Raw genomic sequence first — 144,179 nt, 5'->3', positions numbered from 1 at the left:
AAAAATAAAAACACCCAAGCCATTATCTGGCTTGAATTAATTGTCATGAACTTATATATAGGCCTATGCCTATATGTCCGGACGAGTGGTACGAGAGTGAGGACAAATGAGGCAATTTTGAAACCTCACTGCACGGGCCTCAAATACTCAAATAGCGTCTACAGTCGGAAATAAACAAACTAAAACTAGCGCTGGCTTAAGTATGAAGAAGAACCTAGCTGTATTGTGTCAAATGTTCAGGTAGGCCCTATCTAGAGCTTTAAAAATTGTGAAATGTGCATGTAAAAATGTCCAAAAAGTGTCAGTGTAGTCCTTGACCAGTATAATACTTTAAATATTCTTTTCATAGCATCACCGACAAAGATCTAAGTACTGTATTTAATAGTACCGTGTTTTGGTAACATTCCAAAGTACATGTTTGCATTACAGGTATTTATTACGTCATTAGTATGACGTCATTACTTTTTTAAGAACGTGTCATTTTTAAATATGGCTGACAAAGAACAATCTGCGCACCTAAAAGGTATTCAAGGTGTTTAAATTCATTTTGTAAATAACTGTTATATATCCGATTTGATGGTAAAATAACTTAATGTATATGTTCAAAACATGTGCTAGATATCAGTTTTATAATAAAAACCGAGAAATACTTTTCAAACGTAAAATGGATTTATTTTTAAACATCATGAGATTGGTAGCATGACGAAACTGATATTTTAGTGATGATAGGTGATGACATTATAAGCAGACCATGTGCACAGGTTGCTGCTAGTACTACACCTTGTCACGGAACTGTCGCCTGCTTCACATGTAATCTTTGGCATATGCATAGTCTGTTAGAGCAGGCCTACCTAAACAATGAACTGAACATTGTCTAAGACTTACTGTTGTCTGTTTCCCAATGTATTTTGGATGTGCATGCCTAAATAATGCCATTCTGTCAACCGCCTAACCTGTAGATCTACAGTAGGCCTACTCTGCAAAGCCTTGAAATGAAACCTGCTAAATTTAGGTGTAATCTGACTTCTATCGGGATGGGGGCAGGCAATCTCAAGGATTTTTTATGTTCTTGATTGTTAGCGTTGCGTTTCGGCGTATATTTTATTTGGGGGAATGAATATGTTCAGGGAATAAATTGACATTGCAGGTAGATCTACTGTAGACATTTTTTCACTTTCACGGCCTAAGGGAACTACAATAATGGATCTTAAAGAAATTAAACAGGACAACTCAGGCCAAAAGTTCTTGGCTCTGGCATCGTTCTTTCATACCACAACCACTGACAAAATACGCTTCTAAAGGGGGGTCTACTGGCCTGCGAAAAAATTTACGAGATCGGCGCGTGAATAGGACCTATCTGATGTAGTGATCATAGTGGAACAATAGTAAAAACAAAAACTCAAAACTCAAGCAATTTTGCATTAACTGTGTATTATCATCAGCATCCTTCAACTGTTCAAGGCCCGCCTTGAGGGCTTTTCCAGCTAGGTTTAAATACATAATTATGATGCTTAAAACGAATGTTTTGATGTCCAATAAGTAATTCATCCAAAACGTTTTTAAGTTAGTTATTAAATTAATCAATATATAACATCTCCGTAGAAACATGATCCGCAATCAGGATGCGAACCCAAGACCTGCAGGCAGTTAATACATGCATATTCCATGGCATTGTAAAGTAAGGACATACATGATGTAGCTTACCTGTATAGCTTACCAGTAATCAACTTCTCCGCAAGTGACGTCATGAATTTTGTGACAAAGAACCGTAAGACATTTATATCAACTTCCATTAAGAAATTTCGCCTCGCCCGAAGATCCAACCAGCGTCCCAAGGATTACAAATAATTAGGCGAAGCGGTTTGTTATCAGTTTGCACGTGTCTAAAGTATAACCTAAAATATATTACAAAATTCACTACTAAACTGAAACCTTGTCTTCTTATTCAACGATATAGAGAAATGCCTTTTCAATTCGGTTTTCAATGGTGACAATGTCAATACAATCTTGGTTGTGGTAGCTAAGAAAATGGTCGAAAACTATTAAAAATCGTAAATCCCAGAAAGCAAATGAATTGGGTAGGCCCTGTTTCAAGTGATGGAATGTATACATTTTTAGAAGAAAAGTAAACAAACTTACACTTATAGAAGAAGAGCGATGGCCGAAGTGTGTCAACCTATAGCTAGTGTGGAATAGAGTCCTTCATGGTTCACAACAATGTTTCCTTATGATTGTGGCACTATAATTTTAATAAAGATAAGATAAACTTAAAAGTGTTCATCACAATCAGCTTGAAATAAACAATGTTTTAATCACTGAGGCAAAGGTTTACAGTAAAACTAGGGTATCCTGACCGTTAATATACTATTATTTTGATTATTAAAAGTTTAATTGTATATAGTATTAAATTTATTTATTAAAATCGAGACGATGCCGTAAATGTCACATGAAATTTAAGTACTTCCAACAACAGGTCCCATTGTTCACAAAATGAGAAAAAAAATCAGGGACCCTGGCATAGTTTTCATTCCAGTAGGAAACTTACATACAATATACCTGGCTAGTCACGTTATGCGTAATTAAGGTATAGTATGTGCAGAGGTGGGGGGGGGGGGCGGCACACTCAACTTTCTGTTATTTCTAAAGTCATAAAGTCACTTTGGAGGAAGAATACTGTAATAAAGAATAATACTAGAATGCATAATCTTGTACAAAATGTAATTCAAAGTTCACATTTGACCTAGACAGTCAAGATCATTTATAATGAAAGTCATACTGAAATTATTGAACAAGTAAGTGTTGTTTTGTCCCAGGATAAATCATTTATGATAATTAAATGCAAAACATATGACAATTTACGCAGTTTTCGATAATTTCATCTTGATGGTCAAGTTGAATTTAAGGTCAAGGTCATTTTAGAATAACTCAATACGTCGGTTTTGTTGTACATGCTCTTTTGTCTAAGCATGAATAAACTCTGTAAATAAATGTTACGACAAAATCATGACAATATAAGCAAATAAAAATAATTTGACATCAACAGTCAGTCATTTAAAGGTCATACCAGAATTAACAGAATAAATGTAATTATTTTGTTTGTCTGGTCTTAAGGCGCACCAAAGTTATATGGCGCCGAAAGAGGAAAAAAGATCCTGGCTAAACTCGCGTGTTACAAACTTAAAGCAACACCCAGGGTCAAAACCTGCTGGAGCTTAGAGATGCATATACTCCAGTTTTTCGAACCCATTTAGTCGCCTCTTGTCTGACGATCACGCAGGGATAAACGGTGGCTGCAATATTTATGCCTCAATCATTAAAGGCAAACTCTCAGCCACAAGGGCACAGAATAATTTAACATGGCCGCCCAAGTGTTTCAAATTCGTAAATAAATAACAAAGTTATGAATAATTTAAATTATTTTCAACTATTTGACCTTGACGGTCAAGGTCAAATAAAGGTCAATGTCAAATTTGAATAATCTAACATTTTTTTTCTCTCCAAAAATGAAATAAATCCGTAAGTAAATAACAAGGTTATGACAAATCAAGCAAATTTAATAATTTGACCTTGAAATTCATGGTCATTGATGTGTGAAGGTCAAAATCAATTGAGTCTACTTAAAGGCCGTGTTCATAGGATTGTTGTGTCCAGGTATGAAGACAATCTATTCCAAAATAACAAAAAGCCAATTATAGAAAAAACAACAACAAACAAAAAAAAAACATCACAATTCAAACATTTGACCCTGAAGGTCAATGCCATTTATGAGTCAATTTCAATGTGTTCCATATGAAGGTATTGTCCAATGGGTTGTTCTGCCCAGGTAGGAAGATAGTCCATTAAGAAATAAAAACAAACAGTGGTCAATGTTAAAATTTCTTGACGCCAACGACAACCTGACCATAGCAATAACTCGAAATCTTTCTAGCTAAAAAAAAATGCTTATTAACCAGGGAACGTTTTTATTAGAGTTAGAACTAAGGATATAAATTATAGTGATAACTGAATCAAAATAAGGATCAATTTTATTATCATGACCAGTGTTAGGATCAACTTGTAAAAGCACATATCCTTAAAAGTAAAGAAGAAACTCAATGTTGTTTCAAGTATAGTTTTTAATTAAACATTAATCATGACATGTAACTTAATGAATACACTGTGATATGATTCGATTCTTTCGTAAACATTGGATACTTTACCATTCCGTACGTAATGAGTCCACCCCCCCCCCCCGCCGCTCTACCACGCCCCAACCCCCAAGTGACGCATTTTGATAATACTGTTGATATTTCGTTATCTGCGGCTTCCTCGGACACGAAACTACAGCAGTGCATTCGGCCATGGATGTTCCTTTAGTGTCATGGAATCAATTCTTAAACTCGTATTCAAAACTATTGGGCGTAACCCCCTCCACGATTTTACCTCAATGTTTATTTGAACATCAATTTTTTAAGTTTAATATTTATGTGTTTAGCTATACAAACAATATAGATTCAAACAGTTATTCTACAAAGACGAATGACATGTATGTATTTTGTTGCACAAGCCTCTCCTCCACCAATAGTCAGTTTGATGTTGTGGAGAAAATCACAAGACGGCAATATCTTCCTCATAGTTATTATGATTTAAGCCACCGAAAAGGTGACTGCACTGCGGTTTAGAATTAAACAACAACAACAACAAAATGCTTCGGCGATTTTGAATTGGTGCCAGTTTTTCCAGTGTTTCAGTAACATACTGCTGGGCAATTTACCATTCTTTTTATTCATGAATTTTGTTTTGTGCCAATAGTTACCTGTACCTGTTTATTTTTTTATTTCATTTTAATTTTTTATCAAGTTACTGTGAATTTCTCTACATGAGGAAAGATGGGAGCAGAGTTTAAGTTTCTGCAGTCGACCCAGGGATAGTAGGCTCGAGCCTTACTCTGGCCACGGCTGACCCCCGTACTGAGCGGACTCGAGAGTTTCAAGGACTTGTTTCATGAAATTGAACTGAAATAGATATGTTTAAACTACATGTACACGTAACTTTTCCACACACAAAAAATCAACTAAAACATTATGCAGTCATTTTACGAACATTCGGCTTCGGAGCAAAACCGGACCGAGGTAGACAAATTAATAATGACCCAAAGATCGGTCGATATCTTCCAACAAACACTTTTTGCAGCAAAAACAAAACAAGAAAAACTGCTATCAATTATGAATTTCTTTTATTATTATGTATTTTTATTACTTAATTATTTTACATTTTTTAATTTAAATTGCAGGTATCACGAGATTTAATTAATGGATTACCTGTAATGTTGTGACAGGTAAATGTTCTAAGATTCTGGCAAAACTCCGGACACACACCGCGTGCATAAAAATTCATTTGCGTGACGGTATGAAATCTACCTGTCACCATACCTTGCAATAACAGGCCGATAAGAATCCATTATTTGCCAATCTAACTCCATTAAAATGATCAGTCTTTCTATTCAATTGCATTAATGGTAATTGGCTCGTGTGAGCGTAGAAAATTAGCCTTTAAGGATAACCAGATCAAGTTAATTAAAAAGCTGCACACCTTTTTCACCTACGATGGGACAAGCCCGATAAGTAAGATAAATCAATTGTCTTACGGGAATTTGTTATCAAATTGATATTGATTAGGAGACTGCCAAAATATTCTAGCCGTCTGAGGTGACCCTGTAACACGAATAAAATAAATACACCATCTCTCTAATAGGCACCTGGCGGGCGGAATAACTACACCATACATGACTGTCATTTTAACAATACCAGCTTAACTGTTGTTACACACTCATGTTAAATACGGAATGTTATTGGGACGGTTTAATTTGTTTCTAGTTACTTATAACCTTTTCGAGTTCTATGAATACACGTATATATTGTTAAGGTAAAATTTTGTTATGATTAAAAAGTGACATTTAAAAAAGTTTAGCGGAAGCTGTCGCAAAGTACCGTAGTGTCATGCGCAATGATACAAGCTCAGGTCGGAATATTTCTCAATTCAATTGAAATGATGGAGGGAGGCAGGTGCGGACGGAGAAAACAGAGGAATCCGAGAAGGAAAAATGGTCAGTAAACATTCTTTCACTTTCTTTTTATTCCATATATGTCGTTTTATATGTCTGCCATTTAAATTTTCCTTTTATGGGCATTTTATGGCCGTGACGGTAATTTTACGTGAAGTTTACCTACGACTACCTGATCGGTACGTCACAAGTAATATTTGCTGATGATGCTGAATAAACGGGATTTATGGCGGGAAATCTTGTCTCTAATATCATTGCACGTGATTTTTGCTATTTTACGCTAATTTTTTGCTTAAAAATGCGTTAAACACGTGAAAGGTAAGCTGGGATTAAAGCAAAAATAAATGTAGCCTCATTTGGACGATAACCAAGTTTAGCATAAATGTTAAGATTCTTAATGGCGGACGGATGCTGGTCGTTGAGTGGTTTCGCTTAATTCGAGATATTCAGGTTACTTATCCTAAATATTACTTTATAAACGAATGTAAATAAAGTGTCAACACTTAATATTAGTAAGAGTTATAGAACAAAGAAAATAATTAGATTTTTTTAAAGGTTGAGGAAAAAATCGTAGTGGTGAGTTGTAGAGAAAATTGTCCTAACACACTTGCCACCGATTTATGAAAATAATTAACATATAGGAATGTAGGGGATATGGTAAATCAGACATATAATTCAGGTTTTATCATACATTCATGTAAAATAAGTGGTTAACATTTTATACCTAAGCCTAACCACTAGGTATACATGATTTGACAATTTGGAATATTTCTTAAAAAATTACAGCATTAATTCAGATTGGTACCATATGTTTCGCTAGTTTATATCAAATTTCACATAGGCTAGGTTGCAGAAACATGGGGTCCATTGTGGGAACTTAAAAGGTGTTTTCTATTCACCTTGATTCTATATAAAACAACTTTGATATATTCCCATAGTTTATGAAAATTAGCCTTTCTATAGGACAATTGGAGGGGTACCAGGCCTTCATTAAATAACTACACCATTTTTTTTATCAAAACCTCTACATATAATAAATCTTTTTGTAATATACCTTAAAAAATTTATCTTCAAAGATTTTTTGGCTTCTTTTTTTTTACTCCTTAAATGAATGGTCTTTAAAGAAATATGCAAATGAGGGGAAAGTATTGATTCTGTGAATGTTTCTGCTGAGGAATTGGTGAAATTATGATAATGGCATTCTAGCCTGCCAGTGTTCTGTAGCCAATAACACTGATGATAGTGAGTGCCTGAGATATCTAAAATAGTGCACAGTGTTCATGGTAGCTTTTCATGATTTTATACTTGTATTTATTGTATGAGTGATGTAAAAAATATATTGATTGATATTGAAAAGGGGCAAAATGTACATGTTGTATTAACAGATGGAATGATTTTACTGATGATTTAACTGAATAGAACTGTTCTCTTCTGTTCTGTTCTGTATACCCACACTTGAATTTTATTTATAATATTTTGCATTATTCTCCACTATTTTAAGAAAAGTATTTTGTCAGAAATTGAAACTGTATTGATTGACAATTAATATTAATTGGCCATGTAATTGATTAATTGTAATTATGAATTTGATCCTTAAATTATAAAAAAAAAGTGATGAAATGCTTTTTTTAATAGAATTAATCAGAGATTTATTAATAATGCAAAAACAGGTCATCATTCTGGAAATTTTATATATATACATGTACATGTATATGGTTTAATCATTGGTTTTATTGAATTAAAGCCTTTTTAGTTTAATTGATACAATGTTGAAATTAACTCTCTAATTATATACTTTTTTATAAATGATGTAATACTATATTAAAAATAACATTAAAAATATAAATTAAGTCAATTTCTATCGTCACTTGACAATTCAACAGTTTATATGTAAATACCAGTTAAAATGTATATAAATTACGCAGTATATCGATAAAAATATTTTTCCTAAAATCTTCCTGGTGTATTGGTACATGAGAAAGCGTTATTTCCCATCTAACTCACAGTATTAAATAAAGTACATATAAGGTAGATATATCAACCTTTGTTTGATTGTTCACAATCACGTGCGGCATGCCTTAAGTGGAGCCATTTCCTGAGTGTAAAGGCCCTGTTTTCTGCATCATGTAATAACGGGCGAAAAATGACAAAGTACCTTTTTAAGTATTTCCTATCATTTGATCATTATAAATCTGATATATAAGAGTAAATAGCATGTGTAAATTTATAATGATCACATTGTTTATATATATGTATATGAATATTCTGTCAGGAAACCAGTTTTAATTATTATTTAATAATTATTATAATTAATCATTATAAGTCTTCATGAATTGGTGTCATTTAAAAAAAATGGTGATGAAATTTTTAAGTTGCATCAGAATAAAATCTGAGTGAGAGACAACACTACATTTTTAGATAAAAATATATTGGAAAAAAACCCCTGAAAAATGGCATTATATTCCTCCCCACCGCCACCCTCACCCCCACCCTCCCCCACACACATACCTCATTTTTGAACACAATTAATAATTAGATAAAAATAAATTACAAAATAAAGTGAATATAATATTTTTTTATCTAATTAATAAAGAAAGCTGGTTCCTTTTTTGTGAAAATTAGCAAAAACCAGCGGAAATCAGCAAAATTGTGACAAATGATGTACAATGTATACCCTTCTGTGAAACTAAATAAAATATCAACACCCCTCTTGAATATGTCTATAAGTTACTCTAAGTTGTACAAATTTCAATGCCTTCTTGCAAAAAGCCCTTGATCTGCCCTGGAATTAGTACATAATGTATATTTTAATCTTGTTTATGAAATAACAACATTATCAGTTATATTTATTATTATGTTGTTGTTGTTTAATTATCATTGTCATTGTTGATTTTATAAGTGATACAAGGTTTTTCCCATGTATTCTTGTCAATATGAATTTAAGAAAACATTTAAAGCAGCACGCCTCCAGATTCATGCTTATTTTCATGAAAACTATAGAAATGTATTTAAAAGTTAAATATTGTGAAGTATAATGAACCAAAAGGAAACAATTTACACAATTAACAAACAGCACTGACAGCCCATGTAAATTACCAAATATAAGGTCAAAATATTCAAAAATAGCCTTTAATGCTAACACAGTAGAAATATGGTTATAAATACTGAAAAATCATTAATCACACATAACATTTAAATTATTACTTTAATATTTCATCTTTTTTCCTTTTCCTTAAATCTTAGTACATTTTTCTCATTTTCTCTATTGAAATATTTGGCCATTTGGAGTGATGCAGCTTTAAGCTATATAATAAGACAATATTTCAACATATTTCATTCCCTTTAAAATTTCTCTGAAATAAATCTTGCATTCACATTCTTTTCACAGACATTTTAAGTATAAAATGTACATTTATTTTTCTTTGATATTTACTATAAATAACTTTCAAACCCAAATATATAAAGAAATTGAATTCATCTCATTTAAATGTTTTCTGGATATAATCCATTATTTATTAATGCTGTCATGTCCTGGTGAAACTAAATCTGGTTTAGCCTTTGCCACAAGCCACTGATAAGGCTGCACCTCCATGCAGTCTGACCCACCAGGCACTACACTGTTAGCTGCCAAAGTTTAAATTTTTATCCTGAAACCCCCAAAGTTGATAATTTACAGTTCCAAAAACAGAAGTCAGTGGAACTTAGTCCATTTAAAGAAGGATGATGTTCATATAAATTATTATTTGATGAAAATATTAGGAATAATAAACCCATTATTTCAATCAAGTTATCTTATGCAAGATATATAATTATACATAATATTACAGTAAACTTCACTTATAGCGAACACGGTTAAAGCGAACTTCCGGTTATAGGGAACAATTTATTTTGGCCCGAATTTTGGCCTTCTTTATTTAATATAAAAATATATGGTTATAGCGAACACGGTTATAAGGAATTATCGCTTATAAGGAACTCATTTCTTTGTCCCAATTTAGTTAATAGTACTGAAAATTACACTTTTATAACAAACTCCAAAATATTGTACTTCCAATACATCTATTTCAAATGAATTTGTATAGTTTTCTATTTTGGATATTTTTAGCATGAGCTCTTTTCACCAGATAAAACGGTTATTTATTTATTTTCTTCAATAGTTTTGCTCGAGTAAAATAATTATAATAATTTATAAATCAGTTTTCAACAAAATCATGCATGCTTGCAAGCATGATCCATTGCAAACTGCAAAGAACGCTTGATTTTAAATGAAAAGAAATCTATATCTTACATTAGTAAAGTCACCCTTAAATCCAAAAATTTTTTCCAAAATAAGAAAGATTATTCAATATAAAAGGAGGGCAGTTAAAAAATAAGAAAATCTTGGTTTTATTCTCAATCATTGGGAAAGAAAAACGAAAATTGTTTAGAAACAAAAATTTAATATTTTATGTGAAATTGAGACTAAGGAGTAAAAACTTAAAACTGAAAATAGCAGAATCAAAATTCCAAAAGAGTACGCTCTCGGGTAGTGTGTCTAAAATATTAAATAAATGACTAAATATTTTCTGATTTCTTAAAATCAAATTCTCTTCAAAATGGCAGGACAATGGTAAAAACAATCAGTTTCGTTATATGTAAACTGTTCGCCATAAAAACAACTCCTGGATACAACGATACTAATGCGCTATATGCTTACAAGCGAACTCTGGGATATAAGGAAAACAGGTTTTGCATGTCCCAGTGAGTTCGTTATAAGCGGAGTTTACTGTATATCATATTAAAATATAGGCCATATCTGAGTAATAACTTCCTTTATAATTCTTCCCTTATGTAGAAAAACATGCAAAATAGACACTTTATTGTCAGTCTGTAGGCAGGTTATTGTCAGTGTGCTGTTAGTGCTGTCAGTTAAATTGTCAGTGTGCTGTTAATTAAATTGTCAGTGTGCTGTTAGATTAATTGTCAGTGTACAGTTTGTTTTGCCAGTGTGCTGTCAGTTAAATTGTCAGTGTGCAGTTAGATTAATTGTCAGTGTACAGTTTGTTTTGCCAGTGTAGATTGTCAGTGTGCTGTCAAAATTGTAAGTGTGCTGTCAGTTAAATTGTAAGTGTGCTGTCAGTTTAATTGTAAGTGTGCTGTCAAAATTGTAAGTGTGCTGTCAGTTAAATTGTTAGATTGCTGATGAAAATTGCTGTTCCAGTTACTTTCCAGCATGTTTCCAGATCTGACATGACATAAAAGTTATGATTGATACTCCATTTTCAAATTGTTGTCAGATGATTAAAATTAGATATCAGTTTGCAACAAAAGAAATAACTTTTTTAAATATATTTTCAAATAAATGTAATAATATTTTTTTTACAAAAAATGGAACAGAAAGGATAGTACTATGCAGATATCTACTTTATTTAAAGCTTTGTTTTATTATTTACAGTTACATGGTTTCTATTTTTCTCTTCCCTTTTTTTATCAAAGGACAAATTAACAGTAAAGTGATCTCGTGCATTAGGCATTTTTCTTGTTCCAATGTAATTAAAAGAGGGGACTGACTGACTCATATGGAAATATTTTGATGGCTTGTTTTAATGATTTCCATTTCTGAAGAGTATTTGATAGCATGATGGGATAATGTGATGAGATATCTTTAAATTCTTATTTCATCAATACATTGGACAGATGTTTAAGTTTTCACCATCAAAACATTTCTGGGACTGCGGCTGATATCGTCTTCAAATAAAGGGACGATATTGTATTTTTTTAGGGACAAGAGAGTCATGAAAAAGCGTGTGATAGACCGAGAGATAGAAAAAATGTACATTGTCTTTTGATATTGGGAAATTATGATAGCTGGGCTTATGCCAATCACTTCAATCACTTTTGATTGGCTGAAAAAAAAAATTAGTATTTTATTAATATTTTCTTTTTATGTTTGCAATTTCAGTAATTGAAGTGCATGTTCCATTCCGAAGATGTGAAACAATCAGATTGCCAAAAAAAATTTTTTGCAAAAAGTTATTATTTTACATTACGCCCTTCTAATTAATTAAAGCTCTTTAAAGATTTATAATACAATAATTTGAAGTGATAGAAGATTGTTGAATATCAATGTATCAATAGAAAGTGACACAACAAATTACATGTTAACAATGCTAAAAAGATCTGTTTGTGGTTAAAACTAGTAATTAAGCACCTTTAATAGAACATGACGGTATTTTGATAATATATTATTTTTTCATATTTATCTATTAGTATTTTTAATTTATAAATTTATCTGAATCAAAAATATTATTTAGTGTGATCATATTAACTTGTATCATTCATATTTGATATTTAAATTTTAACTTGTATTTTAGATTTTAAAATCCCTTAAAGGGACTCCACTGAGGTTTTTTAACATAACTGGACTGGAAATTAATGTAATGTTCCATTTGATAAAGTTCTATACCAACAACTTATGTGCAGAATTTCAGATCATCGAAGCTCCCTCCGTTTTTCCAGAATAATTATTCTAATTGTGAAAAATGCTGCACAATTGAAAAGCATTGCAACACTTTTCACATAAATGGGACCGAGAATAGCACAAACATGTGATATTTCTGAGTATATTTCTTAATTATCTTTAGTATATATTTCTGTTTTATAAGTGTCCCAGTTGATCTATGTAAGAAATTAAAATTTTATGATTTTTGATTTTTTGTACCTCGGGGAAGTTCCTTTAAACTTTGAATAGACTGTTCTAACAAGAACATTTTTAAAAAATCCATAATGCATTAATCCAGTAGATTTAATAAGGGTTAATTTTTAATATTTGTTGAGAACCATCAGAAAAAAAACAGAGACAAAAACTTTGTTGTAATGATGATTTATTGACATTAACAACTGTTTAAACAGTCCACTCAGCTGTTACGGCAATGGGGGTATAAGGAACGTCATGCTGGGCCTTTAATGTTTTGTGTCAACCAAATAATTACCTGTTAATTATAGTAACTGATGAGTGAGGGAACTGTCAGGTAGAATCCTGCTCCAGAGCATTCACACATTCACACATTATTTATTCTCAAAATAATTCCATGTTGAGGGTCAGGCATTTTTCTTGAAGTGATAGATGATGTTTAAATTTGTTTGGCAATTAATTTAATGTATGAAGTGTTTCTTCAATTTACTCCAGGTATAAACTGATTTATGCTGGGAAAGATTGGGTAAATGTTAAGTTTTTTTAAATTTGCAAAGTTGCAGTTACAGTCAAACTAAAGTGTGAACAAAGTTTAACAATAGTCGACCGAGCATGGCCTTTATAGACAAGTGGGCTTTATTTAGAGGTTATCTTGTTCTTTTTAATCCTTAAAGGATTGCAGATAGTGGCATTTATTTACAAGGTGATGTTTATTTGAAGGTGGTCTTTATAACATGTTTGACTGTATGTTGCAAGCTTTATACATCATGTATATTATTACAATCCAGTTGCGCAAAATGAGAAGAAAAATGGCAAGACAGTCCAATATATATATATTATATATTTACATTGTTTCTTAATTTATTTACTGCAAAAGAATTATATAACTCATCACTTTAAATTGAATGTTCCTCTTTGTTTAACCTTTAAACTTCACCAGAGATATTTAGTTATGAAATAAGTATGTTTTAATTTAATGATACATCAAGGGATTTTGTGGTCTCTCCCAAAGTAAAAGCACACCTTAGCAGAATAATTGAAAAATTATGTTTAATTTAGTCTGTTATCAGGAGGTTACCAATTATAAAAGGCTGTCTCAAATTTCCTAGATGGGAGCACCAACAGGTTGCTGAAATTAATTGTTTCATTTAGAAATGTTCATAACATAAATTACTCTTTAATTTATCCCTTCAGTGGGCCTCCTTAGTCACCTGTTTTGTACCTGAGTAAACATGGGATGGCAGACAGATCTGGACAGGATTAGGATGTGTTAGAGAGCTGATAAGCCTATCTGGCTTTCACATTTGACCCATTGCACAATAGCACATTGAGTTGTAACAGGTAGTCCCAAGTAGTCATACACCTGGAAAATAACTTAAGTTGAAATTTATGTGCCTTTTATCTTTAACTAGTTTTTAACAGAAAAAAAAGATTAGAGGATTAAGAAATATATAAATTGCAACCATTTTGATGCAGGTTAATTTTCGGATTATCCTATCTGAAGCTTTAAGATATGATGTCAAAATTCTCAAAGAATTCACTTAATCTTTATAATAAAAGTAAGTACATGTAATAAGATAGATCAGCAATAATTCTCTTTTAAGGTCAGGAAGTTATAATTGCTCACTTGTCCTGGTGCCCTGCAACTTTATCCCTTATTCTGCTGATCCAGGCAACAGATTATACCCATGTCACCAGTGCAGACCAAGATCAGCTGACATATCTATGCCCTCTGATCATGGTCTGCACTAGCTCTTTGCCATTCAGTCAGCACAAATTTTGAAATTTTCATTGAAATTGATGATGAGTGGGTTAATCTATATTCAAAAATGAAGATTGTAAGTCCAGTTAAGCTACAAGTATATATTATATCAGGATAAAGTTAATACATAGATGCCAACAGTATATGTGCAGTCAGGTTAGAATTGGCACTGGATGGAGGGTTATATTCATTACCAGTGACATAGAGATAATTCAATCATCACAGCCTGTACCAGCACTTAAAAAGATAAACTGAATGCAGTTACCACTAAGCTGGCTGCCACCGTGCTACCAATGTGACCAGTGCAGACCAGCATCATGGTCTGTACTGTTCATTTTTCAGTCAGTATGTTAATTATGTTCGGGAATTTTCCCTCTAAATGATGAATGCTTTTGTCAAGATTGAAATATTTATAATATGTAGCATAGTTTAAGAGTAAAAATTGCACTAATGAGACCATTTTTCTACTAGTTTCCTATATTTTCTTAAAAGTTATTATAATAATTACATTTTGTGTATCAAATTTTGTTTCATGTTTTGAAGACGTAATTGAAGTTAGAAATAAGAAAGTTAAAGTCATAAATGGCTGCCAATAAGTGCTGTATGCAAAGATCCAAAGTCCAAGTTTTCTTAACAACAATTAAATATTATTTTTTCCGGACCTAGATTCAGCATGATCAGATTCAAGATTAGGTGACTGCTTTATGTTCTACACCCCTGTTGTCACACAATAACCATCCCTTAAATTCATTAAAATTCAAATTATATCTTGTCTTTTATACAAATTTAGGGTTTTTTAGGTAAATATATCAACTGTCTTCCTTCACAAAATGAAATTGATGATTACTCCCCCTTATTTATTAATGAGATTCTGCCATGCTTTTAATTTGGAACAGTTCATTATTAATTGAACGGATGCAATGTTCCAGTGTTCGGAAATGTTGAAAATTGTAAAACCATCTGGTCAGTTAATGAATGTACATGCTGACAGTGCAGTTGCATTAATGATAAAACTTGAGTAGAACAGGTGAAACATTTTTATTACCTCCCTTTTCTAAGAGAAATTGTACTAGTGGTATCAAATATGAAAATTGTAACATACCTGATAGACCATTTTATAAATGTGTTTGAATTAAAGTGTAACAAATGAAATTTACTGTTTATACCAGTAGTTTACATGCACTTTCATTTCAACAATTTAAAAGTTGTTCTGTTCTGATTTGATTTTTTTTAATGATAATCTTTCAATGCCTGTGGTGATATTATCATATACTTATTACATAAGTACATGACGATATAAGAGATTATAATTCTGCACGTAGGTAATGTTGTTTTTTCATCAGATAATCATAACGTTTATATAATTTATATACATGGCTGCTGTTGATTTATGAAGTAATTTCTTTTCTTTTTTTCTCCGAAAATGGAAGTTTGCAGTATTGTAAATAATTTTTTTGTTCAGGGTATATGGCTGTATATCTATATGAATGATTTTTTGCAATAAAAGGATACAAAAAAATGTTTATATAGGGCCATATAACCTATCAAAAATCTTTTATTAATCAGTTTAATAAAAACAAACACTTTTGTTTTGTCTTCTTTAGAAAAAAATTGATGTTTATAAAATTACAAATGATGCAATGTCCATTTAACGTTCAGGTTTGTCTGAAACCAAAAGTGATATACATGTACACAATCATGTAGTTTAAATAGAGTCAGACTCTTAAATGTTCTTGTGAGCTCAATTTTAGTACTGATGTATTTTAATTTTGACATCCCTTAAAATTTAAATGGACTGTTCCAAAGTCAAAGCAGGGCTTTATACAAAATCAGCAGGTAGAGGGTTAAAATTCCTGAAACTAACTATTGACAATTCCAAACAGATCATAGTTTAAACAATTTCAATGCTTTTAGGAGGAAAAATCATCCAGGTGAAGGTTATAGGTTAAAAAAGTAAACTTTTCATATATATGTAATATTTACCAAAGGTTACAATATTTATAGGTCAAATGAATTGATATGCATGATGTTTATTGTGTATTTTTTTTTTCAACAACTCTAAATGAAATAGGTGATATGTGTTTATGTTTTCTTGTGGCCTAGAAAATTATGACTAACACTGCTTAGATCAGATGTCCAGAATAGATTATCAACCAATCAGAGGCATGTTTGTAGAAGTTATACCTGTAGAACATTTGAGAGGCTCCTGTGTGTAAAGTACGAAAAGGTAGCATTCAGAATAAGCTCATAAATATTATTTAAAGACAGGAAAATGATTCAGTTTTCATAAATCAGCTCATTATATCATTTTTCTACATCATCCTTTTGTTCAAAAGAGTTGACACCAGTTTTTTGCACAAGAACAAAATTTTGCTTTCAGCTGCGAGCCTCTTATTAAGATTGTCTGCTGCTACTGCTACTGAAAAGCACCTGGGTGATAAGGTGTACTTTGTTTTCTAGGTAAATCATTCTTTACAGGATATATTACCTGTGTACTGATTTTTCATCAGAATTTATAGATTTGTATAAAAAACAAAACAAATTGTCAGAAAGAAATATTTTTGTTGATAACAAGATGTACAATCTTAGAAATAGGAAGACCAGAAGGCTGACAAAACGCTGTGGATATGGATGTAATTGTGGGGAGCTTGGCAAACGAAAACATTCAGGTAAAAATATGCATGCTGCCATGTTGCCATATCTTTTGTTTGAGTAAACATATGAGCACATCAAAATGGCTACCTGAAGTAAACATAACATTGTTTCTCAGATTCTGGTGTGTTTGCTTACTGCTGAGTTACAGAATTCTCATGCACATGAAAGATTGTAAAAGCTAAGGTACAATTTTAAGTATGTTTGGTTTTAATCAAATCATAATGAGCTTACAGCTAGGTACATGGAATCATGGGAATCTTTCTTCAAGCTCCAGGGTATGGTGAACAGTGAGGGTCATATTTCTTTGTTTAAATCCAAAAGGAACTCTTTTTCTTTTAAATGACTCATATATTAGACAAAGCTACCTTGGTTAATGTAATTTTGAATTTCTATTATAAAGATTAATTTATTTCAGTTTACTAGTATTCTGAAGTGACATTGACCAATTTCTTCAGTATAATATTATTAGACAATTTAAACACTAAAAAAGTACTGTACCCTTTTTTATCAAGTTTTAAAGGAAATATGATTTGCAAGGAAAATTGATAGTAACATATATTAATCTAGATTTATATAGGTAAGTACAGCAATTTATACACCTGCGTAATATGCAGTGAAATTAATGCTTCCACATTTTAGTACAGGTAAAGTACCAGGTAGGTAGCATACCTTTAATACTATACTAACTGTTGGAATTCTTCCATTTGGTGTGAATAGTCTGTTATGATATAAATGCTAACACCTTTTATTATGCCATTGTTTCTTGTATCACTCTGAGCTTTCAGGGGCAATAATTAGTGTTATACCACTTTGGCCAGGCGAGGATCCAAGATTTTTTACTAGAAGGGTTCGCAAAATTTCAAAAAGGGGTAATGCATATTAGTATTATTACAAAGGGAGATTGACAATTTTTAACAATGTAATGTTTTAATGTAGATGTATATACCAACTGTATAACTAAACAAAACTGAATGACAAAATGTTTGATACAGTAAATTTAACCTCCTAACAGTTTTTTGTGAAGAACCTAATGAAGTCCAAAAGAACCCAATGAAGAGTTCTGGACACAAAGGAGTTGAATGAACTTTTGTAAATCATGATTCTATCTTGATGCTCCATATGACTTAATGTCCCAATCCAGATAGCTTTGACATTTTTGTCAGTCTCACAAAAGAATTCTTAATTCTCAAAGTCATTGGATTGAAAACAGTAGAATGAAGCCAACCCTGATTTATAATTTTAAAGACACGCTCCAAGATTGCATTGAACCATATGCTAAATGACCAAATGTTGCACCAAATCAGGTCCCTCGGTCTGTTCCTTAGTCGCAGCACTAATACCATTACATTGCATCATTTGAATGCATTTAATGCAATAAAGAAAGCAATAAAATCAATTAACATTTGAAAAATGCAACATGGGATTCTTATCAAAGTATAACATCTATAAAACATTTTGTTATCAAGATAGAGCTGTAGCTCCGAAAGCAGTTACAATAATTTTAAAATATTAACATTATGGATGATCACTCAATTAACAATTCTAATTTTTGCAGTATTCCTTTAAAAGTCGTTTCTCCGAAAGAGCAAAGGTTGCAAATCGTCCCCGGAAAATTACCTCGTTTACATTCATTTAGAACCTATGAAAAATTACTGATGTAATTTGTAACATTTGTGTAATGCTATCAACCGAAAATCTTAAATGTCGGCTGTTCGAGCCACCTGTCATGATATTTCCGCTATTGTCCTGGAGGTATTATAACACCTTAATTGGATAACCTTTAAAGGGAATCGTGTGGCCTTTAATTGAGAACTGTGGGTGTACTCCAGGGATCTGTTCTTGCTCAGCTTGTATTGAGATTGTAATCTTGTCCAGGAACAGTTAGAAATGTCAACATTTTATGTCTCATTAGCTATCGTATCTGTAATTGGGCAGAAAAATGGTAATTCATTCTCAAAATAAGTACCAAATAAGGTTAATACGGGACTTTTTTTTAAAGGCATAAAGACTTTGTTTTGTCTATTATAATACCAATGTTTTTTACTCCATGATTAAATATGTAAGTAACTTCTGGTTGTTTTTAAAATCGGTTTAAATTGTTTTGATGAAATAAGTTATTAAACTCACTTTTGTCTAGTTATTATCTCCCTTTTGTTTAATAATTATTTCTCTTTTGTGTAGATTTGAAGGAATTTATTCAATTTATGCATTTCATTTATAATTTAAAGATTTAATGATTATTATTTTTTTATTATTTACTGATTATCATCAAAACTTTTTGTGAAATTATGTTGTCATTTTAGAATAAAAAGGGAGATAATAATATACTCCTGACCTCTAAACCCCACCTCATCCAAAAATTTTCGGGATGAAAAGGTCTCATACGGGTTGAAGGAATAATTTTTGGGACGAAAAGGTGTCATATGGGTTGAAGGGATAATTTTTGGGATGAAAAGGTCTCATATGAGTTGAAGGGATCATTTTTTTGGATGAAAAGATCTCATATGGGTTAAAATTCTTTGAAGGACACCTACATCAAGGTTTCAAACAAATGGTTATTTAAAATTGTGCAATTGCAAGAACAAAAGGTATATATGACTGATAGTTTAAAAAATCATTTCGAGAAGGTCATGAAAGTTCAAGTTTAAAGTTTGAAAATCAAATACATAAAAAGAAAATGAGGCTGAGGAGACAAAATAATTGTCTTTGTTTTTTTTGGGAAAAATAATGATGACCTTAATCTAAAATGTAATTTTTGTGGTGCGCCTAAAATTGCATATATTTCTTCACATTTCAAACACAGTAAAAAGGCACTTGAGATTTACCCCACCTGGATTCCCGTTTTACATGCCTTTATATTTTCTCTTTCAGGGTTTTGGCCTAATTGATTTTGTAGACAATGTTCTAAAGGTTAAAGCAGATTTTCTTTCTTTCTGGCGCAAATCAAGCAGATTGGCCATTCAAAATTGTTTTCAATAAAACGTTTATTTGCATAATTCGGACACAAATTTAAGATGCTACGGTAATTGTTGTTTTAGCATAACAAAAGATTTTTCTGATTTTATTATTGTACCGTTTATTTGAGGTGCGCTACACTCAAGTGGCGTGTGCACAAATTCTGCGCGCCTGAACTGCATCAGGCTGTCCTTCCCTGATTTATAGAATATTTATTGAGAGGCTGAATTTCTAAAGATGTACAGGGTATAATTACTACGTTTTAAGGCTTTTGTTAGTAAATGACCCTTAAGCACTTTTGTGTCAATAGAAATTATTACAGTAACACTTTAACACCGTCCTTACACTGTTAAGACTCGTCTATCTAAGATGAAAGAATATAGCGACTTGAACATACTCCTATTTTTGGACAGAAATTTGCAAATCCTTAAAAAGCTTTTGAAGTGGTGAATGCTAAATTATTTTTTATAAAAAGGGCCTGCGTTGTGCTGGCGTGCGACAGCTATTAGCGCCAGGTACTAATTTGTTACATTGATCTGAAGTTGCTGGTTTTACTCCAGAAAGCATGATAATATGGCATTGGCTGAATTTTAAATCATTATCACACTTTTTCATACTAAAGATGATAATTACAAAAATTATATAGAAATTTATTTTTGGATCCTTTCATTTTTGTTTTGCCCAAGTAACTACATAGTCATCCACCATTTATTCAGGTAGGACATTTGCTTAAAAAAAGATTTCATTTTGAGTGTAAGGGGGAGGGGGAAAAGATAGAAATCATGGAGATAGTTGATATGTGAGTCCCCTAAAGAGCACTGTTAGGCATTAGAAAGTTAGATAAAGAAAGAAGACATTATGGTCATTTAATTTTGCAAGGGTAACATAACAAAATGTTATGAGCAATGGCATAAATGTTAACAAGAATGTAATAGCTATCAATATAAAATAATGTATACAGTGGTAACAAGTAGTCATATAATGGTTAGGATGGGGAGCATCACTATAAAGTAAAGTTGTTGTTTTTCCTTTTGCAAAATGCAATATAGATATATTTATTTTAACTAATCATTTGTTATGATGATTTGTTGAAAACAAATTTTCAAATTTGTTTAATGAAGGCCATCTCCAGTTGTACTGTTTCAGATTCTTATTTCTCCATTCTGCATTTGTGGTCAAATCAAAATCAAAATGATATTCATCTCCAACAACTTGCCTATTACACTTTGTACAAATTCTGTCTTGTATATTTATGATTCTATTAGTAACTTATTTTCTTCTATCATAGTAATCACAGTGTCAGAATTGAATCATATTTATGTCCAATCAATACACAACTGAGGGATAAATTATTACAAAGATATAAGAGAATCACAAGTTATGTAATATCTTCTAATACACAGTTTTCTGTGTTAGAGTTTTCACCTGGAAGTGACAGGTAATTACACTGTCACACCTTAACTTGATTTTGTGACACTGTATCACTTGTCCCCCAGTTAAAACCATACCTGCTAGAATGCTATCACCTTCTTCCCCACCTCTTCCACACCCCACCTAACTGTCAATAATAGCATTTCAAATACCAAATACATAACTTGTCATATTTAGAAATGGTTTTGGCAGAAGTAGAGTGATGGGGATAAAAAGTTCAGTGATAAAAAACTAAAACTAATTGCAATGGTAGATAGATTAATAATGTATTGATAAAAAATGAAATATGTTAGTATACAATGGTATGAAACCTGAAATGTGTCTTTTATAATGCCTCCCTTATTCAACTGTTCTGTTAGTCTTCAGATGGACAGCATGACAAAGCGCAAGATGGAGAAAGGAACAATACATGTATAAATTCCCCAAGCAACCAGATCCAATCTAAGTAAGGGCAAATTTTTTAAAATATTGAATGTACAGCAAGGGCCATGGCCCCTTCTGAGGTCAGAAACATTGCAATGGAAGCATAGTGTGGCTTTATAATTATGTTATAGACTTTTCAATTTTCTCCATAAGGTCTTTAAACAAAAACACAATACATGTACTCTTATTCTTTTCAATTAATTTTATTAATTAAAAGTTACTTAAGAATGTGACGTGACATATAAGGCATCCATACTGGATGCTGTTTTCATGTCTTGAAATTTGTGGATATGGACTCATTATTAAACTTTTTTTATGACATGCAATTAAAATTATAAATCTGTCTATTATAATATTTTCATCAGTGAATAATATTGATTATTTATAATGCTGGTAATTTGACATCACAAGTTCTTGATATTTTTTTTAATTGTTTGGGGGAAAAAATCTTTGAAAGTTTAAACTTTGAAATCATCAGAGACATAGATAACATGTTATTATCATACAGAACATATATTATGTGGAATTAAACTTTTTGTAAAAAGTCAAATTTCAATTATAGCACATGTTGTTAAAATTCTTCTAAGTCTTTGATCTAGCTTAATCATATGCGCAAAAAGGTGACCCCCAAATACCTGATGGCAGGGTCCAGGTGTGTGCTCCAGGAAGTGACCAATACGCAGGCCCCCTGTAGTGACCCTTGGTGTGACACTAATCTGTTAATTGGACACTGTTACCTACTTTATGCAAATAAGCTTATCTTTAATGACCAATCAAATAAAAAGTCTTCTTTAAAACTCTTCTTTAAAAGAAGGTGTAAAAGGGCAATTGTCATTAATTAACTTTAGATAGAAAAGGTGAAGTGTCTTTAATTTTGAAGTTAGAATTGGTGTTGTTGTTTTATTTTAAATTGAGACAATAATAAGTGTGAAGAAGTGTTGAAATTCAGGAGCAGTGCAAATATGGATTACAAATGGATAATTCCACATTGTACTGAGAGCAAGTTTAGTTTAGAAGACAATTTACATGTTGTCAGAAGAGACTGCAAAACTCCTAGTTTCTTTATAGAAAATCTATGTGAGTACCTGTTGTGTTACATCATAGTTTAATATATATTTATATACATAATTTGGATGATCTAACAATTCAGCATCCCACTCTGTATGAGAGAGAGGATTTTTCTTAATTTTCATTTAAAAAATAGGTGCCACCTCTTCAAACAATTAAGAAATATATACAATAATTATATAATTACCTGAGAAGTTAAATTAGCTTTCACATCAAAATTCAAAATAAATAAGGTCATTAAACATGTTTGATGGAATTTATTTAAATGTGGGAGTAATTAACAAATATGTTGAGGGAATAATCCTCACTCTTGTAAAGAACTGGCTATATTATTTTGAGTCAGGTGAATTCATATATAAGTTATGCAATATGTCTCTTAATAAATTATAAATAATATTTTTTTAGAGGTTTGGAGTTTGCCACATTGAAATTGAATAATTTTATATTAACACCTGGGTCATGTTTTTTTTCAATATTTGAAAGTCCCTGACCTGAGACATAAAACATTATACTTGTCCCAGGTGAAATTCAAGTCACTTGTCTCAGAAACTGACTGAAACGGACAGCTAAAAATATGTCATTGAATGTTATTATAATTAGTAACATTCATATAAAAAATAATCTAAAGAATACAGTCATGTGATAATAATTTCAGGAATTATAATTGCAAAATCTATTTTCACCAATATTCATGAATGGAATTTTATCAGGTTTGTTCAGAACAGCACAGGTAGCATTTCAGGGTGGTTTTTTCATGAAGATCTGTATCTTTTCTGAATATAAAAAAATAATTAGGTTATGATGAAAGTGACATGAAGTAAAAAAAAAATGAGAGCATTTTTAGAGTCTGAAGATTTATTAAAATTGAATATTTTTTTTTGTTTGGCAAAAAAAAGAGTATAGAATTGAGTCTCTTGATGTGACCATCCAGCTCAAAGCTACAATACTTAATTCTAAGTTTTTTTTCCTTTATTATATTTAGTCCATGTCCGTTGAAGTAATGATACAATAATATTTCCTTGTAGTAAGCAAATGGGAAGGATTTTCAAGGATATTTCAGAAAAAACAAGATTGTTTACTGGGAAAAAGTAATGAAAATTACATCATTCATTAATATGACTCAGTTAAGTTTTACCTCAGATTTTTTGTGATGTATTCAAAATGCTGGGACACATTTCATAAATAAATGTTTTAAAAGTAATTTAAACAGCACATGTGTGCATGTCATGTTAACAGTTTCTCAGGAATTCCACGTCTGAATCATAGCCCCCAAACACCTAGCTCGCAGCAGACGAACAAAGAAAAACTCCCGCCAACTTAGCACATACACCTTTATTCCATTTCCTTGTAGCATTTCATTCTCAAAGTTTGCAGTGAAAGACAATTTTTTGAATCGTGAGAAAATGCTACTGTAAGGTAACCTGACACCCGTGTTGGTAGCAGACAAAAACAGGTGCTAAGGTTCTACCTCATGGTTGAAACTTCTCAGAATTACTTGTAAGAAGTTGTGTAAGAAACACATATCATTGTATGAAATATTATAAACGAAATATAACTTTAATCACCTTGTATTACCACCATTAATTTATATCTTACCAGTAAACAATGATAATTTGTAATGTATTGCATTGTCTTTTGTTGCTAAATCATTTTAGAAAAAATTGCACCTGTGTGAAAAATACCTGCACAGGTGATGTTTTTCTTAACTGTTGAATTTATTTTTTCATTAACTTTATTTGTAACTCAGACAGCTTTTAAAAAAATTGAAGTTCCTCATAATAATATTTCTGGTATTAAATGCAAAATTTATTTTGTTTAAATGATAATTTACTTGCATATGATGTGTGTTTATGTACCTTAGCACTGACTTTTCAAACAGTCTTTATCATTTCTCTGTATCTGAAACATGTGAAACGGTACCTTAAGGGGCCCAGTGACTTTAGGTAGCTTGGGAAGGTAATGCGTCTACCTAGAGAAAGTGTGAAACTGTGTTTATCAACAAAAATCAGGGACTTATGACAGGTTGCTATGGAAACTAAAATAAGTGCCACTGGGAATTTATGATTTTGAAAAACTTTATATAAGTTTCTTTGTTGATAGAAGGTTCCTTCATTGTGTAAACATGTGTTAAGGAAAAAAGGGTCTATGAAACGTTTTTCCTGGAATAATCAAAAAAGGGTTTTAAAAACATGGATGTTTTGAGGAGTTTTGACTTTGCTTTACAAAGATTGTGTGGGAGAGAAGGATTTGAATGTTGGAATCACTTGGGAAAATTTGGATGTATGTTAATTTTAAATTTAATTAATTACTTTTTTATTGAAAATAAATTACCTGTGTTTTAGAGTATTTAACTTTTATTGTATCATTATGATGTCACGATAATGCTTTGCCGTCTATATTTTAATGCCTTTTATTTATCTGTTATGTTTTAAAGATGTTCAAAAGAGAATTTAATTATTTTTAAATAGTTTAATTATTATTCAATAATTGTAATATAACAAGTTGATAATCATAAGGTATTATATAAACATAATTAGAATTGATTTTCAACTGTAAATTTTAAGTTTATTCTTTATCAATGTTTGGCCTCAGAATTATCATGTGAGCAATCGAATTTGCTCTTTGCCATTTTTTCTTCTTCAAAAGTTTTAAGTAAAAGCAAGTGAAAAGGTTTTAATTTGGTCTTTATAAGAGACATAATGTAAAGTATTTAAACTTTAAATAGGGGCATTGAATGATGTTTTTAGGTTTATATGAAAGATTATATGAAAACTTTGATTCTCCAGGTTAAAATTTGTCACAACAATTTTTCCAGGAAAAAAATAAGTCAATGAAAATTGGAAAAATAATAATAATAATATCATAGTGGTTGTTTCCAAAAAGTTGTCATTTATTTATTGCAAGTATAAAAATATTATATTTTTTTTAGGAAATTATTTCAAAGGAGTTTTGCTGACATTTCTCCATTCTTTCTTTCAGTATTAAAAACTGGAGCACAATTTTAAATTTTTTATATTTTTATTAAGGTAATTTAAATGCAATGAAAATTTTATAATTTAGTCATTTTATAATCAGCTGATCGTTACCACAGTAGCAGTTCATTTCTTGTCAGGCGAATTTAGCTCTGAAAGGACAGTGTGTTTTCATGAGATTATTTATTACTTCCCTTTATTGAAATTATTTATTACTTCCCTTTATTGAAATTATTATTATAAATATAGAGATATTCAACGTGTTGAATTTGAAGTTTTCCATTTTATCTTACAATTATAGGTTTTGACACCTGTTTAAGTATTCTAAGAAAAAAATACAGATTAAACTTTAAACAACTTTATTCATGAACTTAAAAAAGGGATAATTCTGAATTTACATGGTAACGTTTTGATGGCCAATCATGTTATATGTGTTCAAAGTACTGTTTGATATAATTATATTATTTATATAAATTGAAATTCATATCCCAACTACTTAAGGTTTGATTGTTATCATAAATGATTATCAACAAATAAATATTGATATAGAATCAAAGACATAAAAGAACCAAATGTGGATAAGAAGCAACACTGCGCTGCTCTGTTAAAAATTAGATAGACTGATCATCTTTAATGTACACTTAGATTGATCATCTTTAAGTTGTAGTTAATTTAAAGACAATTCCAATTGATCATTTGAATAATAAATAGGAGAGTTTTCAACTAACAACAGGCTATCTTTACAAAATAGGATGAATTTTCATTAAAGTAACTATATGTACATTATAGCCAAACACATACCAGCTAGCAGGACTATTGATTAGAAATTGGGGGGATTTCTGGGAGAATATTTATCCATTATTCAGTAATATTCTAATATAGTTTGTATTTTTTTGATTGTGCGTTTGAAGTATAGAAGGCCAACCTTTTGTCATTAAATTTGCGTGTTACTTGGTTATTAATTTTAGTACTGAATAAAGCCAAGAACACGTTCAAAATTATGAGCCAGCGCTAACCAGGTCTAATGGCTGAGAGATTTTCATATTACTCTTAGGAATTGCCCGATATGGTAAAAAATTGTGTGTACAGGCATGTAGCTGATCGTTTCCATAGTAACAATTCATTATTGTCGTCAGGTAATTTTCTTGAAGTATTAGGTTGTGTCAGGAGTTTCTGTAATGATGTTTATTCATAAGGAATTCAGGATGTGTTTGATTCATACGGAAAGAAGATCATGATTAGATTACCTGAAAGTCTGTCCAAAGAGTTTTAATTAAGAAGGATTTTGATTCTATTTTTATAAATAATTTTAAGTTGCCATCAGACAGCTTTTAAAAGGAGACCAACTAAACTTGAATTTGAATAAGTCTGTAAACTCTGTTCCCTTAATATCACATTTAGTTGAGTCCTCAAAATTTAATAAATGAAATATAAATTATTCAGCAACAATTAAACAGGATGATAAACTATGTTTGATTTATTTTTGAAATTTTATCCTTAAAGTCCAAGAAACCAGGACATGTAAAATTCACAGAAAACAGGATTTTTAATTAATTGTAACAATTTCACAATGTAATTGTGAAGCTTATTTGATCATAATCCTGTAGGATCTATAGGTTGCTGACAAGTGAAACCTGAGTGTTTAAAGGGTGACACATCCTTGCTGCACTTCAGAAGTTTATTTACCTAAAGATTATCATAGTCTGATCAAATAAGAGGTTTAACTTTAACTGTAAAATCCTTTTTCTTTATGATTATTAAGTGTTACTTGTTTAGTGTGGCTTTCTGTTCACTTGTTTAAATGTAACAAGGGTCTGTTGTGCATGTGTGTCTTTGTGTGTGATTGTTACAGCTTAATTAAGACTGTAACATATGTCAGTTAGCAGTGGTCAAATTTTCAAAACCTTTCCCAAAGCATTAATTTTCAATTGTGACAATTTAAAATTATTTAGAATTTTGCTAGATTAAAAAGCTTGATTTTTTTTAAACACTTACCAAATGCTGACTTTCTGGAATTGACTTGTCCATCTTTCAATCTAGATAAACCATTTATTTTTTTTAGGAAAATTCTCAAAAATATGTATTGACAGACTAGTGAATAGTACTGACCAATAGGTCAGACGTCAGAGAATAAAAATTGAAAGTCATGTTAAACTTTGTGCTTTTCTCAGTCAGATTTGCAATGCTTTTCAAATTTGGGTCAATTTTCACAATTAGAACATTTTTTCTTAAAATTAAACAGAGTGCACACAGGTTTATAATATTGGTCTAGACTTAAATCAAATGGAACATTACTGTTTCCAGTCAAATATTGTTAATAAACCTTGGTGGAGTCCCTTTAATATTTTGAAGTATTATTCATAAGCTTGAGGTTGATGTCAGACTAAAGTCAATGAAAAGATTTTTTTGTTTGATATTTATACTTAAGAGAGAGTCAATAGCAAAAACAAAATCATGCAATGTTTAATATTATTATACATTGCATCATTTTGTGCCACAATGAAAATACAGACTCTAACACATGACAACATTACAGTACATAACATTTTAGTTAATCCAGTTGAGAAAGGTTGAATCTTTAATATCAAAGTAAGACAATGAATAATTAAATGAGCAAACTCTGTGAGAAAAAAAAAGCATGATGTAAATAATGTTTGATATTCATAGTAATAAAACTTAAACAATAGAAAACCAGTTATTATCGAGCCATTATAAATGACATCATCCTAAAGTACAACGTTTGTTTATAATTGAAAATAAGTCGCAATAATAAGCAGTCTCTAAAAAAGGAGTAATTAATTTCATTTTAAAAATATTTAATAATAAACAATCTAATATAGTACTTAAGATAATTATGTAAGATTTGACTCAATTTTAGCTAGTTTAAATCACTGTATTTTCCGACATCATTAAATTATCAGGGCTTTTTCAGTTTCAAAATTTGGAAGTCAGAGACTGCAAAATCTTTGATAATGGAAGTCACATATATAAAGAAAGTTTAGATAATTTGAAATCACGCAAAATCAAGGATATGACTATCCCCTTACCATTACAGTGCCCTGAATTATTAAGCGATATTTTTGTATTTTCATCTGTAACATGTAATAAGTCATAGATGCGTACATGTAGACCAGGTCAAATAACAGTCTTTCTTATATTTAACACTCAACAATTAATGCTTTTTCAATTAAGAACAACTTAAAGAATTTAATGACTCTAGAGGCAAGCCTGTTGGCCGCCGCGTTAAAGCCTGAAAAAGCAACAAATGAGTTTGACTGTCTATGCCAGAAAGTAACATTTTATTAATAAACGTATTTTACAATTAGTGACATTGTACAGTACTTAAGCTAAAAGCCACTTGAAGGTACTTGAAATCTTTGAGGTAACATTGAAACAGAGATCTGTGTACACAATATTTAGATTTATTTCTCTTGAAAACTTTGTTGTTAAACCATTAATAACACATCTGTGAGTAGTGTTCTTGTTTGCATTTTATAAGTGCTTATTAATGTAATTCCCCGTTATCATAGATTACACAGGGGAGATCTTAGTTTTCCCAGTCAACGTCATATGACAGGTTATAGAATCCGACGTGAGACAAAGGCCCCGTCATTGGATTGACAGTTCAGTGTCAATATCCTTGAATGATTTAACATACTTATAAGTTTATAAAGCTTATTGTTCTATAAGTTTCTGCGCAACAATAGCTTTGTATTACAACATGTTACAAAACGAGAAGTAAAATTAAAGTAAATTTTGTTCGTCGCTCCGGGACGTTAATGATCTATGCAAAAGGAACAAAAAAAATGTTGAATGAGAAATGGAGTATCATGGGGAAGCTGAGACTCAAATACAAGACTGGAATGAATAAAAAAAAATCAAGTATTACTATTATATCTAATTAACTTTTATCTTTTTGTTAAAATATTGACAGGGCTAGCGAATTATAGAGAAATCGTAGCATGTTTTATTTTGACATTGATATATTTAATTATTTAGTATTTTTGTCTTGTTCCTTAAGTTGTTTTAGCAAACAGCAAAAAAAATCCCTTATTCAAAATGAAATACAATTAGTAAAATAATTTTTTTTTCAAAAGTTTTGTAAGTTCATAAATGGTCTGACTCAGCAATTTAAGTGTTAGATATTTGTATAATTTTAACAGTGTTAAATACACAACAATTATCAGCCAAGAAAAATAGTTCGGCCTGTCAGTAAATGAAAAATTGTTCCTTTCAAATCAGACATTGATTTTCTTAGTTCACAGACAAAGGGTGGAATTTTTGGAAATCCCTTGATATTATTAAGAGATCCCTAAAAAATGGATCAATAGTTGATCCCAGTGGTGCCCTTTGTCAGCTTATTTGTGAGAATTCTGACATGAATCATCATAGCTTTGTTTGTCTTAATGAATTAAACATTCTTTACAAACTGAAGAAAAACTCACGCCCCCCCCCCTTTACACCCCCTCCAATTTTGTTAAAGCAGCCAATCACAACAAGGGGAGTGGGAACAAAATCTAGATTAAAAAAAGAACATCATTAAATCACATTAAGAGGTTGTTTTAAAAATCTTCATCAAATTTTATTTTTATAGAAAGAATTTCATGAAAATACATTCTTGGGTATTCTAATTTATACATTAAAATTCATGGAAAATAAACCATTGTTGGCCCTCAAATCATTTTTTTATCCTGGTCAGTGAGTGTGTCTCTAGTAAATCGTTTGAAAATCTTGACAGACAAAAATAGCCAGTGAATTTAATGTAAAAAAGTTACATAACAAATCATATGTAAATTTTTTTAACTGTAACATAGTGAAATATATAGTTATACATCATGCAAAAAAAAGGAAAAAAAAACAAAAAAAACCAACAACTTGTAACCAAATATGAAAGAAATTATAAATTCAAGATTTACAATCTCTCAGAGTTTTATTGTAAATATGTCAATTTAATTTTTTTTCCACTGTGAAATAAAAAAAATTGTTTATATGGAATGCTTGAAAGTTGTGGAATGCATTTTTATAGCATGTTTGTAATTTGTGTTGAACATTTAGACATTCTTAATTCTCCATAAATACATGATATCTGACTGCCATATTAGGAGATTTCTATATTGTTATAGAGACCAATCGCTCTACAAACTCCCAGCATCATGTAAACCTCAATCATAGTACGAGAAAATTCTCTCGGAAATCAATAGTACTGATTGTTTGTTTGATAATAACTCTGGATATTTCTCTGAGTATTATTTCAACTTCATCGGGAAGAGTTCGCACCTAAACATGGGCAAAAATCAATATTTGTCGATACAAATTCTGCCGCTTAAGGTGATAGGTTGTTGTCAAGGACCTGTGATTTAGCTCCGCCCACGTAAACGCAGGTAATCTCTTATGTCAACTTTGATTTCTCCAGGTAAATTACCTTATTGGATAGGTGAGATGAGCCAATGAAATGGTCCGATGATGTTTAATATAATTGGACGGCTTTTAATGGTCAATAAATAGATGGTACACAGGATAAAAAGGGAGTACCTGAGTGCGTTAAGCATCAATTGTGGTTAAACGCTTGTAAATAGCTGAAAAAATTTCAAGATCATAGAAAAGTTATTAGTAAAGGTTTTTACAATAAGACATTTTCGGATCGAAATTAAATTTTCTTTAGTAATTTAATGACAATTTTAATGTTTTAAATAAAAATAGATCTTAAAAATGTTTGGTTTGGATAGACGATTAAAAATTGATAGGAAACAGTGTTTGCGCTTCGTTGGAAAAATCAGAGAGGATTTGTTACAGGGTAAGAAATTTTTAGGGATTTTATTTCTTTAGGTTATCTCGAAAGAATACATTTTCAATTTCTTTTTAAGTGAAAAGGTAGAAACAGTAGATGAAATCAAAAGTTGAAGTTAATTATCTAGTGGGGTTGTGTTATCATTTAAAATAGCTGTAGTAATACAGGTATAAGGGTTTTAAATGAGGTTTAAATTAGATCTGATATGTTTCTTTGTTGAATATAATTTACATTATTACCTTTCAGACATTTGACCCATTTCTTTCCTTTCTTCATTCATTTATTAAGGTGGTTTTGTTTAAAACATCAAAAGTTCTCAAGTGTGGGAAATAAAGGAGGGTATAGGTAGAGCTGAGTAAATAAATCGCCAAACATCACAGCTCTGTTATTAAGTTACCTTTAGTTTAGTTGTTTTTCTTTTTTTACTTGAACATTAAGGATTAAGTTAATTTTTAAATTTATGTGATGTTTTTTTAAAAAAACCTATGTAATGGAAAATAAAGGTAGAGAAATGGAACAAAAATAAAAAAAGTATGTATCTTTAAATTTTATTCCAGGTTCTTGTTGGTAATTATCTTAAAGTTGAACATATTTCACAAAATTGATTAAAATGTTAATTTTATGTAAAAATAATGCTTATGTTTGAAAATAGTATTTATAAAAAAGGTTCTTCCTCACTTTGAACTTAAAATTGTTCATTTAAAATTTTATTGATTTTTTTAAAACTGCATTTAAGCAGTGACAGTAGTGTATTGACTCAGCCTGTAAGGCTGCAGGCATACTGCCTAACCATACTTAAACCTTTAGCCCGCTTGATCTACCCAGGCAACCAGTGCAGACCATGATTAGCAGTCAGATCTTTATTGTCAGATCATGGTCTGCACTGTTTTGCTAGTTTAAATCAGTAACTATTTTTAAATTTTCCCTTCAAATTATGAATGGTTTGTCCAGATTTAAAGATGGACAAGTCCATTTAAGATAATTAGGATGGTAAGGGTTAAAGCACTAGTGGGCTTACCCATGCCCTAATATCACCAATAAGATTTAATGCTTTAATGCAGAATTATCTGAAAGCATCAAAGATACTGTATATATATAGTAATGCTAAAAAGAAAATTGATTAACCTGAAGAGTGAAATGACTTTCTTATTAAAGCTTAAAAAAGTAGCTCTTAAAGTATGATCAAGGACATTTAAAAAACATGTCATACATATTGTAGAGGTGTTGATGAAGAAGTTATCTAATTATCACTATTATTTTGAATAAGGAGAATTATCATTGACTTATAAATACTTTCCTATCCAAGTGTTTTTGTCTAGGTTGGTGAGTAGGTGAGTGAATTTGGTGATGCAGAAGAAATACATAAAAAAATAATGAGATGAATTATTGTTGATTTTTACTTTCCTAAGTTTTTTGTATCAGTTGGAAACTAGAGGTGCAGAAGAAGTTTTAGTTACAAAAAATAATGATAAGATCTCTATGTTTTTATTTGCTTGAACATAAACACTGCATAACCTGTGTAAATTAGGACAGAATTAAAAACTTTCACCACTATTTTCCTATCTTGTCTTGTTAAAGTGTAAGACCTATTTTTCATATTTTGACATGTTTTAGGTAATTTGTGTCACTTTTCTGAATCTTTGGCAAAAAACCTCATGGTGTGAGACCCTGTGAAATATACTTAAACTTTACCTCAAGAGATATCTTACATATATTTCCAGTGGAGAATGGAGATGAAGGGGAGGAAGCAGACGAGGGTACTCTTGACGACAACAAGAACAAAATAGAACAACCTAACCCTGCCACAACATCAGTCGATAACAATGAAGTTGACTCTTCACAATGCTACGAGGTCACAGACAATCGCACAAAGGCCCCTGTGACTACCAGCAAACCAATTACCCCAGAAGAAAAAGTTGCTGCTATTCTAAGAGGTTAGTAATCCAATTTCTTGTGAGTTTAAAAAAAAAAACAACAACATATAATTGTCTAAAATATTGCTATTCACTTTTCCAATATTATATACTTAGTCAAATATGCTTGTTTGTGACAGTGGATATGATACTTTCATTCTTCATAATTAAAAAAAAGGCTGAAATGCAATATAGATCAGATGGTCAAATTTGTTAATATTTTTTTGTTTCCTAAGTTGTGTGCAGGACCATGTGGTGGTAAAGTATAGCAAGTGGCCATAGAGCAAGTGGCCATATATTTACATGAGATACTCTATTTTGTTTTATTATCACTACATAGTGTTATATTTTAATTACTTGTAAAGTAAAAAAAATGTTTTCTGTATCTCTGCAAACTGGTCATCTTACATGATAAAAATATGAAATTTTTCAAGGTTAAGCAAAACATTGGTATTGATTACATGATTTATGAAGTTGATTCATGTCAAAAATAAAATTATAAACAAAAAAAAAACCCATTAATTTTACATTAGTCCTACCTTATCTCTAAGGTGTTAGACCTATTTCTTTATAATATGACATTAAATTGCCATGTTTTTCTACGACAGAAATACACTCAGCAGCCCCAGACTCCACATCTGATGGTCAGAAGATTGGCTCTTCTTCAATTACATCACATACTGCCCCAGACAAACATCCAAATAAGCAACATGAGGATGCTAAAATTGCCGAGTTACTCAACCGTGGCGACACTGCTGTCATATACCCGGAACCTGTCAGTGACGGTGAAGAGCATGGCAATGGTGATGGTAATGACTTTTTTTTAACCCTTATTATGTTTGTGGCAATAAAATGGTCTCTATGACCAGTGCAGACCAAGATCAGCTTGCACTTCTGTCAGTCTGATTATGGTCTGAACTTGTTAAGAAAGTTTCCCTAAAAATGATGAATGGTTTAGTCCAGATTGGAAGATGGATAAGTCTATTTCAGATATTTAGTGTCAGAAGAGTAAATGCACTTGTGTCAGTTCTACTCACTTCGTTTTATACTCCATGTTGTAATATATACATTGTTGTTCTTGTGACTGAAATGCACATTATTGAGGTATATTTTAGAGATATATTTTTTTCTTAATAGATACAATTTCTTTGAAAAATTGCTATGTGTTGGAAATTATTTTTCGCCCCAAAAGATCAGTATTTGAAATGAATTGTTACTTAGGAAAATTGGCTAACTGTATTAGTCTAGTGAATCGACTGAGCTATTCTTGACTTACTTAATTCACTTGTAAAATGATTTTTTATGAACACTTACATATACATAAATATGAGCAACTGATTGGCAGACAGAAATAAGCCGCGTCACGACAAAACCAACATAGTGCGTTTGCGACCAGCATGGATCCAGACCAGCCTGGGCATCCGCGCAGTCTGATCAGGATCCATGCTGTTCGCTTTCAGTTTCTCTACTTGTAGTATGGTTTGTAGGCGAACAGCATGGATCCTGATCAGACTGCGCGGATGCCCAGGCTGGTCTGGATCCATGCTGGTTGCAAACCCATTATGTTGGTTTTGTCGTGACGCGGCTCAAATTGTTATAATTATCATGGTATAATATGTTGTGTTTTTAGAAATAAACATTGTTGAACATTTTCAGATGCAGCAAGTGAAGAGGAGGAGATTGTCCTCAAGTGTATGCACTGTCCACAAACATTCCTCCGAGCCATAGTCCTTCGTGACCATATGAGAGAGAGCCACTCTGATAAACCACTCAAATTTATGTGTCCAAAATGTGACGAAACATTCCATCAGAAATCCCAGTTAGATAAGCATCTAACTCTTCATTCACCAACCTCACAGATATGCACCGTCTGCAACAAAACTTTCGCAAATGTATACCGTCTGCAGCGTCACATGATCAGTCATAACGAGAGTACAGATCTACGCAAGTTTAAGTGTCCTGAATGTGGCAAGGCATTCAAATTTAAACATCATCTGAAAGAACATGTGCGAATTCACAGTGGAGAAAAACCTTTCGTTTGTAACAATTGTGGAAAACGGTTTTCACACTCGGGGTCATTCAGTAGTCACACAACTTCAAAGAAGTGCTGGGGTTTGTCTGCTACTAATCGTGGAAGAGTTGGCAATGATGCTCAACAGGGTATGAACCAGTCGAGTCAACCTGGTCAAAAGATGCCAGTGACATTCCCAAACAACATGACCCAGTTTTCACGATCCCCGTTACAATCTGTACCAGTAACCATCCAGCAACAGCAGCAGCAGTTCTTAGCTCATCCATTTAACCAACAGAAGGCAATGCCACCTTTCTACTACCCACCACAAATGTTTGCTACTCCAGATGGATTCCTTCATCCAATGTACTCAGCACATCTTCCCACAAGTATGGCCATAGCAAATATGGCTGGTGTTAAACATGCAAATGAACAACCAAGAGAAAGATCCGCAAATTCTCCTCACCCCTCCATGTCAAGTTTGTCGTCTGCTGGAAGATCCACAAGAAGTATGTCTCCTCATAGTCAATCTACACGTAGTTTCTCGCCTCATAGTTATTCAGGAAGAAGTGTTTCCCCATCTAGTGTATTCAGCATGTCCTCACCACCACATACTCCATCTCGTAGAAGCACCACCCCTCTCATACAGCCAAAGAGAGAACATGTGACTCCTAGCCGTGACTGTCCATCGAGCAGTAGCCCTGTATCAGATCAAATCTCCCCAGATGTTAATTCTAACACAAAACTGCTGAATAACAAAGAAAGTGACAAAATAAGTGAACCTGACTCTAACAAAGACTCTGTTGAGAAGGAAACAGAATCGCAAGAAAGTGTTGAAGCTGATACAAGTGTGAAAGTAGGTAGTTCAGAAGTGAAGTCTGACATTACAATGTCATGTCAGTACTGTAGTGAAACATTTGATAGTCCCGTTTCTCAGCATCAACATGAACGATATCTGTGTAAACAAAATAAAGACATTGTGCACCATCGTACTGTTTCGGACACATGTCAGTCCCCGCACAGCACCGTCTCAGATTTGAGTCATGTTGAGTCAACAACAAATGGTAGTGTTGGTAGTGATGAAGAAGATGTTGAGGAGATTTATAGAGACACTGACAGTGCTGCTGATGAGAAAAGTATGAGGATTCGCACACAGTTTACTGAAGACCAGCAAAATTACCTTAAATCTCAGTATGTTCTTAATCCCCGCCCTAGAAAATTTGAACTTATCAGAATGGGCAATAAAATTGGATTTTCCAAACGTGTTGTACAAGTTTGGTTTCAGAACATGCGAGCAAGGGAGAGGAAATATGGACGTGAGCCAGCCTTCAATCTTAGTGCAATTCGCTTTGATATGCAAGAGAGAGAAACTACCAAATCCCCGACTTACATTCCAAACGTACCAAAACCGTTCCCAAACTTCAGAAGCATGATTCACATGGGAAAGACATTACCGACCAATCAGCAAACTAAACCATCAACTGGAGAAACTCCCCTTGATTTAAGTGTGCGTAAAACTCCCCCTTTAGCTCATGGTGGCAGTCAGTCACGGCATTCAACTCCCGAGAGCTCACATGATAGTGAAGTGTTAAATCTTAGTATAAAGAAAGACAGTTCTGAGGAACGTGAACAATCAGTTGAGAAAGACAATCCCTCTGAATCTACTCCCACAGACATTGAACAAGCAATAAATTCAGCAAAATCCTTCCAAGATTCTCCAATTTTCAAATATATGCAGCAAGAAGGAATGTTTGTGAACAAACAACTTTCGCCCAGTCTTGCCTTGACCATGCAGAGCCAACTTCTGAATACTGTCCTCAAAATGCCATCTTATAAACCTAATGCAGAACTCAATGTGCCTGAACCAAATGGTAACCCAAGCATTCTTTTCGATGCTGCCAGCAATGTGTCTCAATGTATGACAAGTTCAAACAGTCTTCATGGTCAGCCACCAGTATATACTTTTAGCATGGCAACACCTGGTAGTCCTTCGATGGTCCAGAATCAAGTTTCAACCAGCAGTCGCCTTCACGAAGACACCCACAATCTCGCAACTCACAACCTCGCTACTCTTGCAGAGGCCGCTCAGCAAGCAGCTGCTACTATCCTGACAGGCAAACCGAAGCGTATGCGTAAGAAGACGTGGAGACAGGTAGATTGCTATGTTCGTATCAGGCTGGTTTTTTCTACTTATTTACACTTACAATTTAATAAGAAAATCTCAGTGTCCCATCTTTAAAAGTATCACATAATGATATATTGATCAATATTTTGCTATAAATGGGGAAATGTTTGGGATAGCATAAACTTAATTTTTGATTATACAACTAGAAAATTTTAAATTAAGAGTTGTGGGTGTGGAGAGAGGCCAATTAGAGTTGTATTTAAAATTATATTGTAAAAAACTTAATACTGAGATTCTCTTCAAAATATGATCTTTCCACATAAAAATCTGGCAAAAAATGTAGCTATTTCTAAAGGAGGGCTGCTTTTAGCAACAAAGAGGATTAAGTTATTTCAAATTTTGAAAAGAAAAGTTTGTGAAATTGAAATATTGGATATTTTAAATCAATATGCTTTTTTCATTCAAAAATACCATGTCATACTGATAATGGAATTCACTGTTATGGTTTTTGGGGAAAGTTGGAAATTTTTCTGTGGAAAGATATTGCTTGATTTTGTTTGACCATGTTTCAAAATGAAATTGACTTGAACCAGATGAGTGACATATATTTTTGGGTAAAATTTAAATTGATCATTCAAATTAGCTTTTAATTACATAAAATTGACTTCAAACAACTTTTATAATCTGATGATAACTTTAAAAGCATTTAGATCACCAAGATTTTATTTTGTTGCCCCTGGTCCCCTGGGCGCTTATTAGAACTTTATAAATATTAAAAATTAATGCACAAATTTTCACAAAATGAAAGATGGTGTTATACATATAAATTATTAATAACAAGATTCAAATATTTTATGTAAAATTCAAAGTCATTTGTCATCTGGTTCCTGATTGTATGTTTGGTTTGCTTTTGTGTGTTCAGTTCTCCAGTCATTTCACTTTAAAGAGAAACAAGTTTTTAGCCTTTAACCTGCTTGATTTGTGTAATGGGTTTGCCTACCAGTCTATTCAATGTGATTGCAATATCAAAATATGAACAAATGAGCTTTCAGCAGCACAGACAATGCTCAGACTGTACAGACCTAGCCTCAAGGTTATAAAACTTTTTTCTGGGTTCTGTCTCAAATCTCAGGATTTTCATTGGTCAGTGTACATTCTGTGGCAATTTCTAACCAATCAAATGCCTGAGATTTGAGTTTGAGCTCAGAGAATATCTTTATAACCTCAGATCCTGGCCAGTCTTTATCATGGTGGCAAAATATGAATCACTTTTGGTTCCAGCAGGTTAAGGGTTAAAAAAATTCAAAGAAAAAAAATAAATAATTGGACAAAAAAAAAAATTACAGAAAATTCAAGTTTTTTCTATAAATACACGATTTATTTTCATCTTGTGGCATGAAAATACCATATTTCACTCGTGGCTACCGCCACTCATGAAATATTTATTTTCATACCACTCGATGAAAATAAATCATGTATTTATAGAAAAAACTTGAATATCCTCTATTTAATACTAAAAATAAGAATTAAATAAAATTATGGGAAAGCCTGTAAGCATAAAAGCTGAAATTATTAAGATTAAAAAAAATAGCTACAACAAGATTATAAAGCTATAAGTATAAATTTTTTGAGAATTTGAGAAATCATAATATTGCAACAAGTTTTTGGACAATTTAAAATGCTTTACTTTTAAAAATCAAGACCATTAAAAAATGACTCTATCAAAAATATTGCTGTTTACGCATTGCTTATGTTAGAATTTCATGTTTGCGTTGAAGTTGATTTTCAAAGTATTTGAAATTTATAAGATTTAAAAAATCATTTTGAAAAGCGCAGTTACATTTTCGCACAGTTCACCTTTCCCCTATTTGTTGTGTATAAAAATGCTTTTATACCTTTACAACCCATCACTTTGTAGTGAGATTATTTTCACCCCCCCTATTGCATATTGCTAACCCTTGGTACGACCAGGCTCGTGGCGCACCTAGCTGACCCGCCGTTCACTTCATAGATGCAAATACACCAACGATTTTGCATGGTTATTGTTTGAAACAGAATAACACAAATTTTAAAACGCATTGTTCATACAATGTGGCCAGCCTATGTGAAGAATATCAATTTGTTAGTAGCGTAGAAGAAAAATTTGACTTAGTTTGCACTTTAAAACATTTACTAACACATTATATCATATCATCAAATCTGTGTCATCAACATTTTTGTCCCGTTTGTATGATTTTCAGGTTCAATTTTAAGTAGAAATACATGAATATACATAAAGCTATATCAGTTTTAAATTTTTAATTTAATCTATAACTTTTAAACGTTTAAATGAATCAAATCTTTTTGAAGAATTTTCAGTTTTGGACTGCATTTAATGATTATTTCTGTATTTTCCTATTCAACAAATTGTAACCGTTAATGGCTTCTCGTGATGGGTCGTGAAAAATTTAGTGGTTTGTTGCCTGATTGATATTTACATTAAAGATACTGTCAGAAATGCCTCAGTTAAAATGGTAAAATCTATATTGATGTACAAAACATCTACAGATCCATAGAACTTTGGAACATCCTTGATAAATATTGAAATTTGTCAAAAATGGTTGCCATGGAAATCGCACTATTGATTTACCTCTTTACAATAATGGTGTATTTACGTAGATGATTTATAACTTGTTCAGGACAGCACTCATTCAAAATGAGGCATATTTGTTTCATTTCATGTCCCGCACAATAAGCGATACATTCCCGATAATTGATTTCGTACAAACTAATGGGGAAAAGGGTTTTGGGAAAAAAAATAGACAACTCGCTATGATTTCTGGGATATGATACAAAACTCAGAAGTTCCTTATTTTTTGATACTTGAATTAGCGGATCACAAAAAAACTTTTGTAGCGTTCCCACTCTTGGGACTTGATATGATCCAATTGATTAATGGTTTTGGCAATGAGCTGTTGTACTAAGCTAAAACAATTGATATTAATCTTCTCAAATATGGATGCGCGCAAGTGAGAGGCGAAATTAACATGTCGGTGAATAGAATTGTCTATCAGTAGTAACTCTCGATGGAAGGCATTTTTGATATAGGCACATGATTTAAAAAAAAAGGAAAATATTGTTGGTTCATTTACTTGGCGGAAAACGATAAAACATTAAAGCTATATAGTAAACCATAATTATTTTCGCTTTGATTCATATACATGTATGTATATAACAGAAAACTGGTTTATATCTTTATCGTAAGCAATTATATGTAGAAAAGAGGATAAAAACAAAGATAATTATGTCTCTTTCTTATGTCTAAATTAATTCTAGTTAGATTTGATGGAAGTTATTCATTTTGTGACAAATGTTACTATTGAATATAAAAGTAATTTATTAAGATTTTATACAGAAGTAAAAGTGAATTTTTATGTTGGCAATAGCTTTTAACTTAGGTGCATTTAAACTCAAGCAAAGGTTGTCCTTACCAGGAAATATCCTTTTGCCATGGTTAAGGATACAAGTACAAATGTACATTTCAAGGGTACATAGGGATTTAAATATATATATAATTATACAAACTAATGGCATATTTAAAATGTTAAATTATCCAAAAGCCTATATTGTCATTCAAAGTTGTGAGATGTATGGAATTTAAGTTCAAGCACACAAAAGACTTGAAAGTTTATAAAAAATTCCTTTATCTGAAGATGTTTAGTTATTTTGAACATTTTTTACCTTGAATCATGGACTATTGTGACATACATTGTATAACTTTTAATGATGCTATTTCATTTCATATGTCAAGAATATTTTCAGATTCAAAAATATCTTGATCATGATGTAAAGTTCCGCTAATTAACACCAATTCAATTTTTTCAAACATTTTGAAATACTGAATGATTTAAAAGAATGTAAAGCCTGAAATAAAGAGAAAAAGTGATCAAATCAATGATAATTGATAATTTAAAAAAAATTTGACCACCAGTTTGTGTTGTCATATAATAATGATAAATTACCGGAACTTTACTTAAATGATTCAGACACAAATACAGGAAGTTTGATCATACAATGTTATTAATGTTTTCATCTTTTCTTTCATTGTAGATGGAAGCAGAAGAGGTTCAGCTAGATTTTGATGATTCTGTATCAACAGATGATGACCAGCCTTCTAAGAAGAAGCGTAAATGCTGGAAGAATCACAAGGTTGATCGTGACGAAGGAACGTATGGCTGTGATCAGTGTAACAAGGTGTTCAGCAAACAGTCGTCCCTTGCTCGCCATAAATACGAACATTCAGGTAAAACATGTACGATTCTTGAACCCTTACCATGCTAAATATCTTAAATGGACTTGACAAACTTTCATTCTGAATAAAACCAGCCATGATTATGTTAGGGAAATTCTTAAGTACTGGCTGAATAGTGTAGACTTTGAGCAGACGGCATGGATTTTCAAGCTGTCTTGGTGTGCACTTGTCTCAATGGTATTATTAGTTGATGCCAGCATGCCAAAGGTTAAAGAGTTTCTATAAAATATAATATAAGAAAACATTTTTTTCAAGAGGTTGAACTTGGTTAGATGGTACACTCTGGAATATTGAAAATTAAATGTTATATGGTTATATTTAGGAATTAATTATGAACTACATGTAATTTTTATAGTTATTATGATGACAAAGGTGTGCCGTTTTTACTTCTCACCATTTTCAGCAATTGCGATTGTCCAAGACCTGAATAGCATATAATATTGACAATGATAATTTCTCTTGCACCATAGTACTAGGGATAGATATCATTTTTCTGCTCTTTTGCTCTCAGTTATATATAAATGATACATGTATTTTTCAGGTGCACGCCCATTTGCCTGTGACAAATGTTCAAAGTCGTTTAAGCATAAACATCATTTGACTGAACACAAAAGACTACATAGTGGAGAAAAACCGTTCCAATGCAAAAAATGTGGTAAAAGATTCTCTCACTCCGGGTCGTTCTCGCAGCACATGAACCATCGATATAACTTCTGCTCCCCTAATAAAACCAGTGACGGTGATGGAGAACTTAGTTCACAGGAATCTCCATAACTTGACAGACTGTACGAAAGATTGGTGTCTTTATGTTTGTAACAATGAAGCAGTCTATACAAAAGATTAGTTTCTTTGTGTTAGTAACAATGAAATGTTAAGACAGATTTGGAGCAAGTATTGAACCTTGCCTCACACCATATACTGCTGTTATTATAAGAGGGCTAGAAAAAAAATGATATATTTTTGAAAGCTGAAAATATATGTAGTGCTTAATGCATTGATGTGCTTGATTTTTAGTGCTGATTTAAAAACTAGTTTTGAAGTGCTTTCTAGGTACAAGGTACACATAAACCAGCTAGCGTAAATGAAAGAATAAGTTCTAAAATTTTCGACCTACAACTAAGTACAAAAATTCATCATGAATTTTCTTTGGTTTTTTTTTGAAAATTTGGTTTTGTTATGTTTGATTTTATAGACTTTCAACTTAAATAAATTGATTACCAAAAAGTGTTTTAAAACAATATTACTGTACAAGGTAATCTCTGGAATAATGGCATGTATATTGTTTGTTAATTTTCAATTTCTACTCTTTGCAAACATTCCTTCCAAACTATTCCTGTATTTTTTTAGGGAAAAAAAAAACACATTTACTTGTCAAGTTTTCTTTGATTCCCTTAACAGTTAGTGGGAATATAGTTGTACAAGATGAGGTACATTTGATGCATGTTGTTTTAAGAGAATTTTTGGGAAAAAAGGGGACCAGAAGGCATAAAATAAGACAGGAATTCATGTATGTAATTTCTTTGATGTATATGTTGCTCTTTTTGTGATTTTATGACTCTAGTTTTTGCATGTTTTAATGTAAATAATATATCCATGATTGTTGAAACAGATTATATGTATATAAGTTAATATTGATACGAAAAGAAACTTTTTTTTACTCTGTGAAATAATGCCTTAGGATTAGTTTTGTTGATAAGAAATGACCTGATATTAAATACTCAATTTATATACCATATGGTAATAGAGTAGGTTTTAGAGTAGAAACTATAGTACAAATTAGACTGTAAATTCTTGTTTTGAAAATGATTTATTTTTGAAAACCAACTGTTTCCATGAAATGAGCAATCCATGACAAGTAATTTCATAGACAGCTTAAGAAATTTTATAGTTGCGTTAACACAGATTTTCATTTTTAAAACAAGACTTTTTTTGATCTTATACATGTATTGTCTCAAAGTGTATCTAAAGCAATAATGAAATGATATTTTTTTTTGTGGTGTGTATTTACTTTTGTAAATACGTATTTTTTTTATATATGTTACTGTTTTAAGTATATGATTACATTTTGAATGTCTAGTCTGAACCTTTGCAATAATGAATGTGCATTAATGTGTAAGTTTCTAGTCCCAATAGTAAGACAAACTTTTTGTTGATTTTATTTACAATTCAGATTATCCTAGTCTTTTCATAATTAACCTATAACATGCTAAATCTTAAATGGACTTGTCCAAATAACCAAATTACATTTTTTGAAAAGAAAATTTAAACATTTTGAATGAAAAACAAAAAAGTTTGAAAATCATAATATAGGTATATATATATGACACAATTTTTAATGTTATTGAATCTCAGTGCAAAAGTCTTCCATACTTAATGCATTAACAATACTGTTGTGTTTTTGTTACAGTTAGTTGTTAAATTTTCAGTATTATATTGTTAAAGATCATGATCATTAGCAACATGTTCACAACAGAAAATATTCGAAATATTTAAAAAATAATTTAAAAAAAATTGAAATCAAGCGGAAAATATTGTTTTAAGTCCAAGAACAGTAGGTGACAGGCTTTTGGGTATATGTTACCATTTTGGGTATTTGTCTAGTAATTTGGGCTTTTTCATCTTGATTTGGGTGTTTTTTTAGGCATTATTTTGGTCATTTTTTCATGAGCTGGTCATGACGTCATTGTTCAAGCATATGTGACATCATTGATGACATCATTTTATTTACTGATGACATCTTTCCTGTTAGTGAACATGTTGCTTGAAACATGGCATGCACATTTTATATAGAACATCTCATCTGACATGAATGTTACGTTTGTTTTTCATTCATGTATAACAGATGAACAACAAAACCCGTTCTTCCAAAAAATACCAATCCTGTACAGAGCTTCCATAATTGTAGTCAAATATGTGTGTGTGTGTAAGTGTGTAGATTTAGCTTATGGTCTTCAAGTTGCCATGTCAGTATTTTTTAACCATCCTCCCTTTGTGCCAATTAACTGATTAATATATAATGTCAAATTTTTTTATCATATGACTTTTTTTCAGACTTTCTTGATATTTCATTTTAATTTATTTTGTGTTAAAAATTGAATTTAATCTTAATACAATATTAAGTAGGTTTTCACAATGAAAATTGAAACCAATTTTTCACATATATGAGCCGCGTCACGACAAAACCAACATAGTGCGTTTGCGACCAGCATGGATCCAGACCAGCCTGCACATCTGCGCAGTCTGATCAGGATCCATGCTGTTCGCTATCAGTTTCTCTACTTGTAATAGAGTTGGTTAGCGAACAGCATGGATCCTGATCAGACTGCACGGATGCGCAGGCTGGTCTGGATCCATGCTGGTCGCAAACCCACTATGTTGGTTTTGTCATGACACGGCTCATATCTTTTTCGAAATTCACCTGTTTCATATTGTATTATGTTTAGAAATCCAAAATATTTTACTTATTACTTTTGGAATCAGTATTTTTTCTATTGTGCCAACCGCATGTATGCCAAGAGATGATTTTATTAGTGAGTCTTCCACCAAAGTTTTCATGTTTGTTACTGTTCTTGTAAAAAATACTGTTTAACTATTGATCTTACATTGTAAAAATAAATAGACATATTCTTGCCATCATATGAAATAAGAGATTTTTATGAAATTTATTCGATTTGAATTTGATTTTCTGACCTTTACATCAATTCCACCAAAAACAAGGTGAAAAGAAAAATTAATTAATAAATTTATAGTTTTTAAAAGTACATAATTAGTTTTACTATTTGTTTTGCTTTGAATCTCAACTTTTGAATCAAACCATTTTTCTTATGTATTAAATGCTCATAGTTTTGATTATCATCACTTGCAATACTCTAGTGTAAGCATAATATTCTATACTCATGATACTTGCAAATCTCATGTTGCAGTGCCAATTAGCGTAGAACTCACCTTTTTTATATAAAAAAAATACTCCATTGTTACAACGTAATATTTTATATTCATGAAGTTTACAAATCTGATGTGCCAATTAGAATAGAACTCACGATTTTAATTTTTTAAGATACTCAGTGTTGCCGCATAATATGTTATACTCATGAAACTTACAAATCCTATGTGCCAATAAGATTTGATATTATAAGCAATTTCTGAAGTAATTTGATTGTATTTTATTTCATATGTCAAAAGTATTATGTAGTTTGTAAATATATTTTCATGTTGTGTAAAATTAGCTTGTTTAATCACTTTTTGCTATAGAATCTGCCTGTTCTAAATATAGAATATTCTTTTCTAAATATAGAATAACGTGAATTAAATATAGAAAATTTCTGCACTAAGTATAGAATATTTCTCACTATGTAATATTCAATTTAAAAGAAATACATGCATTCTTTACACCATGGATTTTGCATAAACAGCTTAATCAGAATTCATTGGAACACCTTTTCCTAGACTTTCTAAATTCTTAAAGACTTTTTACTGTACATTTGTATATGTATGGAAATGTTCCTTAGCAACAGAATAACGAAGTACATGATTAATTTGACATTTAGAACTGTAGCAGAAAGCTTTAGGGCAATACTAATCAAAAGTTATGTTAAAATAGTTTAGACATATAATACTTACTTAGTTGTTAGACTGTAGTTTTTTAGTATGTCATATGATTAACTGTCTTTGTGAAAGAATCTCGGATATCTGGGACCAAAAATATACATGTGATGTCCCAGCAGATATCAAATTTTGGTAATTCATTAATCTTTTTCAGTGATCAAAGTTTTATTTTTTAAAGGTTGATTTCTTGAGAGACATAAGTTTTGAATTTATTTTTGATTGATTTTTCTCTATTAAAAGAATTAGAATGATGCCAAATGAATTCTTAATCCTACCTGTTTAAAAATATATATTAATTCATACTTAGTTCTGAAGCAAGTTCTTGTAACTTATTTGAATCACTTGCAAAATTCATACTACATAATTAAAGCATCATTATTGAAAAAATCTAAAAATATTAATTAAAAATATTACAAAGAAGCAAAAGTAACAAAATTAACCCAAAGAAAAGAGTTTCACAAAAACAGTTATCTGATATTTTTGTGTATTATATATGTTCATTTATTCAGATTATTCCAATGTGCCAAAGTACTATCAGTATTCTTATAATCCTACCCAGGTGAATTCTGAATGTGCCAAACTATGTATATGTGTTCATTGTTCTCACTCTTTTTATTTTACACTGGTCTGGTTCACAGATTTTAGATATTTTCATTGATTGTTCAAACATTGTTTTACAGTTTATAAGCACACAGTCTGTAATGAATTGTGTCAATTTTAAAGAAATTAAATTGTTCTTAAATAAACATAATACAGTACCTTTTTCAATTGTGGTTTACATTTGAATTTTTTAAAATTTTGAATTTTGACTGGTTAACATATTATGTTAACAACGTTTTCAACATATTTAACATTATTAGTTAGTACTCAGTCCAGAATATAAATTTTTTTCATTACATTATCTAAAATATAAAAATAAATATGATAGAAAACAAATCAAGGATTTCCAGGCCAGTGTATGGTTCTTTCACCTGCATGATATTATAAGATTTGTGTTTTGTACCATGTCTTTGTCTTGTTTGTACATTTCTTGTATTAATTGTTTGATCTTTTCCTTTTGACATATGAAATAACTTGCATTTTAACTAGAATAGTAGAAATATGTTCATAAATAAGTATTTATTTAGATATAGTTTTATATGTTTTAACTTAAATCCTTAGTTTTTTAAAGTCAGTATATGAATCTTAAGTTATTTGTTTAATTTAAGTTCTTATTTATTTCTGTTTGAATCTTAAGTCATTTTCGTGCAATGGTTTTACAAATGTGTAACTCTGAAACTTTGAAAATTAGCTTGGATTTAGGCAAGCTACCGTATCTTTATGATATATCAAGGAAACTTTAAGACATTTTTAACATTTAATATAAAAAAGGGTTAAAATTGGTTGAGTGTGACCTCTAGTCAAAAAGTTGCATGCAATAAGATGTATATAATATTTCTATAAAATGTGTAATCACTTGTCCCCAATTTTTTTATTAATAGCTTCTCCCATTTCAACATGTTTTTTTGTTTTTTGGATGAAATAGAAAAACCTATTTTATCCACTGACAATTTTGAATTATATATTTTGAAACACTTAGGTAGTAAATGACAAATTAGTTTATCATTGACTAATATTTGACAATTTTCAGGTCCCATATGTATATAATTGAAAAAAATGTATATTTAAGATGACAAAAGTGTTTTTCTTTTTATCCCCAGTAGGCAATTTTTGTTTTCTTTTTTATAGAGAGTACCATAAATTGAGGTAAAACTTATTGAACATTGTTACATATTTAAAACAATCAAGCAGCTCAATATTCTGGCAAACTTGATGGTGTTTCTTTATATAATTTTTGTTCAAAATCGAGAAAAGAAATGATGTTTCTTTTGTAGGTTTTTTCATTTTGTAGGATTCAAATTTTTTATAAGATATTCAACCCTGTTTTTTAAATCCCTTTTTTTATTTCACTTTTAAATTTATTTTCAAATTGAATTTTGATGTTGTTTTTCAATTTTTCAGCTATGACCTCATTGAAATACTCTGTGTATTTTTTTCTTGGCTGTATATATTTGTCTCAGCTTTCATTTTACATTTAAAATGTCTTCTGAAAATTTATAAGGACCAAAATCTCACATAAAATTCCAGTTCATGGTTGTAAATAGTGTTTATGATGGTTTTTTTTCTTTTCATATAAACTATATGTAAAGATATATGTGTTTATCAGATGTATATATAATTAAATATATATGATATGTAATCTGTCACACTGGGATGGGACCTTCTAATAGGGGGAAAAAAACAACATAAAGCAAAAAATAGTATATAGGGAAAAAAACAACATTATATGTAAAAGTATGTTTCCAACATTTATCAAGTTATTACTTTAAGATCTATTTATGTATATTTTGAACATCTTATGTAAGGGACCTTTTAACTGTGACAGATTACATATACATTTGTTTTTTCAGCAAATGCCGATTATTCTTGCCAGCATAAAGTATCTAAAATATTTTTAATTTTATAAATGCATGCTTTGAACACTTGTTATCTTCATCACTGTGCTTAATTTTATCTTTTTTCTATAGGTAGTTTCTTTTTATACCCCCAAAAACGAAGTTTGGGGGGGTATATAGGAGTCACTCGGTGGTCGGTCGGTCGGTCGGTCGGTTGGTCGGTCGGGTGGTCGGTCGGTCGGTCGGTCGGTCGGTCCAGACGTCCGTTGCATTTTCCTTGTCCGGAGCATAACTTGAAAACTAATAGTTGGAATTCAATATAACTACATACAATGGTCAAGCACATTGAGAGGAAGTGCAGTGCACAAGAACCATAACTCTATCTTGACTAATTACAGAGTTATTGCCCTTTGTTACTTTTCCTTGTCCGGGGCATAACTTGAAAACTACTGGTTGGAATTCAAAACAACTTCATACAATTGTCAAACACAATAAGGGGAAGTGCAGTGCACAAGAACCATAACTCTATCTAAAGTAATTACAGAGTTATTGCCCTTTGTTGCTTTTCCATTGCTTTTTTTATTGTCTGTTGCATTTTCCTTGTCCGGAGCATAACTTGAAGACTAATTGTTGGAATTAAATATAACTACATACAATGGTCAAGCACATTGAGAGGAAGTGCAGTGCGTAAGAAACATAACTCTATCTTGACTAATTATAGAGTTATTGCCCTTTGTTACTTTTCCTTGTCCGTGGCATAACTTGAAAACTACTGGTTGGAATTCAAAACAACTTCATACAATTGTCAAACACAATAAGGGGAAGTGCAGTGCACAAGAACCATAACTCTATCCAAAGTAATTACAGAGTTATTGCCCTTTGTTGCTTTTCCATTGCCTTCTTTTTTTGTCCGGACCATAACTTGAAGACTAATGGTTGGAATTCAATATAACTACATACAATGGTCAAGCACATTGAGAGGAAGTGCAGTGCATAAGAACCATAACTCTATCTAAAGTAATTACAGAGTTATTGCCCTTTATTACTTTTCCATTGCTTTCTTTTGTCCGGACCATAACTTCAAGACTAATTGTTGGAATTCATTATAACTTCATACAATGGTCCAGCACATTGAGAGGAAGTGCAGTGCACAAGAACCATAACTTCATCTTGATTTATTACAGAGTTACTGCCCTTTGTTTCTTTTTCTTGTCCAGAGCATAACTTTAAAACTACTGGTTGGAATTCAAAACAACTTCATACAATGGTCAAGCACAATAAGGGGAAGTGCAGTGCACAAGAACCATAACTCCATCTTGACCAATTACAGAGTTATTGCCCTTTGTTTCTTTTCCATTGCTTTCTTTTGTCCGGACCATAACTTGAAGACTTATTGTTGGAATTCATTATAACTTCATACAATGGTCAAGCACATTGAGAGGAAGTGCTGTGCATATGAACCATAACTCCATCTTGACTTATAACAGAGTTACTGCCCTTTGTTACTTTTCCTTGTCCACAGCATGACTTGAAAACTACTGGTTGGAATTCAAAACAACTTCATACAATGGTCAAGCACAATAAGGGGAAGTGCAGTGCACAAGAACCATAACTCCATCTTGACTAATTACAGAGTTATTGCCCTTTGTTACTTTTCCTTGTCCAGAGCATAACTTGAAAACTACTGTTTGGAATTCAGTACCACTTCATACAGTTGTCAAGGACATTAAAAGGAAGTGCAGTGCACAAGAGCCATAACTCCATTTTGACAAAATACAGAGTTACTGCCCTTTGATACTTTTCCTTGTCCGGAGCATAACTTAAAACGTACTGGTTGGAATTCAAAACAACTTCATACAATGGTCAAGCACAATAAGAGGAAGTGCAGTGCACAAGAACTATAACTCTATCTTCAGTATTTATAGAGTTATTGCCCTTTGTTCTTTTTCTTTGTCTTTCTGGACTTATTACAGAGTAATTCAATTAAACTTCATCAATGGCCAACCACATTCAAAGGAAATGCAACATATATGAACAACAATTATCTTTAATTGCCCACAACCATAACTCTATGTTTCAATTCTTTTACAAGGTATTCTGTTACTAGTAACATCCTCATTTCCGAAGCAGACTTGTGGGGGTATTAATCACATTTAGTGATAGTTCTAGTTTTATTTATACCAAAGCTTTGTAATTTTATTGTCCCCTACCCGTACCCCACCCACCAGCCACCCTTCCTTTCAAATTTTGCTCAGATTCTGTTGAAATATTTTGTTTATTATAGAAAATTTAGATGCAAAATGTTTATTTGTGTTTGACAAGGAGATGACAATGAATATGAGATTGTTCATATTTTGTTTATTTTGAAATCCATGCATGTAAAAGTCAGAAAGAATGAACCTTGCTACAGTTATTGATTTTTTTATCAAACGCTGTCCCGTGTCTATTTTTAGCTTTATTGATTATTTGTTGAACATTATGACCAGCATAATTTAGTGGATTAGGCATATTTTTGTGTAGGAATGTGCTATTGCCAACTTAATATTTGTGTAATATGTATTTGTGTAAATGTATATGCATATTTTCACTCAAAATTCTCTGCTATAGTTAAGATAATCAAGTATTGTTAAGATTTTCTGACACATGTTATTTTTAGATATGTTAAGATTTTCTGATACAATATTGTTGAGCCATTGATGCAGCATTTAGTCATAATGTATGCCAATGATGTGCTATTCTTATATAAAACTTTTTTCACTCATGAGGGTATTTATTGATTTTAATTCAGACATATGTACAACACAATGAGTTAAGGAATTAGAAATACATGTAAAATGTGCTTGAAAAATAAGGAAAACATTTTAATATTATATGCAAAAAAGAGGGGTTTGGGCGGGGAAAAAAGAGAATTTTGAGTGAAAATATTTAAGTGAATGTGCTTATTAACTGATATATAGTGATGGGACACACTGTCTCCAGACATCTTGATAAAGTATTATACTGTATTATATACGACCATCATTTTCTGTCTTCTATATGTTGTACAAGTGGAAAAAAAATTACATGTAGAAAGTATATTGTTAATATATCTTGAGTGTTAAAATAAATATGTTTTATATGTTGTACAAGATTTATAAGAAAAGGAATTTTAAATTTTCACATTTTTTTTCTAACAAACACGGAACACACTCTTTTTTATTTTAGAACAACATATGTAGATATGCAAATAAAAACTAGAACAATGTGTTTTAAAATAACCTTTAGTCTACACAGAAACATTTTGACATTGTAAGTTAAAAAAATTAGAGTTGAAGTATTTAATGTCTTAATTTAGAGTTGAAGTATTTAATGTCTTTCATCAATATTTGATATGATCAAATCAGAAATGAAATTTTTATTTTAAAATTAATAAAAGTTTCAAAAAACAACCTAAGGAAAAAGGCAGTTTTGTGTTTTAATGAAAAGTAAAAGTAGTTTTGCTTTAAATGGAACAAAAATGTATTTAACAGATTTGAAATCACTTTTCCTTTTCAAATTGTGAAATAAAAATGAAATTTTATGTTTTAACATGTGAATGGCCTAATGAGTTTGGTCTAATATATTGATACTTTGTTGTGAATGTGAAATATGAAGAAAAAAATATCAGTTATATGAAAGCAATAAAAGTATGTGTATTAATAAAAACTCTTGTTTGTTGTGGTTTTTACAACTATCACCAGAAACATTAGTGATTACCAGCTTGTACATCATGGTGTAAATCATACGCCATTATTTATGAATTAATTATGATATGCATCAACATAACATCCGATAGTCCCAGTTCCCAAAACAAAATAAATAAATAAAAATAATACCCGAAATCATTATAAAACCACCTCTTGCACCGAATATAAGCTATATATTATACTTCCCCATTCATGAAGGTCAGATAAATAAATTTAGCGCTTTAAGTGTTCACCATGTCTGAAAATACATTATTTACAAGTAATTTATTTTCACTTGTATTTTAACAGAGTGGGTAATATTTCAATGTTGTTGAATACAAAGTGCTTGGAATTCAGAACATCTTATAAACTTATGATTGCACTTACGTTAATAATTGTGTTCTGTAAAGTGTTGGAGAAGTGCAAAGATTGAGGTCGTCGGCATGAAATCACTTGCCCCTCACCGCTGTTAGTTCGAATTCCATTAGAGACTTTGTTTCATTTCATGTGAGGATGCTATCCAGCTTACGTACGTAAGGTCGGTGGTTCTACTCAGGTACACGCATGTGTTTATAAAAATGCACAAATGAACATCTGAAGTCTTCTTCCACTTGTAATGCTGGAAAGTCGCAAAAGGACATTAACAGTGTCGGTGGTGTGATTTAAATTTCAACCAAAAGTTCTAAGAATTTTACAATGAACGGAACTCCACTGATCTTCAAATACCTAAAACATGAAATTTAAACAGCAAGTGAAGCACTTAAAAAATGGAAAACTCTTCAACGGATAGCACAGAGATATGGTCAGAATAAAATGAAAATCAATTTTGTGTGTTGCTAAGCCGGATTTGAGTGAAAAGCGTTGCAACGCTGAAAATATGTACCCAAGTTATAGATTGGTCCAGATCTTCACCAAATCTGGGAAAACTATTTGCAGTCCCGTCATGTCAAAAAACCTTAGTGGAGTTACTTTAAGTTCGTTGAACGGCCTATATCCATTGCGGCTTCCTTTTTGTTCCGTGCTCAAAACTGGTGCGCTGTCAAAAAAGAAATATGGATGGGTTTTTTTTGTTGCTGATTTTTTTTTGCAAGTAACTGGTAAAAAGTAATGAATATCTTATTTTGATATATGTTTGATAAATTACCATATGTCGCAAAGGCAGGACTGATTTTAAAAAATGGGAATGTTAGAGGCATAATATAGTACAATTAATATCTTGTGTGTTTTAACCTAATATGGGTATGCTGAAGACGATGAGGGTGGATACCAAGAAAATAAAATTGACCTTGACCTTCAAAATGTCAATTCAAAATGGCCGCTTAAAATACTAAAATAAGTCATTAAAACTATGATACAATATGATGCAATTAATTATTCTTGTCAAAATCAAATGATTATTCAATATGATCTGATTTTAATGAGATTGGCCACCAAATATAACGATTATAAGCCTAATGGCTCAATTAACAGTATAAACAGTACTGTTTTACTAGCGCGTTAAGGTATAAGACTTACATTGAAAAAAAATCACTTTTTATGTTTTGTTTACTTGACTTATATTTAACAATAAACTTGGTTTCAAATCCTTCTTTATAAATATTACCAAAGAATAAATATTTCGGAATGACAAACTAATATTTCGTGATTACGAAATAAATTTTAATGCCATAAACACAACACAAACCGAGACAAAAAGTGTTTTAAAAATATATACTGCAAACCCCAACCCCCCCCCCCAAGAACCCCCCCCCCCAATACTGTTTTTAAAGCACACTCGATGAAATAAAATTTCATCTTACACACAAACAAACAAATGTCCTCTATATACTCCATACTAATTCGCGTAATCTTGACTATCGAAATCGAAAAGGAAACTAATATTTCAATGAGTGCTGTAATGTATTCAAATAAAATAAGACTATACAAAAAAAAAGCAATTAGGCTGTGTATACAAACAAATAAAATAGTGTTGTTCCAACATGCAAAAGCGAGATTAAGTATGCGCAAAATCACCACAAAATCTTTTTAAAGGCGACATGTGACACATTATAAAATGTATCTATTGTGAAGCCCTTTCTCCAGAAACTAACTACAAACATAATAATTACATAATTGCACGTATTTCAAAAAAAATTGAATTAAGGCAGTACAAAATTTTAAGAATATAAAAGGATATAAGCTTGTATTATGTTTATCCTACTTAAAACATCATCAGGATCAAAAACTTATTTTGTAACCCAAATATCTACGACATTATGGCTCTATCTCAATCTATGAAAGTTGTTTTCTGTCTATTTTCTGTACCTCAGGTTTATATATAAAAATGTATTAATTGAGTGTTGAGCAAACTAGGTAAAAAATATCCAACTTAAAGTTTACAAATCTTACTTTTTAAATGGTTACAACAACATTTCTGTCCCATTCTTTTATTAAATGTGTCACTGGCTGAAATGTTGAAATTAATAAAGAACCGTTTTTCAGCACATTGTGAACATTACACATGTATGCTGCATGTAAGTTTTTTGTCTGTTGTTTTGTTTGTATTTGCTGTTTTCTGCCGAAAATAATATCTGCATTATTCATTTTTTAGATTCAATTATAACTGCATTAAGGTATACGATGGATAATCAATAATATTAAAAAAGTCATCTTAAACTTAGAAGTGTTTAATTTATCACATTCTTAACAAAAATACAGAAAACAACAAATCTTTACCATCTTGTTTAAAAATAAGAGGCGATTTAATTTGAAATTTAAAGTTAAAGTCAAAAACAACAACAATAACAACACCATATTTTCATTAAGTCATAAAATGTCTGAAACCGGGAGATTTTTTGCTACGTGTGCTTGCTATACCATGGCAGCTCTCGAAAATTTTGGAATTCAGTCACGGTTTTGAGAAAATTCTACAAGAAGATTATCACATCATTTTATATACATTAGAATTCCGGGTACCCTCCAATAAATTTCCAGGATATCTTAAAGTAACAGCAAAGTTATCTATGTAATAAATCGAGTTATATTTTCTATGACCATATATAAAAGTCACGTGAGTTGGCTACATAGTAGAGGTGTTAAAATATAATTGTAATACACCCTTTGTTAGCCATTGAAATAGTATTTAATGTATAAAGGACTTTCAAAAATGGTTATTATTCAGAGCGGGCGCTATGGTGCAGTGGTAACACTGTCTGTCTACAAATCAAGGGGTCGTGAGTTCGATCCCCCGCTACTCCACTGAACGAATAAATGTCTACAAGACTGACAAAACCAGGACATCGACACAGAATGACGTCAACAAAAGATACAAGAGAAGACCTTAACGGAACAGCAAACAAGTAGCGAAAGTACAAGACCGAAGACGACGACCGATAACAGAAGGAAGAACGGAGTTAAGAACTGACAACAAACGAACAGGGACGAGGACCGCTCACAGAGAACAGACAACAAGCGAACAGAGACAGGGGCCGATAACAGAAGAACAGAGACAGGGACCGCTAACAGTAGAACTGACAACAAGCGAACAGAGACAGGGATCGATAACAGAAGAACAGAGACAGGGACAAATAACAGAATAACTGACAACAAACGAAGAGATACCGGGATCGATAACAGCAGAACTGACAACAAGGAGACGAGGATTGATAACAGAAAAATAGAGACGAGGATCGATAACAGAGACGGGAACTGATGACAGAAGAATTGACAACAAGAAAACTGAGACCAGGAATGATAACAGAAGAAAAAAGACGAGAACGGATGACAGAAGAACGGACAAGAACGAACACAAGAACAGGACAGAGACTGATAACAGAATAACTGACAACAAGACAACAGAAACGAGGACCGATAACAGAACATTTGACAACAAAAGAATTGAGACCAGGACCGATTACAGACGAACGAAGATCACGACCAATAACAGAAGAACTCACAACAAGAGAACTGCGATGAGGACCGATAACAGAAGAACGAAGACGTCGACCGATAACAGGAAAACGAATACCAAGGTGCCTTTAATAGGAATCTGAGTATAGCCACTCTATATGCTTGCATAGAGTGCCAGATAAAATACGTGAAAGCTCTATATTAAGCTGCGTAAACCCTAACTCTAATGTTTAAATGCCTTAAATTTGTCAGTACTATCTTTGATTACTTCTATATTACTATTATATTGGCCTATAAAAAGTGTCCGCCATTTTGGATTTTTCGGCAATATTGGATTTGTTTTTACCTGAACATGCTTTGTGACAAATTTCAAGCTTTTCCATTCCTTAAAAGTTTTATTTGATATATCATCCATTTATGATAAAGAAATTTGGCGGCCATTTTAGTGGTCATTTTAAATGGCCGTTTCAATGGTCAAGATCAAGTTTTTCAATTTGGTATCCACCTTTATCGGATTCAGCATACCTTAAGTAGGTAATACCAAGATATCACCTGTACTACAAAATGACTCTAGCATCTTATAGGGAGCCAAATTTTCAAAATCAGTCCTGTCTAGCAGTAATAATTCACAAGTAAGTTATTTTGAGTGCATATACATGTATATATACATACCAAATTTATTGTTCGTTCTTTGATAGTACTTACTACTTTTCACAACTCCAAAAAAGAGTCATAAACATGTACATAAAAATCAGGTGGTTATGGACTTGCCCATTTTTCAACCTGGTCAGAACCAGGCATCAGTTTTAAGGGAAAATTTTAAAATAATAAACCCACAGAATAGCGAACAATTATGCCTATGAATGAGCATGCCAGTTGATTAAAGTCTGCACTGGTTGCATAGGTAGAAAGAAAGGAACAATCTGTTGCCGCCAGCAGTTTAAGGTAGAGAAAACTGCCCATAAGTCATCTTGTTAAATTATCAAAATAAAAGTTGCTGAAAAAATGCACTGAAAACAAATTCATATTAAACAAAATATTTATTTCAAAAACAATCTCATATTTTCATAAAAAAGTGTAAAACACTCTAAAGAGAACTATAACGCGCTTTATCTTTAAGACACTGCTTCAGCTTTTTTTTAATTATCTTCTGTTCCACTTTGCGAGGAAAATGCGAGGCTGTTGTCATGACCCAATCGGCGGAGTCGGCGTTGTTAACCCTTTTTGTTAGTTTTTTCTGGTTATGCTAAGTTTTCATATATGGTCATTATCTTGTTAGAACATTGGAACTTAATATGTAGATGTACCTTCATGAGTTCAACCTGTCATATCCTTTTTAGAGAAGGGGTCAAAGGACAAGGTCAGTGGTATTTGTAATAACACTTGGTCACGAGTTTCAATATTATTCAGCAATAAGAAAAGCGGAACGCGATGCTTCTTGGACAGCTCTTGTTTACCTATTGTGATATTCGTGAAAGAAAGTCTATTATTTTATTGTATAGAAAAGATATAATTATATTTTTCTTCAGTTTGGTACTAATTCGTTTCTTTCATAATTGGACCTTTTTTTAATTCAAGTTCCCGCGTCCTGCACTGCGGCAATTAAAAATGTACCGTGAACTTCTTTTAATTCTCATCTGTTTAAACTCCGTCATGTCAAAGACAGAAGAAATTGAAGCACTTGAAATTGTGCCGAAGCACTTGAGCAGTTTCCCAATTTGGACGTCTCTAAAATCCTCCAGCAAAGGCGTTTAGTTTGCAAATGTCAGCGCGCGCATGCACGCGCGTGACTTCACAGGTCGAACACAACGCTCCTCTATTGTTGTTCCAACCTTATAAATGTTCAATTAATTCCGACTGATCGAATCGATAATGTTACAATACCTTCATACCATCTGGGCGATTTTCATTAAAATCTGTGATCATTTTCTACCTTTGATACAAAATTGATAATTTATACCGTTTATGATAAAGGCCACAAAATGGATAATACCGTTTTAAATGGAAGAGCTAGTAATTAACGTAGAAACTTCATCTCTTCTCCGTGAAAATGGAGATAAAATTATGCCAAGTCTTCATGAGGGCCCATAATTCAGAGCTAGGCTTTTAGCACCTAGGGCATACCAAGTCTGTCCCGACACATGGCCGTCTTCTAAATGATCAATATACTGGTACTATATTGAGATAGTTGAAGATCTCCTTTTATGCTAAATACGTTACCGTCATGTAACGTAAGTCAATCCCGTGGAAAATCCATTAAATAATTTACACCCTCGTAATTTACGTTCGCAATATGCACCAAAGGAAAGAAGCGGAAAACTTAGAGAAAAGTGCCATTTTCTGCTAATTTTACATGTAATATTATGATAATTTAAGCCTACTGTTATAAATGTGTAAAAAAGAATAAAATATATGCAAATCTTGTGAACCGAATCCGATTCTAAACGGCGCAGTATGTAGAATGAAATAGTTCCTGGCAGTACATATATATGCGCTGGAAAGATTCAACAAAATAATTCATAGAATTTAGTTTAATTTAAAAAACACACATGAATTCTATGTGTCTTCGTCTACGTGTGGGTACTAGTATTTATTTGTCGAATTAATATATCGTTATTGCTTTTACAACATAAATTTCAGATGAGGATGTGATTTATAACATTGCGTTCATCATGCATTTGAAAATTGATATGATTTTATGAAATTCTTGTTATGCTGATATCATATTTTCACATCGTCATTTGATTTGATTTTCAATTAGATTTGAAGTATTTTTTATATCATAAATTTTTAAGTACCTCGTGTTCACTACTTCGGGAGAGGACTTTATTTGTAGTAGCTCGTTTTCATATTTAATGGATATTATATAAAAAAATAATAATATCATAAACGATTAATATTGTTATTATCCAATGAAACTAAATAAATTATCATTTCCAATTGCTTCTGTAATTTTTTGCTGCTCCGATGAAAATTATTACAGCGCGTGTCTTCTTTCATTTTGTAATAAAACCACATTGTGAAAGTTTAATGTATTTTACATATCTTTTAAAACGCCGTGGCACTACGAAAAAGCCAGCAGACGACAGATTTTCCCGACCATAAATTGACATGTTTTTGTACATCATTTGACATTATCGCGCGTGAAACCCGTGCAAGACAGTACGACCGCACGGTCGTCTGCTTTTTGTAACGGCGGGAGAACAGGTTGTACTGAATTGATAACATTTGAGATAACATTACAAACTTTCGCTTAAATGATAATTTAGACGCTTATCTTCGTTCACGGCAGCTCATTCAATTTGTATTGAACATGCTTCCGAAATTGAATCAGTTTACGGTATAAAGTATCATGAAATATTAAATAATCAGTGGAACAAATGTTACAGTATTAGAAACAATCGGTACTAATGCGGTTTTACACTCGCGTCCGTTAATGGTTGATACGCGTAATGATAACGTTTAAACTAAATGCCACGGACTACTCCCTGATTTCACATGCATTGAGAAACACAAACGAAAATCCATTTTGAATGAACTTTAGCATTTCCCATTTGATTTGCCTTTGAAAATATCAAAAATAAAGTTCAATTTAAACGTATGTTACTGTATTAGTTTTGAATAAAAAACGCACTATATTAAAAATAATTTATTCAGACATTATTTTTATTACACTCTTAAACGAACTGGATATTTTGGTTCAACCTTTGACAGATGATCTCCGTTGCCAAACCGATTTCGTCGGATTGATGCGCCGTGCTTGAACTTAAATATACATTGTCAGTTTAGTTGGTTTAGTTAAAGCCGTATAAGATAAGTTAATTCAGTTATATTATGGAATTAATGGGATCCGACATGTAATGTTGGACCAAGTTCGGACTGTATGGTTGCGAAAGTTGAACTGATGCCTTAGACCTACTATAATTGTGTTACAAAAATTTAAAAGTTGCCTTTTTTGAACAAGGCCCTTGAAAAAATGTTGGTGCTCTTTTGAGAATGTGACTCGAGTATTACATTTTGGTTGTGCAATTGTCTAAAATAATACAATTTCTTGATAACATATATAATTATATTTACTAAATAACCTTATTTTCTACACAATCTGGCTTCGAATTTGTTAAGAAGACTAGAAATTTTTTATACCAATTACTGTATTGTTCTCAAACTTAAGCATTCAACTATTATTTCAAGAAGCCGTTGGTCCAAATCGAAATCTTGGTCATCTGTCAAAACATACGACATTATGAATCGTTAACCTTGCTAGTTTTTGCTCTTCGTGAAAATTCGACAAAACTTCGGATAAGGACCATGGTTACGTGAAACCGTCAAGGTGTTCCAAATAGGCATAGTTGCTATATATAGTATCATTAAAGCGAGGCGCTTAACTACCGTCTGGTTCAAATTTTGCCGCGTATTTTCAATGCTTTCAAAATAAACAACAAAACACAGACTGGTCAGAGACATAAATGTGACAAAAAGAAGAACAATAGGAAATCATATGAATAACATTCATTATTGTACTCCCTTGTTTGTAGAAGACACCACTTTTACCGACGTTTTGTTGTAAAGGTCCCGTATTAGGATCTTCTGCGACACGAAGGTCACCGTTTCGGGAAAGAATGCCTGCCTAATACCTGATTTTTCATGCAAATTATACGCCATTATCATTCGCGCGAAGCAATTAAAAGTAACGTTTTCTCCAGAAATAATTTCTAGTTCCCGTGAAAACTCCTGTTCAATCCTTGTTATACGTGCGATCGCATTACCATAACAAATAACCTTCTTCAAAAAATACTAACAATTCAAACAATGGACAGGTGTGACGGCCTGCCTTTTTACGGACCATTTCCAATTTAAAACCCGTATTTAAGGAAGAAAACTGGTGTTTCGATTTCAACAATAGAATTACATTTCTTAGACAAAACTACTATACGTTTGTCACCTAAAAGGTGATCAGTGATTGTTGTAAGCAATTTCTTCCCTACAATTAATGAGAACTTAATGAATAATTCCGCTACCTGCCATAAAAGAACATTTCCAGGTGTCCCTAACAGACTCCCGTAGTCCGGAGTGGTTATAATGCCATTGGCGTAATATGTGCGTCAATTCTATTCTTTTGAATTGCGCGTTTTCTTGGTTATTCAAAAAAGCATATTTTTTACATTCTAATTTCCATTTTATTTTCATTTGGCATGAGGAAAATTAAAAGGTGGGATTCGTGAGTAACTTTAAACGTTTACAACTTATTATTAAAGAATTAATATACTATTATTCTTATAATTTGTTAACTTAAATGATAAATAATTCAAAATATTGTTGTTATAATTCAATAAGGTATGATAATAAATGCACCAAAATAATCATTTTGGATAGAATTTATTAAAATATGATAATGAAAAAAAGAAATTGTTAGTTGTCTTTTTTTTGTATAACGCGTTTAAATGTGATATTTAATTGACGAAAAATATCATTTTTGGAATATAAGTTATTTTTTAACATGATAATATATGTACAAATAATTATTTTATTAATTTGGACTAAAAGACAGTGATGTTAGTAATGACATACCCGGTCATTGTAAACGTCTGTGAAAAGAAAGACTTACGGAAGACATCTAGATGGCCTTCTAGGTATATTTGTATATGTCTCTTCTTTCTAGTCAATGTTGGTGTCATCGTGATTCGAGTAGGGTTTCGGACCAATAATCGCTAGGTTGGAAGGCAAACACCTTAACCAATAGACCACCGCTTCTACTTTTCTCATTTATCTTGACAATGTGTTTGTCAACCATCCACACAAAGTACTACCTTTGCTATAGCACAGGGCACGGATGCAACACTGGTTTCTACACGCGGTCAATTCAACCTACATGAAATATCGTCTACCTTTATAATTCATTCCAAACTTTTCGGCCCTTTTTGGATGACTATATATATATATATATATATATATATAGACAAGAAAATTAGATAGACAAGGTGTTTCGTAAAGTACTGGAACAATTTACTATGGTGATATTATATTGAAACACTTAAAGCACTTTTGATTACAACGGTGCTAATTAACAATGAATTATGATCACGACAAATTAATACACCTCTCTGTTCATCAAAGTGTTGAGAACTACTTTTGAGTTCTCCCAGTGGAATAACTGCAAACTCATTGTAATTTGGCTGGATAATTCAAATGAGCATACTTCTTTCAAATAAATAGATGTAATAATTGCAAATGGACATTCTAATCAAATTAACAAATTAATGGTTTGATCTTATCACTCTAGTTATCTTTATTGTTGTCATATTATTGCCATGTCACGTGAGTTTTCTCACGTGCTATCATGCAATTTTACAGACAGGTAATATCATGGGACATGTTTTCCGAGCATTTGACAACTAGGTACACAGCAATTGACTGAATTACTTTTTTAAAATAGTTTTTTCGTCTTCTTAACTTAATATATTCTCTCTCTCACCTTTATTTATTTATATTTGTAGTACATCAATGTATATACATGGCAACCTGATCATTTCCTTTGCAGTCGAAACGCCTCGAACATTATTCATAATCCATATCCGAAGATTGACGGAAAGATTGACGGAAAGGGTCGGAGAGTTGCAGGAGTTTCATGGGTGGTTCACGTGGACAACTTCGAATCACGTGCCTCTTGACTATCGCCAAATTTGATCAATGTAAGGGTATTCTGCATTTGTAGATAAACATATTTTCTATAATGAGTATGGTGATCTGAAGCTTCTAGCCATGCATTATTTTAAATACAAGCCTTCCGATTCACAGCATTGACACCAGCACACATATAAAACGTAAGATGAAAAAAAAAACACCTAGATTGGTTCGTTTGGTCTTTTATGCACCTAAAATTGGAACTTTTATGTGACATCAGAAATATGGTGCAAATTTACAAATATAAATGCGCTAATGCTGCTTGCAATTAATCTCTTTCGTTCTAAAAAAAACATTTGTTGTTTAAACTTTCAAACAGTTTTCGAACTGAATAGAATAAGTATTGAAAAGAGTACTGCATGTATATACTGGTTATACAATTTTCGGTCAGATACAATCTGATGTCAAATACTTAGTATGTGAACGCTTAGAATTTTATCGCTCACACAAAGGATTCTCGGGAACATCTTATTAAAGAAAAAAATCGTAGGATGATCCTTGAAATCGGACATTTTCCTAAGCCGCCAAGACAGATTTTCTACGCCTTTCTAGCTTTGATTATTCGACACGCGACTTGCACGCGCCATTCAATTTCCGGTCTCACGTCGTAGGAATTTGAAGACGGTTTCAAGTAAGGTAAACGTCACGGTCTTCATCTTAAGACATTGTACATTTTGAAAGTTAGAAACGCCTACCAATTTAAGCGTCAATGTCGCTTAATAAATCAAGTCCATGTTCCTTTGACAAAGAGAACAGTTGAAAATTTCCGACCTATTTATTGATTTATTGTAATGCAGGAACTTTCTTGTCAAAAAAGTAGTGCCGGGTAGATCGTCGAATTAGCTAAATAAATTGGTCTGATGAATTTAGAACCAATGTGATATAAGAATAGATTTGTCCGCAAAAATCCGTGCCGAAGCTTATTTTTACATTTAAGACTTACCAAAATGTTGTGTAGGCCTTCTATTGTTTAAATTCTGCCAGAAACTCCCGGCGTTCGGTCAGCAGTCATGTGAGCTGTGCCCGGGCTCTACGGACTTCGCAGCATTTACTAAAAGAAGAGCGTGAAAAGTCATGATCGGTGGTACTAAGTGTAACGGGGCACTGATTTCACTTGGAACATTATCATTGCCCATACTGGCTATAGACACGAGAGTTAGAATATGTTTTAACTATTTGTTATCATTTCCATAGGAAAAGATTGATTTCAATTTTCTTTATTGGATTTTAACTTAACTATGTTTTAGCACGACTGTAAGTTATTAATCCGGCGATTTTGGGTTAAAGGTTATAAATTGCCGTCTGCTACTGATATCCGAGATGAACAAACTGCGTCTACTCACGTGGACGTCTCGTGAAATTGTTGATCTTTTCAAGACACTTTCCGTGTTACTGTCACTTGCAGTTTTAGACTCCATTTGTTGTAAGACTGCGGTAAATAAGTCTTAATTGATCTGAAATTGTAGATGTTCTATAATGGTAAAGTTTGAAAGACTAGTCACCATTCAATATAGCTCAAAGGTCGAAAAGTCTTCTAAACACTTGCCCTTAACCAAATGGTTACTCGCATCTTTTCGCCCCTATGTCAAACTTCGGATAATGTTTAAGAAAATTTAGCATTGTCACCTATAAAAATGTAACATTAAAAAACAACTTTTTAAAAAGCATTCGTGACTTTTTATCATATAAAGTAAATGGTGCATATAGATAACCATATTATATTCATTAAAAGTTTGGCTCGTTTGAAAAAATCGTCTTTTTTGCATTTTTCAGGATTCAAATGTGAATTGAAAATTGGGAATATATTAGGCTTTTATTTTGTTTTACTGAAAGCATCGTGGTTTCCTTTAATGTGACGAAGTGATTTTGGAAACTTGCTTGTTTAAGGTTACTGTTTCAAATCGACGATTCTTTGAATGCAAAAATATCATACAGTGTTTTGCCGACATACTATTACTGATCAACTTGGTACTCAAGTATCTAGAATGTAGCATGGCAATAGTACAAGGGAGACAATTCAATATATAATGACTACTCTGTAGAAATTATAACTATATTTTCTTCAGCTATCCTTCATGATGTGTCATTATCATGACATTAATTCAGGTATCACTAGAGAATATAGCTGTACCTTGCAAGCACATGTAGATAGATCGATCGATCAAAATTTCTAATTACATTAGTTGATTAAGCTAATTCATTACCTGTCCCGATAACCTTATATCCCAGGTGAAATGAAAACAATAGACATGACACTTTGAGATGAAAATTAATCAACGAATACATCGCTCATGTCATTGACACACAGAGTTCCTTCACGCGGGAAATTCCACGTGCAGGGAAACAGACGACAATGAAAAATATCGAGAGAAAGGTGAAAATAAGTAAATTACAGAACATTTTCTTTTGGACTTGAGCTACACTCCTCATCGTTCCATAAAGAAAGTACACTATATATGTTCTAAGTACAAAATAAGTGAATAACACATGTACAGTACAGATGAAAGAAAAAGACTGCATACATACATTATTTATTAAAACACATCACAATGCACAGAAAGTTATACAGTTGTACAATTATAAAACTTATTTTTAATTCCATCGGTCAATTCGTGCTCACTTAACTTTGCAGACGGTTTTGTAAATCTAAGGACAATGTAAGTCATTTTCAACCGCTTTATTATAAGAATTACTTTTCAGTATTGTAACTTACTTCAAAAGTAACTATACAGTAGATCAACTATAAATAAGCTTACACAGAAAAAAAAAGCATATAATGTTTAAGGCTATTCGTGTCATATTCTGTTAAAATCTAAAACTAAAATGCTTACGACAACTTATATTGGACCAAATTAAAATTTGGCATACCTTTGAAAGAAAAAGACCTGTACTGTAGACATGAAATGATCCTTGAGGAAAACGTATGAGACTTCAAACATGTATGCTTTCTTCTACAATTTTCCTTTGAAACCAATTGAGCATTTGATTTTTAAAAAATACTTAAAATTTTAAAGTTTAAGCCGTTATGCCATAGAACAACAAATTTTTATCATTGAGGAGTGTTATGATTGCAAAACAAAATCTCTGAGCAAAAGATGGTAGTTGATAATTTTTCTCTGACTTTTCAGAGATTTTGCTTTGCTATTTCCAAGGTCTTCTTTGATAGCAGCAGATTTCACCATTGTCATTCTATCCGGTGAGCATGTGGACTATACATCATGAAACTGTCTCCGGTTTTAGACCCTTGTAATACAAAGCTGAGCGATGTAATACAGTGTGTCATTCTTTCACCGGAGACCATTATGAACATGTAAAGGTAGAATCAATTACAGGCAGAATTACCTGTGGTGAATGACGATTACAATAACAAGCTTTTATTGTAATTAAACTTGTGGCGTGCTGTTTCCATTATTGCATGCGGTAGAAACTACCTTTTACAGCCATGTTCGGAATTGTCCCACGAGATTTGATTGCAATGTATATGCCAATATGATCAAAAGTTTCAAAGACTTGATAGGTAGGATTCAATATGTGAACATGAGTCACTCGGGCATGGGCTAAAAGCACATATGCTTGACAGTTTTTCGTGAAATTCATAAAATTGCACGCAAAATGCTCTTAAATAGAAATCTCTTTAAAAAGGTACAAGAAGTTCGACTTGATCTGCCGAGTAAAAGTAAAAATATAAGATTGATAGAGGAAAAAGTCAGAGGTGATCAAATCTTATGAGGTTGAACTTTAATTACCTCACCAGATGGTAGTTTTCCAACCGAACGAATTCGTTTTATACGTAAAATTATCGTTATTAAAAAGTATTTATGGAAAGTTTTGGAACACCTTATCTAAAGAAATCTGTTATTAATATAATTAAGATAATGTACACTGTTTATTTTTTGGTCATGTCAGTACAGTTTTTAAAACGCGCTGGCAATAAAAGTTCCATTGCAAAGCAATGCATGATGGAATATGATATGATTTCAAATTGTCGGATTTTATTACTGACTTTATCATTGGGCACAATTTTCATTGAAAAAAACTTCAAATACTGATAACACGGTAGAAGTGTATCATTTGGGTATTCTTCTGAAATATTTCTGTAAAACAAAATGTTGATAAGAGTTCTAAAGTGATTTAGACAATAAATACTGTATGAACATTTATATGATGAATGATAATATTTTGTTCTTGATCAATTCATTATCTGCTATATATATAGATAATGTCATATCGGATTATGTATCTAACATTATTCAAATACATCCATGTATATTTTTTTTCGTGGTTTGTTTTTGGGTATGCATACTTAATATAACATGTATCAACATAATTATTTATGGTACTACAGACCTTCCATAGTATACTCGAACCCCATGATACCGGTGGCTCCACTTAACGTACAGTTGTATAAATTAATGAAAATGTAAAGAAAGCTTTAAAAAAAAGAATAAAAAAATAAAGTTTAAAACATAATTAATGATTGCGGGGCCTAATGTACATCCGTGGAAATCAGCTTTTCATTACCATTTTTTTGTCTTATTTTTTTTACTTGAAGTGATCATTGCTTTAAACAAATTTTGCAAGCGCATAAAATAAACTCCACATTTCATGGAATCTAGAATGACAAATCTGAGATCCAACAGCTAAATCCGGGGCCTCAAATTAAAATATAATAAGATTTAAATAAAAACATCCGCAAAGATATATAACCAAAAGCGAAATGTAATTTTATAAATGAATACACACTTTTACCGTTTAGCTTGTTGGACACTTTTATTGTTTAGATTGTTGGACACTTTTACCGTTTAGCTTGTTGGACACTTTTATTGTTTAGATTGTTGGACACTTTTACCGTTTAGATTGTTGGACACTTTGTTTATATAATCAGTTTGATAAAAACAAACGCCTTTCTTTAGCTTTCGACGTTTTGTCTTCATCAGAAAAAATGACGTTTAATTTCTTAGTGGGTTAATTTTCATAAATATTCTCATAAACTCTATAAAATATTCTCATAAACTCTCTAAGAAAATATTTTATGTAATATTTTTTTATGTAATTGAGGCTTATCTGCAATAACTCTTGACGCTGATGTGATGTCAAATGAACATTGCTTGAATAGGTCCCTGGTTATATGAAATATTTTGACGAGCTTTTGAGAAAACAGAGTAAAAGTGGCTTAGAAAACTTACCATGGTTTTAACAATAAGTTCGTTACAATACTTTAATCCAATTCCTATAATTTTTAGAAGGAAGACCGATTGGTTACGAAAAGTTTTGAGGACGAAACTAGTAAGATGCAGAACTATCCTTTTTCGTATAAACAGGAAGTAGGAAGTTTTAGGAGAAGAAAATACAGGAACATTTTGTACAAATGCTGCATTATTAAATTGAGTGCATTGTAAAGAGTATAGATCAATAGTTTTAATCATACTGATTATTTTTTCACTGCATTTTAAGTATATCAAATTATTAGCGCTAGATCGAACAAGTGTCAAGGTAAATTAGATTGTTGACCACAAAGGATAGTTGCAGAACTGTATAAACTAGTGAGTTTGATCTCTTATAACGCTTGAATGCTTGATACGTTTAGTAAAAACGTTTTGTTTCACTGGATTAAATTATGATTAAATGCACATGCAATATATATTATGTTATATCAATTATCATTATGTTATGAGATAAAACATTAATCAAAAGTATTTTGACCTGCCAAAGTTAGATTCTGAAATATGTTTGTTCTGAGTCAGAATCTCGCTAGATGGGAGATATTGCCCATATAAACATAGCATGCATAGTACAATTAGTTGAACTTGAATAAACATATGATAATAATAAGTTACAGGTATATAGATACCCCAATACCACAATTATAGGCTAATATAGCCCTCACCAACAAAATTTGCTGGACGTTATTAATATCTTGTAGAAGTCGCTGAGAAGCTTCTCATTAATCTCATTCATCTTAAGGCTGCAGAGCCAGACAAAATAAGACTGATTGTTCTAAAGACAGTCAGCAAAGAAATATCATTCATTTTGACCAAACTATTCCAAAAGTCCCTGCAATCAAGCACTCGCTAACTCGGCGAGATGTATGGTAAATGGCAAATATATTAGACAGTTTCAAGGTAAAACGCTGCCAACACTGCCCACTATTATTTACCTGTATCCTGTATGAAAACCCTGGAACACATTATCTTTTCTAATATAACTAGACACTTTACAAACAACATGGTCTATGATTTGCAGCATGCTTTCCTGGAAGAGGTTTTGTCTTCCACAACTCCTAAATATGTTGGTGATATTTTCTAATCTTTAATAAAAAATTCAATTTAACTTCATCATTCTTCACTTTTCAAAATTTATGACATGTTAAACCTTGAAAAACTTCTCTATAAGGTGCATTTCTATGGCATAAGGGGAGTAACTCTCTAAATCAAGTCTTTCTAGACTACAGGTAATAAACTTATCACTTAATATAATCAGTAGTAGAAAATGGGTCCATTGTTGTCAACTACTATCCAAGACTCCTCAGGTGTCCCTCAGGGCTCTGTCTAAGGACCTGTTGCTTCTATACAAGACTCCCCAGGTGTCCCCAAAGGCTCTATCTTAGGACCTGTCGCTACTATCCAAGACTTCTCAGGTGTCCCTCATGGCTGTATCTTAGGACCTGTTGCTACTATCCAAGACTTCCCAGGTTTCCTCCAGGGCTCTATCTTAGGACCTGGTGCTACTATCCAAGACTCCTCAGGTATCCCTCAGGGCTCTATCTTATGATCTGTCACTTCTATTCAAGACTCCTCCGGTGTCCATCAGGACTCTATCTTAACACCTATAGTTACTATCCATGACTCCTCAGGTGTCCCTCAGGGCTCTTTCTTAAGACCTGTCAATACTATCCAAGACTTCCCCAGGTGTCCCCATGGTAACTGTCTTAGGACCTGTCGCTACTATCCAAGACTTCTCAAGTGTCCCTCAGGGCTGTATCTTAGGACCTGTTGCTACTATCCAAGACTTCCCAGGTTTCCTCCAGGGCTCTATCTTACATATTGAAGACTCCTCAGGTGTCCCACAGGGCTCTATCTTAGGACCTGTTGCTACTATTCAAGACTCCTCATGTGTCCCTTAGGGCTCTATCTTAAGACCTATCACTACTATCCAAGACTCCTCAGGTGTCCCTCAGGGCTCTATCTCAGGACCTGTTGTTACTATCCAAGTCTGCTGAGGTGTCCCTCAGGGCTCTATCTTAGGACCTGTTTCTTCTATCCAAGTCTCCTCAGGTGTCCCTCAGGGCTCTTACTTTGGACCTGTTGCTACTATCCAAGTCTCCTCAGGTGTTTCTAAGGGCTCTACTTAGGACCTGTTGCTACTATCCAAGTCTCCTCAGGTGTCCCCTAGGGCTCTGTCTTAAGATCTGTCGCAACTATCCAAGACTCCCTAGGTGTCCCTCAGGGCTCTGTCTTAAGATTTGTCGCTAATATCCAAGACTTCTCATGTGTTCCTCAGGGCTCTACCTCATGACCTGTTGTTACTATCCAATTCTGCTTAGGTGTCCCTCAGGGCTCTATCTTAGGACCTGTTGCCACTATCCAAGACTCCTGAGATGTCCCTCAGGTCTCTATCTTAAGACCAGTTGCTGTTTTAGGACCTGTTGCTACTATCAGAGTCTCCTCAGGTGTCCCCCAGTGCTCTGTGTTAGGACCTTTTGCTGCTATCCAAGACTCCTCAGGTGTCCCTCAGGACTCTATCTTTGGACCTGTTGCCACTATCCAAGACTCCTAAGGTGTCCCCAGCAGGCTTCGCCAAACTGCTGAAAAATTTGCCTGACATTCGGTCAGACAAACTTTCAATTCTTGTCTGACCGAAAGAACTTTTGTCTGACCGAATTTTTTTCCCCAAATATATGTATATGGTAATACCTTGGTGTTTTTTTTTAAAGTCATAACAACTTTTAAAGGTTTGCAACACAATTTTATTCCTTTAAATAAAACATTAGTTTATCCAGATTGATGGACTCACAGGCGCTAGTCACATAATCAAATATTTTACATAACCAGTCTATATATGTATATAAAGATATATAGTATATAGCCCATATAAAACTTTAAAAAGTTTGTTTCAAGCACCTGTGGATGGACTCTGTCTGGAAATCAAAACATTCATGATCAAAGCAGCCATTTTTCCATTTACCGGGTACCCACAAATTTTCTCGGCGGGCGCCTGGACTCGTATTCCTTTTGTTTCGCTTTTTTTTCTTCATTTGATAGTTTACGATTTTTGCCGGGCGTAGCGCCAGCGTAATAATGTAGTAACACCGTCATTTTGGTTATTGACAGTCGTATGTATTGGACACTTATAATGAAACGGCGAATCAAAACTCGTTTTACATTTTTTTAATCAAGGGAGAAAACTCGGTCTTGATCGGTCTTGGATATATCCCGGTATTCGTACCGGACATAAGGTCCGGAACTCCGGGAAAAAAAATCGGACCGGCCTGATTTTTGCTGGACATGTCCGACGGTCCGGCAACTTTCGCGAAGCCTGCCCCAGGGCTCTATCTTAGGACCTGTTGCTACTATCCAAGACTGCTCAGGTGTCCCTCAGGGCTCTATCTTAGGACCTTATGCTACTACCCAAGTCTCCTCATGTGTCCCTTAGGACCTGTCGCTACTATCCAAGTCTTCTCAGGTGTCCCTCAGGACTCTATCTTAAGACCTGTTGCTACTATCCAAGTCTCCTCAGGTGTCCATCAGGGGCTCTATCTTATGACCTGTTGCTACTATCCAAGTCTCCTCAGGTGTCCATCAGGGCTCTATCTTAGGACCTTATGCTACTACCCAAGTCTCCTCATGTGTCCCTTAGGACCTGTCGCTACTATCCAAGTCTTCTCAGGTGTCCCTCAGGACTCTATCTTAAGACCTGTTGCTACTATCCAAGTCTCCTCAGGTGTCCATCAGGGCTCTATCTTATGACCTGTTGCTACTATCCAAGTCTCCTCAGGTGTCCATCAGGGCTCTATCTTAAGACCAGTTGCTACTATCCAAGACTGCTCAGGTGTTCCTCAGGGCTCTGTCTTAGGACCTGTCTTGTTTTCTTAAAATTATAGTCCTGTCTCTGTAAAACACTCTGCAGTTTGATCATGATGACACGGCTATGTATCCCTCTCCCTAACAATTATTTAGGAATATAGCATTCTCTAATAAGGTTGACAGTACATATTACGTAATTCTCATAATCTTACAATACCTAACTGGTAATTCTTAGGATCAGGCTATTCTAAGTTCTGCAAATACCTTACAGGCAATAATCAGGGTCTGACAATACCGAATAGGTAATTCTCAGAGGCTCACAGTCAGTACCAAACAGGCAAATCTCAGGGTCTGACAATACCTATTAAACAGGCAATTCTCAGTGTTTTACAATACATGTACATAACCAGTGTAAGAAATTAGGATTTGAATCAACTAGGCTGGTGGGACTACCAGATTGGAATAATTACTAGCCAAAAAGACATTTCACTAGCACAATTCATTTATTCATTTATATTGCCTATGAAATTACAGTAGCCTGGTCGGGCTTGTTACTGTGAAAAGTTGGTAGCCTGAGGTGAAATTTAGTGGTCAGGGGCTATCGGACTACTGCTAATTTCCAACACTGCATAACAGCCTTAACAGGTAATGCTCGGAGGCAGACAATATCTTATGGTTTCACAATAATAAATATGTCATTAGTAGACATTACATCATGTTTGACAATGATTAATAAAATAGGGTTTGATTGACAATTATTATCTGTAGGGTTAGACAATACTTTATATATATTTGATATGATTTTTTTCATACATGTGAACTTTTTTTTATGCCCCCGGGCATATAGTAATTGAACCGTCCATCCGTCCGTCCTTCCGTCTGTCCGTACAAGGTTCTACCTGTACCAATGGCTTCTTAGTTTACACACTTACTAATCAATACAAAGTACATGATCTGGTCAAGTTACATAACTATGGCTTCCATATTTACCAAGTTATTGCCCTTTTCAGCACTTAGAAAATGAATAATGGTTAACCTAAAATGGTAAGTTGGAAATATATTAAGTTCTATCTGTACTAATGGCTTCATAATTTCCACACTTATGAATACAAAGTACATGATATTGCCAAGTTTTATAACTGTTTCATCCATATTTCCCAGTTATTTCCCTTTTTTCACTTTGAAAATAGGGCCTTGTCTGGTTAACCTATTCCGGCAAGTTGGATTTATCGGAAATTTCTCCTAATTGCTTAATTTATTTAATGATATCTTGCATATTTGGTAGGTGGATACCTTTAATGGTCCTCTAATTTTTTGTGGAGTAAGTGGTCTCTAGGGTCAAGGTCAAGGTCACTGGTTTAGAAAAATAAATTTAAACATTTTTACTCATACAGTCTTTATTTTTTGGTTGATGTCTTTCATGTTTAATACAAACATGCCAAGGGAGGTCCTCCTTCTTTGGGTATAGTAAGGGGTCATTTGGGTCAAGGTCAATATCACCAATGTCAAGGTCACCAATGTTAAAAATAGATTTTTACATTTTTTCAGGTGTATTAACCATATTCTATAGACAGATGTCATTTATAATTGATAGGAACGTAAAATTTGATGGAGTTAGTGGTCAGTTGGGTCAAGGTCACCAGTGCTAAAAATAGATTTTTAGCTCGACTATTCGATAAGAATAAGTAGAGCTATTGTAGTCACCCGAGCGTCGGCGTCAGCGTCGGCGTCTGCGTAACCACTTATGTTAAAGTTTTTGTAATAGTTTAAATATTTTCAAAGTCCATTGACATATGGCTTTGAAACTTTGCACACTTGTTCACCATCATTACCCCAACCTGTAAACAGGAGGAGGTAACTGTATCAATCATTTTGACAGAATTATGCCCCTTTTTTCGACTTAGAATTTATGTTAAAGTTTTTGTAATACCTCAAATATTTTCAAAGTCCATTGACATAATTTTTATGGCTTTGAAACTTTGCACACTTGTTCACCATCATTACCCCAACCTGCAAACAGGAGGAGATAACTGTATCAAGCATTTTTTTTTACAATCAAGCACTAAGAATAGTCGAGCGTTGCTGTCCTACCGACAGCTCTTGTTACACTTTTGCTCATACAGCCTTTATTTATTGACAGATATATTTCATATGTGGTAGGAAGATAACTTGCATGGTATTCATCCTTTTGATTGGGGTAGGGATCAGTGGGTCAACGTCACTTGTGCTAAAAATAGATTTTTACACTTTTGCCCATACAGGCTTTATTTATTGACAGGTGTATTTCATATTTGATAGGAAGATAACTTGGATGGTATTCTTCCTTTTGATTGAGTTAGGGATCAGTGTGTCAAGGTCACTAGTGCTAAAAATAGATTTTTACACTTTTGCCCATACATCCTTTATTTATTGACAGATATATTTCATATTTGGTAGGAAGATAACTTGCATGTTATTCTTACTTTGGATGGAGTTAGGGGTCAGTTTGGTCAAGGTCATCAATGCTCAAAATAGATTTTAACATTTTTGTTTTATTTATTGACAGGTATATTATATATTTGGTAGGAAGATAACTTGCATGATATTCTATAGATTTCTTTCATTTATATATATTTTATAAAGTTGAATATTTAACACTTCACAAGTCATAGCAATGACTTGGAAACTTATATATTTCACAATTAAAAAATGCCATGACTCTGTCAAGCTATATAACTTGTGTTTACAATTTTTTGGCAATGTTTCTGTCTATAACTGAGTGAATGGGTAAACATTTTTTGAAATATTGCTACTGACAAGAATCGGAGCCAGGGGCATTTGTGTTTAACAAACACGTTCTTGTTTAATGATCAAGTGGGAGATATTTTTCTCCTAAAAGAGGGAGATTTTAGAATTTGCATTAAACAAAGAAGGAAGTTCTGACATCAAAAAGAGGGACATTTCTTTAATTTGTGAAAATACCCCTTACTTTAAGAAAAATCTTTGAAAATATGCCTGAAGAAAGATGGAGTCTCCTGCTTAAAGAGAGAGAGAGAGAGTTCACATGTTTGTTTTTTCCATTATGTTAATTTTGTTGGAAGAGCTATGAATGTGTTCTTTACTCAAGATTTGACTGTTTATTTCAAAATATAAATCAGCGACCAACATTAGAGGGTCTACCTACTTGTATCCATTGGACAAATGGAAGTTGTTGTTATTTTTAATGTCTTGTTTATAAAATTATTCATTAACTTATATTTAAAAACTTATATGGATAACCTTATTTGTAAACTTATATTCCTAAACTTATGTGTAAACTTATATTCATAAACTTATATTCATAAACTTGTATTCATGAACTTGTATTCATAAATCTATTCATATACTTATTCATAAACTTGTATTGATAACCTTTTTCATTCACTTTTTAATAAACTTGTATTCATTAACCTTTTCATACACTTATTTATAAACTTATTTGTACACTTGCAACCAAGTCTGTATTAATACAGCAGCATAGTTTACTTTACTTCCTTAAACGGTTTGACTACTTTTTTCTGTGAGATTTTGTGAAGTGATAGCCAGATAAACTGCCCACTTGTTTAACTTCCTGCATTTATAAAATGACATGTACAAATAAAGTAAACAATGTTGTACTCCGTACAGCCTATTGTACTGCAATGTTAGATACCAGTTTATGTTATATAAGAGAATGTAAAACAGTGAATAAATTAGAAAATGTCTACATGTACATAATTTTATATAAAAAAAATATTTTGGGATTATCAATAAGTTTAATACAGTAAGTATATAGACAGATGGTTTACAGTCATAATACAGGGTAAAAGATGGAAATGCGGAAATTTTAGTAACTTCCCCTTCATTGTGTTGAGGATGATAAGCTGTATGATGCATACAGGATTAATAATTAGATCTGTTATTTTGAAAATATAAAAAATTGTCTTAACTGAATGCAGTTGAAAGTTTTCGTGAATCATATTGGATTTATTAACAGATATTAAAACAATTTTTTCTTTACATTGTTTTTTAACCAGGTTTTCCGAAGGAAAAAACTGGTTATTAGATTGAGGTATGTCGGCGGGCGGGCGGATGGGCAGGCGGGCTGACTTAACCAGGTTTTCCGAAGGAAAAAACTGGTTATTAGATTGAGGTATGTCGGCGGGCGGGCGGACGGGCGGGCGGGCGTAAACAATTTCTTCTGTGCGCAACTCCTTCTACATTTCTCAACGGATTTTGACCAAACTTTCACAGAAGCTTTGTCATCAAGTGCCCTGGCGCATGTTGTCGGGGTTTTGCGATTGGATAATATTTGACCTAATTATGGCCCTTTGTTTTTTTTCCTTATATAGAATATATAGTGAACAATTTCTTCTGTGCTCAACTCCTTTTACATTTCTCCACGGATTTTGACCAAACTTTCACAGAAGCTTTGTCATCAAGTGCCCTGGGGCATATTGTCGGGGTTTTGCCATTGGATAATATTTGACCTAATTACGGCCCTTTATTTTTTTCCTTATAAAGAATATATAGTGAACAATTTCTTCTGTGCACAACTCCTCCTACTTTTCTCCACGGATTTTGACCAAACTTTCACAGAACCTTTGTCACCAAGTGCCCTGGGGCGTATTGTCGGGGTTTTGGGATTGGATAATATTTGACCTAATTATTGCCCTTTGTTTTTTTCCTTATATAGAATATATAGTGAACAATTTCTTCTGTGCTGAACTCCCTCTACAATTCTCAAGGGATTTTGTTCAAACTTTCACAGAAGCTTTGTCATCATGTGCCCTGGCGCATATTGTCAGGTTTTTGTGATTGGATAATATTTGACCTAATTATGGCCCTTTTTTTTTTCCTTATACAGAATATATCGTGAACAATTTCTATCGTGCGCAACTTCTCCTACATTTCTCGAATGATTTTGACCAAACTTTCACAGAAGCTTTGTTATCAAGTGCCCTGGCGCATATTGTCTGGGTTTTGTGATTGGATAATATTTGACCTAATTATGGCCCTTTGTTTTTTTTCCTTATACAGAATTATCAATATACATGTATAGTGAACAAATTCTTCTGTGCTGAACTCATCCTACATTTCTCAACAGATTTTGTTCAAACTTTCACAGAAGCTTTGTCACCAAGCGCCCTGGCACATATTGTCGGGGTTTTGTGATTGGATAATTTTTGACCTAATTATGGCCCTTTGTTTTTTTCCTTATACAGAATATGTAGTGAAGACTTCTTCAGCGGCAATTCCTCCTACATTATTCATGTTTTACATTACACATAGTTACATTGTTTGTTGCTTGTATTTGTATCTCAAATACAACATATTTATCTACAATGGTGATAATTGAAAACCTGGTTTCATGGCATTGCCATGTTTCTTGTATTTAATGACAGTTGAACCTGTGTTGAAAAAAAACATTGATTTAAAGACCACCTTAGTATTAAATTTTTACTAAATAGCATCTGAATTTACCTGTTTGACCAATGCAGACCAAGATCAGACATGATCATGTTCTGTACTGTTTGTTATTTGGTCAGTATATAGTGAAATTTTCCCTAAAATTTGTGAATGGTTTTGTCCAGGTTGAAAGATGGACAAGTCCATTTAAATATTTAGGCATTGTCAGGGTTAAACGATCAGAATAAAAATATTTCCTCTTAAATGTTATGTGTCTGTTTACAGACTTTGGTCAAACATCTTTAATAATGTACAATTATGTACAAGATTTATGTTTATATAGCGTCTTTTTATTGTGTTTAAAATGTTTGTTACCATTTTGGAAAGTTGATAAGAGTTCTTTAAGTGTACTTACCAGTTACCAGTAACATTTAAACACTTGCCTCTCACAGCTTTGGGTTTGAATCCCTATAGGGACTTTGGATTCTTTCATGTAAGGAAGCTATTTGGCTAGCTTACGGAACATCGATGGTTCTACTCAGGTGCTCATTTGGGCCTGAAATAATGCACAGAAGGGTACCTGAGGTCTTCCTCCTCCAAAGCTGGAATGTCACCAAATGACCTATACTGTGTCAGTGTGACGTAAAACCCCTATCAAAACAAAACCAGTATCATTTGCTACAATGAAACAGCTGTGTGATAATTTTAGTTCCATATTGGTACAAATGTATAATTAATTGGGAAGAGGCCTTAATTAGCCTCTCAATATTAGGAAATTTTATCATAATACACTGTAATTGCTTATTTGGGAAGTATTAAAAAGCTATTTTTAGACAGATCATTAGGAATAAGGAAAACATGATTTAATTACAGAAAATATCTATTGGGAAGAAGCCTTTCATATGCCTCCTTATAATTGTACGTAGGCAAATAATGTTGTTATATATGTTTCTTATTTTAAAAGGTTGCTATGTGTTGGACTGACTTTGTACCAAATTTTACTGTCTGTTGTTTGCTTTATCATTGAAACCATTGAAAATGAAAACGGACGATTTGAATTCAAAACTAGGCAGTTCCATTGCACATTATTTATCAATGACAAGTGTATATACTTTTGCATTTTGGATGTCATTAATAAAAAGCATGACAGTCCTATTTCATTAATATTATGATTCATATTTTAAAATTGTCAGCTGAATAAAGGTATATTTTCATAGAATTAGACCTCTAGATTTTGACTTGATTTACTTGTGTATGAAATAGATTATTAAAAGTAACTCCTCTGATGTCCAAAAGGCTAAAAACATAAAATTTGGATCAACTGGTGCATATGTATAAGCAAGTGATAGCATATACTCACATTATGAATTAAATTAAAAAATTTTATTTTGTGCAATTTTTTTAACATGATTTGAGTTTAAAGTGTTCAAATGCTTCTTATTTTTGAGTCTTTGTTTTAGCAATTAAAAATATTCTAGAAAAAAGAACACAGCAAATGATCTGAAATTTTACATAAAAGGTATTGCATCAGGCCTACATCAAAAGATATATTTCCTGTCCTGTGATGTCAAAGATTTTCAGTCGAGTCCCTTTAATAAACTATAAAATGAAAATAGACAAATTATACACAAAGATTGTATCTTGTTTCTTGTAATTGTAGTAGAGAGAAAAACCTGATAGTTTAAGGTGAGAACATGAGTTTAAAGTGAAAACATGAATAGATAGAAGATTTAGATATGAAAATGTATTATAATACCTTTACATAATTTTGCCATGTTTACTGCAGATTATTTTAACATCACAATGCACAAATATGACTTGACAGAAAGAAAATATATATGAGCCGTGTCACGACAAAACCAACATAATGCGTTTGCAACCAGCATGGATCCAGACCAGCCTGCGCATCCGCTCAGTCTGATCAGGATCCATGCTGTTCGCTTACCAACCCTATTACAAGTAACAAAATTGATAGCGAACAGCATGGATCCTGATCAGACTGCGCGGATGCTCGTTTTTTTTCCCCAGAATAATCATTTTTATTGTGTAAAATGACCTAAAAATGAAAGCATTGTAACGCTTTTAACTCAAATTGGGGAAAGAATGGCAATAACTGTTGATTTTCAATTCAGTTCTAAGAATATTTCTTTTTTTGTTAATCTAACTGCCAAATTATGTGTTGGTGAAGAACATGTATCTTTTACTATGTACATTATATTTAATATTTTTCCGTTTAAACTGCTCCAGTTGAATTAGCAAGATAGGCAAGTTATTATTGTCATAAGTAGTGAAAGAGTTAAGGATGTAAAATGTTATCTGTGTAACTGTAGAGTAAGATTAGTTTGTCTCAACGGTGACAAAAAAATTAACTAAACAGGATGTATAGGACATTACAATATAATTCAATTAGTTACCTAAATGTTTTAATCTTATAAAGTCTTTAATATTAACTAAAGAAAAAAATGAAGTGAGCATACATGTGTAGTAAGACATATATAAGGGAAGCTGAGTACCCATGGCGATCAACAATGGTGTGCAGTAATTTTTCACCATTTTAAAATTTCTCAAATTTTCCAAAATTATTTTTTCCCCAATTCAAACCAGCGACCTTTTTGTTTCTTTAATGTATAGTATGTATGTATGAGTTATGGAATTACTGATTATTATTTAATTATCTTATTTACAGTGCAAGACTAGAAGAAATGAACAATGACGGGAACTGTTTGGACAACTAAACATTGAAGTATGCCTCCTACCAGTATTGTATGTATTCCAGATATCTCGGAAGAGGTATGTATAAAATATTGTTTGTTTCCCCTTCCGCTACATACGCACAAAAATCACTGAGACTCAAAAAAATTTTTAAACAAAAAAAAACATACCCTACCTACCCTACCCAAACTGGCATGGGTCACTGGAGGGTAAACATAGAAAATTTTAAGTTTGGACCCGTCAATTCTGGTTATCAACTTTAGTGAATGATGGCTGGCTGTTGGACTGGTGTCTGGGTAGTAGACAATTTCATCTATGTTAATTCCTGCATTTTTGAAGGGATTTCTGGCAAAGTTTTACAGAATGATTGAACCAGTGCCTATATACAGTAATATTGATGGGATTTTGTGATTTGAGCATATTTAGCAGAATTAATTATTATTAAACTTTTTTAACATATATAAAATATTGACGCTTTGTGACATTTTCCTGTCACTTGTTTCTGTTTTTTTTTTTTAACAGAATTTTATTTACTGTTAACAAGTGTTTATTTTTGTGTACAAGTACTTAACCCTGTTGATCAAATTCTCTGTATTTGAAACTTAAGTAGAGGAAAAACAACTCGTCACAGGAAAACACATTCCTTTTTCGAAGGCTTTAATTGATAAATACAAATGTATGTAAATAATGCCACTGTAAAGTACATTTACATATTGAAAATATGACTTGTGATGTCTTTATTAATATTTATGTCCTACATTTTAGAATTTTAAAAGAAATACATGAACACAATTATGCATGTAATGTATAAATATATAAAAATCTGGATAAATGTGATTCCTTGGAAGCATTAATCACAACAAAATTATATGAAAATTGCAGACTCAGTTTGATTGAATCTGTACATGGGGGATAATGAAAAAATGCAACATCCCTCAAGCCCCCTAGCACTGGCTTGAGTGGTACTCAATTTTCAACACTTACAAGTGTTGGAATCAATGATTTGGTAGGACTATGACCAGAAAAATATTACAACAGTGAAATGTAAAACATATGCATGATACCTTTTACATATTTTTCCATTTGAAGCATCCCAGTTGAACAATGTAAAAATTTATGTTTTTAGGTTTTTTGACCTCTGTGGAGTTCCTTTAATAATTGTCATGATATGGCTTATAAGTAATGTTTGTACACATGTGTTTGACAGTCATAAATTGACAACATTTTTGTTTATACAGAATTCATTTTAAGTTTGATTGTACAGGAAGCAATAAGCTTATAGACACACTCTTGAATCTGTTCCTGGAATAAACCAGTATAGAGCAATGTACAGTTTGAAGTTTCTTGCCTAAAGAAACAATGCCTTGCGTCTGATATAAGAATGAAAGCCTTGCATCCAACATGGTTTGAACTCGCATGGTCAGCCATACTTACCGGTAGATTACCAGTCTGAGGCATGAACTGCACAGCCTCACCACAACTGAACATTTTGTATGTTGTTTACAGGTATCTGATGGGAGAGTTCAGATTGACTTCCTACTTCCTAACGGGATGTTTTTACAGCAGAATGTTGACTTCAATAAACCACTAGATCTACTTAAACAGGTTTGCCTTTCCATGATATATAAGGATGGAAATTTACAATCACCAAAATGTTTGCTGAATTGTTTGGTGAATTGATTAATTCTTATTATGCTAATTTATATCTTAAATGGACTTGTCAATCTTTCAGTCTGGAAAATGCCGATCATCATTTTTAGTAGAAAAAATATGTACTTACTGAAATAGGGAACAGTGCAGACAATGATTAGACTGCATGGATTTGTGGGTCAACCTCGGTCTGCACTGGTCACAGGGGTAGAATCTGTTTTACTGCAAGCAGGCTGTATGTAAAAGTCGTTGTTCATCTCTAAATATATGTACGTGTAATAAACTTCTTGCTCAAATGAAGAATTACCAATATAATAGGTTAGGACATAGTTACATAAGGTCAAATTTAACAATTTTGGCAAATAAAGATAAAGGGAGATTTTACGAAGAAATTATTGATAAATGTTCTGCAATGAAATGAAATATGTTTTATTTTGAAAGCAAATTTATTTTTAAGGTAAAAACAACTTATTATATAATTATACTCAACATCACCAATTCCGCGTCATCACTTATTTCATGGTAATAGCTTATTTTTATGTAACCAGTGTTAAAATTGGTCAGAATTGACATATTTTATTCAAACACCTAAACAACAAAGTTTTCTGCAAAATATTTTAAATCTATAGATATTTACGTAAAACAGAACAACATTTTACAAAATTTTGCAAAAAAACAACAATAGTCCCTTAAATTTGTGCATACCTCTGAAACAATCATCATTTTCAAAATGTTCTTGTTTTTTGAAAAAATAAATTTTGAGCTACAATGTAAAGATACTTTTAATATTTAAAATTATGCAAAATAACATGTAAAAAATTTAACTAAAACATGTAAAAACTAAAATAAAACACCATTACCGCGACTTAAATGTTGACATACTGTTTTCAAAATGGCCGACATATGGTCTACGTCTGGCTCATTTAAACTAATTTTGACCAAATATATTGTTGTTTCCTTGTGTCATACAGCAGAAAATACCTATATGTTACAGGTTATGATAATTTTTGTACCATAAGTTTTATTTGTTGTTTCCTTTCTTGCTTCAAAGTGTTAAGTACCGTGAACTAAGAGGAGCACAGTATATAATTATATAAAACAATTTTTGTATGTTCAGAGGTACATAATTATTTTGTTTAAAGGATACTTTCTTTTGCGTATCATCCTTAATTTACAAACATATAGTAACTTAGATAACTAGATTAAGCACTCAAAATGGGTCACTATTGGTTTAAGCTTAAGAAGTGAAGTTTACATGAACATGTATTTGATACTTAGCCATGCTCGGAAAGAGAAGTGGGGGTGGGGATGTTGTCAGGATATTGCTTATGTTTTTTGTGTGAAAATGATGCAAAAAAAAAATCCACTCATGACCAGCTTGCACATATGCACATGTAGATCCATACCAGTTTTGAAACTGTTTCCTTTCCAATTTTGATAATCATACGTATTTAAAGCAGGCTTTGGCTTTTATATTCTGTTAGAAAAACAAGTCTGTGTTCTTTGAAACTAAAAATTTCAGTATTTATATCAACAGTGTCCCTAGAGCTATTTATAACACGTCAAAAAATAGAAGATAGGGAAACTAAGAATTTCAGTATTTATATCTTGAAAAGTACATTATAGCACTGTTAAACCTTCCTGAAACAGTGTCCCTAGAGCTATTGATAACATGTCAGGGACATTCATTTCTAAAAATAGAAAATCGAGATACAAATCATCTGCTTTACTAATAAAGAGAGCCGACCGGTAGATTAGAGGTATCAAGGAGTTTCCTTATTGTTTATGTATTTTATTGTCAACAAATTTGATTCTCCACCTTAATTCTTTTGATTTGACAATAATATGAAACGATTTATCTTAGAATAACATATTTAACCTTTAGAAAATCTTGAGGCTGCTGTAATATTGCATAAAAAATAAGCAAATTATAGATGGTTTCCAAATTAAAGCAAGGCAACATCATTACATAAATTTAAAAAGGAAGCTGTTTAAAATTCAGTTTTGCCAATATGGAGTTTCAGTTAACAAAAGCCACTGTGACAATATTTGTTCCCTCTTTTGATAAGCCTGCTATGAAGTGTTAAATGTTATATTTCTGACAAGCCCTTCAGATTCCTAGTACTTAAACCTATAAGATAAACTTAGAAAATATGAAGCATTCTTTGTCAAGTGTTAACTTTGTATCGTATCTAACTACTTCACTTTATAGCTGTTGCATCAATGACCTACCAGCCACATTTAACAATGAAGCTTTTTGTTTCAGTTTCAATATATGATAAAAATCTTATTTCAGTAGGTATGTACTTTATTTTGTTGTGATACAGGATGCAAAAAGTAAGAATTATTAACTTTATGCAGCTGTGGCAAAAACAATATCTGTGGCAATAATGTACATGTCACATAGTGAGAATAATGTGCAGTCTGACCAAGACTTGAACCAGGGAACCTCAGAATTCTGTACTGTGGTTCTACGGCCAGAGCTATCCGGCCCCTTACAAATTTCCTCCCCTTATTAGTATTTTATACTGTAACATATGCAATCACTACATTAAAATTCTTCGGCAAAGTTTTAATGGGTGCAGAGATCAATATATATTGACAAGGAACTATATATCATCACTGCCCAATTCTGGGCACTAAATGTCACAGGAGAGAAAAATGTGCAGCCTGACTGAGGCTCAAACCAGGGAACCTTAGTAAATGGTATCGCAGCTCTACCAACTAAGCTGGCTAGTCACTAACATATTTTCTTCCCTAACTAGTGAACAGATTTATACCATGATATTTTCATTTATAACTTAACTTATTTTTCCATATACTAGTATATGGTTTGAATCTCATCAAAGACATCATATTGTTCCAAGCTGTCAAAGATAGCTAAATGAATGACTCAGTGATTATTCTCTAATACTTGCAAATGCCTGAAAGAAAAACAAATGGAGGGGAACCAAATCTTTCTTCCACCAATGAACATAGACTAGGCAATCTAAGGATTTCATCTGCCAGTAAAACTTGAAAAGTCCTTTTTGACCATTACATTAATTTCATTTTTTAGCTCACCTGTTACAAAGTGACAGGGTGAGCTTTTGTGATTGCTTTTAGTCCGGCGTCCGTCCATCCATCATCCGTCCATCATCCGTCTGTTGTCCGTAAACCACTAAGCCAATTGCATGCAAACTTCACAGGAATGTTCCTTTGGTGGTCACCTTTGAAAATTGTTCAAAATTTAATTCCATGCAGAACTCTGGTTGCCATGGAAACCAAAACAAAAAAACTTTGAATATCTTCTTCTAAAAAACCCAAAGAGCTAGAGCTTAGATTTTTGGCATGAAACATCTTCTGGTGAGTGTCTACCAAGTTTGTTCAAATAAAAGCCCTGGGGTCAAAATTGGGGGTCATTGATTTTTCTTATTTGTGTAAAAAAAGCTTTAAAAATTTTCTTTGGAAAAACCAAATAACTAGAGTTTAGATACTAAGCATGAAACATCTTCTAGTGAGTGTCTACAAAGTTGTTCAAATAAAAGCCCTGGGGTCAAAATTGGCCCCGCCCCGGGGGTCAATCATTTTCCGTATATGTGTATTATAAGCAAAAACTTCAAAATCTTCTTTGAAAAACTGAAATGGCTAGATTTAAGATATAAAGCACGAAGCATCTTCTAGTGAGTGTCTACAAAGTTTGTTCAAATTAAAGCCCTGGGGTCAAAATTGGCCCCGCCCCGGGGGAAATTGATTTTCCTTATATGTGTGAAGCAAAAACTTAAAAATCTTCTTTGAAAAAACCCGAATAGCTAGAGTTTGGATATTAGTGTCTACATAGATTGTTCAAATAAAAGCCCTGGGGTCAAAAATGGCCCTGCCCCAGGTGTGTCATTGTTTTTAACTATATGTGTAAAGGAAAAACTTAAAAAATCTTCTTTTAAAAAACCCAACGAGCTAGACCTTAGATGTTTAGCATGAAACATATTCTAGTGGTTGTCTACCAAGTTTGTTCAAATAAAAGCCCCGGGGTTTAAACTGGCCCCTCTTCGGGGGCCTATATACAGGTGAGCGACTTCAGGGCCATCATGGCCCTTTTGTTGTATTTGAAAAAGAAAAGATGTTTGTAAATGGGCAAGGTTGTGGTGCTTGAAATAGTTGTTATGGGTTAACATTAAGAGAATATCACAGTTTAAGGATTCAGTACCAAGGTATATTTTGAAGTCTTGTGCATGACATTGTATTTTGTTGCACTGATTAAATTAATATGATTTTAAAATATCTACAATTATTACTTCTTGTGAATTTTAGGCTTTGTGGAAGTCAGCACAGAACTATCCGTTGTTTGAGAGATTAAAAGGAAAAGATAACTACTTCTTTGAATTCCTCAATAGAAATGGAGAAAAGGTAATGATCTTACTTATTAACACTTACAGATTTACCTTTTAGGTTTTACCATGCTGGAATGAAAATTGATTAAACTTTGTTCTCGTTATAGTTTGTTTGTTTTGGGTTTTTTATGTCACATCGACACAGTATTTGTCATATCGCGTTGTTCCAGCTTTACTGATGGAGGAAGACCTCAGGTGCCCTTCCGTGCATTATTTCAGGCACGAACGGGCACCTGAGTAGAACCACCGACGTTCCGTAAGCTAGCTGGATAGCTTCCTCACATGAGAGAATCCAAAGTCCCTGTGGGGATTTGAACTTCTCGTTATAGAGCCAGGTTACAGTTGTGCAGTCTGACCAGGCTTTATACTTTGGGCTGACCAACTTTTAGTTTTCATTTTGATATTCCTTAAATTAACAAGGGGATAGTCTCTTTGAATTAAGACAATCAATTATGAAGTAAGATCAAAGAAAAAACATTTTTGAATATTTGGTACAATGGCACACTTGTTATACTAGTAATTTAGTAACTTTTACGATGGTTAATGTTAAATTTGAATTATCTTTCTAAAGTCTGGGCTTTTTATCCTGTCAGCAGTCTACAGTATAAGTATGTAGCAAAAACATAAAATACACACATGCAGCATAAAGTTATTTGCATTAAGCTAGAAATAAGTTTGATGCAAATATTGTTATGATGTATATATAACTTAACTTTTATAGAAAGTAGAAATTTCTGGCTTGAATGAAATAAATGAAAATTATGATATTTATGCAATATAGGAGGAGGTTAGGGATGAAAGTCTCCGCCTCAGTGACATTCGACCAATCGGAAAGTTTCTCCGCCTCCAAGAGAGACAGGATATTGAAGGATATCAGACAATTGACAGACAGATATCGAGTCTTCTAGGCAGTAAACGTAAGTCTTCCAGAATACAGGCTTGCTTTCTAGGTTATAAGCATAAGTTTTCAAGGCATTAAAATTGAGGCACATTATGACCAAACCAACATTTGCAACCAGCATGGATCAAGACCAGCCTGCACATCCGCGCAGTCTGATAAGGATCCATCGCTTACAAACCCCATAACAAGTAGAGAAACTGGTAGCGAACAGCATGGATCCTGATCAGACTGAGAGGATGCGCAGGCTGGTCTGAATCCATGCTGGTTGCAAACCCATTGTGTTGGTTTTGTCATAGCGCGGCTCAAATGTAGGCTTTCTTGGCAGTAAATGTCAGTTATCTAGGCTTGATATGAAACATTTGTTTTGTAGGCAGTAATTGCTAACTTTCCAGCAAGTAAACAGTGTCTTCAAGGCAGTGCATTATCAGTTTCTTCTGTAACATTTAGTTACTTATATTATAAGCTTGGCTATTTGAAAAAAATACCCATCTCTTAATTGGGTTATAAAAAGTTTACTCTGATTGTTTTATTTATGTCTGATCATTAAGTATACCATTCACCAAATGGCACATGACCCACATGGTGGAGTTGACATTGGTAAACCTTAACATTAAGCTTCTGTTTATAGTCATTAACCCCAATACTTAACAAAGGGATTAAATTGGAACTTAATGTGGATGATCCTGAATGAGTTTTTCTTGACAAGCCATTTTCAAACCAAGGTTGCTGGACCTGTAATAACAAAACATTAAAATGCCATCAAATTAAAGGGACACTCAGGCAAATTGATGACAAAAGATAGTAAAATTACCTTATGTACGCAAATCACGCCAAAATGACATTTGTAAAAGTCCCAGCATGAATTTCTGTATAAATTCTATATATTTTTGGGTTTATGTATTTTGGTAAATATATGTTGAACCAAATTTAGATGCCGACAGAATCACCGAGTATTTCTATAACTAGTCATGTGACTATAACAAACCCTGGAAGTTACAAAAACAGATATTGTGGGTATTGTATGATTGAAACAAACCTAAGTCATTCCTTTGACATGTTTTTTTAACGTTTACAGAGTTCACTGTGACAAATATTGTGAAATATTAATGCTCTAACCTGACCCACATGGGTCAAGTTAGGAAACCATCATTTTATTCTTTATAAGGAGAAAAGTTTTGTTCCTGTAACTGCCTAGTGTATTCATTTTGAGGACATTTGCAGATTAATGAATGAAAAATTCAAAACGAAGAAATGAAAATTTTGTCTGTGTCTCACTGTAAAGTGCATTGACCAAAGAACTTAAAACTTTGTATGTAGGTGTACCTGGATGGGAAGGATGCATTAAGATTTATGTTAGTCCTACCTTCCATACTCAGTTTGGGTCAAAAAGTCAAAGGTCCAGTCTGTGCGAAAGTCTGTCGGTACTCGGACCTCGCCAACTAAATGTCAGGAGGGCCGAGATAAATTTCGATACTGTCAATCCTCATGTCTGAATAAAATTTCAGCCAGTTTTAAACACTTTTTAGGCTTCTAAAAGAGGCAAAACTTTCAAGATCAATCTTATTTTCATTTTGCTTGTATTCACAGACCCAGATAACCAAAATCACAGCAAGATACAACCAGTTTTTGCTAAGTAATGTAAGCCATCATCTTGTCTTGGATAATTTCCTTACCAAAACATATTTTTTCATCAATCTTCAAAATTAAACCTTTGAAAGATGTATCGTTTTCTTGTGAATTATGCTAATGTTTTATTAATTATGTTTCTGTATATTTTTTTCATAGAACCTTATAGTTGAGTCTGATTATTCATATTTGCTACATAATTTTGTTTATAATTATGGCAATATCCCTCCCCCACCCTTACAAAAAAATACCTTTCAGAGTTCGGGCTGGGAAAAAATCATCAGGGCCGGAAATAAATCTAAGGATCCCAGTCCTTGTGGCTGGAAAAAAATTTTGACTTTCGCGTTGACTGAAGGTCATGGTCAAATTGATCTTTCTAACATCATGATTTTGTTTACGGTCAATAATTTTAATTATGAATAATTACTTTGAAACCTTATAATTATGTGGATACACCATTATGAGTTCTGACTGACAAAAGGTTAAAGGTCAATGTGACCTTGTATTCAATTTATCTGTTTAATTTGAAAATGGCAAATTACTATCTATTGTTAAGAAAAGAAGAATGTGATGCTCCTCAGACAACCCTAGGTCTTTTTGTCCCCCGCCTTTTCGAAGAAAAAAGGGGGATATAGTAATAGGCTCCGTCTGTCTGTCCGGGCGCACGAATGGACACATGTTGGGTACCTTGAACACACGAATGGATACTTGTTGGGTAATTCTATTCATTCCGTCAGTATTGTTGGGTACTTTTGTTGTCTTATTGGGTACTTTTAACAAAAGAAATACCCAATATATGCCCACTCATAGGAACGTCCGTCCGTCCGTCACACTTTCTTGTCCGGTCCATAACTTTGTCATTTATCAAAGGAATCTGAAATAACTTGGCACAAATGTTTGTTATAATAGGACAATGTGTCATGCGCAAAAATCAGACCCCTAACCCCTAGGTCAAGGTCGCACTTGCTCATTCAAGGTCAACATTGTCTATTTGATGGTATATGTTGTGTCCGGTCCATAACTTTCTTATCTTTGAAGGGATTTTGTAAATACTTGCCACAATTGTTCACAATAATGAGACGATGTGTCATGCGCAACAACCGTTCACCTACCTCCAAGGTCAAGGTCATACTTGGAGGTCAAATGTTAACATTGTCTATCACAGGGTATATTTTGTGTCCGGTCCATAACTTTGTCATTTATCAAAGGAATCTGAAATAGCTTGGTACAAATGTTTGTTATAATAAGTCAATGTGTCATGCCCAACAACCAGACCCCTACCTCCAGGGTCAAGGTCGCACTTGCTCATTCAAGGTCAACATTGTCTTTTTGATGGTGTATGTTGTGTCCGGTCCATAACTTTCTTATCTTTGAAGGGATTTTGTAAATACTTGCCACAATTGTTCACAATAATGAGAAGATGTGTCATGCGCAACAACCTGTCACTTACCTCCAAGGTCAAGGTCAAACTTGGAGGTCAAAGATTAACATAGTCTATTACAGGGTATACTTTGTGTCCAGTCCATAACTTTTTTATAGATCAAAGGATTTTGTAAATACTTGCCACAAATAGTCACTATAATAAGACAATGTGTCATGCGCAACATCTGCATCCCTGCCTCCCAAGTTCAAGGTCACACTTAGAGGTCATAATATAACGTTTTCTGTTTTAGGGTATATTTTGTACTTCTTCAGGATTTTGAAATAACTAGGCACAAATAGTCACAATAATAAGACAATATGTCAGGTACAACACCTGCACCCCTACCTCCAAGGTCAAGGTCACACTTAGAGGTCAAAGGTTAACAGAGTCTGTTAAATGGTTTATTTTGACTCCCGTCTATAACTTCTTCTTAGATCAAGGGATTTTGAAAATACTTGGCACAAATAGTCACAATGATAAGATGATATGTCATGCATAAAACATGTGTCCCTACCTCCAGGGTCAAGGTCACACGTAGAGGTCAAACATTTACATACTCTGTAATAGGGTATATTTTATGTCCAGTCCATGACCTGGGATTTTAAAAATACTTTGCACAAATAAAAACAATAATAAGATGATATGTCAGGCGCAAAACATGGGTCCCTACCTCCAAGGTCACACTTAGAGGTCAAAGATTGACATAGTCTGTTATAGGGTATATTTTTATGTCTGATCTATAACTTCTACATAGTTCAAGGGATTTTAAAAATACTTGGCACAAATAGTAATATTAATTAGATGATATGTCATGCACAACACCTGCACCCCTACCTCCAAGGTCAAGGTCACACTTAGATGTCAAAGGTTAACATGATAGAATTTTACATTCCGTGTTTCATTTTACTAGTATTTCTTTAATAGATTCATTGTTGCAATTGCAGATCTAGCATTGATCATAATTTTGGAATGAAATTCCTGACATCCATACCTCAATATTTTGAAATAGCACAATTTTATGCTTCATATAAAACTTCCCCGAGGCGGGGGACGTTGGTAACTCTGTTACAAATTCTTGTTTTCAAAATGCATTTTACAAGGGGAATCAAACCGGTACATGTATATTGGAATCACATTAAAAAGAAATTAAAGATATTAGAATATGAGAATATGATGTGTATGCCACGTTTGTATCTATGTAGTCTTTAATTATTTCAGTTACTATGGAAATGCATGCCATGCCAAGAGTAGAGGTAGACGATTTTAGGAAAAGGATGTACAGTTTTGCCCTAAGCAAAGTGCCACAAAATGTAAGTTATTCTATTAACGTGCATGTTAAAACCTTTATAGATATCTGGACATATTGTTTTTCAGCTGTAAGTAGAGTCTGTTTATTTACATGTTCTAGGTCTGTTATTATTACTGGTTTGATTTGTAAATTGTATTTCAGACAGTTATATCTACATGTTCCGCAATCCTCATAAATTTAAAGGCTAAAATGAGAGCTGTGGTCATGTGGTCACATACACTTGTCCATACATGGATATACTGTGATGTCAATTTACTGCTTCATCTAAAAAAGACTCCACTGAGTTTGTTTTAACATATGTCTTTTTAATATGATATGATTAGAAATGACATAGTTGGCATTATAATCAATTGTGCTATTGTGGAAAGGGATGTCTATGGCCGAGTGAGTAAAGCCATTGATTTTAAACCACTTGCCCCTCGTCACTTTTGTTTTGAATACATCCAGGTACTTTGAATTTTTCCATGTGAGAAAGTTATCCAGCAAGCTTACAGAACATAGGTGGTTTTACTTAAGTTGCTGGTTTGTGCATAAAATAAAAAAAAAGTTATGGCTGTTATGTTATGTAGTTTAAGCGTTATGATTAAAGAGTTATTATAGGAAAATCTTGATCTATCAATTGTATTGAGTTCTCATGGATTTTACTAAGCTACTGTGCTTCAAAAGGTCTTATCCTAGTAAAATCCACTCAAGTCAAATAGAAGTTTCATGTTAAGATAACCCTGTAATAACCCTATTAAATTTGGATTTAACTCGCTGCAGTGTTGAAGCAGTACCTTTAGACACTCAACAAAGTAGAAAAATATCATTTTTACACTGATTCTTACATTTTTCATTCATTTTTGTATATAAAACAGTGTGAAAAGATGAATCCAATGTTTTAAAGTGCATTTTGGCGATTGAAATGGTGAGATTTAAGCATTTAATCATTCAACCACCTTATCCGGTATATATCAGAATACGGTATTTATTGTGGTGCTGCAACACTTTTTTTAGTCTCACTCATTATATTACATGTATATTACTACAAAATGCTTTTATAATTTACAAGTATAATAATGCTTTGATTTTTTTTTTCACAAGGATTTCCACGCATTATTTGAGAACAGGTATCCTTTACAACTTCGTAGTAGCGATCACTTGCCGGATGAACTGAAGAAAAAACTGAACAACGGTTACCTTGTCGTCTCCGTACGAATACAAGAAGCCAATGTGAGTTCACCTTATTGTCCTGATGTATTTGCTGTAAAAAATTGTGATACAAAAAAATTCTATTATTTACATTTTGTTAGTTTTGTTTGTATTTCATATGCAGGCTTTTTTCAGCAGGGTGTATGTCTGGGTTTTTTTTCCAGGATTTTGAGAACATGACCTATACCCATGGATTTGGGAATTTCAGCGCTGTTTTGTTATAAATTGGGGAAAAACACATGACTTTATTTTGCATTGATTACATGAATGCAAAGAATCACCGACGAGCATGGCATCTTCAAACATTTAAGCACCATAACAATGAAGACGCCCTTATTTTCAAAGTTTTAGAATTTGTAATTCAATATTTTTATTTTGTAACTTTTAAATGGGAATTTTTCCTGTGGATTGGGACAATAATGTACTATTTTCAATTGGGAATATGACCAAATATTGGCTATAAAACAAGCCAAAAAAATCCCTTTATGTACATGGAAAAATTCAGATTTTGATTTCAGTTTGCATGTCTGAATTTGTTGCAAGAATTTGTTGCAAACTCAACTGACAGGGTTTGAACCCACACGGCCAGCAATCCTTAGATTACTAGTATGACGCGTTAACTTGGCCATGTCGCCTCTCATTAGAATTATACAGAGTAATTATAGGTGGAATGTTTCCAGTGGTCAAATGATTTTTATTGTCAGGTGTTTTATTTGTCTGTTTTAATTTTGAGAACAGAATCTGGTGGTAAGTAATTAGATTTTCCCCCAAGAAAAAGCAGAGGTTCATAGACTTGTATTCATACAATGCATTTATCATTTTATACTAACAAGTAGTTAAATCATAGAAATACTGGCTAGTAACTCTCTCATTTGATAGCGGATCATACAGCCTACTCAGTAATAGCTGGTCTGTTTTTGAAGAAAAAGTTGAGCTATAACGATTGCTGTGTTTTTGATGCCATCATCATCGTGCAAAATGTAGCAGCCCATTCATTATTCAATCATTTTGAAAGATATCAACATTAACTTTGAATACTTGCTTATCCTGACAAATGGCAGTCACTAATTATGGGGCATAATTCTGAAAGCTATATTTTTTGAAGTTATGCCACTTTTTAACTTACATTTTTTTCGTCAAAAATGGATTGGCCTTTTCAGACAATCATTAACAGCACCACATGTAGTGCTCTTGTTCATCATTCAAAAGCCGTGAATACCATAGTGCTTTCATCACTTTGATTCATACTTCATTTATTAACTTTCTAAATGCTAATTCATACTAGATTGTTATATACATGTAGAGGTAGAAGGTTGTTTTAGTGACTTTATACAGATGATATACAGGTGTCTTGTCTAGCAAATCAAGGTTTTAATGCTTTAGTTTTCACAGCTTTATTTAGCTTGAGTATTAAACAACAGGCGGTTCCTGCATGATTGACAGGCTTACAGTGTTTGAACACCTTCATACTGACATTACAACACTGCATATCTGTAACAATGATTTTAATTGGATAATTATGATGTAAATATCATGTTTATTGATGCTGCTCCACATTAATAAATTATTTTCTTTTTTTAACCCCTTGCCTGATGCATCAAACTAGTAATACCATACGACCAGCGCAGACCAAGATCAGCAAGCATATCCAAGCCCTCTGGTCATGGTCTGCATTTTACTATTCAGTCAATACTTTTTAAAATTGCCAAAAAATAATGAATGTGTTTCTTCAGATTAAAAGATGGACAAGTCCATTTAAGATATCTAGGGTAGTTAGGGTAATGAAACTAGAAAGAAAGCAATCATGCAGTATAAAAATATTTGTAATAAAATTTTTTGACAGGTTTTATGGCAATGTTTAAACAATGTACTCTATATAAGTTATATAACCTAGCAACTGGGGTTATATATCCTTACAGCTGCTTATATTGTGCCATAAAACCTGTTAAAATGTTGTCAATACAGGTGCTTATCAAATCAAAATGTGTATTGTACTTTGTGCCAAATTCAACAAAGTTGTAGAAAAAACAAAAAGTTTCAGTTATGGTTCACAAGTAAATTTTGAGTTCATTTTACATTAATATATGCTTTAATAATGACCAGTATGTATTTATAATGTATGCTTGGCTTAGCTGTTGGTGTGTAATACTTACAATAATTCACTTTAGTTACGTCAATTTTTATTGGACCATAGAGACACATTATATATTATATAACATAGCTGGTGCAGATTGTATAATTCTTATATTTACTAGTATTTCATTTTATATTCAAAGAAGAATTATTAATTTGTAACAGAGACTTCTGTTGGATTTTATTGTAGTGAATAAACAGTTGTTACTAATTACCTAAAATTAGAAACAATGTACAAGTGCAGTTAGCAAACAAATTTGCACAGAATGGATTTTTCACAAAAGGAATCTCTTTTCAATTATAGAATTAATTTGAAAAACATACTGCGAAAAATGAAATAAATGGGTTGAAATATATACATATTTCGATCATATCATAATTAATTTGTATTTATGTTTACAGACAAAGTTTCTGATTCAATCACATGTAACAGAATGCCCTGATATCATCATAGACAATGCCGTCTGTAAGTGGCATAACCGTTCACTAAGAAACTCCTATGACTTTGTACTGAAAGTGGTAGGACAAGAAGATTATTTGTATGGTAAAACTGCTCTACAGCAATTCAAGGTAAATATATGAGCCGCGTCATGACAAAACCAACATAATGGGTTTGCGACCAGCATGAATCCAGACCAGCCTGCGCATCCGCAACTCCATCTTGACTAATTACAGAGTTATTGCCCTTTGTTACTTTTCCATGTCAGGAGCATAACTTGAAAACTTCTGGTTGGAATTCAAAACAACTTCATACAATGGTCAAGCACAATTAGGTGAAGTGCAGTGCACAAGAACACTAACACCATTTTGACAAATTATAGAGTTATTGCTCTTTGATACTTTTCCTTGTCCGGATCATAACTTGTAAAGTACTGGTTTGAATTCAAAACAACTTCATACAATGGTCAAGCACAATAAAAGGAAGTGCAGTGCACAAGAACAATAATTCTATTCAGAGTAATTAGAGTTATTGCCCTTTGTTACTTTGTCATTGCTTTTTTCTCGTCCAGTGCATAACTTGAAATTCACCAGTTGGAATTCAATACAATTTCATGCAATGGTCAAGAAAATTGAGAGAAAGCGCAGTGCACAGAAACCATAACTCTTTTTTGACTCATTTGATAGTTTTTTGCCCTTTGTTACTTTTTATTGTCCAGTATAAATGGTTGGAATTCAAAGAAACTTCATACAGTGGAAGGGCATTGAGATGAAGTGCAGTGCAGAAGAACCATAACTTTCTTTGGACTAATTAAAATTGCCCTTTGTTATTTTTTTGTCCATTGCGTTACTTGAAAACTAGTATTTGGAATTCAATACAACTTCATACAATGGTCAAGTGCAATGAGAGGTAGTACAGTGTTCAATAAACACAATTCTGTCTTCAGTTTAATGAAACTTCATTCAATTGTCAAGCAAAATGAGAGGAAGAACAGTGCTCAAGAAGGCAAGCGTAACTTTTTTGTGCCCCCACTTTTGTGGCGGGGATTTAGATTTACCCTTGTCCGTCTGTCCGTACATCCATCCTTCCTTCCCTCTGTCCGTCCGTTCTCTTTTGTGTCGCATGTAACTCAAAAAGTATTTGACCTAGAGTCATGAAACTTTACAGGAATGTTGATCAGCATGTGAAGTTGTGCACCTGGGTATTTTTGTCTGGATATTTTTAGTATTTTTAGAGTTATTGCCTTTGACTTAGTAAAATTTTGCAATTTTCAACTTGTGTCGCATGTTACTCAAAAAGTATTTGACCTAGAGTCATGAAACTTTACAGGAATGTTGATCAGCATGTGTAGTTGTGCACCTGGGTACTTTCGTCTGGATATTTTTAGTATTTTTAGAGTTATTGCCCTTGACTTAGTAAAATTTAGCAATTTTCAACTTGTGTCGCATGTTACTCAAAAAGTATTTGACCTAGAGTCATGAAACTTTACAGGAATGTTAATCAGTATGTGTACTTGTGCACCTGTATATTTTTTTCTGGATATTTTTAGTTTTTTTAGAGTAATTGCCCTTGACTTAGAAAAATTTTGCAATTTTTGTTCCTTGAGTGCTTGAGTTAGAATCGACCAACTTTACAGGAATAATGATCAACATGACTAAATTACAGGAATAATGATTCACATCACTGTGAAGCTATGAACCAGGGACTTTGCATGTGGATTTTTTTCAGTTTTGTTAGAGTTATTGCCATTGACTTACAGTAGTATAAATTTGCAATTTTCAACTTGGGGTTTGCTTGTGGATTTATTAAGTATTTGTAAAGTTCTTGCCCTTTACTTAGTTAAAGATTTTTAGTTTTCCAAAAAATATTTGACCTAGAGTCAAAAGATTGACAGAACAGTGGCGCAGTGGGGGAACCCGTGTCCTATTGACACATTTCTAGTTTAGACTTATTACAGAGCAATTCAATAAAACATCATCAATGGTCAACCACATTGAAAGGAAATGCAACATAACAGAACCACAGCTATCTTTAATTGCCCACAACCATAACTCTATTTCAGTTCTTTTGCAAGGTATTCTGTTACTAGTTACTTCTTGATTTCTGAAGCAGACTTGCAGGGGTATTAATCACATTTAGTAATATTTCTAGTTTATTTAGGTCCTTTTGATCATATCAGTACACAGGTTCCTATTGATAAAAAGATCTAAAAATGATTTAAGGAGAGTAGATAACTCTTTATTATGAAAAAAACCCCTGTCAAATCAAACATGGTAACTGTATGAAAATGAAATTAAGGAGATATGTTCTATAATTTTTTTTCAGTATATGTACACATGTATTCAACGGAACATGGCCCCTGAGTTTTGGTTGGTCAACAAATATTCCATCCTCAAAGTAGGTAAGTACATGTTTTGGTAATTCTTCACTATTTCTTCTTCTAAAAATAGCCGTGCCATGACAAAACCAATGTTATGCCTTTGCGACCAGCATGGATCCAGACCAGGCTGTGCATACTCGCAGTCTGATCAGGATCCATGCTGTTAGCTATCAGTTTTTCTGCTTGTTATACGGTTTGTGAGCGAATAGTATGGATTCTGATCAAACTGCGCAGATGCGCAGGCTGGTCTGGATCAATGCTGGTTGCGAACGCATTACGTTTGTTTTGTCATGGTGCGGCTCACATGTCAAAAAGAGTTGCCATTGATAATGTAATGCCTCGTGTCATTTGTTTGTCTTTTTGTCCTTCAGTAAGGGAAGCTTTCTCTGTAATATGAGCATTTTACGTAAAACTAGGAAAATCTTATTTAGATTTGGTAACTTATATACAGCTTCACTTGATGCATGGGGTTAAATCTATTTGGGAGCAAGTTTTTTTTTTAATCTTTTGATATTTTTATTTGGCACTTTAAACTGTCAAAATACATTTGACTCTTTGAAATGGAAGCAAGGCTTTAACTATTATTTATGATTGTATATAGCTGTTTTAAGTTAATACTTCTTATTTAACCCTTTATCCGCCGGGACCAAATACAAATAGCCGTTGCCTCCTGTACTGAGCCATATGTTCCTGCACTCTGACCAGGTTCTTTACTGTTAGCAGTTCAATTTTTAGGAGTTTTGATACTGAAACCCCTAAATTTTGGATGAACTATTCCAAATTCAATGCAGGGCAATTCCATTACAGTAATTCAGCAGGTCAAGGTTTTAAATGAGCACAGTCATTGTATATCAGTTGCTGAGATATTAGCTTGAATACAGTCTACTGGTACGCATTCATTGCTCATGTCTGAATTCAAAATATGGCAGTACATTTTTTATTTAACTAAAAGGGGGGGGGGGTGGTTGGGTAGCCACCCACTTCCCCCAATATGAAGCACATTAGCAATGGAATATTAAACAAAATAAAAAGCCCAACAAATTTGCCCCAGATTAGCTGTTGCTATCATTAAACATGCTAGTTACCGGAACTTCTGGTCCATTTCTACGTACCGTAACATTTTTTCGGAGATATGACTATTTATTGATATTACAGATCCAAATCAGCACATAAGACCTGTACCGAGATTATCTGGACAGCATAATATAAATAGACATCAAGACGATCTCGTGTGGGACATTGAGGATAATTTTGAGTTTCAGGTGAAGGGAATACAGAATATTGAGATTACTTCTGACCAAGTGAAAGACAACATTGACAAGGTATTTTACATTTTGTTTAAACTTCTCCCCCCTCCCCAAGTTTTAAAGGGAGACACAGGCAAAATGTTCATTTCATTGTTTTGAATTTTTCATACATTATTCAGTTAATATACTAGAAATGAATACACTAGACAGTCACAGGAATAAGACTTTTCTCCGTATAAAGAATAAAGGGGTGGTTTCCTAACTTGACCCATGTGGGTAACAGGTTGGAGCGTTCAGATTTCAAAATAGTTGTCACATTGAACACTGGAAACGTTAAAAAAAACTCATGTCAAATGGATGACTAGACTAGTTTAATCATACAATATCCACAATATCTGTTATTGTAACTTGCAGGCTTTGTTCAAGTCACATGACTTGTTTTAAAACCATTCTGTGATTCTTTCGTTGTCTAGATTTCGTCCAACATATTTAGATGTATTAATGCTCTAAACCCCAAATATATAGAATTTATACAGACATTCATGTTGGGACTTTTAAAAAAAGTCATTTTAGCGTGATATGAGTACATAAGATCATTTTCATATTTTGTCACTAATTTGTCTGAGTATCCTTTTAAGTAGGAAATATAAAAACATAAGTAAGATATTGCCTGTTGTAAACGCCTATTCTGTCACAAGCATCACATCTTGTGTCAAAATTTATAATTGATAAATCTTTAAAAGGATAATTATATAATTGAGCCGTGTCATGACAAAACCAACATAATGGGTTTGCAACCAGCATGGATCCAGACCAGCCTGCGCATCCGCGCAGTCTGATCAGGATCCATGCTGTTCGCTTTCAAACCCTATAGCTAGTAGAGAAACTACTAGCCAACAGCATGGATCCTGATCAGACTGCGTAGATGCGCAGGCTGGTCTGGATCCATGCTGGTCGCAAATGCACTATGTTGGTTTTGTTATGACGCAGCTCATATATGTTCATGTTTATATTAATTCAGTAAAACCTATGAACAAAGGTCATCTAAGGGAGATAATAAGCATGGCCTTTATAGACAATTGGACTTTACTTTGAGGTTTCTTTTTGTTCTTTTAATCTGTTAAGGGTTGTCAGACAGTGGGCTTTATTTACAGGGTGATCTTTAAATTATTCAGAGGTGGTCTCTAACACAGGTTTGACTGTACTAGAGGTATTACATCATTCTTTCTCTAGTCTTAAGAAACTAATTAAGCCATTTTAGCTAAACTTATTATTTTTTGTTACCTGGATTTAGGGGCTCAGAAGGGGCCAGGGGCGTTTATTCTCCAAAATGTACCATAGGTTTCATTCATTTTTGGTCTGCTTCTTTTCAAACAAAGATTCAGGTTTTTACAGACATGCAAAAAATTTAGATGTTTTGACTTTGAATAGAAATTTTGATATCAAATCAGCAAAATCCACTTTTGTTAATTCTATTTTTTTCGTTGTATTTTCAATCATTTGTGCTATTAAAGAGATAATTATTATTTCAGGTTAAGCTGTTTGTAGGGTTGTATCATGGTAGTGAAGTACTGGGGGATGTTAAAACCACAAACGAGATGCCAGTATTAGGTGGTAATTGTAATATTGGAGCGACCTTGACCTTTGACCTTCAGGTCATGGATGTTCAGACAGCCAGCAGACTGTGCTTTACTCTACACGGAAGGATGAGGGGGGCAAAGGTATTTTGCTCAACTTTTCTATAATAAAAATCAGACCCCATAAATAAAGGTGTTATAAGAAAATTTACAATATCTTTCTATGTTTGTTGTCTTAAACAAAAGTTTATTTTGTTTCAGGTTGAATTTGATTCAAGTATTTTTCAGTACTAAAATACTGATTATGATATGAGAAAATTTCAGTTAAACCTTTCCTTTTCTAACAAGAGACCTCATTCATTTTCATCACTAATAAGCACAATTAAATTTAAGAGGAAAAATATCCTTAAATTAGGATATTACAATTTTTTTAATGTATTTGAGATGTAGCATTGATTAGGGCTTCTTTACCAAGTAACTTTGTTTCTGAATTTTCTAGCAGACTCTCAAAATTTGAACATTGGCAGGATATTAACCATAGTTGTTTGAGAAAATAATTATATATATTCAGTATCTTTTACTTATTTTTCAGAGTTTGAATCCAATAGCTTGGGTAAACATTCCAGTGTTTGATTTCCGGTCTCGACTGTTGGTTGGGGAACACAAGTTAGCCATGTGGCCAGTCACGGCTGAATTGCAATTAGAAGAGACTGGTTGCTATCCACTAGGTAAATTTTTATCAAAACTTTTTTTTTATTTACCCTTTACTCCATAGATACTCATTTTAAATCACTTATCCATTTTTCCATAAATACCCTCATTGACTCATCCATTTTTCATAAAACACAATTTAACTCACTTAAGAGTTTATGAAAATTATCAATCAATTACAAGGAACTCCATTTAATCATTTCTGGAAACTTATAACTGAGTACAATTAAAGAAAACAATGAACATCATACTTGAAAAAAAAATTATTTGTATTGTTAATTTATTGAAGTCTTTTGTGTGTAAGGGAGATAATTCTTGTCATATATTCTTATCAGGTTATAAAGAGTTATGTTATCTTGGTGAATGGTCTAAAACAATATATTGAGGTATTGAGATTGTTTTTTGGAAAAATACAACAAAATATATAAAATATAACTTAAAGAAGGAAATTCTGTATCATAATTTATTTACAGAAAGGATTCTAGGAATTAAGTTGTAAAACATTTCAACTTGACCAATTAAAGAAAAGCAGCGCTCTCCTGTTTGCTTAAACTTTAATGACATCAACTTTATCTAAACTTTATTCACAACAGATGTAAATTTATAAATTTATTTCTATTTCAATCAAAGGAAGTCATCATCCAGAAATATAGATTAATTGTTGAGGTCAAGTTATATGTTATATGTATATGTATAAATGGCTGTTTGCAATACAACCCTCATATAGACGTTCAGGTTACAGTCAGACATGTGTTAAAGACACTTCTGAATAAGACCACTCTGTGGATAAAGACCATTTGTCAATAACCACTTATTAATTCAAAAGAAAAGAGTAACCCCAATATAAAGACCATTTGTTTGTTTATGTCTGGTCTCTTCTTTAGGTGTCCTTTGTTCACAGGGTTGACTGTATTTAGGTCAACAATCATTTATACTCGAAAGTGTATAGTTTCCTACACAATCAAACTTAAATAAATTTGGTATAAACCAATTAGTGATACTGAACCAAAAAACCTGTCAAAAAATGTATACAGTAAACTCTGCTTATAACGAACTCACTGGGACATTCAAAACCTGTTCCTTATATCCGGAGTTCCTTGTAAGCATATAGCGAATTAGTTCGTTGTATCAGGAGTTTTTATGGCGAACAGATTTACATATAACGAAGTGATTGTTTACCATTGTCCGCCATTTTTGAAGAGAATTTGATTAAGAAATAGAAATATTAGTCATTTATTTATATTTTAGACACACTACCCGAGAGCGTACTTTTTGGAATTTGATTGCTATTTCAGTTTTAGTTTTACTCCTTATCTCAATTTCACATAAAATATAAATTTTTGTTTCTAAACTATTTTCGTTTTCTTTCCATGATTGAGAATAAACAAGATTTTCGATTTTTCCTTCCTTTTATATTGAATATCTTCTATTATGATTTAAGGGTGACTTTACTAATGTAAGATATAGATTTCTTTTCATTTAAATCAAGCGTTCTTTGCAGTTTGCAATGGATCATGCTTGCAAGCATGCATGATTTTGTTGAAAACTGATTATAAATTATTATAATTATTTTACTCGAGCAAAACTATTGAAGAAAATAAATAAATAACCGTTTTATCTTGGTGAAAAGAGCTCATGCTAAAAATATCCAAAATAGAAAACTATACAAATTCATTTGAATAGATGTATTGAAGTACAATATTTTGGAGTTCGTTATAAAAGTGTAATTTTCAGTACTATTAACTAAATTGGGACAAAGAAATGAGTTCCTTATAAGCGATAATTCCTTATAACCGTGTTCGCTATAACCATATATTTTTATATTAAATAAAGAAGGCCAAAATTCGGGCCAAAATAAATTGTTCCCTATAACCGGAAGTTCGCTATAACCGTGTTCGCTATACGTGAAGTTTACTGTAGCTTATAATGTTATAATTATAGTGTTATGTAATAAGAGAGGTCATGTTATATGTTTTATACTTACAGGAAGTGTGTCATTGAACCCCCATAGCACTATCATGTTAACTGTCCAATTCTCTGAATATAACAGAAATCCACCCATTGTGTTCCCATCCGATGAAAAGGTACATCCATTACTATAAATTATTTTACATCATAACTTAATAGTTCGAGCATTTTTGTCTTTCAGTTGTGTTTTAATGCCCCCGGGCACAAAGTGATTGAACCGTCCGTCTGTCCGTCTGTCCATCTGTTCATCTGTCCATACAAGGTTAACCTAGAACTACAAGTTGGATTTTTCTAAAGTTCTACATGTACCAATGGCTTCTTAGTTTACACACTAACTAATCAATACAAAGTACATGATCTGGGTAAAACTCTTGCTTTCATATTTACCAAGTTATTGCCCTTTAAGCACTTAGAAAATGAATAATGGTTAACCTAAAACGGCAAGTTGGAATAGTTCTATCGATACTAATGGCTTTACAATTTCCACACTTACTTATCAATACAAAGTACATGATATTGCCAAGTTATATAACTGTGTCATCAATATTTTTCAGTTATTTCCCTTTTTTCACTTTGAAAATAGGGCCTTGTCTGGTAAACCTATTTCCGCAAGTTGGATTTATCTTAAATTTCTCCTAATTGCTTAATTTCTTTAAAGATATCTTTCATACCGCCTCCGTGGTCGAGGGGTTAGAGTCAATGACTTCTAATCCAGTTACCTCTCTGGCGAGAGTTCGATCCCCGGGAGATGCTTTGGTAGTTTAGCGCGGAGGAAGGTTGTCAAGTACTGGTGTAACTCTCCAGGAACGATGGTTAGGAAACTACCGCCTATATGACTGAAATACTGTTGGGAAAAGGCGTAAAATGAAACAAACAAACAAACAATTCATATTTAGTAGGTGGAGTAAGCGGTCTCTAGGGTCAAGGTCAAGGTGACTGGTTTAAAAAAAATAAATATAAACATTTTTGCTTATACAGCCTTTATATTTTATGTGATGTCATAGTTGAATACTTAGTATTGACCTTATTCTATAGACAGATGTTATTTATAATTGATAGAAACATAAACTTTGATGGAGTCAGTGGTCAGTTGGGTCAAGGTCACCAGTGCTAAAAATAGATTTTTTACACATTTGCTCATACAGCCTTTATTAAGTGACAGATATATTTTATATTTGGTAGGGAGATAACTTGTATGGTATTCATCCTTTTGATTGGGGTAAGGATCAGTGGGTCAATGTCACTTGTGCTAAAAATAAATTTTTACACTTTTGCCCATACAGCATTTATTTATTGACATATGTATTTCATATTTGGTAGGAAGATAACTTACATGGTATTCTTCTTTTGGATAGAGTTAGGGGTCAGTTTGGTTATGGTCACCAGTGCTAAAAATAGATTTTTACACTTTTGCCCATACAGCATTTATTTATTGACAGATGTATTTCGTATTTGGTAGGAAGATAACTTGCATGGTATTCTTCTTTTGGATAGAGTTAGGAGTCAGTGTGGTTAAGGTCACCAGTCACCTATTTGGTAGGAAGATAACTTGCATGAAGTTGAATATTTTTCAACTTCACAAGTCAGAGCAATGACTTGGCAACTTATATTTGTCACAATTACAAAATGCCATGACTTTGTCAAGATATATAACTTGTGTTTACAATTTTTTGGCAATTTTTCTGTCCATTACTGAGTCACTGCAGATGATCACGTGACCTGAATCGTACAATGGGCTTGTAAAGTGGCGGCCTAAGCGCTCGGTAAAAGCAGTGAAATTGAGGTAGGCATACAGTTAACGTTAAAATTATATGTAAAACTGGGCCGCACGGAACGCCTGTATAAAAACCACGTACTGTTCTGTTATTGGTTACTTTGTAGCTCTCTCTGTTTAGGCTTGAAAGACGAAAAAGTTGTTTTGGGTGATGAGTACAATGGCCGAACGGGTACTAAAATACGTTGTTTGCAGTAAAGAAACGCATTTTGAACAAAATTTACAATGACATCTTGTGAAAGATTGGAAGTTTGCCCGTCAAGAACAATTTCCATCCTTTGTAAAGTTGCATAACGCAGTTGTGCATCTTTTTAAAAACGAGTACAATTGCCGAACCAAATTTAATAAGTACAATGGCCAAACGATTTTATTGCCTGACCTATTTCGTCAAATTTTTCATTGAATTATGCATGTTTCTCGCTTCCTGTCTTTGAAATCATACATATGTGATATTTGAAAGTGAAATATAGGAAGAAGTATTAAATTAAATGAATTCAATTTGATTGCTATAAATTTTCATCTTAATAGTATTCTGCATTGATAACACACGTGTCCATCAGCGTAAAAGTATTTAAAATACAAAAATAAAATACAAACATGTACATTATATAGAATTTATTTCACCAGCAAAATATATGTTTTAATTATATAAATGAAATTGTCAATTATTAGGTGTTTTTTATTGTTTTTTTTTTGTATTTCAGACGAAGAAAAAGTGGTTCCTTTAAATGAAAAGCATGTTTACGCATATCTTTGGAATATTTTCATTTAATGTATATATTGGATTTTAAAATTGTGCTTATCGTTAAAAACTACTTCATCACACTAAATTAAGTAATTCAATATCTTTACAGGAATTTGAAATTTATTATGTGTTTATTTTCCGGCATTATGGTAAATCGTTTAGAAAACGATCAGCTTCATGTCGTCACGAGCAGGTACACAAGAGGAAGGTACCCCATACATGCTGTGGGACATGGTTCCTAAGTTTTGGCAAATTGCAAAGACATTGGTTTGTAAATTGCATACTATACATGAATTACATAGTTATCTGATATTTCTACATACGGCTTGAGTGTCTAAGATGGAACGAACACAAAGAAATGGCTACATGTAAATAAAGAAAAGCTATTAAAAGAAGAAATTAGATAAACCTGGAGCAATATATTGCCCCATTTTCTGCTATAAGCAGGGACATACAATGTACACTTTGTGTTGAAGAATGAACGCTTATATATGTTCCTAAATAGGCACAATTAAAGTACAAAATTTGGACAAATATTATGAAACCCGGTTATTATAGCTCCAACACCGTTAAACACAACATGGGAGCTATATTTACATCAATAAACTGATAGTATTTCTAAATTCTAATTTGTTTCAGTTGTTTAAGATCAAACAACAATGGCGGAGCAAAAGTCAGTGCAAAGAATTTGGCAGTTTGTTTGTGACCTTGAGCAAATCAAGTTATTCCATGCTAACCCACTCTAACATGCAGCATCTGCCCAAAGCTTTCCGAACTAGGGCAAATTTTGATTAGTCACCTTTCTTCCCATTCCGGCAAATAGAAACACAAATGTACACAAGGAAGAGCCTACGTATATAGTCAGTGTTTGAGTAATCACTGATCAAAGTGTGTGATATCAAAGCAAACTCAGTGAAACTTTGTTTGTTCTAGTCATTGTCACAAAAGTGCCTCTTATTAAGTCATCAAACTTTCTTTTGGCCATATCATGATATTTTTGTCACGTGCAGAAACGTCAATAAACACGCCCGTTTAACTCACAACGTGTGTAAAATGTCCATCGGTAAAAATGTTGTGAGCAACTTCCGTTCCTCGTTGTGAGCACCCATCTTTGATGTGTGACACGATTAAAAAGGTGAGTTTTTCATAATTTTTGAAGATAACAGACATTTATGTAAAAATATCGGAATGCAGTTAGCTAGTGATGTGGTTTCCGAGTATGCACATGTAAAGATATTGCCTGTTGGTAGACAATTTGCTGGAAATACCGTGCAACGCAGTCACTCGGGGTAGCTTGAAAACTGGAGACAACTTCTCTCCGGACCAAATTTAACATTGAAAACGTCAATTCTGGTGAAGTTTTGTGCATTCTTACCTAAAAAGATGCCCACAAGTCCTCAGTGTAAATTATTACCTGAAAGTCTTCGTAGAAACGAAGGTATACCCTTTTTGCTTTAATCATCGTTGTAAGCACCATAACCTCGTTTTGAGCAAGACAAGCGCAGTGCGTGTCTGGTTTTAATATGTAATTCTGATGGGGGAAAATACAATTTTCAATCTACCAAAGCAATTAAAACGTTTTTGCACAGCAGAATATCTTACTTTGCAAGACGTTATGCATACCCGAGGGGAGGCCTATTAGTTTTGAACTGTCCGTCAGTCCGTCAATCCATCCGAAAACTTTAACATTGGCCGTAACTTCCTTATTAGTAAGCGGATTTGATTCATATTTGAACACCAGATCCCTTAGCACAAGACCTCCCTACGGACCTGTATTTTTACCTTGACCCCTGAATGGCCTTTACCTTGAAGGTCAAATTGTCCGAAAACATTTAAGATTGGCCATAATGTCCTTATTAGTAAATCAATTTAATTCATATTTAGGTATGTAGAACAAGAACTGTCACGGTAAGTTGACAATACCCCCGAAGTGGTGCTTTGTGTTTGGATTCATGGACCAGATAGATTATTTGTTTTTTGATAATTAGATCTTCAATGTGAAGGTCACTCATGGTCAAGGTGAAATAGATATATGTCATTTGGAAGGTCTTGTCCAAAGGGACATTGTGTCAAAAATGAAACACTTCCACTTACTAATAAAGAAGTTATGACCAATGTTAAAGTTTTTGGATGTTCTAGAAAGTCATTCAGGGGTCATGGTTTAAAAAAAAACAGATCAGTTTGAAGGTCTTGTCTAAACGGTGTTATGTCCAAATATGAGTAGAATCCGTATACTAAGAAGGAAGTTATGACCAATTTTTAAGTCTTTGGACATTTTGACCTTCAAGGTGAAGGTCATTCAGGGGTCCAGGTCAAAAGAATATAGGTCAGTTGGAAGGCCTTGTCCAAAGAGGTGTTGTGCCTAAATATGAATTAAATTTATTCACTAATAAGGACATTATGGCCAATCTTAAATGTTTTTTGACAATATGACATTCAAGGTAAAAGCCATTCAGGGGTCAAAGTAAAAATACAGGTCCGTAGGAAGGTCTTGTGCTAAGGCATGTTGTGTTCAAATGTGAATCAAATCCGTTTACTAATAAGGAAGTTATGGCTAATGTTAAAGTTTTCGGACGGATTGACGGACTGACGGACAGTCAGTTCAAAACTAACATGCCTCCATTCGGGGTTTGCACAACGTCTTGCAAAGACATTCTGCTGTGTAAAACGTTTTAAATTGCTTTGGTAGATTGAAAATTATATTTTCACAATCTGAATTACATATTTGAACCAGACACGCACTGCGCTTGTCTTGCTCACAACGAGGTTATGGTGCTCACAACGAGGATTAAAGCAAAAAAGGGTATTTCTTCGTTTATGAAGACTTTCAGGTAATAATTTACGCTGTGACTTGTGGGCACCTGATGAGGTTTGAATGCACAAAACTTCACCAGAATTGACGTTTCCAATGTTAAATTTGGTCCGGAGAAAAGTTGTCTCCAGTTTTCAAGCTACCCTGAGTGACTGCGTGGCACGGTATCTCCATCAAATTGTCGACCAACAGGCAATATTTTTACATGTGCATACTCGGAAAACACATCGCTAGCTAACTGCATTTCGATATTTTTACATTAATGTCTGTTTTCTTCAAAAAATTATGAAATACTCACATTGTTTATCGTGTCACACGTCAAAGATGGGTGCTCACAACGAGGAATTGAAGTTGCTCACAACAATTTTACCGATGGACATTTTACACTCATTGTGAGTTAAACGGGCGTGAATAAAGTTTATTGAGTAAATAACTTGTGTTGCTTAATCAGAATTTGCCGCGAGCTGACTGCCTGAAATGGTGTTGATCCGCAATGGTTGTTTGCTCTGAAACACATTAGAATTTTAGAAATACTATCAGATTATTGATGTAAATATGGCTTCCATGTTATGTTTAACGGTGTTGGAGCTATTATAACATGTATTTTATAATATTTGATCACCTAAGAAATTGTGTACTTCAACTGAATCATTAGAGGAACATACACATGTATGTAATACGTTCATTTTTCTACACACGGCACATTTTATGCCGCTGCAAATAATAGGGCAATATATTGCTACAGGATAACCTTATTTCGTTTTCTTAATACTTTTTCATTATGTAACCATTTCTTTGTGTTCTTTCAATCTTTGCCACACAGGCCCTTTGTAGAAATATCAAACAGCTATGTACTTCTTGTTTGATATGTAATTTACAGACCTATGTTGTTGCAATTTGCCGAAACTTAGAAACAATGTCCCACAATGTGCCTTCCCTTCTGAACCTGCTCGTGACGACATGAAGCTGATCTTCTTCTATACGATTTGCCATAATGCCGGCATATAAACACATAAGAAATTTCCAATTCCAGTAAAGATATTGAATTACTTAATATGGTGTGATGAAGTATTTAACGATAATATAAGCACAATTTTAAAATCTAATATATACATTATTACATGTATATACTCCATAGATATACGTAAACATGCTTTTCATTTAAAGGAACCACTTTTTCTGAGTCTGAAATACAAAAATAAAACAACAACAACCAAACAAAAAACCTGACTTTATTTAAAAAATAATTGACAATTTTATTTGTATAATTTATACATAAATTTTGCTGGTGAAATAAATTCTATATAATGTACATGTTTGTACATGTATTTTATTTTTGTATTTCAAATACTTTTACGCTGATGTACACGTGTGTTATCAAAGCAGAATACTATTAAGATGAGAATTTATGGCAAGCAAACTGAATTCATTTAATTTAATACTTCTTCCTATTTTTCACTTTCAAATATCACATCTGTATGATTTCAAAGACAGGAAGCGAGAAACATGCATAATTCAATGAAAAATTTGACGGAATAGGACAGGCAATAAATCGTTTGGCCATTGTACTCAATAAATTTGGTTCGGCAATTGTACTCGTTTTTAAAAAAATGTACAATTTCTTTATGCAACTTTACAAAGGATGGAAATTGTTCTTGACGGGTAAACTTCAAATTGTGCACAAGATGTCATTGCTAATTTTGCTCAAAATGCGTTTCTTTTACTGAAAACAACGTATTTTAGTACCTATTCGGCCATTGTACTCATCACCCAAAACAACTTTTTCGTCTTTCAGGCCTAAATAGAGAGAGCTACAATGCAATCAATAACAGAACAGTACGTGGTTTTTATACAGGCGTTCCGTGCGGCCTAGTTTTACATATAATTTAAACGTTAACTGTATGCTTACCTCAATTTCACTGCTTTTACCGAACGCTTAAGCCGCCATTTTATGAGCCCATTGTACGACTCTGGTCACGTGATCATCCGCAGTGTGAGTGTATGGGTAAACATTTTTTGAAATATTGCTACTGTCAAGATTCTGAGCCGGGGGCATTTGTGTTTAACAAACAAATTCTTGTTTTTTTTCCATTCAAAATTGTTTTCAAAAATTCACGTCATGCACATTTGACTGATTAAAAGAATAATGATGCTTTAAGAAAAGCTAAAGCTCATTATGGTTAAACTTCAGATAATTTAGCAGAGTTTCAAATCCAATTCAAGTGATTCATTCTTGGGACAAATTACTTCAAATTTGGACTCTTGGGTAACCATGGCCGAGTTGTTAAGTTTGTTCTTCAAACTTCAAACCACTTGCCCTTCACCGCTGTGGTTTGAATCCCTACAGGGACGCTGGATTCTTTCATGTGAGGAAGCTATCCAGCTAGCTTTGGGAACATCAGTGGTTCTACTCAGGTGCCTGTTTGTGCCTGATATGATGCACGGAAGGGCACTTGATGAGGTCTTCCTCCACCAGTGAAGCTGTGACACCAATGCATGGTTGCTTTTCCAGGATTATTTAAATTGCTCTAGTTCCACTCATTTAAAGGTCTATTAGAGCTCAAGATAGAAAATGCTTGAACATCTTTTCATAAATAAATGATTTTCATCACAGTTTACAACCTGAGATGAATTTTTTCAAGATTGTTAAAATTAATTTTGTATATTTTTAGTAACAGACATGTGAAGCAATACATGTATAATTATGTTCAGAAAATAGGTTTTATAATGTATTAAGTTACACTTGGGAATTTCTACTTTGGTTTGCTTCAGTATAGTTAAATAATGCGAGTGTAATTTATTTTATTTTCCCCTGAACAGATTAATGAACTAGCTGCAGAGAACATGGAAAGGCCCGGAACACCAGGACATCCTGTAAGTATAGCATAAATACTGTTTCTTAAAGCTTCACTGGATTTTTTTAAAGTCAATATTATATAACTGTTTGAAGAGGTAGAGGTAGTTTACTTTACACAGCGTGTCTGTCTGTCCATCTAACTGTTAATAGAGGGCACCTTGTCTAATCAATAACAAGAGAATGTTTTGGTCTGCATAACGTAAAGGTTGGATGTACCAGGTGACACCCCCATTTCATTTTGTGATCAGAAGTTCAAATCTTGTTCAATGAATAACAAAAGAATACGTTAACCCATAGTCCTGAAAGTTGTTGTGGGTTTTGTTATGACTAAATAGATCCTATTTTTTTAGGTCAGTTGAACAATGTGGCCTTTACCAAGAAAAGCTTGTCCCACTAATAACTTCCAGGCCTTAAATTTATCTTTATCCAAACTTTATGTGACTCAACTCACTTTGTTTTTTTATTCAAACCCTCTCTGTAAATATTACTGTATAAGTGGATATTTCCACTTGTCATAAAGTGAGTGAATTTAAAATTCCAGACATTTCACATGAGGAAATTGAATTGTGGAAGGATAGAAATGCTAGAGGAAATTTTAAAGAATTACGTCAATTCGTGAAATTCACCAATATTTCCGTGTCGCTAACTTAACCACTTATACAGTAGTAAACAGCAATTATTGTCCCGAATAAATGAAATACCGTTGAAACATTGATATTACAGGACTGGCATCCACCAAAGAAGATGGTTCGCCTGCTAGATGATATACTGAGCTCGCGACAGTGGGACTGTCTACATGAACAAGACAAAGACTTAGTCTGGACTATGAGAGTGGAGATACGAGAGAAAAATGCACAAGCCTTGCCTCTCGTGTTGAAATCAGTGAAATGGCATAATCATATAGATGTTGCTAAGGTAACTAGTGTTCGTTTGTTATAAACTTACTGTGGAATTAAGATTATTTTGGGTTTTCCAAAGCTAATCCAGTGGTAGTAGAAAACTTTTACATTTACAGTTTTGAAAATAACAGCAACAGGTTGACTTATCTATTGTGACTGGTAGTGGATCGTGAAACTCTATACATAAATGTTTGTTTGTACCGCAAAAATAGCTTGAAAAAAAAACACATTTGCCGAGTTCAGGATAACATCTATTGGAAGAATGCATTGATATGAAACTTATCATATTAAGGCTAAGGTTTTTGTTACTTATTGTAAGTTTGAACACTTGCTTTTGCATTAATCTTTCATTATTTTTTTAGAATTCTTGCTTAGATTGAAAGATTGTTTTAAGTTTTTTATTTGAAATTTACTTAGTTTCTGATTTTGCATTAAAAAGTTAAGATTTGAATTAGAACAGTTTGTAAAATTTAAAAGAAGCCCAAAAAGGGGCATTTTATTTGCTCTTACATCTGTGTGTGCGTCTTCCTGATAAATACAGGATTTGTTAACTCATTGCCCATTCTAATAGGATCTTTTAACTATAACTAGAAGTCTCAGGTTATGGTTTATATAAGGATATATACTAGTGTATTTAAATGATTTAAAAATAACTAGCCATGGTACAGGGAGACCATAGAAGAACATTTAATATACCATTACAGGGCAGTCCATGTGTACTTTCTTTGAATCAGACAGATGGTTTTCTCACATTAATGTATTTAATGTAATTGGCGGGTCTTGATCCCATTTAGGATGCTATCCTTGTAAACCATACAATGTTCATGTATTGTTTAATTACAGATGCAGATTTTGTTAAATTCATGGGGTCAGAAGATACCTGTTGATCATGCTTTAGAATTGCTAGATTTTAACTTTCCTGACAAAAATGTACGAAGATATGCCGTGGACTGTTTACAAGATCTCAGGTAATGTTTGCTTTTCTACTCTATTATTTATTAACAGGTGTCATAATACCATTATCAATAAAATGTTTTATAAGCAGATTTGTGTACCATATCAATTTTTTGTAGCACATTTTTCTTTCTGAAACAAAATGTTGAGAAAATTTCAGGAAAAAGAAAACACGGGTCATGCAGTGTCACTAAACTTTAAACAAAACAAATGCTTTTCAGGAGAAATATACACTACACATGTATATGTTGGATTTATCAGAATTTACTGTATTGTAGATACTATTTGTGTGACACTGCAAAAAAGTGTTGGAACACCACATTAAATTCTATACTCATGTATATACCGAAGAAGGCGCTTAAATGATTAAATGTTAAAATCTTGTCTTTCAACTTACCAAATTGAACTTTTTAGATGTCTAATTCATCTTGTTATAATGATGTATATATGAAAATGAATGATAACTGTAAGAATCAGCAGAAAATGTGATATTTTTCTATTTTGTGATCATGATTTCTGCTCCAACATTGTAGTAAGTTAAATCCATACTATTTTACTCATAGTTATTTAATATTTAATAATAAATACATATAGATGCACTTGTATTTCAGTGATGATGAAGTGTCACTTTATCTACTACAACTTGTTCAAGCTTTAAAGTATGAAAATTATTTATACTGTCCACTGTCGGAGTTTCTTCTCGAACGTGCACTCAGGAATCAACATATCGGCCAACAACTGTTTTGGCTTCTAAAGTGAGTATTTTAGTTTCAGTATGCTACTGTATGTGGACTATAAAATTATTATCAGTCAAACTTTGTTGGCTTAATTTCAAGGGTAACTATATGCAAATAAGTTTAAGTTGTTTATGGTTTTGAATTAATTATTGAGTTTGGGGAAAAGGGGGTGATTGAGTGATCCAACAATATTGAGCAAACAAATTCTGACTGAGGGTCACGTTTGAATAATACTGAGAGATGCTGGAAGAGTGTGATCCCTTTCGAGCATAAAAAAAGAAAGAAAATAAAGTGAAGATGGCAAGAAGCTCCTGTTAATCAATGTTTTATGTCGGCCCACTTAGCTCAATAAGGAGAGCATAACTGTACTAATTGCTATAAAGCAACAGAAGCAATAGATGGTGAAGGTAATTGCCCAGTGAACTATAATATGACAGAAAAAATGCAGAGAGAAATAAAAATAAATGCATTTCTAGGATGTAATGTACCTTTAAATATCTTGTTGCTTAAACATAATAGTTGCTTTGTTTTTCAGGTCTGAGCTACATAACCCAATTGTTACAGTGAGATTTGGTTTGCTGTTAGAGACATATCTCAAAGCCAGCCCAGACCATTTGATTGTGTTATACAAACAGTTTGATGCCCTCAATAAACTCAATGCCCTCAGTCAACTCATAAAGTCGGAGAAAATTGTGACCACTAATGAGGTATGTCTTATCGAATTTGGATTTTTATTCAAAACTGGAGACAAGTTTTGTAGTTTGTTATGTATTCTTCCATAAAAACTGCATGTATACATTAACCCTTTACCTCATATATACGCAAAACAACGCACTTTCGACCCCCCCCCTATTTAGGCCTCAAAGAGTGAAAAAATGTCCTATTTGGGCCCCAAACACATGTTTTCGTTTGAGAAATGTTGCTAAAAAATTGAGCACTTTTTTCGGCGTCGCCCCCCATCCTAAAGATACATCAGGGGGTTGCCAGAAGGGAGATGTGCCCCCTTCTGTTAGGGGGGTTTGAAGGGGGGCGGAGTCCCCCTTATTGCCAAGAAAATTTTGGACTTGTGAGAGGCTAAAAATAACCCAAGGTCGATCATAATGTAACGTGTAAACAACATTGAAAAGCCTTTGACTATATCTAAATCCCTTGAGAAGTTGCCGCACTTTGAAATAAATTTTGATGGAAGAAATCGAGGCAAAATAGTAATTTTTGGCAATTTTGAGATGTTCCCTCGTTGCCATGGTAACAAGAAATTTAAGACTGAGCATGTCGTTACAAAGGCAATGGTCCAGTCAACATTTGTGCCAAGTTTGATTAGTATTGAAGCATTTTTCATAGTTTCATAGCAGTTTGAACTTGTAACAGGAGGCTTTTCAGTGAAAACGGCCATTTTTCACAATATGCTCATGAGGGAAAGGGTAAACTAAAACATGAAAAATGTTACAAAACAATTTTTCACCAAAATTAGGTTAAAGACCACATGTTAACATGGAAAAACTAGTTTTTAGGTGATTTCAAAGTTTTTCATCATCTTTTGTTAACTAAAAAAATTATAAATGTTTCAAAACAACATTTTTTTCACCAAAATTAGGTGAAAGACCACATGTTATCATGAAAAAACTAGTTTTTAGTTGATTCCAAAGTTTTTCATCATTTTTTGTTAACCCTTTACCTCATATCTACGCGAAACAACGCACTTTCGACCCCCCATTTTAGGCCTCAAGGAGTGAAAAAATGTCCTATTTGGGCCACAAACACATGTTTTCGTTTGAGAAATGTTGCTAAAAAATTGAGCACTTTTTCGGCGCCGCCCCCTATCCTAAAGATACATCAGGGGGTTGCCAGAAGGGCGATGTGCCCCCTTCTGTAAGGGGAGGTTTAAAGGGGGGCGGAGTCCCCCTCATCGCCAAGAAAATTTTGGACTTGTTAAAGGCTAAAAATGACCCAAAGTCGATCATAATGTAACGTGTAACCAACGCTGAAAAGCCCTTGACTCTATCTCAATCCCTTCAGAAGTTGCAGCACTTTGAAATAAATTTTGATGGAAGAAATCGAGGCAAAAATAGTGATTTTTGGCAATTTTGAGATGTCCCCTCGTTGCCATGGTAACAGGAAATTTAAGACTGAGCATGTTGTTACAAAGGCAATGGTCCAGTCACCATTTTTGCCAAGTTTGATTAGTATTGAAGCATTTTTCATAGTTTCATAGCAGTTTTAACTTGTATCAGGAGGCATTTCAGTGAAAACGGCCATTTTTCACAATATGCTCATGGGGGAAAGGGTTAACAGGGAAAAAATAAGGCATTAACAGATAAAACCTCAAGACCATGCACTGTCATGTCAAGTTTTATATGCCACCGCAGCATCTGTGATGCGGTGGCATATAGTGATTCACCTAATTGTGTTTGTGTGTTATAAAGATTATATAGTGAACTTAAAAAAACTTCTTGTGAAAAACCACCAGACTAATTTCAACAAAACTTGGTAGGATTGATCCTTGGGTGAAGGGCTTCCAAAATTTTTCAAAGAATTTTATTCAGTGCAGAAATCGGGTTGCTATGGCAACCTAAAGGAATTATAAGAATAGATTTAAAAAATCTTCTTGTAAAGACCCAAAAGGCCTAGACCTTAGATATTTTGCATAAGGCATTGTCTGGTAGACCTCTAATAAGATTGTTCAAATTATAGCCCTGGGGTCAAAATCGGCCCGCCCCGGCGGTCATTGGTTTTCCTTACATATATATAGTAAAAAATTTCTTCTAGCAATTGACAAATGCTAGAGGTTAGATATTTTGCATGAAACATTGTGAAGTGAACCTCTAGCAAGATTATTCAAAATTAAGGTTATTCAAATTATAGCCCTGGGGTCAAAATTGGTTCCGCCGTGGGGGTTATTGATTTTCATTATGTAATATTGTACAAAAGTAAAAAAAATATTTGTCTGTAGCTACAAGGCATAGAGCTGTGATGTTTGCTATATAATATCATCTATGGGTCCTCTACCAAAGTTGTTCAAATTTTTCCCCTGGTTTCAAAATTGGCCCTGCCCGGGGGCAGTGATTCTCATTATGTACACATAGTAAAAAAAGTAAAACAAATGTTTTCTGAATGGAAGAAAGCTTCAGCTTTGATATTTGACTTGAAATGTTGCTTGATGGACCTGTATCATGATTGTTTTGAATTAAACCCTTGGGTCAAAATTTTGCCTTGCCCAAGGGGACAGTGACCTACTTTCTTGTCCTTTGATGTACAGCAATGAAATTTCGACCATGTGCACAGTTTTAGTTGTAAAATTGAACTTTGATATCAGGTGACCTAGATTTTGATGATGTGACCTACTTTCTTGTCCTTTGATGTACAGCTATGAAATTTGAACCATGTGCACAGATTAAGATGTAATGTGAACTTTGATATAAGCTGACCAAGATTTTGACAAAGTGTCTTACTGTGTTGTCCTTCGATGTAGTCATGAAATTTAGGCTGTGTGAAATATGACCTTCACAACCAAATTCACTAGACTCAAGTGAATTGATATATTCCTACTCTGATCTTTTTTTTTTGGATAAACAATAGATTTAACACCTAATCTGATAATAAGAATTAGATAGGTCAGGGATCTATGCATTATGACAATCTTCATTTGTATAGAAACAAAAGAAAATCTGTTCCTACACTACTATTTAGTGTTATATTAATTCGGTGGCATAGCATTTTTCTCAAATGCTATCTTGTTAGATAAAGAAAAAGCTGACGGCAATGGCTGCCCTTTAAATTTTCATTTAAAAAACATTACACTTAGTGTCAAAAGGCATCACATTCACATGTAAAAAGAGTTACTAAAATGGTTTCTTTATTGAAACAAAAAGCAACAAAATGAGGATCTATGGATTTAATGATATGGCAACTTTCCAGCTTTGCTGATGGAGAAAAACCTCAGTTCCCCTCTGTACATTTTTAGCTCACCTGAGCACAAAGTACTCAAGGGTGAGTTTTTGTGATCACCCTGTGTCCGCCGTGCGTCCTCCAAAACATGACGCCAAACTCTAAAATCAACAACTCCTCCCAAACGAATAGGCCAATATTGTTAAAACTAAGCAGTAATGTTCCTTGCATGAAGCCCTTTTAAAAATAGTTCAAAGAATGCCATTTCATGCTAAATACTGGTTGCCATGGCAACTGAAAGAAAAAACTTTTTCTTTTTTTAAACCGAAACAGCTGGAGCTTAGATATTTGGCATGAAACATCTTCTAGTAGATCTCTACCAAGTTTGTTCAAATCAATGCCCTAGGGTCAAAATTGGCCCTGTCCCAGTGTTTCATTGATTTTCCTTATATGTACATGTAGTAAAACTTAAAAATCTTCTTCTGACTATCAGAAAAGACTATAGATAAGATATTTGGCACGACACATCTTCTAATGAATGTCTTCCAAGTTTGTTGAAATAAATGCCCTAGTGTCAAAATTGACCCTACCCCAGGGGGTTATTGATTGAGAAATAAAGAATCCCTAAAGAAAGCCCAACAAGACAAAATTGAAAATGTTGCAGGCTGGGTTTGATTGAGCTTGTTCATGGACGGTAATGGAAAAGGCAAGTAACTGTCCACGCCTGCTAGCACCGGCTTAAGCAGAATTCAACATTTAATCATAGTTATGGTGAAACTTTGAATTTAGAAACATTCGCAGATGTGTTCATACGGTGATCTTTTGACAATCCGAAAGCACTATAGATTAGATATTTGGCATGAAACATCTTCTGGTGGATGTTTACAAGTTTGTTCAAATACATGCCCTATGGTCAAAATTGGCCCCGCCTCAGATGATCATTGATTTTCCTTTTTATATACACTTAACAAATCTTATAAGTGTGCATGTATAAATGGTTTCATAGGTGTATCAAATTTTGCCGGATCATGCTGAAATTTTCAATAAATACAGAAAAAAGACATGCTTTCATTTTTATTAAGTACTTGTCATTCAAGATACAAATTTAAGATTTAATTTCTAAAAAATGTGAATGCGTGTCGAAAGTCGATTTGCAAAACGATTTCCTTATACTGTGTGTGCCCACCCTGACTATGTATTACAGCCCGGCAGCGTCTTCACATCGATGTTACATACTGTTGTAGATAATTTTGGGGTTGGTGAGGAAGGTTACCAAAGAAGTTGCTCTGTACTTCTTAGGTAGTTTGGTGTACATTCATGCCAGGCGCAACCTACAAATGATACAGACAAGTAATTACTAAATAAAAATATGCATTTTATGTTCGAGTTTGATAGAAACTGAATTTAGATGATTTTCGGCTTTTACAATGCAAAGGAATTAAAATAATTATTTAAACAAATAAATGATGTTACCAACCTCTGTTTGGTGTACACCAGCGTTGACCAATCTTAGGGCTATGCCACGCTGTTCTATAGATAATCTACCCATGTGGTGTTTTTCTGATATGTCGATCTCTATCGTATCCGAGAGTATCAGGTGCAATCTTATTTCACAAATTCTCACAAATTTTCGTGCATTGTGTGAATTTCATTCGTTCATGGTTGAACGCACCTCATAATTAAAATTGACATGCTGGAATACATGAAATGTGTGGAAATGCGGCCAATAGTCAGAACACAAAAGTTTGTAAAAATATATCTATAAACGAAAAAGTTATAAGGACATAAATGGTGCACACTTATAAGATTTGTGAAAGAATTTGAAAGAAAGTCATGAGCGGGAAATAAATATAGAAATATCGCACGAAAAATCGGCACGCCACAGTCTGAAATCGAACCACAGGTCTCTGGATTTCCGGATCAGCTATGCCTTACCACTGAGAATTACCTTGATATACCTTTTTAGCAAAAGGCATAAGTTAATGGCGTCGCCCTGTGTCCGCCTCATCTACTCCGCCCTGCGAGCATTGGGGCCTTATATTGGCCCCAATGTAACTTAAGATGATTGCCAATTGAGAAGAAATTGATTTTTCAAAGGAAAAAAGTTTGACCTTAACAAAAATTGGAATACTTAATTCATTGAAAATGTTCAACTTCATAGTGATTGTACATTTGTAGAAGACCCTCATGATTTTGGGGTCAAATCAAATCCAGGTCACTTGCCTAAATGAAACAGTTTCCGAGCATACTTACTTCAATTCCCACAATGTTCAACTTCATAGGATGATTGTCATTAGTAAAAATTGATTTGGGGAAAGGTCAAAGTCAACACTAGACTAAAACTAAAAACAGTTTCCGGAGAAATTAAATCCACGACCACAATGTTAAAACTTCATAGTTTTCCATTTTAGGTAAAGACACCTAATTAAGTGGGGTCAAAAGTCAAAGGTCAGGTCACTATTGCCTTAAATGAAAACATTGGACAAAATAAGTTCATTCGAGAATTTCAAACTTATGAGAAAATTGCCTTTGGTAAAACCCTATTATTTTTGGTCAAAATCAAAAAGTCACTATTACTTAACTGAAACAGTTTTGGACATAACTTAATTAATTGACACAGTGTTCTTCATATGGTATTCCATATTGATAGAATACACCTATTATTTTGTACATCAATGTCAAGTATTTACTGATACTGGAACAGTTTAAGCATACTAATTTTTTTGCAACAGTTAAACTTCAAAAGGAGATTGTCCCAATTGTAGAAGACTCCATTGATTTTGGGATCAAAAGGTCAAGGTCAAGGTCCACTATATCCTTAAAACTGAAAACAGGTTTCTGGAGCATAACTTAAGTTCATTTGGCCCAGCAATATTCAAAATCTCAAATAGGATGATTGTCCATATTGGGCAAAGACCCCTAATTGATTTTGGGCGTCACTAGGTCAAAGGTCAAGGTCAACAATTACCTTAAAAACCAAAAACAGTTTTCCGGAGGCATAACGTAAGTTCCATTTGGCCCACATATTCAAACTTTCATAAGGATGAATTATCCATATTGGGTAAAGAAGACCCCTATTGATTTGGGGGGTCACAAGTCAAAGCACTTTAAAACCTTAATACTGAAAAACAGTTTTAGAGCATAATTAAAGTTCCAATTTGGCCCACAATATTCAAACTGTCTTAGGATGATTGTTCCATATAAGTAGAAGACCCCTATTGATTTTGGGGTCAACAAGGTCAAAGGTTAAGGTCATTATTAATAACTTAAGTATTAATCAACCTACAGCTGTAAAATTTTATAGGATGAACAGCGAATTCCATGTCTTACAAATGCTTCAGCCTTACTAAAAAAAAACACTTTCGGGCATATAATGCTCCGCCTAGCGGTGCTCTTGTTTTTAATTAATTAGAAAAAATATTACTTAAAATAGTGTTACTTATTTTATGACCATCAAATTAATTAACAGCAGGTAGTTCTGTCTATTTTAACTCAATAATGATTTAATCACTTCTCTTATACATATATTTCAATATTTAATACTTGAAGTAGTTTAACATGCTATTTTATGAACAGTTTGTCTACACGGTTGCCCAATTTATACAACTATTATCTACTTTGATGTGAAACAATACTAGGTTATAGAGAACTGTATGATTTCTATTTATAGCACAGACCAGTGTAAGTTCATGGACTCAAAGAAGCGCCCCCTATATCTTGTTTGGTCTAACGAGGATGATGAAGGCCAAGAAATCCATATTATCTACAAAAATGGGGATGGTATATATATTTTATTATATTGTAGAACTATTTTAAGAAGTAACAGTAACAATAAATGGTGTCATATTATTATGCCCCCACTTCAAAGAAGAGGGGGTATATTGCTTTGCACTTGTCAGTCCGTCGGTCCGTTGGTCAGTCGGTCCGTTGGTCCGTCGGTCCGTAGACCAAATGGTTTCTGAGTGATAACTAAAGAACGCTTAGGCCTAGGAACTTCAAACTTGGTATGGTGATTGGTCATGACAAGCAGATGACCCCTATTGATTTTGGGGTCAAGGGTACAAAGGTCAAGGTCCCATTGGCCTTGTAGGTAAAAACGGTTTCCGATCAATAACTAAAGAATGCTTAGGCCTAGGAACTTTAAACTTGGTATGGTGATTGGTCATGACCTGCAGGTGACCCCTATTGATTTTGGGGTCAAGGGGTCAGAGGTCAAGGTCACATTGACCCTGTAGGTAAAAATGGTTTCCTATCAATAACTTAAGAACACTTAGGCCTAGGAACTTTAAACTTTGTATGGTGATTGGTCATGACCAGCAGACAACCCCTATTGATTTTGGGGTCAAGGGGTCAAAGGTCAAGGTCACATTGACCTTGTAGGTAAAAACGGTTTCCGATCAATAACTAAAAAAGGCTTAGACCTAGGAACTTCAAACTTGGTAACTATGATGATTGTTCATGACCGGCAGATGACCCCTATTGATTTAGGGGTCAAATGTCAGGGTCACATTGACCTTGTAGGTGAAAACAGTTTCCAATCAATAACTTAAGACCAGTATATGACCCCTATTGATTTCGGGGTCAAGGGGTCAATGTCATATTGACCTTGTACTTAATGATGGTTTGTGACCAATAACTTAACAACTCAAGTTGCCTTGGTTGATATTTTTATATTAAACTAAAAATGCTTTTGGTATACACATTTGAAGGTCTTATGTAATATAACAACTTGGCTGTCATTAATGAGGCCTACATGATTCATAAAATTTATGCATATATTATTTGTAAGATTTTTAATAACTTAAATTGCTGCACACAACCTATGGGGTCACAATACTTATTACCTTGTGACTAGTCATGACCTGTAGAGACTACATAACCCTTATTAATTGTTTGTTCACTGGGTCAGAAGTCATGCATAATAACCTGATCATATGACTAATTGGCTGCCGATAGGGGGCATACATGTTTTACAAACATATCTTGTTTATTATGTATTAAGATTCATTTTTAGCTTAGCAAAGAATTTTGAAAGCTATTGTACTCACGCAGGCATCAGCACCACTTTTTGGTCAAGTTTTTGTGTGCAATTTGATATCTCCGAAACTATTGAAGAAATAGGTAGAAGCTTCACACATTTATTATTATAGAGAATGAAAGGTCACTGTCGAAGGTACATGACTCTAACATGGATTTTGATTGAATTATGGCCCTTTTTGAACTTGGGGAAAATTCTACATTTTCCAGGCTCTTGCTTTACTGTCAAGCTTAGAGAATAGTAGAGCATGCTGTCCCACCGACAGCTCTTGTTTTGGTAATATAGCAGGAATATAGACATAAAAAAAAGAATCAAGTGGTAGATTACAGTTTATTTGAATGATAATGTCAAATCTTAGAATCTGTAAACAGCCATGTTGATTACTATTTACTAACATTTTGTTTGATTTCAGATTTAAGACAAGATATGTTAACTCTACAAATGCTTCAAGTAATGGACAGTATTTGGCAAGCAGAGAATTTAGATCTAAGGTAAGTAACAGACGTTTAAGCTAGGACTAAAGATGCTCAAAATATAAGCAATATAATAGATGAATATTGTATTGAGCCATGCTATATTTTTCGAAAGTTAACTAAAGATAGAAGGTAAATATATCTAGTATAATGTGTTGCAGTTATGATAAGATTTTGCCATGTAGTGCATTTAATGGTAAAGGATCGTGTTTGTTATATATCATGTAACTGAATTAAAATAACATAAATACCATAATGTTATTATTATCTGTAACAATAGGATAACAGGGTAGCTTTTTAAGAGTTGATCGGGTGACCGTGAGTGCTTATAGTTTTTTTGTGTTTGTTTGTATGGTTTCAAGTCATATTGACTCTGTAAAGGTCATTTGATGGCTATAAAGTATTACTGGTGGAGGAAGACCTTGGGTCTCCAGCTGGGTATTATTTTCAGCACAAGCATTGGTTGAATCCTTTGATGAAATTCTATGCGACAATTGATCTTGGACATTGAGTGTACCAGCCATTTCAACAAGGCAAGCGATGTTCATTGAACTGGTCCCCCTAAAAAACGCAACCAAACAGGAACCAGGTTAAGGTACCCAGCTAGCCACAGAATAAAGTACCAATATAGCCATCAAACAAAAATATTAGAAGGCACTTATCAGCTATGTTTAGACTAGTTGAATATCTTTTATACATGTACAATGATTTTGTGCGTTATATTGATGATTGTGTTAAAAGTAATGGTTGATCATTATTTTTGGCTGTTTAAACAGGATAAATGCATATGGGTGTATAGCAACAGGGTTTGAACAGGGTATGATAGAGGTTGTACGACGATCAGCGACTCTTGCTAAGATACAGAAACAAAAAGGGGCTTTTGACAAGAAGACACTTTATGAATGGTTAAAGGACAAAAACAAGACAGAATCCGAGTGAGTTATTATAATTGAGCCGCGTCACAACAAAACCAACAAAATGGGTTCGCGACCAGCATGGATCCAGACAAGCCTGCGCATCTGAGAAGGCTGATCAGGATCCATATTGTTCGCTTTTCAACTCTATTACAAGTAGAGAAACTGATAGCAAACAGCATGGATCCTGATCAGACTGCGCAGTTAGGCAGGCTGGTCTGTGTCAATGCTGGTCGCAAACCCATTATGTTGGTTTTGTCATGACGCTTCTCATATGATTATGATATAAAATGCTTAAAATTAGGGTTTTAAGTCACTGCGGATGATCACGTGACCAGAATCGTACAATGGGCTCGTAAAATGGCGGCCTAAGCGCTCGGTAAAAGCAGTGAAATTGAGGTAAGCATACAGTTAATGTTAAAATTATATGTAAAACTGGGCCCCACGGAACGCCTGTATAAAAACCACGTACTGTTCTGTTATTGGTTACTTTGTAGCTCTCTCTCTTTAGGCCTGAAAGACGAAAAGGTTGTTTTGGGTGATGAGTACAATGGCCGAACAGGTACTAAAATACGTTGTCAAGAACAATTTCCATCCTTTGTAAAGTTGCATAACGAAGGTGTGCATCTTTTTAAAAACGAGTACAATGGCCGAACCAAATTTAATGAGTACAATGGCCTGTCCTATTTCGTCAAATTTTTCATTGAATTATGCATGTTTCTCGCTTCCTGTTTTTGAAATCATAGAGATGTGATAGTTGAAAGTGAAAAATAGGAAGAAGTATTAAATTAAATGAATTCAATTTGCTTGCTATAAATTCTCATCTTAATAGTATTCTGCTTTGATAACACACGTGTACATCAGCGTAAAAGTATTTAAAATACAAAAATAAAATACAAACATGTACATTAAATAGAATTTATTTCACCAGCAAAATATATGTTTCAATTATAGAAATGAAATTGTCAATTATAAGGGTTTTTGTGCTTTTTTTTTGTATTTCAGACGCAGAAAAAGTGGTTCCTTTAAATGAAAAGCATGTTTACGCATATCTATGGAATATTTTCATTTAATGTATAATTATATTGGATTTTAAAATTGTGCTTATAATATCGTTAAAAACTTCATCACACTATATTAAGTAATTCAATATCTTTACAGGAATTTGAAATTTCTTATGTGTTTATTTTCCGGCATTATGGTAAATCGTTTAGAAAACGACCAGCTTCATGTCGTCACGAGCAGGTACACAAGGGGAAGGTTCCCCATACATGCTGTGGGACATGGTTCCTAAGTTTCGGCAAATTGCAAAGACATTGGTTTGTAAATTGCATACTATACATGAAGTACATAGTTATCTGATATTTCTACATACGGATTGATTGTCTAAGATGGAAAGAACACAAAGAAATGGTTACATGTAAATAAAGAAAAGCTATTAAGAAAAAGAAATTAGATAAACCTGGAGCAATATATTGCCCCATTGTCTGCTATAAGCAGCGACATACAATGTACACTTTGTGTTGAGGAAAGAACGCATTATATATGTTCCTAAATAGGTACAATTAAAGTACAAAATTTCTTACGAGGACAAATATTATGAAACCCGGTTATTATAGCTCCAACACCGATAGTATTTCTAAATTCTAATTTGTTGCTGAATCAGTTGTTTCAGATCAAACAACAATGGCGGAGCAAGTCAGTGGGAAGAATGTGGCAGTTCGTTCGTGACAAAATCTGAACATGAGCAAATCAAGTTATTCCATGCTAACCCACTATAACTTGCAGCATCTGCCCTAAGCTTTCCGAACTAGGGCAAATTTTGATCAGTCACCTTTCTTCCCATTCCGGCAAATAGAAACACAAATGTACACATGGGAGAGCCTACGTATATAGTCAGGGTTTGAGTAATCACTGATCAAAGTGTGTGATATCAAAGCAAACTCAGTGTTTGTTCTAGTCAATGTCACAAACGTGCCTCTTATTAGGTCATCAGACTTTCTTTTGGCCATATCATGAGATTTTTGTCATGTGCATAAACGTCAAAAAACACGCCCGTTTAACTCACAACGTGTGTAAAATGTCCATCGGTAAAAATGTTGTGAGCAACTTCGTTCCTCGTTGTGAGCACCCATCTTTGACGTGTGACATGATTAAAAAGGTGTTTTTCATAATTTTTGAAGATAACAGACATTTATGTAAAAAAATCGGAATGCAGTTAGCTACGATGAGTTTTCCGAGTATGCACATGTAAAGATATTGCCTGTTGGTCGACAATTTGCTAAAAATACCGTGCAACGCAGTCACTCGGGGTAGCTTGAAAACTGGAGACAACTTCTCTCCGGACCAAATTTAACATTGAAAACGTCAATTCTGGTGAAGTTTTGTGCATTTTTATCTAAAACAGATGCCCTCAAGTCTTCAGCGCAAATTATTACCTGAAAATCTTCATAGAAACGAAGATATACCCTTTTTAGCTCGACTTTTTTTGGTGAAAAAATTCAAAAAAAAAAGTAGAGGTCTTATTATAGCCGGGTCGGCGTTGCCGTTGCCGTTCCCGTCCGCAAACTTGTACTTGGATCATAACTTTTTAGCACACCTGTCACAAAGTGACAGGGTGTGCTTTTGTGATCGCTTTTCGTCCGGCGTCCGTCCGGCGTCCGTCCGTCCGTAAACTTTTGCTTTAAATGACATCTCCTCATAAACCACTGAGCCAATTTCATCCAAACTTCACAGGAATGTTCCTTTGGTGGTCACCTTTAAAAACTTGTTCAAAGAATTTAATTCCATGCAGAACTCTGGTTGCCATGGCAACCGAAAGAAAAATCTTTAAATATCTTCTTTTAAAGAACTGTAAGAGCTAGAGCTTAGATATTTGGCATGAAACATCTTCTAAAGAGTGTCTACCAAGTTTGTTCAAATAAAAGCCCTGGGGTCAAAATTGGCCCCGCCCCAGGGGGTCATTGATTTTCCCTATATGCATATAGTAAAAACTTAAAAAATCTTCTTTTAAAGAACTCAAAGAGCTAGAGCTAAGATATTTGGCATGAAACATCTTCTAGTGAGTGTCTACCATGTTTGTTCAAATAAAAGCCCTGGGGTCAAAATTGGCCCCGCCCTGGGGGGTCATTGATTTTCCCTATATGCATATAGTAAAAACTTAAAAATCTTCTTTTAAAGAACCGTAAGAGCTAGAGCTTAGATATTTGGCATGAAACATCTTGTTGTGAATGTCTTCCAAGTTTGTTCAAATAAAAGCCCTGGGGTCAAAATTGGCCCCGCCCCAGGGGTAATTGATTTTCCCTATATGCATATAGTAAAAACTTAAAAAATCTTCTTTTAAAGAACCCAAAGAGTTAGAGCTAAGATATTTAGCATGAAACAGGTCCGTAGGAAGGTCTTGTGCTAAGGGATGTTGTGTTCAAATGTGAATCAAATATTTTTACTAATAAGGAAGTTATGGCTAATGTTAAAGTTTTCGGACGGACATACCAATTTTTCAGGTTTATGAGCTATTTCTATTGTTCTTTTCCTTTGTTTCCTTGTGGGCTAACTATTGTTTCCTTATGACCTAACTATTATTTACGGAATGAAGTCCTTTGTTCTATTTTGTCCCAGTGTACCGTTAGTTAGCTCATATACCTAAAATATTTGTGCGGACGGACGGACTGACGGACGGACAGACAGTTCAAAACTAACATGCCTCCCTTCGGGGTTTGCACAACGTCTTGCAAAGAAATTCTTTTGTGTAGTAACGTTTTAAATTGCTTTGGTAAATTGAAAATTATTTTTTCCCCATCTGAATTACATATTAAAACCTGACACGCACTGCGCTTGTCTTGCTCACAACGAGGTTATGGTGCTCACAACGAGGATTAAAGCAAATAAATGGTATATCTTCGTTTCTATGAAGATTTTCAGGTAATAATTTACGTTGTGACTTGTGGGCACCTGATTTAGGTTTGTTTGAATGCACAAAATTTCACCAGAATCAACGTTTTCAATGTAAAGTTTGGTCCGGAGAGAAGTTGTCTCCAGTTTTCCAGCTACCCCGAGTGACAGCGTGGCACGGTATCTCCATCAAATTGTCGACCAACAGGCAATTTTTTTACATGTGCATACTCGGAAAACACATCGCTAGCTAATTGCATTCCGATATTTTTACATTAATGTCTGTAATCTTCAAAAAATTATGAAAAGCTCACATTGTTTATCGTCTCACACGTCAAAGATGGGTGCTCACAACGAGGAATGGAAGTTGCTCACAACATTTTTACAGATGGACATTTTACACTCGTTGTGAGTTAAACGGGCGTGAATAAAGTTTATTGAGTAAATAACTTGTGTTGCTTAAAAATATTCAGAATTTGCCGCGAGCTGACTGCCTGAAACGGTGTTGATCCGCCATGGTTGTTTGCTCTGAAACACATTAGAATTTTAGAAATACTATCAGATTATTGATGTAAATATGGCTTCCATGTTATGTTTAACGGTGTTGGAGCTATTATAACCGGTATTTTATAATATTTGATCACATAAGAAATTGTGTACTTCAACTGACCCCTTTTAGGAACATACACATGTATGTAATACGTTCATTTTCTACACACAGAGTAAACTTTATGCCGCTTCAAATACATTGCTCCAGGATAACCTTATTTCGTTTTCTTAATACTTTTTCATTATGTAACCATTTCTTTGTGTTCTTTCAATCTTTGCCACACAGGCAGTTTGTAGAAATATCAAACAGCTATGTACTTCTTGTTTGATATGTAATTTACAGACCTATGTTTTTGCAATTTGCCGAAATTTAGAAACAATGTCCCACAATGTGCCTTCCATTCTGAACCTGCTCGTGACGACATGAAGCTGATCGTCTTCTATACGATTTGCCATAATGCCGGCATATAAACACATAAGAAATTTCCAATTCCTGTAAAGATATTGAATTACTTCAAATGGTGTGATGAAGTATTTAACGATAATATAAGCACAATTTTAAAATCTAATATATACATTATTACATGTATACACTCCATAGATATACGTAAACATGCTTTTCATTTAAAGGAACCACTTTTTCTGAGTCTGAAATACAAAAATAAAACAACAACAACAAAAAAAACCTGACTTTATTTCAAAAATAATTGAAAATTTTGTTTATGTAATTTATACATTTATTTTGCTGGTGAAATAAATTCTATATAATGTTCATATTTGTATTTTATTTTTGTATTTCAAGTACTTTTACGCTGATGTACACGTGTGTTATCAAAGCAGAATACTATTAAGATGAGAATTTATGGCAAGCAAACTGAATTCATTTAATTTAATACTTCTTCCTATATTTCACTTTCAAATATCACATCTCTATGATTTCAAAAACAGGAAGCGAGAAACATGCATAATTCAATGAAAAATTTGACGAAATAGGACAGGCAATGAAATCGTTCGGCCATTGTACTCATTAAATTTGGTTCGGCCATAGTACTCGTTTTTAAAAAAATGCACAATTTCTTTATGCAACTTTACAAAGGATGGAAATTGTTCTTGACGAGTAAACTTCCAATTGTGCACAAGATGTCATTGCTAATTTTGCTCAAAATGCGTTTCTTTTACTGAAAACAACGTATTTTAGTACCTTTTCGGCCTTTGTACTCATCACCCAAAACAACTTTTTCGACTTTCAGGCCTAAATAGAGAGAGCTACAAAGTAACCAATAACAGAACAGTACTTGGTTTTTTATACAGGCGTTCCGTGCGGCCTAGATTTACATATAATTTTAACATTAACTGTATGCTTGCCTATATGACTGAAATACTGTTGGGAAAAGGCGTAAAATGAAACAAACAAACAAACAAACAAAACCTCAATGTCACTACTTTTACCGAGCGCTTAAGCCGCCATTTTATGAGCCCATTGTACGACTCTGGTCACGTGATCATCTGCAGTGTAAGTGAAAGGAATAAAAAGGCATCGGAGTAAATAAGTATATTGAGTTAAGTAATAGACAAGTTGACTGATGACATCATAAGCACCTGCTACTAGAATTTGGCAGATTAAGTGATTGGCAAAAAGAGCTAATATTAAAATTTATTATGAAGCAGCAGAATTTCAAAATTCTAATTTGTGGATCAATTTTAAGCTCACCTGTCACAAAGTGACAGGGTAAGCTTTTGTGATCGCTTTTTGTCCGGCGTCCATCCGTCGTCCGTAAACTTTTACTTTAAATGACATCTCCTCATAAACCACAAGGCCAATTTCATCCAAACTTCACAGGAATGTTCCTTTGGTGGTCACCTTTAAAAAATGTTCAAGAATTCAATTCCATGCAGATCTCTGGTTGCCATGGCAACCAAAAAAAACTTTAAATATCTTCTTTTAAAAAATCCTAAGAGCTAGAGCTTAGATATTTGGCATGAATTATCTTCTAGTGAGTGTCTACCAAGTTTGTTCAAATAAAAGCCCTGGGGTCAAAATTGGCCCGGCCCCAGGGGGTCATTGATTTTCCCTATATGCATATAGTAAAAACTTAAAAAATCTTCTTTTAAAGATCCCAAAGAGCTAGAGCTAAAATATTTAGCATGAAACATGTCCTAATGAGTGTCTACCGAGTTTGTTCAAATAAAAGCCCTGTTGTCAAAATTGGTCCAGCCCCAGGGAGTCATTGATTTTCCCTATATGCATATAGTAAAATCTTAAAAAATCTTCTTTTAAAGAACTCAAAGAGCTAGAGCTAAGATATTTAGCATCAAACATGTTCTAATAGGTGTCTACCAAGTTTGTTCAATTAAAAGCCCTGGGGTCAAAATTGGCCCCGCCCTGCGGGTCATTGACTTTCCTTATATGTGTATAGCAAAAACTTAAAATCTTCTTTGAAAAAACCCAAATAGCTATAGTTTAGATATTAAGCATGAAACATCTTCTAGTAATTGTCTATAAACATTGTTCAAATAAAAGCCCTGGGGTCAAAACTGGCCCCGCCCCAGGGGTTTCATTGTTTTTAACGATATGTGTATAGTAAAAACTTAAAAAATCTTCTCTTAAAAAGCCCAATGAGCTAGAGCTTAGATGTTTAGCATGAAACATCTTATTTTGGGTGTCTACCAAGTTTGTTCAAATTAAAGCCCTGGGGTCAAAATTGGCCCCGCCCCAGGGGGTCATTGATTTTCCCTATATGCATATAGTAAAATCTTAAAAAAATCTTCTTTTAAAGAACTCAAAGAGCTAGAGCTAAGATATTTAGCATCAAATATGTTCTAAATAGGTGTCTACCAAGCTTTTACAAATAAAAGCCCTGGGGTCAAAATTGTCCCAGCCCCGGGGGTCATTGATTTTCCTTATATGTGTATAGCAAAAACTTAAAATCTTCTTTGAAAAAACCCAAATAGCTAGAGTTTAGATATTAAGCATGAAACATCTTCTAGTACGTTTGTTCAAATAAAAGCCCGGGGGTCAAAACTGGCCCCGCCCGAGGGGTGTCATTGTTTTTAACTATATGTTTATAGTAAAATCTTAAAAAAATCTTCTTTTAAGAGACCAATGAGCTAGAGCTTAGATGTTTAGTATGAAACATCTTCTTATTGGAGTGTGGGGGGTGGGGCTATATACAGGTGAGCGACCTCAGGGCCATCATGGCCCTCTTGTTTATATTCTTACATTACTTGAAAGTTTTTTAAATCCATATTTTTGAAATATAAGCGTATTTTCATTTTTTGCTTTTAAAAAAGAAACTTGGCTATTTTTCAACTGTATTTTCAATAGCTTCCTAGCATCAAATTTAACCCTTTACCAAAAAAGTTTTGAAAAAAAATTTTTAATGTGTAAAATATGAGTTTACAAATCTTTCTAATGATATAAAATATTAAACTGAAAAGTAATTTTGTAATTATAAATATAAAATTTCTTTGTTTCGCATTTTATTAGCTGCCATATTTTTTGCCAACCATTCACAAGTTCCCTGTATGTTTTACCAGCTATTTTGTTTCTACATGTATTGCATAGATTTTATGGAATAAGTTTCATAACAATAGTATGAAACTTGCCTATTATGAAATTATGTCCAATGCCTAAAACAAGCTTCAAAAGTTTGATGATTTTCTACTCGGATACCTAATAGTGCCGAAAAACAACAACATGTTGGATGATATCTAGACAAAAGCTCAACAAATGTGAAGAGTTCAATATCTGTATTTATCACACACACGTGCCAATTTTGCGACTGTGTAAATGTGGTATTGCACGGCCGTGCATATATTTTGATGTGATGTCATTTGCATTATACAAACATAGTGTAAAGACGCGCTAAATATTAGCGTTACACTATAGGCGTGTCTTTTTCACTTTAAACAGTCTTTGTTTTGTTTATATGATAAAAAGGATATTATGTTCATGTAGGTACATTACTGAATTTATTGAACTTGTTGAATAAAGTTATATCATGCTCACCACAGGCTAACATAATATAATTTTATTCATGTCGTTCAGTAAATTCAGTATTGAACACACACTCATTCAATATCCTCTATAACTTAAAACTGAGAAGAAAGAGAAATGTTTGACATTGATATTCCAGACTAGAAACTGCTATAGAGGAATTCACATTATCATGTGCTGGTTACACGGTGGCCACATATGTGCTGGGTATTGGGGATAGACACAATGACAATATAATGTTAAAGGAGACGGGGCAGGTAATGCGTCCATTTATTTGTAGAATATGCATATTTTATAAAATATTCTGAAAAAAGAAAGGCATTAATTTTTACTAAGTTGTAATAAAGTGACAATCATATTATGGTTTCAAAATTGCAACAGTCTATTGTTAATTTCATGGACCTCATGTGGTGTGACTTATAATGTTATAATCCAGCAAAACAAACAAACAAATTCCGGGTAAAGATAATTGTTAACAAATATTCAGAAATAGGTTTGATAATTCATAGAGATTTTACCGTTCTGTTAATGGCAAATAAATGTGAAATTTGCAAGTTTTAAAAATGGGATAAACATATGTAATATTCAGGAATTTTTCATATATTTCAGCTATTTCATATTGACTTTGGCCACTTTCTTGGAAATTTCAAGTCAAAATTTGGTTTCAAGCGGGAACGAGTTCCGTTTGTTTTAACGCCACATTTCTATTATGTCATCACTAAAGGAGAATCGGAGAAAGACAATTACAAAAAGTAAGTACAGTTGACTTACAAAAAGTCAAAATCACCTTACTCAAAATTCCGAGTGAGTCGAAGAATATCTCAAGTCCCGTCAAATTTCCTTCTTAATCTTTGTACTTTAACTCTGCTTATGTCAAATTTTGACTTACTGAGACTCCTGTTTAGTCTAAAGGAGTTTTTTGGTCCGGTCAATTCAAATCCAACATATTTCATCTCAATTAGTCAAAGTGTGAAAACAGCTGACTGATCAAAGGTCAGCGACATCAAGGTGAGATGTTGTAGTAGTAGTAGTAGTTTGAGTTTGTTTATACTCGGCATCGGAATAACCATATGTCAGAGATTATAGCATCCTTGTCTGTCCACTGAAATAGTCTCATTAGGGACGTCTTTTTCATGTTGAATCTTCCTGTAGCGCGTTCTTCATTCAATGGTGGTGAAGGCGACGACAATACTGTCAAGGCATCAGCTGTCCGACCAACGATATTAAAAAGACCCTTGTTAGCGCCACCCTCTAGAGTAAGTCACGACAGGTCAACCAATTATTTCTGGTACTCGAGATGACTTGACCTTGACCTGCCTTGTGCCTTCTCTGCAACGTGCACACCTCTTGAGGGATTTGGACATGTTATAGGTGGTCTAGGTGTTGGTAGTTTTCACTTCGGATCAGGACAGTAAGCCACATTGAAATCAGCAGAGCACAGTTCAACGACCGCATCGTTCCTGTGCAGGTTGTCAAGCAGTTTACCAGTACTAGTTGCCTTCACTTTCGCACGTAACTGAAACTAATGTACATGCCAGAGCAGAAGTACAATGCAAATGACCTTAGGAAGGATTTCATGATCAATCACAATGAAAGTAACCTGTGCTGTCCGGGAATCAAACCCAGGTAGCCCGATTCACAGTCCAACGCTCTACCTATTGAGCTAACGGGACGGTTGTCACTCTGGTTCACATGTTTTATAGTAATTTGTTTTTGTCTGATGATTAATTCTCATTCTCCAAGGTAAAAGACATATTGTTGTTTAAGAAATGGGTCAAAGACAGAAAAGGCCGGGTTGCATTTGTATACCAAATATCATGAGGCTGTGATGTTACAAAAAATGTTTACCATTGACTATTAATGTCAAAAATTTAACTAAGTCGATAAACAGGAAGTAGATATGCGACAGACCTAAGATCAAATCTCACGGTATGGGACCATGTGTCAATGCTGTATGCCAAATATCAAGAGGCTGTAAAAAGTACATGCTGAGAAAACTGTTACAAAAATTCCTACCATTGACCATTAATGTTGAAATTTAAGAAAGTTGTCAAACAGGAAGTGGATGAGCGACAGAGCTGAAATCGAATCCCCCATGGGACCATGTGTTGATGCTGTATACCAAATATCAAAAGGCTGTGATAAGTAGTTGCTGAGAAAACTGTTACGAAAAATTCCTACCATTGACCATTTATGTTGAAAATTTAACTTAGTCGATATACAGGAAATGGATGAGCGACAGACCTGAAATCGAATCCCAAGGTATGGGACCATGTGTCAATGCTGCATGCCAAATATCAAGAGGCTGTGATAAGTACTTGCTGAGAAAACTGTTACGAAAATTTCCTACCATTGACCATTAATGTTGAAATTTAACAAAGTTGGCAAACAGGAAGTGGATGAGCGACAGACCTGGTTTCGAATCTCACGGTCTGGGACCATGTGTTGATGCTGTTTACCAAATATCAAGAGGCTGTGGTAAGTAGTTGCTGAGAAAAATGTTACGAATATAAATTTCCAACCATTGACCATTAATGTTGAAAATTTAACTAAGTCGATAAACAGGAAGTGGATGAGCGACAGACCTGAAATTGAATCCCACGGTATAGGACCACGTGTCAATGCTGTATGCCAATTATCAAGGAGCTGTGATAAGTAGTTGCTGAGAAAACTGTTACGAAAGTTTTTCCCCACCCGCCCACCGCCCGCCCGCCGCCCGACATTCACCATACTATAATCCGGGTTTGCACCAGTGCAACCCGGCCAATAAATGTGCTGTTGTGCTTCTATAGTAATGTCATGAGTGCTTGTTGTAAACATGTGCTTAATATTATTACTGATGAATACTGACCAACTTAATTTGCATTTATGTTATTGCTATGAATATTTGTATTTATGTTACCTATTATAAATCATGTATTCAATTTTAAATAAAAGCTTTTTGTTAATTTAAAATTTGAGATTGTAAGTGATTAATGTTCATTTCAATGGATAAATATTGCATCATTGCCGTTATCAACAATAACAAAACCTACTACTTTGGACATTCAATCAGACACATGTATATAAATGTACGAATGTTAACGTAATAGCAGCAGATCCACGTTATTCGAATTCCGTTTCTATCGAAGTAAAATGCCCAGTCACTGGAAATTCGAGTTACCGAGATAAACTGTAATTTTATGTTCTCATTGGTTATCAATTTGTCCTCCATTTTCCTATAACTTAATAACATTAAGTTACATGGCACCTACATTTATTTACCAATACATTAGACTTTTGATTTATTGATGCCATCAATGAATTTCTACGTCAGATTACTTGTATGAAGGAAAGTGTGGCTGAAATATATTTTTCTACTTATCCCTATAGTAAAGCCATGGTTAAGCTTTGAAATTGTGACATAAGGGTGCATCAAAAAACTTTCAGGTTAACCCATTATCGCATAAGCATTTTGTGAAAATGGCCGTTTTCATCGATAAGCCTCCTGTTTCAGGTTCAAATTGCTATAAAACTATGAAAAGTGCTTTAATACTGATCAAACTTGGCACAAGTGTTATTTGATTGTTTCCATCAAAACTGATTTCAAAGTGCTGCAACTTCTCAATGGATTGAGATAGAGTCAAAGGCTTTTCAGTTTTGGTCACATGTTACCTTAAGATCGACCTATAGCCCTTTTTAGCCTCTCACAAGTCCAATATTTTGGTAAGCACATCCCCCCTCTGGCACCTCCCTTATGTATCTTTTTGTTAGGGGCGGCACTGTTAAAAGGATCACTCTTTTTTAAGAACATTTCTCAAATGAAAACAAATGTTTGGGCCATAAATAGGACATTTTTATTCACTTTTTGATGTATGCAGGGCAGGGGGGGGGGGTGAAAATTGCATTTTATCTCGTATATTTTAGGTTAAGGTTAAATAGTCTTATTTGAGGGGCCTCCATGGCCAAGTGGTTACAGCTTTTCAGCAAGTTTATGGAAGGTTGCTGGTTCCATTCAGGAACCCGCCTGTGTCTAAAATAATGCACAAAGGGGCACTTTTGAAGTCTTCATTCTCCACCACTGGTGTCACTTGGAAGCCAAGAAAACAAACATACAATAATATATTTTGCCCCTGTTCTGCCTTCTTCGCCCCTTTTGGTTGCCAGGCCCATTTGTTGTCCCCTAGGGTTCTGTTACTGATATCATAAGGGCTGAAATCTGTGAATCTTGTTCTTCGCTATTGATATTATATTAGGTCTCATATTCTTTTTGTGCTTATTTCTTTGAAAAGTTTTTTCATCAATTTACTAGTTCTGAATGGTAAGAACGTATTTTTAGCTCGACTATTCGAAGAATATGAGAGCTATTGTAGTCGCCCCGGCGTCGGCGTCGGCGTCAGCGTCCCCGTCGGCGTCTGCGTTGGTTAAAGTTTTTTGTAAATTCAAATATCTCAATTATTGCTTGAGATATTCAATTGAAACTTACAATACTTATTTATAGTAACAATGTACATCAGATTGACAAGTTGGATAACTCTGTCTACAATATTGACAGAATTATGCCCCTTTTTCACTTAGAAATTTTGGTAAAAGTTTTTTGTAAAGTCAAATATCTCAATTATTGCATGAGATATTCAATTGAAACTTACAATACTTATTTATAGTAACAATGTACATCAGATTGACAAGTTGGATAACTCTGTTTACAATATTGACAGAATTATGCCCCTTTTTAACTTAGAAATTTTGGTTAAAGTTTTTTGTAAAGTCAAATATCTCAATTATTGCATGAGATATTCAATTGAAACTTGCAATACTTATTTATAGTAACAATGTACATCAGATTGACAAGTTGGATAACTCTGTTTACAATATTGACAGAATTATGCCCCTTTTTAACTTAGAAATTTTGGTAAAAGTTTTTTGTAAAGTCAAATATCTCAATTATTGCTTGAGATAATCAATTCAAAAATTGTCACAAGGGTGAGTATAATAATGCTAATTACTGACTAAGAATTTACGTTCAAGTTGCATACCACCTCAGATATTTTCCTATTCCATTGACATCTCGCTTTGAAACAAGTTGAAATTTTATGCACTTCTTTGAGAGCATAATCGGACTCTCCCGAAGACCTATAGCCGTAACATGGATTTAAAGAAAAATTTGGCCCTTTTGTTAATTTAGAAAATGTTACATTATCAAGGCTCTTTTAATATCAAACACTTAGAATAGTCGAGCATGCTGTCCTACCGACAGCTCTTGTTTATTTTACAGGTTTGAAGAATACTGTGTAAGAGCTTATCTTGTTTTACGGCGACGAGGACACCTCTTGATCCGACTATTTATGATGATGTTGATGTCTGGCATACCTCAGTTAACCTCTGTCAGTGACCTTGACTATCTCAAAGAAACATTAGCAATTAACCTCTCTGACGAAGCTGCAATAAAACAATTGAAGGGTAAAATGAACGAGTCCCTGAGTTCAATATTTACTCAGATCAACTGGAAATTCCACTTAATGGTACATTAAAAGTAGTGCAAAAGCAAATTTAGAGTTGCGTACTTCAAGTGACTTTGAGGAAAAGGTTCAAGGACTTTTTAATGAAGTGGCTAGCTAAATATCTATCATAACTTGTTTGCTTCCTAGGAAAAGCTCAAAACAGTGCAGTGAGTTAAACATACTAGACATTGTACCATTTTGCATGGGTTGATTTTTCAATTTCAATGATATAGTGCAAAAAAACAAGAACATAGAATGATTCGGTCAGGAGCGAATCCTATTTTATTGCATGGCTTCCTACATGTAAATAGCTTTACTGATAGAAATTATTAGTGAGATGATAAAATGTTTGATTTATAAACATTTCAATTACTTTTTTAGCTCGACTATTCGATAAGAATAAGTAGAGCTATTGTAGTCACCTGAGCGTCGGCGTCTGTGTCTTCGTCGGCGTAAGCACTTGTGTTAAAGTTTTTGTAATACCTCAAGTATTTTCAAAGTCCATTGACATATGGCTTTGAAACTTTCCACACTTGTTCACCATCATGACTCCAACCTGTAGACAAGAGGAGATAACTCTATCAAGCATTTTGACAGAATTATGCCCCCTTTTCGACTTAGAATTTGTGTTAAAGGTTTTGTAATACCTCAAATATTTTCAAAGTCCATTGACATATGGCTTTGAAACTTTGCACACTTGGTCACCATCATGACCCAACCTGTACACAGAAGGAGATAACTGTATCAAGCATTTTGACATAATTATGCTCCTTTTTCGACTTAGAATTTACGATCAAGTTTTTGTAATACCTCAAATATTTTCAAAGTCTGTTGACATATGGCTTTGAAACTTTGCACACTTGGACACCATCTTGACCCCAACCTGTAGACAGGAGGAGGTAACTGTATCAAGCATTTTTACAGAATTATGCCCCTTTTTCGACTTAGAATTTATGTTTAAGTTTTTGTAATACCTCAAATATTTTCAAGGTCCATTGACATATGGCTTTGAAACTTTGCACACTTGTTCACTGTATCAAGCATTTTTATTTACTATCAAGCACTAAGAATAGTTGAGCGTTGCTGTCCTACCGACAGCTCTTGTTTGTTGTATCTGAACATATTTTATAAAACAAGAACAAATTTTACAAGAACTATTCCTTGCAATGGTCATTTCCGTTAGATACTTTTCCATGTAGCAATATCATGCTTGTAAGTGAAAGATATTGCTTGTGTTAGAAAGATATTACTTGTGGTAGAAATATATCACTTGTGTAGAAGGCGTGTTACCTTTTGCATTTTTAACTTATAAAATGATATAATATTGTGCCATGTTGCCATAGAATTGAATATTACACAACGATATACATGCAGAGAGATTGTCAGATTCATCGTAATCATTTTGCTACATTTTCATGTTCATCTCTTTTGTTTACAAAATAATAAAATCAGGTATTATTAATTTTTTGCATATCTAAATTTTGTTTCAATATATTGTCGATATTTACTCTTCGATATATCAATAATTTTTTTTTCAATCAGCCGAATAATTTTAAAATGGGTTATATGCCAGGACTATTTTGTTAGTACAATTAATTAAAAAATTTATTAAACGGGGAGGGGTGTTTTCCCCATTTATAGGGTCATTTTTAAAAAATAAACATTGATGTTAAGCAGACCCCCCTTCGTTTTTTCATAAACATTTTAAAAAGTTTTTAAAAGTAAAATTTTGTGGGTAAACAAAAATTAAATTATTCTTTAGAATTTATTTTTCTAGCAAAATTCCAAAAGGGGTCAAAATATGAAAAAAACCCTTTCATGGAATGTAAAAAATATCACAAAAACTTTTAACCCAAAAAACCAAACCCGTAAATAAAATATTTTCCCTTTTTTTTAAATTTAGTGCTTTTTCTCTTATTTTTTAAATTTTTTGTCATCTGGGCCGTATTAAATAAAAAGCTATGAAAATTTAACAATTAAAATATTAAAAATTTAAATCAAACAAAAGCCTTTTTTATCCAATTTAAAGCTCCCTAAGAAAATTTGTGAACCGATTCAAAAACTCAAAAAAATTAAAATAAAAAAAAACACAGATTTTTATTTTTAAATTTCAACTTTAAAAAAAATTTTTTATGCTATATTTTTTAAAGTTGGAAATACGATTCAAACAAAAAATATTTACTCCCTTAAAAAGCGGAAGTTTTAAAGCGCGGGGTCTTTTTGCATTAAAATTACAAATTTTTTTATTTTTTGAAAATCCATTTCTTTATTAAAATAATCAGTTTTGGTTTCTTTTTACAGATTTTTTTAATTCTAATTTTTTTAAAACTAAAAAAACAAAAATTAAAAATATCTTGCTTTAAAAAGTTTTTTTAGGTATTTGAACAGGAAGGGGTTTTTAAAAATTGTAAAAAAACTATAAAGTAAAATAAACTAAAAAGTCATATTTTACCGGTTTTAATTCAAAGTTTATTTTGTTTAAAAAAGTTTTTTGGAAAATTTTAGCAATTTTGTTGTTGTTTAAAAAATAGTATCAATTTTATATTATTTTTTTTCCCAATTAAATCACCCTTCAAAAATTTGAAAGAAAGGATTATCTGAAAGAAAATTTTAATTTGGGGTAATGTTTATTATACCAGGTTAATTTAAAATCCTGGTTATTAGATTGGTATGGCGGGCGGATGGGCGGATGGGCGATGGGCGGCTGGGCGGATGGGCGGGCGGGCGTCAAACGAAATTGTGTCCGCTCTGTAACTCTTCAACCCTTTGAAGAATTTTGATGAAACTTCAGACAAATGTTTACCACATCAAGATGACGTGCAGAACGCATGTTCCGCATGGCTGGCTCCAAGGTCAAGGTCACAGTGACATTAACATTGAAAATCCTGTCCGCTCTGTAACTCTTCAACCCTTTGAAGAATTTTGATGAAACTTCAGACAAATGTTTACCACATCAAGATGACGTGCAGAACGCATGTTCCGCATGGCTGGCTCCAAGGTCAAGGTCACAGTGACATAAACATTGAAAATCCTGTCCGCTCTGTAACTCTTCAACCCTTTGAAGAATTTTGATGAAACTTCAGACAAATGTTTACCACATCAAGATGACGTGCAGAACGCATGTTCCGCATGGCTGGCTCCAAGGTCAAGGTCACAGTGACATTAACATTGAAAATCCTGTCCGCTCTGTAACTCTTCAACCCTTTGAAGAATTTTGATGAAACTTCAGACAAATGTTTACCACATCAAGATGACGTGCAGAACGCATGTTCCGCATGGCTGGCTCCAAGGTCAAGGTCACAGTGACATTAACATTGAAAATCCTGTCCGCTCTGTAACTCTTCAACCCTTTGAAGAATTTTGATGAAACTTCAGACAAATGTTTACCACATCAAGATGACGTGCAGAACGCATGTTCCGCATGGCTGGCTCCAAGGTCAAGGTCACAGTGACATTAACATTGAAAATCCTGTCCGCTCTGTAACTCTTCAACCCTTTGAAGAATTTTGATGAAACTTCAGACAAATGTTTACCACATCAAGATGACGTGCAGAACGCATGTTCCGCATGGCTGGCTCCAAGGTCAAGGTCACAGTGACATTAACATTGAACATCCTGTCCGCTCTGTAACTCTTCAACCCTTTGAAGAATTTTGATGAAACTTCAGACAAATGTTTACCACATCAAGATGACGTTCAGAACGCATGTTCCGCATGGCTGGCTCCAAGGTCAAGGTCACAGTGACATTAACATTGAAAATCCTGTTTACATGATTTTAACTTGATTTGGCAGTCAAAGGTCATATCATCTTTGGAGGTAATTTAAAAAAGATATGATATATTATTTCATGTCTACTTTGTAACTTGTTTTTCATTATACAGAATTATCAATATAATTATAGTGAACAAATTCTTCTGTGCTGAACTCGTCCTACATTTCTCAACGGATTTTGTTCAAACTTTCACAGAAGCTTTGTCATCAAGCACCCTGGCACATATTGTCGGGGTTTTGTGATTGGATAGTTTTTGACCTAATTATGGCCCTTTGTTTTTTTCCTTATACATAATATTATAGTGAACACTTCTTCAGTGGCAATTCCTCCTACATTATTCATGTTTTACATTGCACATAGTTACATTGTTTGTTGCTTGTATTTGTATTTCAAATACAACATATTTATCTACAATGGTGATAATTGAAAACCTGGTTTCATGGCATTGCCATGTTTCTTGTTTGATGTTGAAATCCTTTTATCTGCAAAAGAACTGTTTAAATCTTAAAGATATACTATGCTCAAATTTGATGTTTTAAAAATATTGTAAATTGCTGCAGAGTCTTTTTTGTTAATTTAAGATAAACATGTTTTGACTTCACACATAAGTTATGTTTTAAACTCTACACACTATAGTGGTCACAATATGAATATATAGTGTCATTTAAAAAACAGGCAAATTTTGTTTCTTTTAAGAAGGTATCAATTTTACTTAACCTGTAATAGGGAATGCAGCTTCCCATACATTGTTTGCACATTTTATTTATTCAAATGAGACAGATTCAGAAGAATTCTATTGATTTCAATAATTTCTGTTATAAAAATATTAAACTCAAAGATGGGCATAGTATATCTTTAAAACAAGGCAAGACCATTTTACATGTTCAGTAGTACAATTTTTGCCTGGGTAAGTGGTGCCATAATAGCTGCTTTATGATTATCATAAATTGATTATAATAATCATGGATTATGATTGTTATGTTTTTTACAGCAAAGTGTTGAAGTTTATAAACAAAATATCATATTATGAAAACAATGTTTGAAGTGGCATCTAATTTTAGATATTTCAATATGATAATTAATCTAGGAAATAATTTGTTGATTTTTTTTAAGGAAAAGTGATTTTGAAATACGTCTATACACTTTTGACAAAAGGGAGGTAATTTAAACATTTCATTTTTAGCTTGTCTTTTTCCAAGATAATGTTGAGCTTTTATGATCATTGCCGTGTCATTGTCTTCATGTTCATAAATGTAGCCCATTATTATTTTAAAAGTTATCAACATGAAACTTGGAATACTTCCTTATCATGACAAGGTGCAATTGTTAGACAAGGGGTATGATTCTGAAAGGAATACTTTTAGAGTTATGCCCCTTTTACTTTAGAATTTTTAACAGATTTGCGCAAACACTGCATGCGGTGCTATTGTTTTAAAAATAGAATTTGTTGTTAAATTTATTGATATATATATCATATTTTTACTGCATAGACTCAAAAAAATGGTTTTGAATTATTACTACCGTATATGCTAGGCATATTGTATCTGACCTCAACATTACTACCAAATATTTTTGGTCAAAATTTAAGGTATATTCTGAACTTAAAATGACATTTAAATATATTATTTTCTTACCATGTGTTGATTGTTTCAAACTGTTTAACTGAAATTCAGGGTAAATTATAGAATTTGACATGACATATTTTTCAGCTATTGGGGGAAAATGTGTTGTTTATAAATTATAAATAGTATTTATTGACAGATCTCATAATTAAGTTTTTGAACAATGAATATAGAATGCTGGACAGGAAAAAAACATCTCTTTTCCTTACTGTTTAAGATATACATTTATTCCACATAAATGATGAAAAAAGGGTTTTCAGTCAAAGAATTGTTCAAGATATCATGGGTTTA

At 33.2% G+C, this 144,179-nt stretch overlaps 2 protein-coding genes across 6 annotated transcripts; both read left to right on the top strand.

Moving 5' to 3' along the window:
* The first annotated feature begins 5,691 nt into the window (after positions 1–5,691).
* Positions 5,692–43,154, top strand: LOC132753013 (zinc finger E-box-binding homeobox 1-like). Of its 5 annotated transcripts, none has more exons than XM_060743425.1 (6): positions 5,692–6,085; positions 33,492–33,704; positions 34,292–34,492; positions 35,340–37,846; positions 41,909–42,101; positions 42,652–43,154. In XM_060743425.1, the coding sequence occupies exons 1-6, from the start codon at positions 5,986–5,988 to the stop codon at positions 42,882–42,884; spliced, it is 3,447 nt and encodes a 1,148-aa protein (XP_060599408.1). In that variant the 5' UTR covers positions 5,692–5,985; the 3' UTR covers positions 42,885–43,154. The 5 variants fall into 5 exon arrangements, with proteins under 5 accessions (XP_060599408.1, XP_060599405.1, XP_060599406.1 ...); XM_060743422.1 differs by having other exon boundaries at positions 5,698–6,085; positions 35,340–37,858; positions 42,652–43,153; XM_060743423.1 differs by lacking the exon at positions 5,692–6,085 and adding an exon at positions 17,002–17,147 and having other exon boundaries at positions 35,340–37,858; positions 42,652–43,153.
* A 25,571-nt stretch (positions 43,155–68,725) lies between these two features.
* Positions 68,726–140,027, top strand: LOC132753023 (phosphatidylinositol 4,5-bisphosphate 3-kinase catalytic subunit beta isoform-like). The gene is made up of 24 exons (XM_060743433.1): positions 68,726–68,966; positions 80,539–80,642; positions 82,071–82,169; positions 86,505–86,600; positions 87,366–87,501; positions 91,753–91,844; positions 92,927–93,055; positions 95,570–95,737; positions 97,932–98,007; positions 99,142–99,308; positions 100,766–100,954; positions 101,403–101,538; positions 103,508–103,605; positions 111,641–111,694; positions 112,401–112,592; positions 113,420–113,544; positions 114,142–114,285; positions 114,803–115,018; positions 121,823–121,932; positions 123,603–123,681; positions 124,440–124,598; positions 133,154–133,271; positions 133,624–133,766; positions 138,269–140,027. The coding sequence occupies exons 2-24, from the start codon at positions 80,598–80,600 to the stop codon at positions 138,522–138,524; spliced, it is 3,027 nt and encodes a 1,008-aa protein (XP_060599416.1). The 5' UTR covers positions 68,726–68,966; positions 80,539–80,597; the 3' UTR covers positions 138,525–140,027.
* The last annotated feature ends 4,152 nt before the right edge of the window (positions 140,028–144,179 follow it).

This window comes from Ruditapes philippinarum, unplaced genomic scaffold, assembly GCF_026571515.1.
Source record: "Ruditapes philippinarum isolate M1 unplaced genomic scaffold, ASM2657151v2 ctg689_1_1_1_1, whole genome shotgun sequence".
NCBI lineage: Eukaryota > Metazoa > Mollusca > Bivalvia > Venerida > Veneridae > Ruditapes > Ruditapes philippinarum.
Note: the sequence above shows the minus strand (reverse complement) of the source record. Positions and strands in the feature narration are given on the sequence as shown.

What these genes read in the sequence shown, in the direction of transcription:
- LOC132753013 (XM_060743422.1), top strand. Translation starts at nt 5,986, where the DNA reads ATGATACAAGCTCAGGTCGGAATATTTCTCAATTCAATTGAAATGATG. An exon ending in GAATCCGAGAAGGAAAAATG is followed by an intron (nt 6,086 to 33,491) that starts GTCAGTAAACAT and finishes ATATATTTCCAG; the next exon opens with TGGAGAATGGAGATGAAGGG. An exon ending in AGAGCATGGCAATGGTGATG is followed by an intron (nt 34,493 to 35,339) that starts GTAATGACTTTT and finishes GAACATTTTCAG; the next exon opens with ATGCAGCAAGTGAAGAGGAG.
- LOC132753023 (XM_060743433.1), top strand. Translation starts at nt 80,598, where the DNA reads ATGCCTCCTACCAGTATTGTATGTATTCCAGATATCTCGGAAGAG. An exon ending in CACTAGATCTACTTAAACAG is followed by an intron (nt 82,170 to 86,504) that starts GTTTGCCTTTCC and finishes TGTGAATTTTAG; the next exon opens with GCTTTGTGGAAGTCAGCACA. An exon ending in ATCATATAGATGTTGCTAAG is followed by an intron (nt 112,593 to 113,419) that starts GTAACTAGTGTT and finishes GTTTAATTACAG; the next exon opens with ATGCAGATTTTGTTAAATTC.